Here is a 144179-nt window from a genome sequence, read left to right on the forward strand (position 1 = left end):
GACAGAAACGAAGGGTAAATTATCAGAAACCAAAACTTTCTTTAATGAAATTCTAGACTGGAGTTATGTTGAAAAACCATATTGTCTTTAGGTTCCTCCAAATACTAGGTCATCCCAACATTTGGGAGGATCATTAGAGGATAGGAAGAAGACAAAGAAAAACCTGAACGATACCTTGATTATCAAAGTTTGACCTTAACAAGCTGACTGAGGTGGAAGGTTTAACATAGGCTTGTCAGAAAACAAGTTCTTAAAATTGATCTTGCAATAAATGCCGATGTTTCATGCAGGTAAACAAAAAGTCAGCAAGAGAGAAGCAACTCACTAAACATACATCCATTTAAGATTTTCTAAACAACAATTTCTAAAAACTTCAAGATCCTAACCTAGTTAATGTCTATATCATACCTGCCGATCAAAGTCGACATTATGGATGGAATACACTTCCTTTGAGATTGAGGGATCCTTATCTACAAGGCCTTCAAACCATCTCGAAACTATTTCTTCATACCTTCCGGATTTCTAGTTGACAATTGCAAGAAGTTAGCTCAAAATTGATACTATTTGCTACATTTGGTCGAGACAAGCATGTCTAACCTCCCCAGAGTCCCATGAGTCATTGACAACCTCCTGATCATCTGTGCTTTCTTCCACATCATCTTCAATAGATAGTGCCTCAGGACCCGCCAGATCAAGGAGCCTACTGTTGTCACCATCTTTAGAAGCCTGGATTAGAGCATCCATCAGCTCAGGTTCTGCTTTGCGCAAGAGTCGTCCTAAACCGTAACAAGTGTATCATCATAAGTAGCCAAAATAATAGGTAGTCAAAGTTCAAACAAGCTTTAAGATATTTTAAACCTCTAAGTCAACAAGATTGTGATTCAAACAAAAAAAGGACAGCCCGGTGCACGAAGCTCCCGCCATACAGGATCTCGGGGAAGGATCCATTGTACGTAACCTTACCCTGCTTTTTGCAAGAGGCTGTTTCCAGGATTCGAACCCGTAACCTTTTAGTCACATAGCAACAATTTTACCGTTGCGCCAAGGCTCCCATTCAAACAGAAATTTTAAAAAGTTAACTTGCATGTATATTTGATGTTAACACTGGTTTAGGACGACACATGAGAAATGATAAGTGTTATGATTGTGATTCCCATCTTTTGCTTTTGAATTTTGATTCTTAAAAATTTGTTATCGGGGGATTTATCTCATGCCAAAAATAATTAATTTGATTGTGACACACTAAAAATTTGGATCACGATCTTATTAATATCAAAAGAGTATGTTTAAGTGTAGGTAAAGTTACAAAAACAATGTTTTTGGCACATACTCAACACTGAGTAACTTGTACTCAAAATTTTAAGTGTAAGTAAAAAATTAAAACTACAATTACCTTAAAAAAACAGAGTTACAACGTGATTAAATGCAAGATGTATTAAAAATTTAGCATTTTAAAACCTTATATCAAAATCTATCTAAACTTAAGATTTTTTTTTCATGATCACATATTTTTCCTATGTAGAAGAATCAAAATTAACATGTCCTCCAAATTTCTCAGATTTTATATTTTTTAAGAATTTATTATAAATTTCTAAAACTTGGCATGCAAAATTTGAACTAAACCTTAAAAGGTTTAGCCAACTATGTGACTATTTCAATTGAAAGTGTTGTGTCATTTTAGTATTGAGTGTTTAATGCAATTAATAAGTATTTTATACCTTACAATGTTTGTATATTGTAAAACATTGTGATAACATGCTTAAACATAATTTTAATATATATAGCATGAAAAATAGAGCTTTTGGTACTGGTTGGCACCTAAAGATAGTGTTGGTATATGTTACAATATTATCATTTGACCACATTATTATTATTATTATTATCATTATTATTATTATTATTATTATTATTATCAATTGACATCAGGTATCCAGTTTACGTCGATTAATCCTAAGTGATCGGCCAGACCTCATGGAAATTTTCCACCGGCACCATGGTAAATCGAGAAGCACTTAGCGAGCGGCTCATTAGCCCAGCGTTCTTACGTCAACCGCCCATCAAGAGAAATTCACTCGTTAATTCGCCAAAGATGAGACTCAATCCTTAGATGTCTAGGAAGCTGAGAAGATGCCTTGCCGCTACACGTTTTGTCATGAATTGAATGAAAAAATTAGAATTTTTGCATGTTTATATTATGCAATTGTTTGAATGAAATCCATAAGCACACTTGAAACCAGAGGAATTAATTCATGCTACTTATTTAAACACCATGGTTGATTTATATTTATTGTGATTATATTTAGTATATAATTATAAATTTGTTAATGCATATTTTCATTTATATAAATTAGTAGTTTTTTTTTATGTATGGCAAAGGGAGAAGTAAGAGAATTAAATTTATAAATCTGTGCCAATGTGAAAACAAAGTCATCACCTCAAAGATAGCTCAACTCGGAGGTGTGGGGTTTCATAGGATGCCCAATTAAAGAGAGCTAAAGATGAGGGGGAACTCATTGTTATATCTAAATTAAATAAATAGTTAAAAACCAATAAAAAGAAGATTGTTGGAAAAATGATATCTCCTTTGTGATTGGGATAGTCTACATTATTTTGATAGTTTGATAATACAACTTAGATGTATATTTGATAGTGTTACATTGAAACCTCAAGTTAGTCATACAATGATGACTTAGGTAGCCTAGAATTAGTGGAGATAAGCCTAAGGGCATGAGGCCTGAAATGAGAGGATGCTTGGAGTATGCAATGCAAAGAGCCAAGATTGAGGAATAGCTTGATGGAAGAGAGTAGGTGGCTTGGATCAAAGAGATGCTCAGAGTACTCAAGGGCAAGAGACAAATTGAGGAAGAGCTCAAAGTACTTGAGGGTGGAAAATTCAAATCAAAGAAGAACTTGGTTGGCTCAAGGCCATGAGGTCCTCATCAAGGAGGCACTTGAATGACTCGAGGGTGGGAATCTTGAATCGAGGAGTGGAATAACATATAAACTTTGTGTGATTACAATTATGTAATCTTGGATTCATTTTTGGGCATGTAAATTGTATGATGTGTGATTTCCTAAGTGGTCGGTAAGCTACTGAGGGGGTAGTGTTAATGTTTTGGAGTGTTTTCAAGTTGTGTTTGTCAAACCTTATAATGGACTTATAAATATTGTAAGAAGATCAAGAGTTTGCCCAAGTTGAACAAACTGTAGCATGCTAGAGATACCATAGCAGTCTACAAATCTTGTAGCAATCTGAAAAAATAATCGATAGTTAATTAAAAATGGTGTCAGTCATTGTAGCAATTGACTGGAAATATTGTAGCAGTCGAATAGAAGTTAATCTTTAGCCAACATAAGTTTTTGTTTGGGTTGTAGTCAACTAGGATTGTGTCCAATAGATTGAATAAGCTTTTAGTCAACTAGAAGCTCAATTGCCATTGCCACTGAAATGTCTCAGTCAACAATACAGGAAAAGAGCTTTTATGAGATTTTACTTTTTAGTCCCATTAACACTAAAAAATTAACGGGATTTTGCCTTTTCTTTTTTCAACTTACCAATGTAGTTGAACTGCCTCCTCCTCCCTTCCCGGACATCAGGACCCAATCTCTGTTCGCAACAAAAATCCAGTCCCACGTAAAGCATAGAAACAAAACAAGGTTCATCATACAGAAACTCGGTAGAACGGAAAAACAAAGGATACATCACCTTTACTAGCGTTAGGGCTTCGAAGACCTCACGCTCCACTGAAGCAATTCTGCAAACAGAACATGAGCATAAGAATCAAGGGAAAAAAACTCGCATTTCCATAACCTTTCTTTGCGTGTGGACAAGGAAATGCCTGACCTAAGCACTTGCTTGATCTGTGGGGTGGAGAACTTGGCGAGTTCCATACCCCAGCGGACAGCTCGGCTGGCCTCCCGCTTGAGCTCGTTCCGGCTCTTCTTGACTGCTGGCGCGTCCGTCTCGCCCTCCTCGTCGCCGTCGGTTACCTGCGGGGCGAGAGGCCTGAGGGCACGTGCAGAGGAGGAGAAGAGATGCGGGTGATTCCCGGGTGAGAAGAGAGAGGCGAGCCGCGGCCATGGGGAATGCCGCAGCGGAATGACTACAGCCGCTTGGGCCATGTCCCTGTAGCTTTTGCCTTTGAAGCGATTGGAATGGACAAAAATTCTCATCCGATGGAATGTTATAAAATAGTGTAAATGGGCCGGGTTTGAGGTCCACTAGTGGCACTCGTAGGTAGACCCGATCCGGGGCGGGGTCTGGCCCGGACCCAGCCCGGGTCTGTAACGCGGTCAATGGACCAGTTGCTTGTTGACCTAGGTCGCCGGATCGAATCGGAACCGGCCTGGCAAGCCGTCTGTGCAAAATCGACGGACTGTCGGTTAACCGTCAGTTCAGTCCGTCGGTTTAACATTTGTTTTTTTTTTACCGGCTTGAACCGGCGGTTCATAGCCGTTGGGAGAGGGTAGGGGTTTTTTAGGATATTTTTTTCAACGGTTAGGATCATTTGACCGTTTTTTATCAATGACTATGATTTAGTGTCCGTTACTATCAAAACTCTATAAATAGAGAGCTTATTTCATCATTTTCACACACATATTCTCTACTCTAAATCTCAATTTCATATTCTCTACACGCTTTCGTTTCCAATTTTCAATTACAATGTAAGGAGGCCACGGAGGTGCGTCATCTCGAGCTCGGAATGGAAAGGAAATAATTAATCCGCAGGAGGAGGACCCCAACATTCAATTCATCGATGATGAGATCGAGCATCTTTCGAATCTGACACCCAAAACACAAGGAAGTACCGATACAATTACTTCTAAGGTTCGGGAACTTCCCCCTCTAAAATCTTCTATTTTCACTAAACATTTTGAGAATGACACTCTTCCATCGGGAGAAATGAGTACAAAATGTAAGTACTACAATACTTCCTACAAATTCCAAGTCAGCGGCGATGATCCTGTCCGAACCAGGGGTCAACGAACGCTGGGGACGTGGCGCTCCCTGCTGAATTCTCGAGTGCTCCGGCGAACCTGCAACAAAACAGAGCCGGGAGGGGTGTCCCGGCGACGGCCCTCCGACGCTCAAGTCAGGCGAGGGAATAGATGAAGGACGTGGCTCAAAGATGAAGACTCGTGTACCTCCGGTTGAAGAAGTGGAGGTCTTATATAGACTTCTGAGAAGGTTGATGCACATATACCGAGGCACACACACGTGTCCTCAACCCATACCCAGTATGGGCTCGTCAGAGGAGCTTGCCTGACTCCTTACTGCTACAGTACGAGCACGTCTTTGATGGGACAGTGAGCATGTCTTTGATGGGACAGTGAGCTCATGTCCTTGATGGGACAGTGAGCCCATGTCCTAGGATCCTGCATATCACCTGCTGTCAGAAGATGTTCCTATCCTTGCCTTCTTACTCCCCGTCAATCGTCCGACCGGTCGGCCGTTTCCTCGCGTCCGGCCGATCGGATGTTCTGATCCGCGCGGGAGCTTCCGGGTCATGTGCTCTGGACTATTCGCAGCGTTGATGTTTTATTCCTTCGGCCGAGCAGGCCCTCTGCTCGGCCTTTCCTACTGTTCATCATGAGTAGGACTGTCAAATGGGCCAACCCATGGCGGGGCGGGTCGGCCCGTGGCGGGCCCATTATTTGGCGGGGCGGGGCGGGGCGGGCCGTCAACTTGGCGGGTTGGGAAATTTCCAACCCAACCCAATCCAAGGCGGGTCGCGGGTTTGGCGGGCCAACCCGCGGGCCTATAAAATTTTTTAAAAAAATTAAAAAAAAAAGAGTTCATATCTTCAATGTTTTACTTCGGAAATATTTTATCAATCAAATGTATTCATAAACAAGTATTTTAAATATAAATGGACATAAACAAGTACTTATGTTGGGTCAAAAGTACTATTTTTATTTTAAAATTATAACAAAGAAAGATAATAAACTGCTATAAAATTGTGCAACGAAGAGGAATAGTAATTATGACTCCTGGCTATGCGTCGAGCAGTTTAGATCAGTGGTACCCTGGCTATGCGTGTGTAATGAATCAAATAAGAATGCCATCTACTTTTAAGAAGGCCATCTAGTTTGGGTACACACACCAAGCTCTTCATTGTGCATAATGTATGTTTCAGATTTATCCTATAAATGAATCAAATAAGAAGGTCATCTACTTATAAGATTAATCGACTTTGTGTGCATATATATTTTTGTAACTTTTGTCTATCACACTCAACTTCACAAGTATGAGATTTTCCTAATTAGTATTCCTCTCAATGAAGAAGATAATGAAATGCATAATTTAACCCCTGGTAATCTCGCAGTTGCAGCATTGACTACTGATATAAACTGTTTATATGTTCAACCCGCGGGCCGACCCAAGCCCATCGCGGGCCGACCCGCGCGGGTCGCGGGCCTAGGCGGGTTGGCCCACGGCGGACTTGGGTTGATAAAATTCCAACCCAACCCGCTTAATTGGTTTGGCGGGGCGGGCCAACCCGACGGGCCTAACCCAAATTGACGGCTCTAATCATGAGCGTCGGAACCCCGCCTCCGGCGGGGTATATTGCTTCTGCTCGGAAGCCTCAGCTGGTCGTCGCCCTCCTTATCCGCTCGGCCAAGGCCTTTGGCCCTCCTCGCGGCGTTGACTCTGCTAAATGGGGTCCCCCATTCTTACTGCCGGATCACTTGTCTCCTCTTCGAGTCTAGTCGAAGGAGGCAGTGAGTCCGACTGACTGGACTATGTGTCCGAACGGGCGGTCGTCATCTTACCGCCGCTGATGCTATACCTACAGCCGTTCGGCCCTCATAATTCATCATCCGCTCGGCTCTTCGTTTTGAATGTCTTGGCCTCCAGCGTGGATGTTTGCTTGTCTAAATCTTCTCGAAAATCGCGCAAATCTTTTCCATTAAGTCGAAGCATGCGCGGTATGGGCGCATTAATTGTGCCTAGTGACAGAGTGCCACGTGGCTCTTCTCGCGTGGCGGTGATGATCCGTACGATGGGACGCGATTACTTTGAAATGGACGGTTAGATGATGACCTTATCTCTCGTGACCTGCATCCGACGGCGGAGGCCGACCAGCCTCGGCCGTATAAAACCTCCGTCTGCTTCCTTCGCCGCATGCTTGCTTGTGCGTTGTCCTTCCGCCCCTTCTTCTGCTGCGACCTCCGACGATCCAGTTCCTGTTCTTCGGCGGCTACCATCCCACCGGTGATCTTTTCCGCCCGTTTCCTTCTCAGTGAGTCTTCTCCCTTCGTTTACAAGGTCCTCCCAAGTCGTTTTGCCTATTTCGTTCCCGTTCCTCTGATTTCTTGCCATCTTATTGCTTCTCCGAGATGACAAGCTCCTCTGAGCCTGCTGTTGGTGTTCATGGCCTTTGGTATATGACCATGGAGAGTCGGTTTGATGAGAGGGCGCTCGGCTTCTTGTTCGGACGTATGGGATCCCTGATGACCATGAAATAATTATTGCCGACCCGGCCGATCGGCCCCATAACCCGCCGATCGGGACCATTTGCTTTTTTCTGGACCAATTTCAGGGCGGCCTTAGATTTCCTACCCATCCCTTTGTTTTGGAGGTTTGTAATTATTTCCGCATCCCGCTCGGCCAACTTGTGCCGAACTCCTTTAGGTTGCTGAGCGGGATGGTTGTCCTCTTTAAGCTGCACAGCATCCCCCTCGACCCCAAAATATTCCACTTCTTCTTCTACCCCAAACAATCCGAGCTAGGCACTTTCATTTTCCAAAGTAGAATAGGCTTTAAATTTTTTGATAATATGTCGACTTCCAACAAGCACTGGAAGGAGTTTTTCTTCTATATCCGACTTCCCGAGCGGCCAGCATTCAGAACCAAATGGCAGACCGCTGTGCCGACCCAGCCGGAGCTTGGCAAATTCAGGAGCAATCCAGCCTACCTTCATGCGGCGAACTGGTTGTCCGGTCAGCGGTCCAAAATCGACCAGTTGCTTCTCAAGGGGGTGTTGTACATCTTCGGATTATCTCCCGTTCGGGCAAATCTCCCCTACCGCATGAGTAAGAACTTTTTACTCTCTTCGCCTTTTTTGTCTAACTGATTTTAATTTCTTCCATTGCAGCTGAAGTCATGTGGCGCTCCAAGGCCACCGATCATCTGAAGTTGAAGGCCGTGGAAATTGAGGCGGCGACTAAAAAAGAACTCGCCGAGCGGGGTCTTATTCCCAGCCGCCCGGCAGCTACCGGAGAGGGGGGGACGCAGTCCGCCCCTGAAACAGAAGTTACCTCTGCCCCAGCCGAGCTGGGGGTTCCCCAGGTCGGGGATCCTCCACTGGAAGTTCGGCGAAAACGTCAAAGAGACTCCAGCCTTCCGCCGACCCAAGAGGGCGGACCACAGGCGCCGATCGGGGTAGCTTCGCCAGATCGCACGCCGTCGCAGATCGGGACTCCGGTGACCTCGCCCACCGCACAGCCCTCTGGTTCTCCTCTACGAACTCGCCGTCGCTTACGACGGTTGGGCGAAACCTCTACCATAGGGGAGTCCTCGGGCAAGGCGAGTGCGGCCGAGGAAACGCCGGCCGGCCACCCGACCATCAAGACTACCCTCCGATTTCCATCGGAGGAATATTTACTGTCCGCCGATCGGTCATCAAGCCCCGTACATGAGATAACCCTGACGGGTCCGCTCGCCAAGCTCTTCGAGGATGCCCAGATTCAAGTGGCCCTCATGACGCCCAAGCAGCTTGGCGATAACAACATGCAGCAGGCCACTCAGGTAAATTCATTTTTCTTTATGTGCCATGCTACTATCCGGTTCCTCATTTTATTATTTCCCTTGCAGCGCTGGGCTGAGCAAATTGCCACTAGCCATCGGCTAGCCGAGCTGGAGGATCTCCTGGAGAAACTCCAAGTGTCGGGGGGTCCATCGGCCGAGCGGGAGAAACAAATCCTCGAGGCCGAACAGAAGAAGTCCGCCGACCTGTCTACAGAGGTGGCTCGGCTAGAGGGCCAAGTCAAGAAGCACGAAGCGGATGCCAAGCGCGCTACTGCCCGGAAGAAGCGAGCGATAGCTGATCTGGACAAGATGAAAGTAGATGTCCGTGCGCTAGATCAGCGATCCAAGGATCTGGAGGCCCAACTAGCTGCCGAACGGGATGGGCGCTCTGCTGAGCGCACTAAAGCGGAGGTGGACCAGAATGTCCTCCAAGATTCACTTATCGCTTCCCGAGCGGCTTTCAGAAAGTACAAGGAAGGGGAGCCGAGTCGCCTAGCAGCAGCGCGCCAAGAATACCTCCGCTCGGAACGGTTCGGCGCAAAATTCGGCGGCAACGTCTCATCAACTTTCGCCGAGGCGGTCAAGGTCACCATGGCGTACTTGAAGAAGGGTGGCCACCTTCCTGCGGGAATGCACATTCCCGCCTCCGACCTGGCGGCCATGATTGACGATATCCCGGACGCCTTTTTCAATTTTGAGGACCCGGAGTGAGGCGAATTCTTCCAAGTACTTCCTGTATTTCATCCGCTCGGCGGATGTAAAGTTTTTGTACGTGCCGTTCGGCATAATTGTATCCCTTTGCTTCTATTTTTGTTTGTCCTTCATTGCCCTCTTCTGTCTGTTTGGTGCTCATTTGTAGAGTCAGTTAAGCTATACGTGTCTCCCACTAGACAACCGATCAGGTTAATCAATTGACTCGTTTTCCTCGAAATCGTTTAGCGCTTGGCAATACTGTTTGCATTCGGTGAATGCGAAGTATTGGCAAACCGACGGCCGATCGGACTTAAACAATTTAGTTTTTGCGAATGCTCGTTACGCGGATGTTTATAGACAATCGGCGCGATTCTCGATTTTTAACGACGGAGCTCGTCGGTCTCCCGCTCGGAGGGTTTATAGACGCCGGCTCGTCTCTCGATCTTTAACGACGGAGCTCGTCGGCGCGTATATTTATAGCCGGTCGGCGCGGCTCTCGATCTTTAACGACGGAGCTCGTCGGCGCGTATATTTATAGCCGGTCGGCGCGGCTCTCGATCTTTAACGACGGAGCTCGTCGCGGATATTTATAGCCGGTCGGCTCGGCTCTCGATCTTTAACGACGGAGCTCGTCGGCGCGGATGTTTATAGCCGGTCGGCGCGGCTCTCGATCTTTAACGACGGAGCTCGTCGGCGCGTATATTTATAGCCGGTCGGCGCGGCTCTCGATCTTTAACGACGGAGCTCGTCGGAGCGGATGTTTATAGCCGGTCGGCGCGGCTCTCGATCTTTAACGACGGAGCTCGTCGGCGCGTATATTTATAGCCGGTCGGCGCGGCTCTCGATCTTTAACGACGGAGCTCGTCGGCGCGTATATTTATAGCCGGTCGGCGCGGCTCTCGATTTTTAACGACGGAGCTCGTCGGAGCGTATATTTATAGCCGGTCGGCGCGGCTCTCGATCTTTAACGACGGAGCTCGTCGGAGCGGATGTTTATAGCCGGTCGGCGCGGCTCTACGGTTTAACGTCTGGGCTAGACGGTCTTCAAGGCTAACTCCTTACCAGGTCGAGCGACCTTGCCTTCTAACTATATTTATAGCCGGTCGGCGCGGCTCTCGATCTTTAACGACGGAGCTCGTCGGCGCGTATATTTATAGCCGGTCGGCGCGGCTCTCGATCTTTAACGACGGAGCTCGTCGGAGCGGATGTTTATAGCCGGTCGGCGCGGCTCTACGGTTTAACGTCTGGGCTAGACGGTCTTCAAGGCTAACTCCTTACCAGGTCGAGCGACCTTGGCCTTCATAACTCATCTCACGCTTGAACTATTTTTATGCCCGGCCGAACAGTACGGGTCATACGCCCTTTCCTCCCAGCTTGGAGAACGTACTCCTGGCCGAACAGCTCAGGGTCTGCTTCGTCGAGCATTTTGGCTCGGATAATTTACCTCCATCCGGAAGGTACTGGGTCTTCGATCTTCGAGCGCTTGGCTCGACCCATTTACCTCCGGTCGAACGGCGCGGGGCCTTCGTTCCTTGAGCGCTTGGCTCGACCAATTTACCCCCGGCCAAACGGCTCGGGGCCTTCGTTCCTTGAGCGCTTGGCTCGACCAATTTACCTCCGGCCGAACGGCTCGGGGCCTTCGTTCCTCGTTGACGATGCCTTGTATTTGTTCTCTTGATTTTTCATTTCTGTATTTCAAGTATTCAGTCGAAAAAAGTACACAGGATGATTTACATTGGCACACCTTTCACCCCGCCCGGTAAGGCTGAAGGTGGTTCGCGCTCCACGGTCTATCTAGCTGTCGGCGGTCCTCATCCTCCAAATAATATGCGCCCGAGCGGAGCTTTTCGATGATTTTGAACGGGCCTGCCCACGACGCTTCAAGCTTGCCGACGTCGCCGACCGGTTTGACTTTCTTCCAGACAAGGTCGCCGACCTGGAATGATCGGGGAATGACGCGGCGGTTGTAGTTCTGCTTCATTCGTTGACGGTATGCCATCAGCCGAACAGATGCCTTGGCTCGTTCCTCGTCAATCAAATCCAGCTCTATGTTCCTCCGATCGGCGTTGCCTTCATCGTACAATTGAACCCGGACGAACTCGACGCCGACTTCAACCGGGATGACTGCTTCGCCGCCGTACACCAGATGAAAAGGTGTGACGCCCGTCGCTTCCTTAGGAGTCGTCCGGATGGCCCATAAGACGCCCGGCACTTCATCCGGCCAACTTCCTCCCACGTGGTCGAGCCGAGCGTGCAGAATACGGAGAATTTCCCGGTTGGCTACTTCGGCTTGACCGTTGCTTTGGGGGTAAGCCACGGACGTGAAGTGCTGCTCGATGCCGTAACTTTTGCACCAATCTTCTAGCACCTTCCCTGTGAATTGCCGCCCATTGTCGGAAACCAATCGGCGAGGGATACCGAACCTACAGATGATGTGTTGCCATATGAATTTTTTGACCATCTGTTCGGTGATCCTGGCTAGTGGCTCGGCTTCCACCCACTTGGAGAAATAATCGACCGCCACCAAAATTTCTGCTTCCCATCGGAAATGGACCCACAATATCCATTCCCCATTGATCGACGGACACGAAACGGCTGAGGTCTTCATCTCCTCTGCCGGTCGGTGCAAGTTGTGATACTTCGGCATGAGGGCACGAGATCTGTCCGAGCGGCGTCCATTTGTAAGGTCGGCCAAAATATCCAACTAGCAAAATCTTCTTGGCTAGTGATCGTCCGGATGTCCTCCGACGATCCTTGATGTACCTCTTGGAGGATGTACTCTTCGAGCTCACACACTTCAACAAGCGAGAGAAAGCCTTCTTGTAGAGCTGATCGCGATGAGTGTGAACCGACCGCCCTCCTCAGCTGGGCTTCTTCGATCGGTGGTGCCCGAGCGCAAAAACTCTATGATGGGTGTCCTCCAGTCGTCCGGAAATCTGAGGCCTTCCATCCGGTCAACATGTGCCACCAAAGATACTTGTTCAATTGGCTTCGGGATAATGACCGGCGTCATAGAACTTGCTAGTTTGGCCAACTCATCGGCTGCCTGGTTCTCCGTTCGGGGAATCTTCTGGATAAGAACCTCGCGGAAATTAGCTTTGAGTTTTTCAAAGGCCTCAGCATAAAGTTTAAGCCGAGCGCTGTTGATTTCAAAGGTGCCAGATAGTTGCTGAGCGGCCAACTATGAATCTGAATAAAGTGTCACCCGACCGGCTCCAACATGCCGTGCTGCCTGTAATCCGGCTATGAGGGCCTCATACTCTGCTTCATTGTTGGTGGCTTTGTAGTCCAGCCGGACAGATAAGTGCATCTTTTCTTCTTGGGGTGAGAGTAGCAGTATTCCAATCCCACTTCCGAGCCGAGTGGAAGACTCATCCACATATATCCTCCACATAGCTTCCGGCTCTGGCCTCTGCACTTCGGTCACAAAATCAGCCAAGGATTGCACTTTGATCGCCGAGCGGGGCTGGTATTGGATGTCAAATTCACTTAGTTCTGTCGTCCACTTGATGAGCCGTCCGGACGCTTCTGGATTCAACAGCACTCTTCCTAGTGGACTGTTTGTCCGGACGATGATGGTGTGAGCCAAGAAATATGGTCGAAGGCGCCGAGCGGCTAGAACCAAAGCAAAGGCCAACTTCTTGAGCCCGGTGTAACGAGATTCAGCATCTTTTAAAATGTGGCTTAGAAAATACACCGGTTGCTCTTCGCCGCTCGCCCTCACAAGTGTTGAGCCCACAGCATGTTCAGTTGACGACAGATAAATATAAAGTGACTCACCCCCGATCGGCTTGGCTAGTATAGGCAAAGAATTAAGATATGTCTTCAATTCTTCAAATGCTCGGTCGCATTCCTCGTCCCAGTGAAATTTAGTGGCATTGCGCAAAATTTTGAAGAATGGTAGGCTCCGGTCGGCGGTTTTGGAGATGAATCTGGATAAAGCAGTTATCTGACCGGTCAATCGCTGCACTTCCCTTGTATTCCTTGGAGGTGGCATGTCTTGCAGAGCTTTCACCTTGCTGGGATTGGCTTCAATTCCCCGCTCGGTCACTATGTACCCCAAGAAACGCCCTCCTTTTGCTCCGAACAGGCACTTTTGAGGATTTAGCTTGACTCCATATTTGCGCAGCATTCGGAAGGTTTCTTCCATGTCCTTGAAGAGGTCGGCTGCTCGGGCGGACTTGATAAGGATGTCGTCCACATAAACTTCCAGATTCCGCCCGATCTGCTCTCTGAATACTTTGTTCATTAAGCGTTGATAAGTGGCCCCGGCATTCTTCAATCCGAACGGCATCACATTATAGCAATATGTGCCGTCGGCCGTTACTTTTTCTTGATCTTCCCGGGCGAGCGGCACTTGATGATACCCTTGGTAGGCGTCGAGCATACAAATTAATTCGCAGCCAGCCGTAGAGTCCACCAGCTGATCTATCCGGGGCAGGGGATAAAAATCTTTGGGGCATGCTTTGTTTAAGTCCCGAAAATCAATACAGACTCTCCACTTACCGCCCGGCTTGGAGACTAATACTACATTAGCCAGCCAGCTTGGGAACTGCACTTCGCGTATATGGCCGGCCTCCAGAAGTTTCTCTACTTCCGCCCGGATGATGGCATTCTGCTCGGCACTGAAATTATCGGCCGAGCGTCCGGTCGGACATGCAACTCATGCTGCGCTATGCTTGGCGAAATTCCGGGCAACTCATGTGTCGACCAGACGAAGACATCATGATTTCGTTGGAGGCATTGGATCAGCTCCTCCTTCTGCTTCTCCTCCAGATCAGAGGCAACAAAAGTCGTGGCCTCCGCTCGGGTCGGATGAATCTGCACCTCCTCTTTTTCCTCATAAATTAAGGCGGGTGGCTTTTCAGTGATAGCATTTACCTCGATTCGAGGCGCCTTCCGAGCGGAGTTGGATTCTGCTCGGACCATCTCTATGTAACACCGCCGAGCTACTAACTGATCTCCCCATACTTCTCCCACCTTGTCTTCGACGGGGAACTTCATCTTCTGGTGGAAGGTTGAGACGACTGCTCGGAATTCGCCGAGAGGCGGTCGGCCCAAAATGACGTTGTAGGACGAGGGAGAATCAACCACCACAAAATTTATTGTCCTGGTCCTCCTGAGCGGCTCCTCTCCCAGCGAGGTAGCCAGCCGAATCTGTCCGACCGGCTGGACGGATCTGTCCGACCGGCTGGACTTCGTTACCCGTAAACCCGTAGAGCGGGGTTGTCATGGGAAGCAGCTCGGCTCGATCAATTTGCAGCTGGTCAAATGCCTTCTTGAATATGATGTTGACCGAACTTCCTGTGTCAACAAATATGCGGTGAATAGTATAATTTGCTATTACCGCTTTAATGAGCAGGGCGTCGTCGTGGGGCACTTCGACTCCTTCTAAGTCCCCGGGCCCGAAAGTGATTTCCGGTCCACTTGCCCGCTCTTGGCTGCAACCGACTGCGTGGATCTGGAGATGCCGGACGCCTGCCTTTCTGGCTCGGTTGGAATCTCCTCCGGTCGGCCCACCAGCAATAACATTGATCTCGCCGCGGGAAGTATTGCTCCTATTTTCCTCTTCCCGAGTGGCCGGTCGGGACCATTCTCTGGATGCTCGGCGATTCTCCTGTATTGGAGATCGCTGCCGATCGGACGTCTGTTGATGTCGCCTCTCGGTGCGCTGCCGATCGGACGTCTGCTGATGTCGCCTCTCGGTGCGGGTCCGGTCGGCTTCATGGGTCCTGTGTCTCCTGTCGATGGAAGGAGACCGTCGTTCGGCATTTCTAGGAACGGGATTAGCCACGAAGGGAAGACTTCGACAATCCCTCGTGTTGTGCGTATCCGTCCGGTGGAAGGAGCAGAACATAAGGGTCCATCTCTTCTTTGGCTTAGGCCGAGTGGCAGCTACCTCTTGTACATGGGACCTCACACGAGGGGAGCGGGTTGCTTCGGCCCTTGGTCCCCTCGGCGGTTGATGAGCGGCTAAGGGTCTCCGCTCGGCATGAGGAGCCCGTTCGGTTGGTGTTTCTTTTTTCCTGGCTGCCTGCGCTTCTTCCACATTGATATATTCATTGGCTCGGTGCAGCATATGATCATAATCTCGGGGCGGCCTTCGGATGAGCGACCGGAAGAAGTCCCCATCCACAAGGCCTTGCGTGAAGGCATTCATCATTGTCTCCGATGTGGCTGTGGGAATATCCATCGCCACTTGGTTGAATCGCTGGATGTAAGCTCAAAGCGATTCTCTTGGCTCTTGCTTGATTGCGAACAAGCTGACACTTGTCTTCTGATAACGCCGACTGCTGGCGAAGTGGTGGAGGAAGGCCATTCGGAAGTCCTTGAAATTAGTGATAGATCCGTCCGGCAGCCTCCGAAACCACCGTTGAGCCGATCCCGATAGAGTGGTAAGAAAGACTCGGTACTTTACTCCATCTGTATACTGATGGAGCGTAGCTGTGTTATCGAACTTACCCAGATGGTCATCCGGGTCTGTTGTTCCATTGTACTCGCCGATCGTCGGAGGCACGTAATGCTTGGGCAAAGGATCTCGTAGAATAGCCTCCGAGAATTGGCGATTGATCCGCTCGGGAGATGAATCCTTTCGGGGAGCTTTCCCCTTTCTGTCTTCTCGCCTAGGCATTTCGTCAGAAGAAGATCCTCTATCTCTCCGAGCCAGTACAGCTTCAGGGGTGTGGAATAAGGCCCGATGGAATGCGACGGTAGCTTGAGGTGCTTCCGCTCGGCCACCCGACGCAGATGTTGCTTGCTGCTCCGGCCGCTCGGCTGACGCTTTTTGTTTTTGCTCCACAAGTTTGGCGGCCCTCATCTCGACCAGAGCGTCCAACTCTTCTTGTGAGAGTGCCACATTGTGTATTCTTCCAGCCTCGTCCATTGTCTCTGTTCGGATGCAGGTGCGTTCCCACAGACGGCGCCAAATTGATCATGTCCGAACCAGGGGTCAACGAACGCTGGGGATGTGGCGCTCCCTGCTGAATCCTCGAGTGCTCCGGCGAACCTGCAACAAAACAGAGCCGGGAGGGGTGTCCCGGCGACGGCCCTCCGACGCTCAAGTCAGGCGAGGGAATAGATGAAGGACGTGGCTCAAAGATGAAGACTCGTGTACCTCCGGTTGAAGAAGTGGAGGCCTTATATAGACTTCTGAGAAGGTTGATGCACATATACCGAGGCACACACACATGTCCTCAACCCATACCCAGTATGGGCTCGTCAGAGGAGCTTGCCTGACTCCTTACTGCTACAGTACGAGCACGTCTTTGATGGGACAGTGAGCATGTCTTTGATGGGACAGTGAGCCCATGTCCTTGATGGGACAGTGAGCCCATGTCCTAGGATCCTGCATATCACCTGCTGTCAGAAGATGTTCCTATCCTTGCCTTCTTACTCCCCGTCAATCGTCCGACCGGTCGGCCGTTTCCTCGCGTCCGGCCGATCGGATGTTCTGATCCGCGCGGGAGCTTCCGGGTCATGTGCTCTGGACTATTCGCAGCGTTGATGTTTTATTCCTTCGGCCGAGCAGGCCCTCTGCTCGGCCTTTCCTACTGTTCATCATGAGCGTCGGAACCCCGCCTCCGGCGGGGTATATTGCTTCTGCTCGGAAGCCTCAGCTGGTCGTCGCCCTCCTTATCCGCTCGGCCAAGGCCTTTGGCCCTCCTCGCGGCGTTGACTCTGCTAAATGGGATCCCCCATTCTTACTGCCGGATCAGGCGACTATGGGTTGTTGAAACGACATGTAGAAACAAAGCACCCGACAGAATTTGGACTCGACCGTTCTCAAACACAATTATCAAGATTTTCTTCAACTAGCGGTAGTACCGATTCCGATTTATTTTTATATTTGGATAATAAATTAAGAGAATCATTAGCTAAATTTGTTCTCGTAGAATATCTTTCTTTTAGTTTTGGATATAAATGCACATTTGAAGATTTTTGTAAAAAAATCTCTTAATCCATGTGATAAACGTGTTCCTAGAACTACACTTACTCGTACAATTAAAAAATTAGTAAAACAAGGAAAAAAGAATTTAATTGATGAATTTAGTAAATTAGATAATAAAATTTTTTTTATGTTCCAATATTTGGAGTGATCATTGGCAAATACATTTGTATATAGGTGTGACTTGTCATTGGAACGATAACTCTTGGAAGCTCCAAAAAAAGATTGTTAACTTATAGAGTTTTTGATGAATCATATAATGTTCATAACATCGCATAATTATTATGTCTAATTTTAGAAGAATATGACTTAACACATAAAATATTTTCAATATCATTAAATAATGCTAGTTTCAATACCGCTTGTATAGATGATCTAAATTTTGTTTGTCAACCTATTATTAGCGGTTTATTTTTTTCATATTCGTTGTATATGTCATGTTTTAAATTTATGTGTTCAAGATGTTTAAAAATTTTAGAAATTTATATTAAACCAATTAGAATTGCAATTTCTTATTTATGGTCTCATCCATCTATAATGAAACAATGAGGTAGGTTTTGTAAAACTAATGGAATTGGATCAAAAAAATTTCTACGTGATGTACCAACACGTTGGAATTCAACATACTAATTATTACAAAATTTGTTTGAATATAAAGAATTATTATGTTCATTTTTTGTACAAAATATTAATACTAATATATATTTATTTTCACAGCAATGAAATATTTGTACTTGTATTTGTGAAATTTTAAAAGTATTTAATGATGCAGCCGAACAATTTTTCGGTGTTTATTATCTCACTGCTCAATTAATTTTAGACAATTTTTCTAATATAATATTAGTTTTAAATAAACATATTAATGATGAATCTTTATCTTCTTATATCTTAGCTATGAAAACCAAATAATAAAAATATTTTTATTTTATTCCTTAAATTTATTTAATTATATTTGCTTTAGATCCTATATTTAAATTAGAAATTTTACCAGAAATGTTAACTTTATATTACGACGCTTTAATTTCAATTAAAAATTCTTCTTCTAATGATCCAGTTAGGGGTGAGCAAAAATTCAGAAAACCCGAATTAACCGAACCGAACCAATCGAATTTAGAAATTCGGTTCGGTTAATTCGGTTTTCGATTTTTTTTTAAAATTCGATTCGGTTTTCGATTAATTCGGTTCGGTTTTGAATTTTGTAATTCGGTTAAACCGAATAAGAATATTATTTTAATTAATTTTTATTTTAAAATATAATTAATTAAATAAAATCTTTTTTTTTTAAGGTAAAATCGAATAGGGTTTTAAAATTCGATTAATTCGAACAATTCGGTCGAAAACCGAATTAACCGATATCTTATCGGTTCGGTCGGTTCGGTTTCATAGGGAAATTCGATCGGTTCGGTTGGTTGAAAAGAAATTCGGTTTATTCGGTTTTCGGTCTATTCGGTTCGGTCGATTCTGTTTTGACCGAATGCTCACCCCTAGATCCAGTTAATATTATATATAATGTTAGAATTTATTTATATGATATTTATAATCAATATTATGCAAAATATGGAACACAAATTAATATTTCTGAAATACAACAAACTATTAGTAGTAATTTAAAATTTCAAAAACACAACTTGTATTAAAAGAACGGACAAAACATCCACGAGAATCCTCAAGTTCCATACGGGAACTTGAGAATTATTTTACGACTTTTTTTGATTGTAACGAAGCATATACGAAAATTTTGATATCTTAAAGTAGCAGTCACAGAAGGCTCAAAGCTTTCATGTCCTCTCCATGATCGCCAAAGAAATTTTAACTTGTCTAGTGTCAACTGTTGCTGTCGAGCAGACGTTCAGTGCAGACGGCAACATATTAGATGAACGACGATCAACTTTGTCTCCTAACTCATTGGAAGCCTAAGTATTACTGGACAATTGAACCAGAGCGGAGAAAAGAATCCAATGAATATAACTTTCAGATGACGAAGTTGAAGATTTTGATACTGAAGGAACGAATATGATAGGAACGGAAAATGGAAGTAAAAATGTAAAAGAACTATGTGTGCTTTGATTCTTCTAAGGGGATACATAGCCAACTTAAACAAGTCCAAGCCTTTTTTTCCAATAAATTTTAATTTGTAATTTGTAATTTTTAATGTTTAATTTTTAATTTTTAATTTTTTTAATATAATAATCTTGAACCATGATAAACCGTGAACCGAACAGTGAATCGTAATCGTCTTGGACGGTTAAGGTTAAGAGTCGATCTGCCTGAAACTGTCAAACCAATGATTCTGAACTATCGATTCCAAACCGTCGTCCTACTCTTAGGTTGTATTTATTAAGATAATACAAAAGAAAATTTCAAACAAATTTTTTAATAAATTAAGGAATTGACAAAAAAAAATATATTATTAGGTTGTATTTATAAATAAATATTTTATATACAAAGATTTAGTAAAAACAAACTGTTTATATAGCTTTGACTATAGTAATAGACTAAAATAGTTTGAAATGATTATTAGATTATCTAATCATGAATGAAAAACATAATTACTCAAATGATAAATTTACGATCTAATACAACTTAAGTTGATTAAAAGATATTGAATTAACTAAAAATAAGAGGATAAGACTTTTGTGATTAATATTTAATCTACTTATCAGAACTTGAGTTGATTGGAATTAATTATAACAATAAGGTGAAACTTATCAAAAGTTGTTTCAAAGACGATAATCAGATAAACAAGGGGAAATTCTAAACAAGCTATTTAAGTTATATGGAAATTTCTTAAAGATGTATGAATCTCCGAGAAAAGCGTTATAAGAAGAACGATAATTTATAAAACAAGTACCTGAAATTTTAAATTTACTAAAAAAATATATGCTACTTTACTATTTATCAAAGAATGTAACTTTTTAAATATAATTCTCATTTTACCCTCTTGACAATCTAACTTTTTTTATTTTCTTTTCTCTATAATTTTTCTCTCTCTTCTCTTTTTTATCGATATGTAGAACATATGAATAACATTACATAAGATTTAATTAATTTTTAATAACATTTTAATACATTTGAAAAAGACAATGGATAACATATTTGAACTCCTTGCAATCTCATAAATCCACTGGAACTGAAATGAGTTTAATGGATTTCGATCAAAATCTACTGATGGACCTAAAGAATTCCGATTGCACCCATTTCAATTTTTATGAATTTCTAAGGTTTCAAAAAGTTCAAATATGGTATCCATTAGTTATTTCAACATTTCATAGATATTAACATGTAAAATGGAAGAATCATCAAAAAAACTTATGTTGAACCTAATATGAAATCATGTCAGACCCAACGTGGGCCTGATTGATATGGAATGATATCAGACCCACATTGGGCTTGATATGATTTTATATCAAATCCAACATAGACTTTTTTGACGATTCTTCCATTTTACATGTTAAACATCTATGAAAAATCAAAATAAATAATGAATATTATATTTGAACTCCTTGCAACCTTAGAAATTCGTAAGAACTTAAATGAATACAATCAGAGCTCTTTAGCTCCCTTTAGCTCCATTAATGAATTTCGATCAAAATTTACTGATGGACTTAAAATGCTCTGATTACATTCATTTTAGTACTTATAAATTTCTAAAGTGGTAAGGAGTTCAAATATAATATCCATTATTTATTTTAACTTTTCAGAATTGTTAACATGTAACAAAGAATGTAACAAAGAAGAATCATATCAAATCCAATGTGAACCTTTTTGAAGATTCTTCCCTTTTACATTTTAATATATATAAAAAATCAAAATAAATAATGAATACTACTAACTCAATCTAATTAACATATGTTTTGGATGTAAATAAAATAAAATTACTCTCATTAAAAGAATATTATAATATCAAAAGGATGGTCAAATTAAGAGAGCTCCAAGGTAGGGAATAATATAACAATTTCAAATATTAGTTTTAAATTACAAAATATCGCTTATAATAAAAACTAAGAAAAAAATTATGACAACTTTTTGATTGGTGGCCTAAGTTCATAGTCATAATATGAATATATTACTAAAGAAATGATACAATTAGAATATTTTATTGCATTTTACCAATTACATAAAATAATATCTTTAATATAAATAATAATTTTATTAAATATATACAATTGCATTTATAATGAATCCTTTATAATCTATTTATTTCTAAGATACTATCACTAACACATTCTATTAGAACTTATTTAAGGTCAATTTTATTTGAGCTTGCATAAGGATCATTCTAGTAAAAGTGATGATGGTATGATTTTAGAAGGTTTTGAAAAATTTTAAAAATATGATACAATTTTCAAAAAAAACAACATCAACAGACATAATAACACTAAAATATTGGATCATAATTCGGAAGGAAAAAGTGACAGTTTACATGCATAAACCATAATTAATTGCTAGTTTGCAACATTCTAGGATATAAAATTGCTATTATCTGCTTTACAGACCATGTTGCATTTTTGAATTGCGTATGATGCTCAACAGCTGAAGAAAAAAAAGAGCAATTGTCAGATTTCTCAAAGCAACGAGTTAAAACAACTATTTGTCTAACTGAAATTAGGACATTAAATTCATAACAGTGCAACTGAACTGATTGTCTAAAAGGATGAGCAAGAAAACAGTTTGTACCTTGCATTAGTCCTTCAATTTCTTTGGAGAAATCTTCAACACGCCCTAGAACTGGTTTTATTCCACAAAATTGGGAGAGTGAAAATTCCAAATACAAAGATTTTTCCAACATCTGCAAAAGCATAAGGCACAAACTCTCTTTCTCTGGCTCCATGGGGATTTGCTTGTTGGCTCCACAAACCTCAGAGACTATAGCAATCGCTTGATCCTACATCATAATAAAGTGGCATAATTTGGCATGATGAGTGGAAGATTTTGACCTTCCAGCTAAACCAGCATCAGGTTCTTCAAAGTGAAAAAAAAAAACAGAACAAAGTTCATGCTATCTATTCTTTGATTTACAATTATTGTAATTATCTAATAAATAGCTAAGTGATCTACGCCAAACTAATATTTTGAATATTATACAATCCTAGAAATATCTTCCAAACTGTAAGTACAACAAAGTATTCAAATTACTACTATAGGAGGGGTTCACTATTTCTGCCATGCTGAAACTAGCAAAGTAGTAAAATGACTCGTATATAAAACCTTTAATGAGGATAATCTCTAGTGATAATCTATCAATTACTAAAATAATTCAGAATGAATTTTACCTGTATGCCATGCAAAATCTCAGGTGAAGGAAGTTCAGGAAAGCATGCAAGATCTACAAAGTCCACTTCATCTGCCCTCTTTGCAGCTGCTTTAGCTTGAAGGCACAGGAATTTCAAAAGAAGCAAAGCTATCTCATATATATGTATAGCAATTGTATCAGAAAAACTAGACTGGCTATTACAACCAACACTGTTAGTTTCTTTATCTCTGACCACCAGTGACGAAATTGTGTTATCAAAACTTGTAGATTTGGCATGAAAACTGGAAGCAGAGAGCATAAACCATCCATGTTTGCTCTTAATGATTGAAGGCATTCTATGAAGCTCAATCTCCTCCTCTGTCGATGGCTGCCAAAGAACAGTTAAAAACCTGTTTGGTGAATCCTTAATGTGCTGATCTCCCTTGCTTATAAATGCCAAAAGATGAATGATAGTTGTTCTTAATTCTGAGTCCATCAATTTCATGTCACTGATCCACGAGGCATGATATCTTGCAAGCAAGCATAAAAGCAAGAGAGCATGCTGGGTTAGTTTTAGCGCAGTGAGAGTATGAAGCTGTGTTTTCTTGACATGCTCATCAGCAAGATGATACATTGCAGAAAAATAAAATGAGAGCATATAGGGTTTCTCAGAAAAGAAGAAGCGTTGAGCAGTGACCAAAACATCTTCTACATAATGATTATTATCACCTAATGATTCTATCACTGTAATGAAAATTGACAAACTGAGAACCCAACTCTGCAGATACTTATGATCATCAATGGTGGAAACAACATTTTTATCCAGATTATTGGATAAGGAGCTATCCTCATGTAACCGACTTAACAGCACCATAATTGGGGAAAAAAATTTGCTCGCAGAAAGCATCTCTGCTCCACCTTTTGTTTGTCCTAAAGTCAATAAGAAACTCAGAAACACAGGAACATTAGCCAGAGCATTTATCTCTCGAATGTTATAGAAAATGTGCTGCAGTGGTAGATGATTCTTAATAATTGGAAACCACGTCTTGGGTGTCAATGTCCTTATAATTATATCAATTGAAGCCACAGACAGGTTAGAATATTCTGCGTCTTCTGCATACTTGCAAAGAAAAGGCAAAAGTTCAATCTGTATGAGAGATGCATCACCTAGCAGTTTGACCTCAACATCTGAATTATCTTCTGAAAGTTCAATGTGATTACTGAACTCGAGAGATTTCAGGAGCAATGTCATCAGAAGCTTCACTGCTCTTCTCAGAACAGGAGATAGAGGCCTGGTATTAGCCAAAACTTTGATGATTGAGCTAGATGACTTAATTACAAGTATACAAGAGGGCAGGAAGTGTATATTATTAATTTTCTGTGGACCATGCTTGAATAAGATTACTGAGAGAAAGAGCAACAATTCTTGTTGTGTAGTGAACATTCTTAGAAATCTAAGAGGCAGATTTGGCTCTAGGGCTAGCAAATCTGTTGCTTCATGTAAACAATTGCAAAGATATTGAATGCTTGATTCAACAGCTTTCTTTGAGATATCTCTATGATTAAACAGTGGTTTTGTACTTTTCACCTTTTGTAAAAAAAAGGAATAAATTAATGATGTAAGATAACACAATTTTTTTTTTAAAAAAAAGTGAATATTTATGAAAAAATACTTACATTTCCTTTGTACACAAACAGCACAGATAAAAGAGCTTTCAAACAGAAATGATTGGAGTCTGTAATGTTCGAAGACAAATTAGCTGAATGCATATAAACAAACATTCGCTGGGATACTTCTTTACAGGATTTCCATTCAGAATATTCCCATAAATCTGATCCAATCTCCTCTTCAACCTTTTGTATATCAAACATACTGACAACTTTAGTAGGAAGATCAAAATTCTTCTTGTATGTACCATCGTTGCATTCAAATACTCCCAAACTAAGTAGGAAATTCAAAAGCTCCTGAAATGGACCAGATGTAATCTCTCGGCCCTCCAACTTTCCTAGTAGATGATAATAAAGATCACTGACAACAAGATTAGTTGGGTCCTCGCTGCAAAAAAAAATGGTGGCAAACATAAGAAACATTAATAGAATGATCTTATGCAAAAAAAAAAAAAAAAACTACAATCATATGACAAAACCAACTTTTAATCCATAAACCAAACTGTGATATGCATATAAATATTCTCGGATATATACTTGAGTTTAAGAAGAAGCACAAGAAATAATAAGAAAAATAGACAGTCTCATATCTATTTTTTCTAATAATTAATTGTGCCTAGATGCTATATGTAACGTGTTATTAAATAATGCAAACCTATTTTGCATTGGAAACATAAGAAACATTAATAGAATGATCCTATGCAAAAATTTAAAAAAAAAAAAAACTACAATCATATGACAAAACCAACTTTTAATCCATAAACCAAACTGTGATATGCATATAAATATTCTCGGATATATACTTGAGTTTAAGAAGAAGCACAAGAAATAATAAGAAAAATAGACAGTCTCATATCTATTTTTTCTAATAATTAATTGTGCCTAGATGCTATATGTAAAGGTGTAACGTGTTATTAAATAATGCAAACCTATTTTGCATTGGATCAAAACAAGAGTCAACCTAAGTCTATTTTTTCAGTTTGAATTATTCAAATAACAACTGCATTCAAGATAAATCTCCACAGTTTAAGTCATTTGTAGATCATTTCATGATAATTGGTGAAACAGTAAATAGATTAAATTCAATTATAGAATAACCTCAGAAACCAAGGGTGTATTTGGTTCATATAATTTTTTTCAAATTTTTATTTCAGTGAATCGTAAAAATATCAAAAATAAAAATCTATTTTCCATTTTTTTTTCCATTTTTGCTTTCTTAAAAATTTAGAAAGTTGTTAGTTATAAGAAAGTATAAACACATTTCACACAAAGAAAATTACAGGAATTTGTTTGGTTAGTATGCAAAGCATTATACTGGTTCATTTGTCTCCAAATTAATCCTTCACTACATGGTAAATCAATTGTTGGAATTTCATTTCGTAAAACACAAAAAGAAAGAAAAATATGGACATCAATGATGATTGAGAAAACAAGATAGAGAATTCTGATGAAAGCAGTAGTTCATAGCAGATGATTGCAACGTGTTGACGATGTCTGCAAGTGTGAAGAGGCATTTAGAAAATATTTATCGTTGGTGAGCATGATCAAGCCATGATGAAATATATTTTCTTATTTATCAGAAGAGAACAAAAATAAAGAAAAGAAAATCAAACCTTAATTCTATGAAAGTGAAGATAAAAAAAAAGATACAATTATTCCATACTAATTGGAAAGAGTGTCTGACAAAGGTAATAAATAAAATTGATTTCTAGAGAAATAAAGTAGAGAAGAAAATACATCAGTTCCTCACTGGAAGAGTTAACCAAGAAAGATAATGAAGAAACCATGCTCAACAAAGATTGTGAAATTATTGTTACTTATAACTTGGATATGAGGATCAAACAAGGATTACTAAAACACACAAAGTTTAACAAAGTTCTCCAAAGTCAAGGAGATTGATGCAATTTAAAATTTAAGTAAAAGTTAGGTTCAAGTTTATTTTATAGTTTCCAATTTCTAAATTTTGTTTTAAATTTTTAAAAGTTTGTTATAATAGGATCGCTTGACCTTGTCTTAAAGCCATGTGATATTTAACATGGTTTATAGAAGGGGTTCGGATCTCTTTGTGATGAATATTCTAAATTTTTTCCCATCCTAAATTTTTTAGAGTTCAAGATTGTTCCGCTATTATGTGTTGAGACATCACCGAAAACACTTAGACAAAAATAAGGTGTGTGTGGGTCATTAGAAAACAAGATAGAAAAATATTACACTGTAGGAAAGGAATTTATGTATAGCCCCACTACATGAAACAAAAAAGATAGTAAATAGATTTAGATAGTGTAAAAAAAACTAATATATTTAGTGTTAGATGCATTATTCAATTAGAGTTGAAAGAGCAAGAGTAGAGAATGACCAAAAAAAAATATATATATATATATAGTAAACTAAATATGATTTAGAGCAATTGTAAATTAAATAATAAAATGAGTTGAGGTGCTACAAAGATAGTAAAGGGTAGTCATAAAAAAGCAGAAAATGAGTAAAGATATTATAACATTGTGGAGAAATTCCAAGGGCAACCTTAGGCATCCCCTCTACCTATATATATATAGGAATATTACTGTACACCTCTATTACACATATTTACTACTCAATCCAAGAGCACACCTCAAACTAGTTCGAATATATGATAGAAATTTAGTGTTTTAAAGATATATTAAATTTACTACTCAATTCTATTAGAGATGGTAAATAGTGCAATAATCTCATTTGGTTATAATTTTCTGTGAAGTGATAATCAATTTTCATATTGTTTTGTCCTATCATAAAACACTAGGTTTGAAATTATGTGCATGAAAATTTGATTGCAGCAGTAGAGCTTCATTGACTCTGTGGAGTATTCTAGCCTGGTCATTTCATTATTTAACCTAGATGAGCTTCCACATTGATAGGGCCATAACCGTATCATTTATCTTGCACTCCATCTAGCTATGACATTTTGTTTCTTTTTTTCCAAAGAAATATGATCACCTAGTAAAGCAACACAATAACAAAATATAGATTGAAGTTGCCTAATGACTAATGTGCACCGTGGTCACCAAAATCTTTAGTCCGAACGTCTTTCAATGATATAATTTTAATAATCGTTAGTGGCTAAGTCGTCCACAAACAATAAGATATGACTCCCTAATAGAGAGATAACGTGGAATACCAAGTGATCAATGACATTCCTAGTCATGTCATAATGAAGAACAAAATTAAACATACAAAACTAAGTCTGCAGAGATTTATTTCAAGTAATAAAATTATTTCTGCAATTTACTCACAAAATCAATCTCACTTTAAGCAACAAACCCAGAAGGTTGCTCCATAAAAACTTCCTCAGAGAGACCACCATGAAGCCCCAACAAGATCAATATGAAGGAAGATATTTTTAATGTATTAAACATGGTAGAAATACATTGTAAAGGTAACAAAACAGGAAAGGAAGTTTAGGGGTAAGTGACGCATACGGTAAAAAAAGAGAGTGGATGCAAAGTCAAACACTGTCAAGTAATTTAGAAAAAGAATGAGAAGGTCTTAGGTAGTCACACCCATAAGTAGTGTGGAAGGTCCTCGTTAATTGTCTCAAAAACTTGCTAGTGCATCTTCATGTTGTCATAGTTAATTGTGCATCAGTAAGAGAGGCATGTCAGGATTATTGATCCTCGGTAGTAGGTGTGAGAAAGTTTGCAATCTAGCTGGAAAAAGAAGTGGAGGAATAGGGAAAACTAGTACTCATTTGATAAAGACTATATAGAGGAGGATAAGGAAGTTGACTTCAAAACCTATCACCGAAAATAAAGACATGATATCACTGAAGAGAGTAAAAGTGAGGAACCAGTCATGGCTGGTCACAAGACTGGATAAAGGATGAGAGTTGTGTTAGATTACCAGTTGACATTAAAACTATGACAAATATTTAATGAATGAATCCATTAAACTATTGTGTTAATGCTAAGTTGTTCCTCGAAAGGAACGCGTTGCAGACGTCTCGGCAAGGACCACTACATCTCCAGAACTCAGGTGTAGTGCTAAATATGCAAGAGTTCGCGTTGCAGGTCCGACTGTCAGCAAGGACCACAACATCTCCATGAGAACTTTGATGCTGTATTAAATAGGCAAGAGTTCTCACACCATGGATTGGATAAGAACAAATATGATATGAAAACTAATAATCTAAGATTTGAAACATGAAACATAAGAACCCTTAAATCAATGAAGGTAATAGATACGATGATTAGAAGAATAATTAATATTTTGTGTGTACAAAAGACAAAATGGGTAGGCGAGAAGACAAAACTGATAGAGAACTCGAGTTTTAAGTTATGATACTTAAGAAAGAGTAAAGTAAAAAATGAAGTGGATATTGCTGTAAATAGTTCGTTAAAGGATGAAATTGCAGTTATAGGAGTAATTAGAAAAGGGATAGAATTATAGCCCTTAAGATAATAGTGATGAAAAAAACTATGAACATAATTAGCGTATATGCACCGCAAGTAGGATTAGATGAAGCTACCAAATCATAGTTTAGGACGACTTAGATGAAATATTATAAAACATTTGTCAAATAAAATGATTTTAACAAGAGGTAATCTAAATGGGCATGTCGAAGTGAAAAATGAAGAATATAGATGGTACATGGGAGTAATGGGTTTGGAACGAAAAATGAGGAAGGGAAAACTATATTAGATTTTGCGAAAGTATATGACATTATATTAACTAATACGTTTTTTTAAGAAAAAAGAACACTTAGTCACGTTCAAAAGTGCGAATAACAAATCGCAAATTAAATTTCTTATAGTTAGGAAGAAAGATAAAAAGATTTGTAAAGATTACATGGTCATCCTAGAAAAAGCTTAACTACCCAACATAGGTTAGTAATGTTGAATATACGTCTCAAACATAGTATTAATAGAAAGAAATCTTTTCTATTAAGAGGGCATGAGATAATCTCAAACATGGTATTAATAGAAAGAAATCAAGATTATTTAGTGGTATTAATAGAAAGAAAATAAAATGAGGATAAGTACATTAGTTCCCTTATATAAGAACAAGGGAGACATACAAACTTGTGCAAACTATAGGGGTATTAAACTAATGAGTCATACCATGAAACTTTGGAAAAAAAGTAATAGAAAAATATTAAGGATACCATGGTGACCGAAAATCAATTTGGGTTCATGCCTCGAAGGTCAACAATAGAAGTTATACATCTTAGACAATTAATTGAAAAATATCGAGAGAAAAAATAAGATCTGCACATGGTATTCATTAACTTAGAAAAAACTTATGATAGAGCCCCAAGAGAAATTATATGGAGAATTTTAGAAAATAAAGGTGTTAGCATAATATATATTGAACTAATTAAGGATATGCACGAGGATGTAATGAGTAGAGTAAAGACGTCATACGGAGTAACTGAAACATTTCCAATAAAGATAGGGGTACATCAAGGATCAACTCTAAGCCCCTATCTTGTTACATTAATTATGGATGAACTTACTGCACTTATTCAAGACAATACCATGGTGAATGTTGTTTACAGATGATATTGTTTTAGTAGATGAAACACGTGAAGGAATAAATGCTAAACTAGAATTTTGGTAGAAAATACTAGAAAGGAAAGGTTTTAGGCTTAGTAGAATAAAGGCATAATATATGAATTTAAGTTTAGAAATATTAGACATAATGAGACAATTATTAAGATAGGAGATGACGAGTTGCCCGGAACCGAGAGCTTTAGATAATTAGGAGCATTTTTACAAAATGATGTTTGAAATATAATATAAGCAAGATGGTTGAAGTGAAGGAGAGTGTCTAATATTTTATGTGACCGTAAAGTACCTCTAAAATTTAAACTGAATGTTGGACTATGACTCGAGCACGAGCAAAAAAAACTGAGTTGATATGAAGATGTTAAGGTGGATGTGTGGACATACGAGAATGTATAGAATAAGAAATGAGAGCATTAGAGAGAAAGTCTTGCATCTATTGAGGGAAAACTCTGAGAGACAAAATTAAGATAGTATGGACATGTACTTAGACGACCAATAAATGCTCCAGTTACGCGATGTGAAACTATGATAAACACGCATATCAAACGAGAAAGGAAAACCAAAAAAACTTGGTTAGCAATAATAAAACAAATAAAATGTATTCAAGTATAGATGATATAGTAAGAGATAGAGCTTAATGGCGTAAAAGGATTCATATAGCCGACCTCATCTAGTGGGATAAGGTTTGGTTGTTGTTGTTGATGTAGAATAAGAGTGATATCGCTTCTATCACTGAAAATGCACTTGAGATATTGTGGTGATAACTTATCTTCACATGCTTTGATGTATAACATAACATGGCAAGTATAAGCACAATTCAATGCTAAAATCGCACCATTTCAACTTAAAATTAAAACTCCAATATGGAAAAATACTTTAGACATTACAATTTATCTTCTTTTCATTTTTTTTTTCTTCATCTCCTCCCCTCTACTTCTAATTTGTCACTAGCACCAGGCATCAACACTATGATATCTAGCATAGCTTGAGATTTCAAACCATACTAGGGATGCTATTGTAAGTCATTAGGTCTTTTGAGACGTGGTCTACTACTAGATTTCACAACATTTACTCATGCAAATCAATGGTGATTTCTTCATTGTCATTATTTTTGTTTTCCAGATAATTATGTTTCCATATTCAATTACTCGATGACTAAATTTCACAATGCATGAGGAAATGCCATTCTATTGTACTGATGTAGCCATATGCATGACATGTCACATGTTTCATCATACTCTTGCCTAACAATCCATAAATGATGTTGATAGAAGTTCATGTCAATAAGACGATATGATCACACCAACTTAGTCATCATAAGGAATAAAGATAAGTCTATAAATTAAAGAAGACACTATATCATCTAAAAGAGGGGCAAGAGCATGGAAGAAGTGCATTGATTTTTCATTTCTATCATAAGATTAAATTTCAAAAGAGCATGCATTCTATCTGAAGCTCTGCAATTCTAACATACATTTAATTTGTATCTATGTTGACGTTCTGATTGAAGACTTTAAGAGGTTCATGACACATGGGTTTGAAAAACCTTGGCCTTATGTCATACTTTCTTGGCATTTAACTAGTTCAAGGTAATAGTCCTACTAATTTCAAGCAAATTGATAGGAGTTTGAGATCTCACATTATGAATCATATAGAGTAGGATTGACTAGAAAAGTTTTAAATTTTCATTAAAACACAATTTAATGAATCAAATTTATAAAATAATTGAAGACCCTTCAACAATTTCTGTTGACAATGTTTTTCACAATCAACTAGACCAAGAATCTTGTCATATATGTAAGAAGTGAGCATACTGACACTCATTTCCATTCCCTTAGAGATCAAGTTGACAAAAAAAGAGGTCAACTTAGAACATTGTAGTATTTTAACCAAACCATTGGCGCATGAAGCATTAAACAAATACCCTCTCCCATGGGGATCATCTACAGTTTCCTGATTTACCTCCACAAATGGTCGTAGGGCTGACTGTATGAGGTGTCCGGGATCAGCATATGACCTTTTGCCGCATGAAGCATTAAACAAGCTGAACCACATGTTGGAACTGACTAAGCTAGAGACATCTATTATTTAACCACTATTAACTTTACAGAATTCTATGAATGCTTGTTAAGAGTTTAGAAGCTTAGTTGATATAACTTCCAACCAAATTTTACTTACACAACTTAGCACAAGAAAAACTAGCAAGAAACTCAAAAATGATACAAGTCAGCCAGCATACCTGTGGCCACGAAACGCATATTGAGTCAGCAAAGCAGAGAAGGCAGGATGCGCTTTTAACTATATATTAAAATAGAAAAAGTAATTGAATGAATACAAGATCAGATTTCTAGTTGAAAGCATAAAGAAGAAATCCTGAATCATTCAATAAAATGATCTTATTTGAAAACTAACCTTGTTGTAGATATCATGTATCTTGTTAACCAATGAAATAGACAAGCTGCCAAAGTCACCGGAAGACACTCTAATTATTAATTGCACTATACAAACACAAACTGCCACCTATCAAAAATAATCTTCAGTCAACAACCTGACTGCTATTAAAAAATAAAAAGATTGAATAAAAAATAATAAAACACAGAGATGATGTGAAGTTTGGAAAGCATTATGGACAACCAAACACCTACCACAGTTCCAGAGCCTATCATTGTAAAAGAACAAATCCAGGACTCAATGTGGCCTACATACTATGGTTGTCAAAATCAATATCGATAGTGGGATAGGATGGTAAAAAGTATAAATATCGAGTTTATCAAATTGGTAGGATCAGAATATAAATGAGATAACAAATTATATCTAATCATAATGAGGTACACTGTCTCACCAAATAAATACAATTAATAATATACATTAAAAATAATATCAGAACTAATAAAGTTAATTAGTAATACATGACATATTATCAGAATACAAGCAATGCCATATTTGACATAGCATGAAGACAAACACAAACCTCACACAGGGAATCCTCATACATAAAAGAAAAAGTAGAATTCCTGTTAATCAATGTTGCTTTTACATAAAATACACACTTTTATACATTCAATCCTACAAAAGATATTAAAATAATTAAATAATTCAGAAATATAAAAATCACAATTGATTGTCTACTGAAACAAATAAATTAATAAAGCACTTGACTAAATCACTTGACATGGGGTGTTGTCACATGAGATCTTGGGGTCGAAACTTGGCGCGTCCGAGCATGCCCTCCCCCATGCCTTGGCCACTTGCACTAATGGCTAGTAGCCACCCATGATTTACCTCCTCCGTGTTGGCCTAGGGACGGGTTGGCGGGGGCACTGGGAGTGAGTGAATCGCCTTTTGCCACATTCTCCCCGTCAAGAAGAAAATGACTCCATTGAGAGTGGGGAGATCAAGGCCTCCAACACTCCATATAGGTGCAAAGTGGGAATGCCTTTGTAGATAGATTAGACGATTGTTGCTCCATTTCTTCATGTAACTAAGGAGCAAGGAATCAAATCTTGTGCTTACTAATCCAAGAATCATCAATGCCCGAAAATCCTTTCTAATAAATTAGGTACCTCTAACTGCTCTTGTGAGAAATTGATAGTGTGTCCATAATGCATTTAATTTGAGTGAGTTGTGTCACAAATAAGTATAGGAACCAATAGGTGGGAGCATAAGCTATAGAAATATCAGTAAATACGAAAAAAATCATCAAACAAGGAGCAAGAGGAACAAGCGTGAAGTATTTTGAATGAGTTAATAAGAAAGCATTCGAGATGGATACTAACAAACACATAATCTCATATGTTAAACACCTTAAATTTACGATGTGCATTGGCCTAAATTTTATAACCTTCATTGCTCCATGCAATCTCCCTCTTGGCATAAACAAGAATCTACCAAATATAAACAAAGCTCTCCACTAACTCTGGCAAATAGGAAATGATAGATAAATAAATATAATCAACAGAATGATGAGCTTCTAAACCATAAAATAAATAAAAATTATATTTATTTTTTAAAGATATTATCTTATAACATTTATTTGATAAAAATTATTTTATTATTTACAACTTCGTATTATAAGAGTTAGTTGTCATCTAAGTCACATAGAAGGGGATATAGTTTTTTCTCAATCAATAAAACCATCTGTGTGTGTGAGAGAGAGAGAGAGATAGAGAGAGAGAAGGCACTTAATCTAGCAGGTGGTTGTTCATGAAGTTGAACTATTGATCTTGTGACAACCTCGAGCTATGACAAGGTAGAAAAATTAAAGTTACAATTCAAAAAAAAAAAAGGCAACCCGGTGCACGAAGCTCCCGCCATGCGGGGTCACGGGGAAGGATCCATTGTACGCAGCCTTACCCTGCTTTTTGCAAGAGGCTGTTTCCAGGATTCGAACCCGTGACCTTTTGGTCACATGGCAACAACTTTACCGTTGTGCCAAAGCTCCCCTTCTAAAGTTACAATTCAATAAAGCAAAAAAGATCTCTCATCTTCGCATACACATATATTGGGATTCAAGCAAGGGTCAACAAAAAATTGCAAAATCCTAACCTATCTCAGCCAAATGTCAATCGATTTAATCTATTTTCATTCTTGATTTTGCTTTCAATTGTTTCCATTTAATTTCAAGTGAAATCTAGAAATTTTTAGATAATTTCTTATGGATCTTAGCTTTTTTAGAAAAAACTTCTGCAACAACCTTTTTGAGAAAATCAATTTCATAGAAAAGATAAGTCTTTGCTAACACCAATCCTACTAGAGTGAAGAGTCTCAATATCATCTGATCTTCACAACTATGCTATAAATTTCAAATAGTATTCCTCAAGATATTAGCTTAATGTCAATGGGCAACGCTTGATGAGAAAACAAAGTAATTTCCACCAGGGAATTGTGGAAGTTATACTAATCAAAGCACAGCTTACAACTAAAGTAAGAGTAACTTGATAAAGGAAATCATATAAGTATATGACTATTTGCAAAATTGAAAAATAACAATAATCTTTTATATTGTGATTGGTTCCCAATACGGAATGGAATTGACAGTGAATAAAATATGTATTCTCAAGGAATGGGATAGACAAAAAAACAAATCGAATTAATTGACAAGGAATAATCTACACATTAAAATACCTTTATAAGTACTATTTCATCTAAGCCTCCACAATATGCTAAAAAAAAGGCTTGACAGAACTACTCATCTATTTTGTCCATACCCATGCAGATTGCTCAACCCACACAACACATACAACCCACAGGATCCACTCATTTTGTCCAGCCTGTGGCAAGTTAGACCCACTCAATTTTCCAAACTCAACCAATCCACTCAATGTATGCAATCTGTGGAGATTGAACTATGTAGGAATAATTTTTCTTTGAATGGAATAGACTAGGAATAGGTATTTCTTGGAGCAGAGTAAGGAATAGCTGAGAAAGATAATTAAAGAATTATTTTGTTAATCAAACATAAGAATACTTATTCTATTGGAAGAATAAATTGAAATCCCTGCCGATCAAACACACCATTAATAGGCAAACTTCAGGGAAGTATAAAAGAGACCATTAGGAAGCTGAAACACTGATTAACATTATATATAAATACACTATAATTTTTATTATATTCATGTAGAGTCAAAGCAAATAGCCTTTTGAGCACAAACTCAACAAAAGTACATATGAATACCACATGCTTGATCTTCTGGAAATGTTGAACAGATCACGTGGATAAGTGTTCGATTAGATTATGGGAGATCATAAACATTAAACTGTAGAGAAAAATTAGTTTGGATTAGCAATACACAGACTATAGTTTATAAGACACCGCTACAAGTACCAATGAGTTGAATAACCAAACAATTAGCACTCGTCAATATCTCTTAAAAGTAATTCAATTTTCCTCAGAGATTTCTGAATCAACAGCAATAGAAGTAGTGATATATAAATGAACATAACGAAACAAACAAGCAAATCATGAGGACCTATATGCAAGTCAATGATAAGATTAGTGGTACTTACTTTTGCACGAGAAATATCCAGTTTAGCATACCCCGTGGAAGAGTAAAACTTGATTAAACTCTCGAGTAAAGGACTATCAAACCAAGAAGTAAGAATCTCTTGAACAAACACTACATTGCTATGTCTTGGCGCCCCATTCACCACTGAAGAAGTCTGCTTAAAAGGTACTTCACATTGTGATAACTTTTCCTGAAAGAACAATTCATGTGCCATGATCTCTAAAACATTGCCTTGGCATTGGTACCTATTAAAATAATAGCTTCTTTAGGGGCAGATTAAAATATAAATGAAACAACTATATAAGTTCAATAATATACAAAATGGAAATAAATTCAAATTCTGACATAATGAAAGCACCTCAATGGCGAAAGCTCAGCCTCTGAGTTATTATCTTTAAATGGCTGACCATTGTCACCATGTGCTACTGAGATAAATGATTCTAATTGTTTCCAGAACTTCTTAGAGTGCCTAATCTTATCCAATATACTTGCAAATTGGGTACCCCCTTTCCATAGAGCCTTCAAGAAGTTAAGGATACTCAATAGTAGATGAGGGGCTCTGAACATAAACGAACCAGTGTTATAATGTCATCCATTACACATATAAATTCTACATGACATCAGAAATTAGATATGACACGATACAATAAGCTGAGAGGATCACAACTAAACTCAGGCAATTAATCATACAATCACATTTAGGACGTCAAGAATGATTAATGTACCAAGAGAACAAGTAGAGATGGAGGCACTGTAGGCTACCTATCAAATAGAGTATCTGAATCTTCTATGTATTTTGTTATTGATGCAATTGGACTAGGATTCTCCCCATTTGACTTTTCTAAAGCAGGAATAACAGCGATCTGGTTTGCTGAATAATAGACAGCATCCGATGATACATCCATTTTATCCTTGGACAACATAAGGGAAACAAGGAGAGCAGGCTGGAATGAAATAAACCAAGTGTAAATATAGGTACTGGTTAGAAAATACAGTGCTACAGAATATTTGAGTATTGGAGAAGTCTCAAGAACATGAAACCAAGTAAATTTGAATATATTGCTTATTATGTAAGGAAAAAATATGTACCGAATGTGTAAGAAAAATACAAGATATCTAAATTCTAAATAGCAAATCTATAATGATTGGACTTTTCATCCGCCCCCTCCATTCAGATGTCAAAATTACACTAGGACATGGATACTCCGAGTGGGCACACAATATCTAAGTTGAACATGTAAAAAATTTCAAAAATTAAAGCTTCGATTTAATCCTAAAGATAATTTAGTGAGTATCATGATGATTTTTCAACTAGCTTTTGCAGTAGTTATTGTTTGACTTATTAATTAAATGTGGATATTAAAATTAATAGGCTTAGTCTCGGATTAGCAAATTAATAATTGCGTACTATGTAAGAATTTTATGTATGCGTAAAGTTCTCATGTAATCAATAGGAATTTGTTAATCCATCCCAATTAAGTACCTTGGTAAATTCTCTCCTAGGGTTAGAGTTTCTTCTTCAATCCCCTTTGCACGATTTCACATCATCTATGTTGCCTTGGCATCCAAGATCCTACCAATCTCCCATCTACCATACCAACCTCTCTCCTGTTCAAGTTTGCTATGTAGTCTGTGCATATTGTCACTCGTACAATTTAAGTCCCCTGTATAAGCTTTCCCCAATTCTTCATCTTGTGTCCCAAGCACCACTTGTGGCCTCCCTTTCCACTAAAATTTAGGGTTGTAAATGAGATGTGTGGACCTTGAATGTGTTTAGGGTTCTTCATTTATCTTATTGATATTGTCTAAGCTTGTTTATTGAAAATTTTATTGAACTTGAGCTGAACTCGAGCATTTTACCAATCTTAACAATAGATATTATTGTATTTATAATATAGTTAAAAAAAATTGATTGAATAAATAATATGATCTTAATTGTAAACATTATAAAATAATAGAAAATTAGAAAATTTGTTAAGTATGGAATATATATGTAATATATTAAATAAATTAGAATATTTTATTCATTTACAACTCCACCAGTTTGTGTTTATCACCTACCAACTAGCCTCAGCATGGGCCCACCTCGATCACCAAGGTTCCATCGGATTCCTTACCAACTGCTGCATCTCTCACAAATATTGCCACCTCATCAACGAGTAGTTCCTCTAGCATCTTTGAACTAAAGAGTCATGTAACCCCACCTATTCTTTATCTACTTTATAAGCTCCTCCTCCATCTCTGTCTTACGCAACCTTACTACATCCGCCCCAATCAACATCTTTAAAGACTCAATTACATTACCTCTGACTCCTCTGTCTTCTACTGGCCTACCTTCTCTAGAGCTTAAACACAAGCTTTTGTTAGGCACCTTACAAGATTAATTATCCTTCTCCATTAAGGTTGGTCTCATCTATATGTTACATGAGCATCATCATGGATATAGTTGATCCCCACCAACCACCAATCACCCATCAGATAGATGCATGTAATATTATTACCTTAGGCGCATCTAGCTGATCTTTACAAGGTAGCATCTCTACATACCTCATTATACACAACAGAGTGATAAGGTCAATTAAAAATTAAGTGATGATTATTCAACCTATGTATGCCATTTAATTGGTGTCATTAATGCTAATTGAGATCTTTATTTAATGTTTTGCAATGGTAATTAAGTATTTACAAATAATTCAAATTTTGGATTCGTTTTGGGATAGAATAGGACTCAAAATCAAGCTAAAGTGGTCAACCTTGAGTGAAAGGTCAATTTACACTAAATCAAACTGGATTCTAGATGAAACATTCATCATTATCAAGCCATGTTTATCCAAGTTGTTTGCAAAGCTATATCACAAGTAAAAAATCAAATTAATTAAATCATTCTTTTACTACATTAAATAATGATTTTGATGGTCTCCATATCACCTTTCTAACATACATTCAACTCTAATATATTAAACTCTTCTACCTATATAATCTAGTAGAGGAAACATATATTTTAATACTTGATTATTCTCTTGTTAATGATTATACCTTCTCCCAATGACATTCCCTTTTCCTTGTCACCCCAAGAAAGATCTTATTTATCTTTCTATATCAAAACCAATTGTCTTACCTCTTCCAACCTTGGACCTCCTTCCTCTCCGTCTTTGCGCTATGGCAGCACGCATGACATCTTCAACAAGGCAACAGTGTCTTGCAAAGTAATGACAATCTTCAGTTGTTTGTACATTTTGGATACATGATAAACCACTTATCAAAAAAAAATGACAATCTGCAGTGTTTAATCGAAGTTGTGAATTTTTTTGTGATGATGTCCTTTCTTTGATGAGTTCTCTAGTTGTCTTGGCAATTATCAAGAGGCATCGTAAGCGTCTAGAGCAAAGAGGTGCTCTAATAGTTCTATGGGTAGATGACACATATTGTAATCTATGAGCTCTAATTCTGCCATCCTAGCTTCTTCCTTTGAATGCAATACGAAGAAGATGGAGTTCATCCTTTTATGTTATTTCATGAGGCTTGCTTGATCGTGAGCCTCATTTGTTAAGGTTGCGATGAGAATTAATCTTGTGGCATTGAGAGTTAATCAACCTATTCTCTAACAATTCTAGCTAACACCCATTTAATTTGACCTCCAGATTCCCCTGATTCAAGTGCAGGATAAGTTGTACTACACAATCCAAGAAAATTTATAACCTGATAATATGCCATGGCATTAAGAAGATCAATTATAGATATAACCAAATCTTCCTTCATTTTCACTTCATTTTCCAGAATAGAAGAAACAGTCAAGTGCAGCTTTTTTATCTGAAAAAAAAATTAGGAGAATCATGAATGTTAATATATGTTTGTGCTTACATTTTAATAGAAAAGAAGAAAGAAATCTGTGATCAAGATTATCCAGACCTGAACCGCTTCTGAGACAAGGCTGGCATTCTCCACTGTGTATGACTCAGATCTAAATGCTAGATAACACAAGAAGGAAAGAACTCTAGCAGCAGCTGCTTGTATTGCCTGAAGGAAATCAAAGAATCCAAAAAAGCTCTTAGAGGTTTTCAAGTCCAAGGAAACAGAAATTAACTTAAATCATATGCTTGTACAACAAAGTAACTATGAAACTGATCCTTTATGAATGCTAAAAAGTCGTAGAGATCCAGTTTCAGAAAATTAATTTAATCGGCAAGGCAATATAATATGCAAAACCAAAGCAAGGCCACAGATCACCGAGATTGAAGAAACGTGCCTAAAAAATCAAAAACAACTTCCAATGCCAGTAATGGCTGGGTGGGCTCCATTCTGCATTGGTTTTTTTTCACAACCTTTGTGAACTTATATATTTGATGTAAAAAAATTGATATCCTTCCTCCAGGAGGATAATCACACACTCTAAGAGAAAAAACTGAATTACTTTAGTCACTTGATCATGCCATCTCCAACTTAAGAAATAAAATGAGGATTCTTAAGAAAAGCATCTATTTCCTGAATTTAAGTGAGATGAAAAAGGTTGGTAAAAGAAACATAATGCTAGTGTTCTGAAAAAGGTTGGTAAAAAACAGCATCCAGGTGTTTCTCTGACGATTCTCCAAAATGATAAAGTCATAAATCAAGGAAATTGAAAAACAACCCACATATTCACAATTCTTAGGGGAAAGCTCGGTGGTCAACTGTTAAATGATTTCTAACAGGAGCTCAGATCACTCACATAACCTAAGGCTACTAAGGGAAATAATGCCAAATGTAATGCAAAGGAGAATTATTCACCCTGGACAACCCTAAGTGGTAGGACGACCATGGGTGGTGTGACGACCATGGGTGGTGCAGTTTTAGATTGTGGGTCATTCATCGATATATATATATATATATATATATATATATATATATATATAGAGAGAGAGAGAGAGAGAGAGAGTTTTGTTATCCTGCACACCCAACATATTTTTTCAAAATGGAATTTTTTTGTGCTTCATACTATGACCCAACCCCTAAACCCTAAAGGCAAAATCTTATTGGCACAACAAGAAGCTTAAAAAATAAACAAAAAAAAAAAATCAACATTTTCTTTTGTTTGTGACTGTCGCTCATGATTGCCGTTCATGAATGTATGTATGTATGTCTCACTTCGTACTATGTAGATTGTGGGTAGTCTGCTCCTAATAAAATGTGTGTATATATGTTAATTTCCTGATAAATTTCAAAAAGAATACTTATAAAAGAGGTAACATAAGAAATGATGGACCTACTTAAAAGAATTTAAAATAAAAATGTAATAAGTGATTAATGAAATTAAGTTGACAAAATTTGATAACCTTGATTATTATTATTGCTCATTAGATTATTTTATGAGATATACTCATTATGTATTTAAGAGTTTTTTACTACCAAGTTTTTTGTTGAGATTTATGCAGTACTGGTGGAGTTTCTTCATTGTGTGAAGTTAATTAGCTTAGTTAGCATTTGTGTATATTTTTGCTTTGTTATATTATTGTAGTTCACAACAACTCGTCAAGGTTTAAAATCTCGACCCGTGCTGGAGTTTCGGTCTCGGACCGGAACGATACGATTTCAGTATCGTATCGCGCCGATATAGTTTCGGTATTTTTTAAATATAAATATAAATGTATATTAATATTTGATTATTAAATATGTTTTCTATTTTAAGATGGTGAATTTATATTTTAATATTTTCTAATAAGATAATGCCTATTAATTTTTAATAAAAAAATATTTTAAAAAATAAGTAATTCTTAAAACTCAAAACTAAATTTAAATTTTAAAATTATTTTAAAATTTTAATTTTTTAATGTATTTGTAAATTTTTTATTTTAAAAATTTATCTGAAATGTTTAACAAATTATATATTTTGTTAATCTTTTAGATTATTTTAAATTTGTTTAATTTAAAAATTATTTTAAAAATTTTAAATTATTTTATAAAATATTTATTAAAATTCAAAATTATTTATAAATTTTGAAATAATTTTTAATATTTTATAATTATTATTGATTAACTATTTTAAAAAATAGATATTTAAACAATAAAAAATAAACTAAATAAAAAAAACTAAAAAAATCACGGTCATGATGGCACGTGGAGACCATCTCTACGCCACAATCCCCGTCGAGAGTTTAGGAGTATATAATATTTTATTATAATCTTTTAGAATTTTAAATTAATTTTTATATATTTTAATAGGATAATTTAATTAAGACTTTAAAAATGTATTTGATTATTTATTTAAATTAGAGATAATTAGATCATTAAAATTAGAGATAATAGGATATGCCCCTTTAGCACCGCAGTGGGCATCACAACTGCTGCTGGGACTAGTGCCGGATTCGTGTCAGTGTCAGTTGGCGGGTAAAACGAGATGTTTCGCCCATTTCGACTGGCTGAGCATGAAATCTCAATCCCTAGTTCACACGCGACAAGCCTATCTTGTGTGGGATATGACAGACTCCTAACAAGTAACTAGTGACAATTTTGGAATCGGTACAAAAGGATTAATTGTGGTTATTGCCAAATCCTGACAATTTAATGAATAGAATTCCTAGTATTATTTATCAATATAATTAAATTATTGATATTGCTTTGGTGTTGCCAATTTGATTTACATGGTGTAATATAATTGCATTTTGTTTGAAATTATACATTCAAAACATAAAATAACATAGAGAAGATGTGTATTATTATGTGTTATTTTATCTCTTCTCAGAAACAAACTCATTAAGTGTCTTCTATAAATTGTCAGATATAAAGGGTATAACTTGTACTAAGCTTAATTAATCTTTTGGTATGATAATTTTGTAGTTTAATTAGTCGTTCATTGACCTATTTATTTTGTTACTAATTTCTTGTATGCCTATATAGTTAGAGGTGTAACAAATGAACCCCACCCCAGTCGACTCAAAAAATATCAGGTTCAAGTTGGGAGTTTTTGGGTCTGGGTCGAACTCGGATTCAACAGTTTTCGGGTTGGGAATTTTCAGGTCAAGTTCACTCAAATTTAGGGTTTAGTGGGTTTTTTTGGATTAAATTAAATTTTATTTTGAAAATTAAGATGTTTTTATGTCAATGTTAGTATATCAATGATGGAGTATTGAGATAAAAGTGAAGAATTATAAGAAAAATAGCCAAAGAAAACGTTTTTAATCAGATTATTCGGATTGGTCAGGTTGGCCGAGTTCGGGTTGGGATTTTTTATTAAAAAAAAAAATCAATCCGACCCACCCGAATAGATACCCCATAATATAGTATTTTTGTGGGTAGGTATCGACATTCACTCATGTCTTAGCATGAGGTGTGTCAACACTTATAATGAGGATGAAAGAATTGGGAAACATGTATAGTGTTACTAAAAATAGGCCATCAAAAATGTTTGCAAGCGAACAATATATAAGGTCCTTTAGATCAAGGAAAAAAATGTCTTCCTAAATATATATTTTTATATAAAAGTAAAGATAATAGTAATACTAAGTCCAACAAGAGTAAATCATAGTAATGTTTCAAACATTTATGTTCCAAATGAAAAGCTTTTGACGCATTCAAAGTACAATAAAAACCCAAACAGATGAAAAATAAACACGATAAGACAACTCTGATTAAAAAATGAATGTCCCTGTGACACTTTTAAAAAGGTTTTAACTGCAATAAATTATAATGATTGAAGTATTAAAAAAAATACATAGAAACATGAATAAAAAAATGCGAACAAACTTACAGAATTTTCAACAAAGGAGATCGATGAAATTGCTGCTTGAACAACAGGCATTGGTTTTATCATAGGTGACAACATTGTCTGGACAAAAGCTGAAGCTTTTGAAGGAAGTTCCTGAAACATTTTTGTAAATGAAATTTCAGGTAGTGTCTACAGAATATAATTAACTAGCACATTTGATATGAATCTAATATATCTAAATTAACTCTTGTTAAACAATAACTTTAGACTATTTGTTTGTGATCATTCCATGAAGGAAAGTCAAGAATTGTAATAATTAAATAACATTGTAAAAATTAATCATTCAAATAACTATTAATTTGTATACATGGTTTGTCCACGAGGCTTCATTTCCTTGACAAAATATCAAGAAGTACTTCAGACTAATTATTAATGATTACTTTAGTGTTCACAATATATCTGTTGTTTTCAGAAAACAATTTGTAGTCCTACATGTGGATATGCCACATATAAAATAAATGGTTTTGGATGGAAGGATAACAGTAAGCAACTTTTTTATGTCAATCAAATTTCTCCACTTCAACATCCAGCAAAACATAAACATTGCATAAAGAGCATTACAAGCTAACACCTCACATAAACATGCCAACTTAGAATTGAGTAACAATTAATGGAAAAAGTTTTACAACTCAACATCTGTCACATTAAATTTCAAGAAGACTGTTTCTTTGATAGCTGTTCACTTGTCATAAGATATATTGATTCTGAATAGTTCGACTTGCATGCAAGCAGAACGAGCATGTTTTTAGCAATCCTCCACAAGTATGAATGACTAGGATTCTTCAAAAAATAATGACAAATAATTAACACTCTCCATCACAGAATAACATATATTTTAAAACATAAAAGAATCTATGAACATCTGAATCCAAAGATACAAGTAATTGTGTATATTCATTGCATATTGACAGTTGGGGATCAATGTTCATATGGCATTTGTAGGATGTCAAAGAAAATCCTTACTTGTACACATCTTACAAACAAATTCAAATACCTAGGCTTTATTTCCTAGAAAGTAAAAAAAAAAGTCAGGAAAAGAAAGGCGGATAAAAAATAATACACATAAGAAAAAATTGTGAAATAATTTCCATATCCAATTGTTTCCTTGGAGAGAAGAAAAGAGGGAGAAGAACTAAAACTTTTAGACTTTATTTATTAAAAATATTAATAATTAGTAGATTTGAAAAGGAAAAAAAACATTTAAAATTATTTTAAGGTTAAATTTGAGCTTCATTGCATGCAAAAATGAGTATTTCATCCAAATCAGATGTATAGAGAAAGGTGAGTTTTCATCCGAGTTTTCCACTAGAAAGTAGATGTATTGAGAAATAAGATGATTAGAAATTTGAACTGACATCTTGTTTACCTTCTATAAAGGCCATCTATTTAAACATAAAAGTGAGTTAATCATCCCAAAGAAATAGACTCCTACATTCTATAAAAATAAAGAAAAACTCAAATAGTAGTAACTACAGCTGACCTTGAACAGAAAAAGAAATCCTCTCATTGAAAAATAAGATTTTAGTTACACTGGCCTTTGCCGTCATGGTCGGTCCTGAACCCGGATAAAAAAGGAGGGTTATGTTAGGTTGTCGGCCAACGTTAAAACTATGGCAAATGTTCAATGAATGGATCCATTAAACTATTGTGCTAATACTAAGTTGCTCCCTGGAAGGAACGCGTTGCAGGGTCCAACTGTAACGTCTCAATAAGGACTGTTACATCTCCAAAACTTGGGTGTAATGCTAAATATACAAAAAGTTCCGTTGTAGGGTCCAACTGTAACATATTGGCAAGGACCGCTATATCTCCATGAGAACTTAGGTGTAGTGTTAAATAGGCAAGAGTTCTCACATCATAGGTTGGATAAAACAAATATGATAAGAAAACTAATAGTCTAAGATTTGAAACATGGAACATAGTTACTATCACTGTTAAATCAATGGAGGTACTAGATATGATGATTAGAAGAAGAATTAGTATTTTGTGTGTACAAGAGACAAAATGGGTAGGTAAGAAGGCAAAACTGATAGAGAACTCAGATTTTAAGTTATAGTATACATGAAATAGTAAAGCAAGAAATGGAATTGGCATTGTTGTAGATAGTTCGTTAAAAGATGAAGCAGGAGTAGTTAGAAAAGAAGATCGAATTAAACCCCTTAAAATAATAGTGATGAAAGAAACTAAGAACATAATTAGCGTATATGCACCGCAAGTAGAATTAGATGAAGCTACCAAATTAATATTTTGGGACGATTTAGATGAAATATTACAAAACATTCCGCCAAATGAATGACTTTAATAGGAGGTGATCTAAATGAGCATATCGAAGTAAAAAAATGAAGAATATGAGAGAGTACAGGGGTTATGGGTTTGGAAAGAGAAATGAAGAAAAAAAAACTATATTAAATTTTGCAATAGCATATGACCTTATATCAGCTAATATATTTTTTAAGAAAAGAGAAAAATACTTAGTCACAAAAGTGGAAATAATAAATCACAAATTGACTTTCTTATAGTTAAGAAAAATAATAGAAAAATTTGTAAAGATAACAAGGTCATCCCTGAAGAAAACTTAGCTACCCGACATAGATTAGTAATGTTGAATATATACCTCAAGCATAATATCAATAGAAAGAAAATATATACGACTTCTAGAATTAAGTGGTAGAAATTAAAAAATGATAAACAAATTATATTTAAGGAGAAGGTAAGAGTACAAGTATTAGGTGAAATATATAGTGACTCTAATACGACATGAGATAAGATGGTATCAAAGTTGAAAATAGTAGCTAAGAGTGTACTCGGTGAGTCAAATGACATGCACCACATAATAAGGAATCTTAGAGGTGGAATGAAAAATTACGAGAAAGTAAAGAAAAAACGAACTTATAAGGAATTATATATTTGTAAGATCAAGAAAATTTTTAAAAAATATATAATAGTCAAGAAAGAGACTAAGAAAGTAGTGAATGAAGTAAAAAATGAAATTTTTGAATGATTATATCAAAAATTGTATATAAAAGAAGGGGAAATGGATATTTATAGAATAGCTAAAGTGAAAAAAATGAAAACAGGAGATCTTATCTAAATAAAATATATTAAAGAAGAATGTAATAGAGTACTAGTAAACAATAGAGAAATAAAAGAGCGGTGGAAGATGTATTTCATCAACTTTTTAATGAAGACTTATGTAACCAACTTAAGTTAGATAATTTAAGTAGATCAAATGCGCATAGAAATTTAAATTTTCATGATAGAATTCAAACTTCAAAAGTAGAACAAGCTTTAAATGGGATGCACAATGGAAAAGTCGTTGAACTAGATGATATTCTGATAGAGATATGGAAGTGCCTAGGGAAACAAGGTATTGAATGACTTACAAAATTATTTAACATGATATTGAAAACAAAAAAAAATATCTGATAAGGGTAAGTACTCTAGTTCCTTATGTAAGAAGAAGGGAAACATATAAAATTATGCAAACTTTAAGGGTATTAAACTAATGATTCATACCATGAAACTTTAGGAAAAAGTAATATAAATAGATTAAGGAAGGCGACAACCGAAAATTAATTTGGGTTCATGCCTGAAAGATCGACAATAGAAGCTATACATCTTCTTAGACAACTAATTGAAAAATATCAAGCAAAAACAAGATCTACACATGGTATTAATTAACTTAGAAAAAGGTTATGATAGTCCTAACAAAAATTATATGAAAAATTCTAAAAAGAGAGGTGTTAGAGTAATATATATTGAACTAATTAAGGATATGCACGAGGATGTAATAACTAGAGTAAAGACTTTAGGCAGAGTAACTGAAGCATTTCCAATAAAGATAAGGTTACATCAAGGATCAACTATAAGTCTCTATCTTTTTACACTAATTATGGACGAAATCAATACACACATTCAAGACACGTAGTGGTGCATGTTGTTTGCAGATGAAATTATTTTGGTCAATGAAACACGTGAATGAGTAAATGCTAAACTAGAATCTTGGCAGGAAATACTAGAAGTGAAAGGTTTTAGGCTTAGTAAAATAAAGATAGAATATATGGAATTTAAGTAGCAATATTAGACGTAATGCGACAATTGTTAAGATAGGAGATGATCAATTGCCCGGAACCGAGAGCTTTAAATATTTAAGATCATTTTTGCAAAACGATAGATGGATTGAGAAAGATGTCTTACATAGAAAATACAAACAGGATAGTTGAAATGGAGGAAAGCGTCGAATGTTTTATGTGACCAAAAAGTACCTCTAAAACTTAAAGGAAAATTGAAAGTTCTACAAAACCGCAATTAGACATGATATGTTATATAGAGCTAAATGTTAGGTTATGACTCGAGCACATGAGCAGAAGATAAGTTGCAAAGATTAGGATGTTAAAGTGGATGTGTGGACCAAGGATGGACAAAATAAGAAATGAAAGCATTAAAGAGAAAGTCGGAGTTGCATCTATTGAGGAAAAATTTCGAGAGGCACGTTTAAGACTCCAATTAGGCGATGTGAAACTATGACAAATACGCATATCAAACGAAGAAGAGGAAGACCAAAAAAGGCTTAGTTAGCAATAATAAAATAAAGTAAAATTTATTTAAGTATAGATGATGATATAGTAGGAGATAGAGCTCAATGGCATAAAATGATCTATATAGCCGACCCCACCTAATGGAATAAGGCTTAGTTGTTGTTGGTCTTTGTTGATTAAATTCACCTTGCTAAGAATTTAATTATCCTGAGAATTTAGTTAGGACTCATCCTTCAAGAATTTAGTCATATTCATAATCTAGAATTAAATTCACATACTTGGATAATAAGGAAATGGTGATCAGGAGTTTGGGAATAATGTAGGACCAAATTATCAGCCATATAAACAGGTCATCAATCTAGTTAAATTTAGTCACATTATTTTAGGAATAACTATGAGATATCAATCAATAGATTAGGACAAATTTAATCAAAATTTAGACTCCAATAAAGCTGGGATGTTGGTAACTTTAAGGTTGAGCTTATGGCAGCATCAAATAAGAATTTTTGAGTGGCTTCTACCTCATTCCTAATTTTTTGTTGTGTGAAACAAGCCTTATAACCTGTCTAGATCCTCCTTTCTACCAACTGCTGTAAATTAACCTTACATATATCATCTGCTCCTATGCTATATTATAATAAAATGGTATTCGCTGCCTCTCGGTAGGTTAGCCATGTAACTGCAGTAACAAGCATAGCTCACCTATCTCAGAAATTATACAATACAGTATTGAAAGAAAAAGAATTGATGATTTAAAAACAATTAATTATCTCCTAAAAGATATTTTTAAAAAATGAATTACTTGCATCAAGTTACCATTGCCATTAAGTCAAAATCCTAATCACCAGATATGAATATTTTACCTGTGATATATTCGCCATAATAGAACATAACACCTCCAATGCAGAACAGAGAGAATGCTGAACACATTCAATCTCCTTTGGTTCATAATGGTAACTGATATACAACCTCTAATATTTTTTAACATTCACAGAGAATAACTGTTAGAAGCAGGAAATCTATGAAAATAGGAAAATAGCAAGAAAACACAACAGGAGTGCATACCAAGTACTCAATTGATATACCCAAAATTCGATAAAGGATATTGTGGATAGAGGAGTCACAAATTAAAATATCCCAGAAGATACAGTGAAGCTTTTGTGAGACTTCGGATGCTTTAATGCAGCTTTTCATTAATTCAAAAACCTAAAGAACATCATCATTATTGAAAATGTTCAATTTCTCCAAATAATAAAACAGAAAAATAAATTAATAATAATAATAAAATGTAAGCCTTGTTAAAAATGCAAAAGAGATACAGCCTTAAAAATGTTTCAGAAATCAAGGATAAACACATAGACAAACACTTATCCTCACATAGAATGAACTGAAAAATGTAGGAAGCCACTGAAAAAAATTACACAAGAAAATACTGCACTTCTCAAGAAAATTGAAAGACGATTTAACAAAAATGTCAATCAAAAGCATAGAAATAACATTATATTTTATTCAAAAGAAAGCACTGATAGCAGAATAAACCTTCAATGTCACTTTCCAATGAGAATACTTTGACTTGTATTTCCACTGCATATGATCGACAAATATGTATTGAAGCGAAAATACAACAAGAGATGAAACCAAATTATCCTCGACACCTTTCTCCACAAGTTGAACTGTGAAATCAAGAACTGCAATGACAAGATAGTATCCATAGTCATGAATGTTACTTTGTCCATCATGAAATTGACTTTAAATTTATCAAACAATGCAAATACTACATATGAATATATTCCATAATCTGAGTAGTAGATATGGTGGTTATTCAAATTAAATGAAATTAACAAAGAAGAGAACATTTGAGATATCAAGCTTGTTAAAGTTGATAAGCCAACAATGTAACACAATCTTGAGCCAGCAGGAAAGAGACCAATTTATATTTATATGTGCATATTCTTAATGCTCCCTCTTTATGTGTATGTGGTGTAGGTGGGGTGTGCTTCCTTGATTGACCCAAACCCAACACATGAATTGTCATGCAAGATTCGAATCCTAAATCTCCTACACTGGTGAGTGACAAGTTAAAGATGATTGGATAACCACATATCTCAAAGCTCGAACTGTTAGGAAAGCAACTAATTTTTATATAATGGGTCACTGCTATTGTGCACATAGGACAAATGGGTAGGAGTTTCCTACCTTCAAGATACCCTATGATATCCATCATGGATCAAAGATATAAGTTTTTTTATGACAAGGAGGGGCATTTTAGTATTTAAGTATATCAAGGCCCCTTGTTTTTAGAACGCAGGACTAAAAGAATACATATTTATGATTAACATTTTCTTCTTAGATTTTGTATAAGTTCTAGATCTATCTCTGTCTGAATATAATAATATCAAAACTATCTAATTCAGCTGACCTAAACTAGTGGAATCAATTATTTTCTACCTGGTGAGTTTAGTATCAATCCCCATTGTGTAGTTACCTTTGGTCTACAGAAGGTCAGCAACAAATAGAAATTTAAAAGGCTCAATTCCATCATGAAAATATCAAACATGAAAATAATATTTTAACAAGGCAATAGTTTTATTTATGTATTCATGTTCATAGTTCATGTTCAGGCAGGCTCTCCAAATACCACAAAGCAGTAAGGAACAAACATTGTGGCTCACAATCACCACATTGTCATAGTTAAAACTTATGCAAAGCAAACAAAGATATTATTTAAGAAGAAAATACAGAAAGGATAATCTATGAAGTCTAGAAAAAATATTTTAACAAATACAGAAAGGATCAATTAATCTATGAAGCAATCAAATTGTAGACAAAATGTTTAATTTTCATGAAATAGACGAGCCTGAAACAGCTAATGCATCAGTATAATCATTTTCCTCAGACTCTTCCATCAACATTCTAGCAAGACCTCCTGAAAGCATCCATGCACCACTGAAAACAAAAGGAAGAAATGTAACACTCCATAAGCATGAGTGACTTGTTACAAATAAAGAAGAACAAAGTTCAAACTGATAGCTGCTAAAGTTGCATTACTTCTTAACTAGAATCATACTGTTAAAAGTTCTTGCTAATTTCTAGGAACTTCGTGGACAATTACTTTTGTTAAAAATACAACATACACGAGATGTATAGTTAATGAATTAAAAACTATATCATCAAGGATCAATCGCACAGACCAATGCGTAGTATTGCTCAGTTTACATGCAAAACCTCGAAAGTTACCTTCTACAAGAATTGCAGCATGATAAAACATAAGCAGAAAGAATTAGCAAAAGAACTAAATAGAAATTCATTGATATTTTGCAGACCTAAGGACAAGAAAATTAAACAATTTGCAAGAAACGAATGAAGAATGAAGTAGGACAATGTGTTCCATGAAAATCAAACTAGGTCAAGTGGCATGCTTCTTGCGCAAAACATACAAGAATTCCACTATGCAGTATGCTCTATTTACAAACAGAACCTAGAATGACACATTTACAAGAATTCAATAATGATAAAAGAACATAAAAACATATGCAGAAAGCATTAGCAAAAGAAATAAATAGAACTCCATGGAAATTTTGCAGGCCAATGCACAAGAAAACTAAACAATTTGCTAGGTACAAAAATAAGATTGAAGCAGGATAATGTATTCCATGAAAATTAAATTAGGTGAAGGGACAAGCTTCTTGTGGAAGCCTTCTGGAAGCCCTACATTTAGTAATAATTAAAAAATGAACTCAAAATCTATGAGTGATATTTTGGTACAGGAATAGTATTAACGAACAAACATAGTGATGAATTACTTTATCAAAAAACTAACTCATGATTAGGAACCAATAAGAATTCTGAGCAACCATTTAATATCTTAAAACTCAAGTATATAAAGAATTTACCTTGAAGTGTCACTCGTATGTATATGGAAGATGTTTAATCTCACCACTGCCTCAATGACATGAGATGGGGCACTGCAAAATAAAGAGAACAAAAATCACTAACATGAAAATTTCAACATAAAAATAAGAAAAATAGAACAAAAAGGGACACTGGCAATTTTTAAAAAGAGCCCACAGTTCAGTATACGAATAAGTTATAACAACGGAATAAAAATCACATAAAGGAACTACTAACTAAAATTAAGATTGAATCATAAGGCAGTTGTGAAAAGTTTTAGGCTACAACATTTTATTAAATTACAAGATAAAGTAATAAGTAACATGTACAAACTCGTCAAAACTGCAAGGACCCTATAGACACCATATTAATAAAGGGGAAAGTAGGAAATGCATTCTGAGAAATGATTGTAAATATCAATCATTGATAACAAACAAAAGTGGAGCATCAATAGATAATTTCCATAAAAAGGTGCAAGCTACTCAAGAGGGAAAACAATTTGAGTGCAACTAACAAGGAAAAAAAGGCAGAACAATGACCTAACTTGTTACCAACTACAAAATAACTTATTCCTTAAAAACTAAGCAATAGAACAATATATTCCCTAAAAACATAGTGACTGAATAACCTATTCTCCTGGACAAGATCAAATTTTACCTTGTTCATAATGACTAAAAAATAAAGTTTTATAAGCTCTAAAATCTTGTAAAAAATAAAATCTGAAACTTTAAAATTATTCTAGCATCATTCACATACATGACAACCTCATGTCCTAGTAAATTATCAGCATCTTTTCTTTGTTCATCTTTTCCAATAAAACTGAACAAATGCATCATCAATTTAGTTCTAACCTCCCATAAATAGAATTTCTTCATTAATGTTAGTTGGTAGTCCCTTCTAATGAGGAACTATTGTATCTTCACTTTTATACTTGGGAAATCAAGTTTTTTTATCGTCATCTTCTTTAGACATCCTTTCTCAACAGAAAAAAATAATTGCATCTTTTTTCCTTCTGATTCCTAAAGAATTAAGCATTGGCTATATAAGCATCTCGGTTTGGGCCACCCCTTCTAAGGAATAAAGAAATTACAGAGTCTGCACCTCCACTATAGTCTAAGATGTTAGTGCGGAGGATAAGTGCTAACAGTAAAATAAAAGGAGTGAAATACGCGAATAAGTCAATGTGCAATGGTGAAGGCTCAAATGTCGCCCAGTAAAGCAATAAGTGGTTTAAATTGAAAATTTGACTAACATTTAAATAAGTTAACAAATCAAATAAATAAGCATAATTAGAATCAAATATTCTTACAGTATTTTTCAGTGAAGAATCTGATACAAGTTTTCATAAAACAATTTGAGCTTATTAATGCAAGAGGAAAATCTAATACAATTTCATTCATAGTGTTACCATTCATATAAACCGAATAAAACTTAATATGCTGGAAAGTAAAAGGTCACAAAAGAATTCTTTGAATGATTGGGAAAAATGGCTAGAGGGGAGGGTGAAAAGACACTTAACCAAAGTCTAACAAAAGGACCAACTTTAACCAAATGTGAGACAATGCGCCTAAGGATAAATAAATTACAGCAGAAAAGTAAAACAAAATTTGCAATCAATTCACAATGACAAAACCATTAATTTAATTATGACAAGAAATAAGAAATTTTGTAGAATATATTGTAAATATCGATAGTTTAACTTAGGTGAATCAGATTTTATTTGATTTGATTGTTTATTTGATTTGATTTTATTGTATTTCATTCCATAAATAAGTAGGGAAGAAGTGTATAAATAAGCAATGATCCTCATGTACAAATTTAATATCAAGAATTCAAAAAATTCTTCATTCCCGTTTTTTCTCTTTCTCTTGGCAGATTTCTTCATAGTATTAGAGCATTAATTTGTCATTGAATCTATTATATCACAAAGGTTACTTCCAGCACAGTTAGCCATCAACCATCTCTTTCTTCAAAGCGCAGCAAACTCTTGCCAACCACAATCTTGTTCTTGCCCATTAGTTGCAACACAAAACAAAAAGCCATGTCAACCCCTAATGCTCCCGTCGGAGTCGAAGGCTCATATATCTACCCCTTTAGCACTAAACAGATTGACTTGTTGATGAAGATGTTGCGTGAACTACTACTGCCTCAGCCCATCTAGAGCCCACTGGTTACTCAACTCACAATGAAGGTAATTTCCATAATACCTTAAATATAAACAGGTCTCTAGGATAATGGATTATTGACTCGGGCGCATCAGATCACATGATGAGCAATATATCCCTCAATAATTATGTTCCATACCGAGACAATTCCACTATTCGTGTTGCAAATGGGTCTGTCACAAAAATCATCAATGTTGGTTCCGTAATGATAACGCCAAATATATACTTGAAAAAGTTCCTATATTGAAATGTAGTTTATTATCCATAGGAAAGATGACTCATGATTTAAAGTGTCTTGCTAAATTTTCTGCTAAACTATGTGAATTTTAGGATACAGAAACGAAGAAGGCGATTGGCAATGCTGAATCGTGCTCCGGACTCTACGTTATTCACGGAACTTTGCCCCACTGCAAAAATTTAGCTAGCTACCACTCTACCGCTTCCAAAAATAAATATGTCAAAACATGTTATGGCACTATCGTCTTGGTCATCCAAACTTTACTTATCTTGCAAAATTATTTCCAAACTTATTTCTTAATGAAGATGTGAGTTCATTTTGGTGGGAGTTCTGTCAACTTGCTCAACATACACGAGTATCCTTTCCAAGCTTAAATTACAAACTATCTAAACCCTTTCACTCATTCATAGAGACGTTTGGGGGTTGTCCCGTATTAAAACTCTTACATGAAATCGTTGGTTCGTTTTATTTGTTGATGATCATTGTCAAACAACTATTACAGCCTGTAGAGATTTGACAAGCTGTGAACAGATTTCACAGCTTGTATAGCTGTGTCAAATAGTAAATAGATTTCACAGCTTGTACAGAAATAAAACAGCTACGAGCACAAAGTAGAAAATCAAAGGATTTAGTTAGAAAGATATTAATTTCTTATATACAGAATAATTAGTTTCTTATTCTCTCATCTATTGCAATGTTGTATATAATGAGTATTCCCATTCTGAATGTAATAGAATTTTGAGTAATATCAATTTTATCCATTTTATCCACATTTTTTTCACATGGTATTAGAGCTTTAGCCTTCATTGCTAATTCTCTTCTCTACATGTCTTCATCATGGCCGATTCTCAAACAATCATTTCCAATAACCCTAGCCAATCTATTGTGTTTGATGATGGTAGTTCAATCTAGAAAATTGGTGATCTGCAGAATATTCGGGCTTCCAATCGACTCAACGGGAAGAACTACTTAAAATGATCCCAGGTTGTTCGTACATACCTCAAAGGCAAAGGAAAACTTAGCTATATCCATGGGACAGGACCTGCCACAACTGATCTATTTTTTTAGGCATGGGATGAAGAAGACTCTGTGATTATGTCTTGGTTATGGGATTCCATGGAACCATCCATCAGTGATACATGTATGTTTCTCTCTATTGCTCATGAAATTTGGGATTACATTACCCGCACTTACTCAAAAGCCTGTAATGATGCTTAAGTTTATGAACTCAAAGTTAAAGCAGGTGCTACTAAGCAGGGAGATAAATCAGTCACTAAATATTCCACGATTTTGCAAAATTTGTGGCAAGAACTCGATTACTACCAAGTAATTGAGATGCAATGTGTTTCAGATGCTGCTATTTTGAAGAATTTTATTGAAAAGGAGCTTGTATATGATTTTTTGGCCGACTTAAATCCTGAATTTGATCAGGTCCGGATCCAAATCATTGGCAAAGACTGCATATCGTCCCTAGCAGAGGTGATCTCTCTACTCGGGCTGAGGAAAGTCGATGAAGTGTGATGCTTGAGCCCCAATCCATGACTGGATCATCCCTTGCTGCTAAAACTGACTCGCAAAAGAAAGATAAGTATGGTGTGACTCCGATTAAAGACAATAAAGTCCATCATTGGTGCAACTACGGTAAGAAACCTCGCCACACCAAAAAGACAAGTTGGAAACTACATGGTAAACCACCAAGTCGAGAATTGGAAAATCGTAGGGGGCAACACAAATCTCAAGCACACCTGATCGAGCAATCCCATATTGAAAGCAACCTAATCCTTGGCAGATTCAACAGTGCAGAAATTGAGAAACTTCGAGGATTGTTAGATTCTCTTGATAAACTGTTTGGTGCATGTCTTTAACTCTCTCATGTACCCCTGACTCTCTTCTTATATGAATACCTCAGACAATTTGTTTGATAACTCATGGATAATAGACTCTGGTGTCACAGACCACATGACCCCCAATTCTCAAATTTTTCACACATATAACCTCAGCCCAAGTAATAGACAAATTATAGTAGTCAATGGATCTTTAGCAATTGTTGCTGGTTTTGGAAATGTTCATCTTACTCCTAACCTTATCCTCAAAAATATCCTCCGTGTACCACTGTCTGCCAATCTTGTTTTTGTTCAAAAATTAACTACCAAACTTCACTGTCATGTCATTTTTTTCCCCTTCTTATTGTGTTTTCCAAGATCAGGACTCGGGAAGGAGAATTGGACTTGCTAAGGAACATAGTGGTCTTTACTACCTTGAATCCACTAAGAAGAATAATTTGTTTTTATCCTTTCACAGTTCTTCTAATAAGGACAATATTTAGTTGCATCACAAACGTCTTGTCATCCCTCTTTTAGAGTTTTAAAGGTCATGTTTCCTCATCTTTTTCAAGGATTGGATATTTTTGAATTTTAGTGTAATGTTTGCGAATTGGCAAAACATTCTCGTCTACCCTTTCCTATTAGTAAAAAAAGAAGTTTTACTCCCTTTCATTTAATTCATAGTGACATATGGGTCCTTCTAATATTCCCATTGTGTCCAGGGCTCGATGGTTTATCTCCTTAATTGATGATTGCACTTGAGTTACATGGGTATTTCTCCTTGAACAAAAATCTGATGTCAATATTATTATCCTAATTTTCACTCAATGATTCAAAATCAATTTGGAGTGAAAATCAAAAGCGTTAGAACCGATAACGCTAGAGATTACTTCAACCAAACTTTGTCCTATTTCCAATCCCAAGGGACTATTCATGATTCATCATGTATTTATACACCCCAACAAAATGGAATAATAGAAAGGAAAAATGGACACTTACTCAACTCTACTCGTGCTATTCCTTTCCACAATAATGCCCCTAAATCCTATTGGGCAGAGGCTACCCTTAATGCCACATACATGATAAACAGACTTCCTTCACATTTCCTAGATAACAAGAGTCTCATGCAACTCCTCAATGAGTTTTATCCTCATTTCAAAACCACAAATGGACTTACTCCTAGAATTTTTGGGTACACTGCTTTTGTTCATATCCACTTCGAGGTAAACTAGATCCTCGTGCCATCAAATGTGTCTTCCTTGGAAATTCATCCACTAAAAAAGGGTATAAGTGTTACCACCTTTTATCTCAAAAGTTTTACATCTCGACTTTACCTTCTTTGAACATACCCCGTTCTTCTCAAGTCCTATCCTCAAGGGGAGATTTCAATGATAAAAGATAGTACTTGTGAGCCATTTGAACCTATTAACGCTCTTGATATTCCTCCTACTCAAGTTCATATCAAATCACCTTCTATTCCATCTAGCGAGTCTCCTCCTAGTGATACTCTAAGTATCCCTCGAGTGTATTCTAGGAGAAAGGCCGCTCCAAAAGCGATACAAGTCCAAGAACCGATTGGTTCTGTTACTTGGATTTTCTGCGCTGTCCTCCAAAGGAAAACTTTAGATTGCAAATTAGATTGGGTTCATTGATGAGGCGTTTATTTTCCCTTCTTGTATCCAAGGAATCCGATTATATTTTGTGGGTTAACGAAGTTGCAACGTTTTCCTTGTGTTGCTGAAATTTCGTAACAGGTTGGGTTGTGACGATTTGAATTTGATTGGGTGATGGATTTGTTTTTTTTCTTGCGTTGCTGGAAATTTTGGGTCAGTTATGGAAATGCTGAGTGAGCTGATTCTTCAGATGGAAAGTCTCAGTTGTGTTGCTGGAATTTCAAAAACAAGTTTTAGGAAATTGGAATTTAGGATGGTTTAAGTTGTTGTACTTCATGGGTCTCTTAGGATTCAAAGACTGTATTTGCACTGTTGTAGCTCTACGCACATCATGATATGTATGTGTTAGGATTACGCTCTGGTATGATTGTTTAATTAGTTTTATGTAGTAAACGATAATCTTGCTTGTTTAGCTTTATTTAGTCAATTATATTCCATGCTTATCGAACTCATGTAGGTAATGGTATGATTGTTTAATTAGTTTTATGTAGTAAACGATAATCTTGTTTGTTTAGCTTTATTTAGTTAATGATATCCATGCTTATCGAACTCATGCAGGTAATGGTATGATTGTTTAAGTAGTCTATGTAGTAAATGATAATTCATACTCATTTAGTTTTATCTAGTTAGTAATAGTCATGCTTAACGGGCTCATGTAGTTACGATACACATGCCTATGCGAGCCTGAATTAATTGAATGGTATGAATGCTTATTTAATGATGGGGAAAAAATAAATGAACAAAACAACAACGATGATGAGGACTAATGGGAATTCTGTGAGGGCCAAGGCCCCAGAGGGACCCCGTTTACGGGACAAGGCCCCAGAGGGATACCAATATCAGATTTCCATATTTGGCCACGGCCTAGTGACGAGAGTTGCTGATGCCCCGCCACCTTTGTATCAAGGTATACAGATTGATCAATCGAATAAAGGATAAAGGATATATGTAATGCAAAAGGGATTATGCTATAGGATGATTTTCTTTAAGGGAATATGTGTATTGCTATATTAAATGCTAATGCTTCATAGATGATGCCTATATTTTTCTTTGTTTAATTAACTTGCACTTCGACAAGAAATTTCAAGTACGGGAAGATTAAACGATGCATGCAGTGGTATATGAAATTTTTGCTATTGCGGTTTAAAGGTGTTGAGTTAGACTCACGAGGTTTGATTTTGTGACAGGTGAAGGAACTAACAATGTTGGAGGCTCGGACCCTTGATCGAACTGGGCTGGACAGTACATTCCCAACGACCTTACACTTCCGCATTAAGAATGAATAAACAGTGATTATGATCAGGAAGGAATAAAGTAGTATTGAATTTAGCCGTTATAAGATGGTTGTCTAAGTTTAGGAACTTTTCTACTTTCATGGTGCCAGTAATGGTTTTAAGTATAGGAGTATGGTTTATCAATTGCAGACAGTATTTCCTATTTTTGTTGGACATGCTATATATAAAAAAAAATTCTGGGTCGTTTCATGATAAGTTTTGACCCAACTTTACAATCTACTGAATCATGCACTAACCTAACAGAAGGTCTTGACCTTCCCATTGCTATTAGAAAAGATACTAGAGAATGCATCAAACACTCTCTCTATCCTCTATCTCACTATGTTTTTCCTAAACATCTATCACAAGCCCACAAAAGATTCATTGTGAGTATAAATACCATGATTATTCCCAATATTGTTTCTGAGACATTGTCAAAAAGGGAATGGAAGGATACCATGAGGGAGGAAATGGATACATTAGAAAAGAATAAGACATGAGAGGTTGTTGAGAAGCCAAAGGGGGCGAACATTGTTGATTGTAAGTGGGTTTTCCCATTAAAATACAAAGCAGATGGATCTCTCGAGAGATATAAAACTAGGTTAGTGGCAAAAGGTTATATTCAAACTTATGGGGTAGATTATGGAGACCTTTGCTCCAGTTGCAAAAATGAATACTGTTAGAGTTCTAGTTGAGTTCTACTATCAACTGACAACTCCTACAGTATGATGTGAAGAATGCATTTCTTCGTGGAGATTTAGATGAAATTTATATGAACCCGTAACAGAGTATGTAAACTGAGAAAGGTTCTTTATTATCTAAAACAATCTCCTAGGGCATGGTTTGGAAGATTTACAAAAGTCATGAAGAAAGTTGGATATAACCAAAGCCAAGGGGACCATACTCTCTTTGTTAAGCACTCAACAACAAGGAAGGTGACCGCTTTCATAGCCTATGTAGATAATATCATTGTGACGGGAAATGATGAAAACAAAAAACATGATCTAAAGTAGCAACTAATAAAGGCGTTTGAAATAAAGGAACTAGGCAAACTGAAGTACTTCCTTGGTATTGAGGTAGCATACTCTATCAAAGGAATTTTTATTTCTCAACAGAAGTATGTGACTGATTTATTAGCTGAAATAGGGAAGATTGGGAATAAACCGATTTCTAATCCAATAGATCCAAATCACAAGATAGGAGAAGCTAAGGAAGAACCAACTGTTAACAAAAGAATGTATCAAAGGTTGATTGGTAGGCTCATATACCTTGCTCACACTCGTCCAGACATTGCATATGCTGTGAGTGTAATCAGCCAATTCATGCATGATCCCAAAAAATCTCACCTTCAAGCTGCTTATAGAGTATTATATTACTTGAAAAGCACCCCGAGAAAGGGAATTTTATTTAAGAGAAATGAGACACTAGCTTTAGAAGCTTACACAGATGCAGACTATACAAGTTCTCTAGTGGATAGAAGATCAACTACAATATATTATATTTTCCTTAGTGGCAATATGGTGACATGGAGGAGCAAGAAGCAAAATATGGTGGCAAGATCATCTACAGAATTAGAATTTAGAATCATTGCTCAAGGATTATGTGAACTACTCTGATTGAAGATTATTCTGGATGATTTGAAAATCAAATGGGAATACCCCATGAAACTCTATTGTGACAATAAGTCTGCTATAAATATTACTCATAATCCTATTCAACATGATAAGTCTAAGCATATTGAAATTGATAGATATTTCATCAAGGAAAAATTGGAAGGATTAGTGTGTATTGTAGGTCTGTTGGGCCGGTTAGGAGGGGGTTGTTGGATATCCTGCTAACACAAAAAAAAAACAAACCCTCCTCGAACTCTTTAGGCTAACACTTGCATAATTAAGTTAAGCAGATAAATTAAAAGCATAAAGAAAAGCGAGGCACAAAAGATTTACTTGGTTACAACCGATGTGGTTGTTAATCCAAGGAAGATTAAGCTCAATAAAACTCCTTCAGGCGGAGAAGCCTCGTACAGCGTTGAAGTGCAGAAAACAGAAGCTTAGACTAAAAGAGAGTGTGCAAGCACTGGATTTACAATCAGTGAGTTCTGAATTAATGAAAAGCTTCTGGATCAAGGCTATATTTATAGTCTTGGTCCGGGCGCCTGGAAGGGTTCCGAGCGCCCTGGGGGGGGATAAATTTTATCCCCCAACGGTCGGATCGAGTCAAAACTTGATCCTGTTGAAAAGTCGATTCCGGGCGCCCGGAGCCCTAAGGTCAACATAAGTTGACTTTTCGACTCGGTTCAGCTCGTCTCGATCCAGCTCATCTCGGTCCGGTTCTCCGGCTTTGCTTGGGTGATCTTGGCCTTAGGAATAGGGCTCACCCGAACCCATGTTCCGGCCTTCTCCTCGAGCTCCTGCTCGTCCCTCGGAATTGCCGCGTGTTCCTTCTCGTCCACCAGGGTACTCATCCGCAGATCTTCGCCCCTCGGTCGACCTTCGCTTAGCGTCTCTTGCTCCCGAGCAATCTTCCGCTCCGGCTGTCGTACCTGCTGCTTCCTTCTCGTCCGGTGTACTCTTCCGCAAAGCCTCGTCCCTCGACGCACCTCATCCGTCCTTCTCGCTAGCTACGTCTTCCGCCGACTTCTTAAGCTCCTGCACACTTAGACACAAGGTTAAATACAACGCAGGACCTAACTTTACTTGTTGATCACACCAAAACAACCTTGGGGTTCCAACAATCTCCCCCTTTTTGGTGTGATCAACCCAAGTTAAGCTAGGGACAAAAATAGATATGAAATTAAACGGTTTATTGCAATAACATGCAACATGATAGATAAAATTAAATTTTAACAGAATTTAACAGAAAATTTCAATTTTTTCTACCTCCCCCTAGACTTATACTTTCTCTTCTCCCCCTTTGATCACAATAAAAATGGGGTTTCAAGAAAAACAATCTAAGGGTTAAAGACTTAGAAAAAAAATACCTCTAAACAAAAGAATTTCTAAGTCATTAAGATCCTTTTAGAGCAATTTCGATAACATTGAAAATTTTGCAATAATTTTCACAAAAAAAATCATTCTAAGCAAAATTGATAACGTAAAAAAATTTCTTTGCATTTATTTAATTGTTGTTCTAATGCTCTTTATCAACAGGATTTAAATTTCCATTTTAATTTATCAAAACTTCTTAAATCACACTGTTTCAAATTTAAAGCCACAAATATTAAACATGCAACAATTTGTATCATGTTAATTTCTATTATTTTTTGAATTTCAACTTCACAAAAATATTCAAATAGCATAAATTCTAACTTGATAAAATTCCTCAATAATATAAAAAAATCTTTCGGCAATGTGCAAAATTCGTTTGAAAGAATATTTTGTAATTTGCCAGAATTTTTTAACAATAAGAATTTGCAGGAATCTATTAATAATAGGTTTCTTAATCCGAAAATATTTTTCGATGAATCAATTTCTAATTCATAAAACTTTTTCAATAAAGTAATTTGTAATTCCAAATTTTTAGGACCAGAAAAAGTTTTCGATAATATTTCTAAGTTGAATAATTCTTTCGAAAATCGTCTTTGTGATTCACAAAAGTTTTTTAGCAAAGTTTCCAACTTGCAAAATTCTTTTGTTAAGATATTTTGAAATTCGAAGAGCTCTTTCGATAATATTTCAAATTTGCAGGATAAGTTTGACAATTGATTTTCTAATATAAATAACTCTTTCGATGATTGGCAAAAATTTTCAGGCAATTCTTCAATTGAATCATTCAATTGATCAGAGGTTCGAGTCCATACCTGACTTACCTTGTCAGTAATTGATTCTCCCCCTATCGAGTTGCTTTCTTCCGAAGATTCTCCCCCTTCATCGATCTCGGGATGTACTTCGGCTGTTGTAGTACTTACCTCGATTTCGGACTCTTCTGTCGGTGGGTTCATCCTCGACTTCAGCAGGTTCTTCGTAGAGCTGCAAGAACTTTTCCCAAAGTTCTTTTGCGCTTTCATAATCTGCGACCTTTTTGAAATCTTCCTTTGGTATTACATTCAGAAGATAATATTTTGCCCGCCCATTTGCCATAGACTCCTCACGTTGCTTTTCGTTCCAGAGGCGTAGATCGAGTCCTTCTCCGTTCGTGTTCTTTGGTTCTTCATAACCAAATTTCATTATTAAAGAAATGTCAGAATCTGAGTTAAGGTATACCTCCATGTTTTGTTTCCAGATGGAAAACTCCCCCTCGAATGCAGGTGGGTAGTCGCTAGCTCCGGCCATCGTTTTTGTTGCGTTAGACGGCGGTTAGTCCTTCTGAGGCGTACTCGGCTTTGATACCACTTGTAGGTCCCTTGGGCCGGTTAGGAGGGGGTTGTTGGATATCCTGCTAACACAAAAAGAAAACAAACCCTCCTCGAACTCTTTAGGCTAACACTTGCTTAATTAAGTTAAGCAGATAAATTAAAAGCATAAAGAAAAGCGAGGCACAAAAGATTTACTTGGTTACAACCGATGTGGTTGTTAATCCAAGGAAGATTAAGCTCAATAAAACTCCTTCGGACGGAGAAGCCTCGTACAGCGTTGAAGTGCAGAAAACAGAAGCTTAGACTAAAAGAGAGTGTGCAAGCACTGGATTTACAATCAGTGAGTTCTTAATTGATTTATTGCTTCTGGACCAAGGCTATATTTATAGTCTTGGTCCGGGCGCCTGGAAGGGTTCCGGGCGCCCTGGGGGGGATAAATTTTATCCCCCAACGGTCGGATCGAGTCAAAACTCGATCCTGTTGAAAAGTCGATTCCGGGTTCCGGGCGCCCCGGTCGGTTCCCGGCGCCCCGGTCGGTTCCGGGCGCCCGGAGCCCTAAGGCCAACATAAGTTGACTTTTCGACTCCGGTTCAGCTCGTCTCGATCCAGCTCATCTCGGTCCGGGTCTGTTTGCTCCGGCTCCGTTTGCTTGGGTGATCTCGGCCTTCCGGAATAGGGCTCACCCGAACCCATGTTCCGGCCTTCTCGAGCGTACTTCCCTCCGGCTTCTCGTCCCTCGGAATTCCACCAGCGTACTCATCCGCAGTCTTCGTCCCTCAGTCGCACCCCGTGCCGACCTTCGCGCTAGCTGCGTCTCTTGCTCCCCGAGCAATCTTCCGCTCCGGCTTTCGTCCCTCGGAACCACCGCGCGCGCTTCCTTCTCGTCCGTCGGTGTACTCTTCCGCAGCACCTCGTCCCTCGGACGCACCGCGTGCCGTCCTTCTCGCTAGCTGCGTCTTCCGCTCGAGTACCTGTACTCCTAAGCTCCTGCACACTTAGACACAAGGTTAAATACAACGCAGGACCTAACTTTACTTGTTGATCACACCAAAACAACCTTGGGGTTCCAACATGTATGTCATATATCCCGTCAGAATTACAATTGGTTGTTGTGTTAACAAAAGGACTGAACAGTTCTAGATTTCACGATCTCATAGTCAAGCTAGGAATGGAAAACATCTATTCCTCAACATTTGGGAAGTGTCAAGCCTGTACAAATTTGACAAGTTGTGAACAGACAGCTTATATAGCTGTGTTAAACTCACATCTTATACAGAAATAAAACAACTGTGAGCATAAAATAGGAAATCAAGGGATTTAGTTAGAAAGATATTAATTTTTTATATACAGAATAATTAGTTTCCTATTCTCTTCTATTATAATGTTGTATATAATGGGTATTCCCATTCTGAATGTAACAGAATTTTGAATAATATCAATTATATCCATTCTATCCACATTTTTTCACAATCATACTACTTGGTTGTTTCTTATGAAAGATAAATCTATAGTGACAAATATTTGAACAATTCTATACTATGAATCAAACCCAAATTCAGACATCTATTCAGACACTCAAACCCGACAATGCCAAAGAATACTTTGTCTCAAATCTTGGCATTTTTCTATCCTCAAAAGACATCATCCACCTCAGTTATTACATTGACACTCAACAAAATGGGATTGCCGAATGCAATCCCAGGCATCTTCTCGAGGTAGCTTGCTCACTCATGTTCTCTTCTAACGTACTAAAAAAATTTTGGATGATGTCGTCTCCACAGCCACCTATCTCGTCAATCGAATGAGAGAATGACCACTCAAGTTCTCAATTTTCATAGTCCGGTTCAACTTCTCCTAAATCATACCCCGACACAAGATAATCTCTCAAAACATTCCTTCAAAAGTATTTAGTTGTACATCATTTGTTCACATCCACCATCATAAACGTAGTAAACTTGATCCAAGATCCACCAAATGCATTTTCCTCTACTACTCACCATTCCAAAAAGGCTACAAATGCTACTCGCCTGTCACCAAGAAAACCTACAACACCATGAATGTTACTTTCTTTGAACAACAATCATACTACTCCAGTTCTGATATTCAAGAGGAAAATTTGAATGAATACCATCATCCATTACACTATTCTGGACCAGACACCTACATCATTCACCCTCTATCCAATCCCCTTGTATCACATCCCATTCTTACATCTCCTCCTCCCGCAGTGAAACGATTTCGTGCATATACAAGACGAAAGGCACATTCAACACCCGTTCAAGAGTCAAAACAGGATCCAACTCCCACATTCATTCACTCAGGTATGATACTCAATCATAAATATACTTCACTGGATAATAACCTTGACATTCCAATTGCTTTGAGGAAGGGAGTTAGATCCTGCATGATGTATCACATCTCCAACTTTATTTCTTATGAAGGACTGTCTCCAAATTATCGGATGTGTGTCATCACCTTTGATAATATTAAGGTTCCAACCACCATTGATGAAGCTCTCAACCACCATAGATGGAGAAAAGTTGTTGATAAGTAAAAGCCCTACAAAAGAATGCTACATGGTCTGTTTGTGAACTACCAAAGTGAAAGAAAGCAATTAGGTGCAAATGGATTTTTAAAATCAAACACAAAGCTGATGGTATAGTTAAAAGACTAAAGGCGCGTCTTGTAGCCAAAGGATTCTCACAATCCTATGGCATTGATTACCCATAAACCTTTGCTCTAGTGGTCAAGCTCAACACTATCAGAATCTTACTCTCTCAGGGACAGGCATTTACATCAACTAGACGTCAAAAATGTCTTTCCAAATGGTAACTTGGAAGAAGTTTACATAGAAATTCCCCCAGCCTGTCACCCATGACAACAAGGTATGCAAGCTTCACAAGTCATTATATGGTCTTAAGCAATCTCCCGGGGCATAGTTTGACAAGCTAGCTACTTCTGTGACAAAGCATGGATACACTCAGTGTCAAGCGGATCACACCTTATTTTTGAAAACCTCTAAAGGCATATCACCATTCTTATTTTCTATGTCGATGATATCATCATCATAATGAGAAAGAAATTGCAAATCCAAAGGGGTCCTCACTCAAGAATTTGATATAAAAGATCTCGGGAATCCAAAATTCTTCCTTGGCACGGAACTGCCTCGATCTAAACACGGAATATTTCTATCAAAGCGAAAATACACGTTGAACCTGCTAAAAGAAATAGGCATGCTTGGGTGCAAGCCTGTGAATACTCCGATGGATGCTTCCACCAAACTTGGCTCTTGAAAAGACCATGCACCAGTAGATAGCGGGAGATATCAACAACTTGTAGGACACCTCATCTATCTAGACTTGTAGGACACCTCATCTATCTATCCCACACACGACCTGATATCAGATTTTCTAGTAAGTCAATTTATGAATAATCCTATAGAAGAACACATAAACATTGTCTACTGAATCTTAAGATACCACTAGAGTATCCCATGCAAAGGGTTATTGTTTTGAAAGAACAAAGATCGAGGTATACATGTGTACTCAGATGACTAGGCTGGGATCTTACAAATAGATGATCGACCTCGGGCTATTGTATGTATGTCTAGGGTAATCTAATAACATAGAGAAGTAAAAAGCAGTCTATGGTTGCAAGAAGAAGCTGAATTTAGAGCTCTTGTACTGGGAATTTGTGAAGGAATATGAATTCGCAGAATCCTTAAAAAACTCAGAATAATCAAGATAAAACTGTCAATCTACAATGTAACAATTTAAGAGCCATTAGCATTGCAAAGAAGCATGACAAAACGAAACACAGAAATTGACCGACACTGCATTTCAGAAAACGTGGCGAAAGGATATGTGGAACTCTCGTGTATTCCTTCACGACATCAAATCGCACACGTACTTACAAAAACTCTCCCAAGGATCAACTTTGAAGGACTATGTGACAAGTTGGGTATATATAATATGTTCAACCCAACTTGAGGAGTGTAGAATATATTGTAAATATGGATAGTTTAATTTAGGTAGATCAGATTTTATTTATTTAGGCAAATCTGATTTTATTTGATTTGATTATTTTTTTAATTTGATTGTTTATTTGATTTGATTTTATTTTATTGTATTTCATTCCATAAATAAGTAGGGAAGAAGTGTATAAATAAGCAATGATCCTCATGTACAGATTCAATAGTAAGAATTAGAGAAATTCTTCATTCTGGTTCTTTCTCTCTCTTTCACTTGGCAGATTTCTTCAAATTTAAAATGTAACAAGTGATCCGCAATTTAAGTTGCAGCAAGCATGGTTAAAAATCTTATGCCGCGCTAAGCGAATCATTCCAACGAAACACCGAAACTCGATACCACTGGGCACTAAGATTCAAAATCTTGAATCGTGTCATAGTTTAAGTCATTGACCAAAGAGATACTCTTTGTGTCGACACTCCGATGCAGGGTGTCGGTGATAGTTGCAAGAGGAAAAAGATGAAAGGAGACATTGCATTGAGTAGTATCGAGTTTCAATAATTTACCGAAATGATATGATTCGCCTGCTTCGCCCAACATGGTACAAGATTTAAAACCATGTTTGGCACCGAAAATGTCTCTCTTTCTTCAACTTCAACCCATTATCGGCATCTTGCATCAAAATATCGATACTGAAATAATATATTCCAATCAGTCAAAGAACGAAACCTTGGCACGATTCGAGATTTTGAACCTTGGCAGCAAGAGATCCACAATTCAAATTTAGGACCAATATTGTATTAGATTGATCTCAATGTATTGAATCTTATGCAAAATATATATATATATATATATATATATATATGAGTACCCTTTTTGATTCTTCTGCTTGATTTTCACAAATTATACTATAATCATGTAGGATTATAGCTTTACACAATTCTCAAAATCCATGTTAGTTTGTAATATCTACTACTAACTATGAGGATTATCGTGTTGTTAAGAGTTGCATCGCCCTATTCGTAGGATTAACTATAAAATGATGGGTAATCCATGCATATCAATCAAGTAGATAGGCTTCCTATTATTCAAATTGCAAATTATACCTCATAGATCATTGCATTGATGATAGCATAAGCCTACAACAATAAATTTTCTCGATCAATCTTGTCACCTTCAATTGTCCATTGACCGCATTGATGTGTTAAAGCATTGTTTGCAATGTGCTTGGATGTTACATTGCAATCATACAGATGTCGATATCCTTATGATTTGTGTTTTCCATCTGAATATTCAGAAGGCAAATAGCAGTTGCATTCTGGTTTTCTCCATTGTGCATACGGTTATCTAATATGATACTCTGGTATGGTGTCGCAATGTTTTTGCTTGCGTGATTTGTACTTTTACAATCATAATTTTTGAATTTTCACTCAATTAACTTTATTGACTTTGTTTTTTGGCTCCCAAAGTCACACAGAAACTGTTGAGTCTACGCCCGATTGAGGTCTGATTGGTTTGCAAAGGCCTACTCTAAGGATACATATCATAGATATACATGATTTTAAGATGCTTAAGTTTAATGTATACCTATTGTTTATGCGTTATTATATTTTTTTTTTATTTTACCTGGATGTTGTAATCTACATTACCTCATTATTTTTTGTATTGGGACACATAACAACTGTATGGATATCCAAAGTTCTGTTTACAATACATTGGTTATTTAGCATGTCTATTTTCACATGTAGATATGGTTAATATTGGTCTTATTTCATTGTAGGTTTCTTGAGCTATGTAAATAAATGGCATGGTCTCTGTTTATAGTTATCGAGATATCCAAGGTTTGTTCCGGCCTAAGCCGTGTCAAAGAGATTATTAAGTAAGCATGGGGAATATTCTGAGTTAGTGGACATGGACACCCACCTGAGGCAAATTTTCTTAATGGAAGTCATTGGCATATGATTAACATTAATAGTTTTGGAAAATTCATTTTAAAAACTCTGAAAATAAGATGAGAAATCTATGCTCATTACAGTTTTGCCTACCACTTAAGCATCTCGGACAGAATATCTAATGAGATTGATAGCATCTGTGCATTTCTGATATCTTGGATGGACTTCAAGATCAAAGTGCATATAATTTTAACCACATCAACCCTATAAAATACAACACAATCAGTGATCATGAAAAGGATAATAGATATTGTTCCATATGAATTGTTAAATCCATAGCCAACCTCATGTCAATGTCCAGTTGCATATTTATTCTTGAGGGTCGGGCAGGTAGAAACTTATCCGTGGACATCAAAGCAAAAGCCACTCCCTGAAAGAGAATACATAGAAGGATTACAAATGATGGTCACAATGATGTCATGGAGGCCGTATAAAAATACAGACATATTTCCAAGAAGTTGCTGCACCAATAATAGAAATCGCCCATCAAACTATTCTGATACATTACACCACAAGGATGCTTAGGGATCCAACATTACAAGTAAGATATGGTGCTCATTTCTAGTTGACGCATGTACAACCCTCACTAAAGATCTCCTTTAATGTGAAGTTGTCTAGTAGTATTTTTACCTTCACCAACATTTTTCATATTAAGTAAGCTCCACTAATTCTCTACTAAAATGAGAATTTAAATTAACCCTCACCAAAAAGCACACTCATGAGGCTATAAAATTATTCCCACTAATTTACTTTCATGTTGACAACTTCACTTTTAACACTCACAAAATATTTCAACCAAATCATTATCATTGATGTGAGCATAAAAAAACTCTTGCAATTTTTATCATGAGGATTTTATTGATTTTTTTTAGAAGTATAAATTTAACAAAAATATGTATAAAATATAAATATGTTTACTAGTATCTATAAGGTTGATGTTATAAATTATTTCGCCGATCTTCTCTCACTCTTTGTTACATCGCGAGCAGATGTAGTGCCGAAGCATTTTGGTATTGGTTGGCAAGCAGAACATCAAATTGTATTTGTGTTGACCGGCACAAATGAAGCTAAAGACAAAAGGAATCAGAAGCAAATGAGTCATCTTGCATGGCTTTGGCTATCTATGTTGCATAGGCAATGTGTAGGTTATGGCTGGGTATATAACAACAAAGAGATGAGCAGACATCCAAAGCATGCCCAAACATCTCATAGAAGGAGCACTTTGGCATATTTTGTCTACGTTACAAACCCCTAGGTCCCTCTAGCAACCTCAACTACTATGAGATCCTCCAAAAGATAATTAAGCAATGGAGGTAAATATGTCTATTGTGGAACAAACAATGATATAAATATAATAAAAGTCCAAAATTGCATATGTCTATCTAATAGGGTGTAACAGAGACACTTCTCAAGATCTACGAGTTTGCTGGCTTGAACTTGGGGCAAATTGTGTGAAGAAACATAATAGCAAGGAGTCAATGTAACTCAGCATACCCTTAACATTTGAAGTATTCAAGAAGATTTTCCTGATAGTAGTAGCAAAAGCCCAGAATAAGTTTGGTCATTAATGTAAAACTACCTCAACAGGAAACTACCAAATCATATCTTAAGCTAAATAGCAAAAGAAGATGTATTGGGAAATGTTCATACTTCATAAGACCAAAGACCGCAAGACCATCAAAAAAAAAACAAGTAGCTTATTAAATTTCACTCCTTAGAACTCTATAGACTAGTGGAGGTATGACCCAATAGTAAGGTGATCCAACTAGCATTAGCTCATGAACCAAAGCTAAACTTGAGAAGCATAGTTCATCTTGTTTAGTTTCTTAATGGTATTTGTCATGGAACTAGAAAGGCACAGAAGAACAATATTGGAAGGTAATGGTGAAGAGGAGGCATCTAACATTTTAGGATTGAAGGCAGCCCACGATGGTTGTACCAAACACAAGAGATGGTGAAAGAGGAAGATGATGATGATATAATTCTGACTGTGGATAGGCAGCAATTATCTAGTAAGTAAAGCAAGGTTGTTGTGTGAAGAAACCATGAAAGGAAGCAAAAGTGGTGGGTAAAAAATTCAGCAAGGTTACTTTGGATATAGGGCCAGCATAGGTAAGGCAACAGATGCAAGAAATCGAGAAGCGGTGGAATTCCTCAACAACATGCAAGGACAATAGAGGGTGGCAATATCCTATACAACTATATGCCCTAGTGGGACCAATTGGTCGCTCTAGAATGAAAAAGAAATATTCATCAATGCAATATTACACTTTGATCCATAAAATACACGATATTTACAAATTAGACCATATTATTCAATTTAGGCCCATAACACTGAAGATATTTGACGGCCTTACCCCAATACAATTTACATAATTCACAAAAAAATATTAATTTAGACAAGATTACATATGAGTACAACAAGAGCCTTCCATAGATCTGAACAAAAATAGGAACATGAAGCTGAATAGTTGATACTTAATGTTTGAGAAGAATTTATGTGCTATCAAACAAGCTTCCCATATGAATCAAAGAGATCAGAGGTTACAAGTGTTTGTTTATCCAAGTATCAATAATGGATCAATGTATTACCTAGTAAGGAAATAAAGATAGAAGAAACACAACAAGGGGAACTAAAAAAGAAATTTAAAGTCAATACCTTATTAAATGAAACCATTTTATAAAGAAGTGTAAGAGTGTGCAATATGTCATCTGTATTAACTGAATGAATGTCCTGCAGCATACGTAAGAGAAGCAGCAAAATTCCTGAATGTGCACACTGCAACATGCATTCGCTTCATGAGCCAGTAGATTAAAGATACTATAATATACTGATAATGCAGGCAATGCTCAGCAACAAATAGGAGGAACAGAACAGCAACTTGGACTCAAGACAACTAGATTTAAAACAGTGGCATCTGAGTCTCAGCCCAAAAATGGAATATTAATAAAATATACATCATGTAAGATTATATGAAACAGCAGCATTTTACAGTCACTAATTATGTAATACAAAACAATATGTGCTGTCATATTATAAACATTGTCTACACTGTATTGATGAAGAAAAAATTTTCTGGTGTTATGCATAGTACAACCCAAACTATTAATTCGTTGCTACATCAATTATATGCCATGCGTTCATTATTACAATTGTATACTTGGTGTTCTTTAGTTTTGCACCTGAGAAATATAAACTTAATGGCTGAACCATTAGCCTGATGTTTTCTTCTAGACAAATAACTGGTACACTTCCCATCACTTTTTAATTCGTCTGTAAGGCAACATAAATATTTATGACTCGGTTTTAAGATAAGTGATAATATATTCTGCAATAGAGAGTTTTTCTTTTTGTGCAAATAGGAAGGCAATCAAGCAAAGGCATATACACACATCATTCCGTATTTCCATCCAAAAGTCCATTCCAGTAAAAAGCCTTTAAAATATAGTATTTACTTATAGATATTATTTATACATCGGTAAAAAATTATTTTAAAATAGAGACTCCAAACTTGAACATGATATCCATTAGTAAGTAGACTTATTTAACCATAACTTATTGAAAGTTTCAAAAGACACAGTAAATTATTGTCTCGACAACAGCTTGCACAAATTCATAATGCCCAGAGACATCACAAAAAAAGATGTAGCCATGCTGACGATCCATTCGATCAGCTAAATGTGTTAAACAAGAAAGTGATGTTATGAGTTCTTAAAAACAACTATCCAAAAAAAAAAAAATGGTTGCTAACATAACTTATATGCAACCAATTCTATTATATCTTTGATGATCCTTAAGTGAATTTAGTCTGAACTTTGGTTTATATAAACAAATGTTGAGGAAGATTTTCTTAACTACTCTAGAATGTATTAAATCCAATTGCTGACAGGTGGCAACCCATTTGACACAAAAGAGAATCCATATACACCATCTCTTTGAAGATAGTCTAAATACTGATTCAAATTAAGATTGTGGATGACGATTGAAGACTGCCACATGCGTGCCAAAACTTATCATAGCACAGAGACAGCAGCCAGATATCAACCCATTTACATGTCATAACTAGCAGGCTATATGTGTGCCTATGCACAGAATGTTTTTGGCAACAGTCTACTCATGATATTAATTCCTGGAGTTTTTGGCAACAGTCTACTCATGATATTAATTCCTGGAAACAAGTGCTGAAGAAGATTGCCACTATAATGTAAACCAATACAAGTGAAGCTTGCCACATGCATGCTAAAACTTATCATGCACATGGTCAGTGACCAGATGACAACTCATTTAGATGTCATAACTAGAATGTCATATATGTGTCTATGCACAGGATGTTTTGGTGACAGTTTATTCTTGATATTAATTCCTGTAAACTAGAATTGTGCCTCAATATCGCACATGCCAAATAGCAGAGCCACAAAGGAAAATTCTAGTGCCTAGATTTTGTCACAAATTGTGAAGCTTAGAAGGACATGGACATTATTTTAGAAACACTTTGTACTAATTGGAGTCATAATTGCATCTTATTGAGCATAGACAGATACTCCAAGATTAACCAATTCAGCCCAAATAACAAAATAATGATACGTCTCATATTGCCAAGTTGTTGGTTGTAAAATTGCGTGGGTCGCTAATATTAATAGTGTTAGATAGAGATTTTAAATTTGATTTAAGATGGAAATATCACACTATGTAAAACAATCAGAAAATGAGTTACACCACCACTACTTCCCAAAAACCCACCGTAAGAAACAATCACATAGAAGCCACTGGTAAAGAAGATGGCATTTGTGTCATTGATCATAGAATGGTTAATGCTGATGGAGATAGCTTCTGTATCAAAGGTCTATATTCCCATGAAAGAATTGTAGGGTAAGACAATGGGCACAAAATAGTAAGTAAATTCTTACATGGTCTGCTAATGACTACTATTAAAATTCTTTTTTATAAAATTGAATAATTATGGATATTAGTGTATGTTTGGCATTTTTTTCAATATGTTTACATTTAACTTTGCTAAGATGTGACGCTACATGCATGTCATCAATAGAGATGGGATTATCATATTAGTAAGCAATTAAACCATTTTTGTGTCAGATTTGAGTTACTTCACAGCTAAAATCCCCTTGGTATCACAATCATTTGTGTCAAATTTGAGTTACCTTACTGCCTCAAATCCACTACCCTTCATCTTCCTCTTCGTCCAAGAACAAAAAGGTTAATAAAGGATAAGCAAGGTGGAGCCAACCAATCTTCTCAATCAGCATATGGTCCCCTCCACCCCCACCCCCCACCCCAAACATAGGTTCTCATCGTATGACACAACAAACATTGAATTCAATGTCAAGGCCAAGAACCTAACAGTGGACTTGCACTAATTTATATTAGCATTTTCTAGGAAAAATATTCTAACTAAATTTATGGGCGCTAGTGTTGAATAATTCACAATAGGCACACATTTCCATTGGTGGGCAAAATAAGATGATGATGCTAATAGGATAATAGCGAAGGACTTCTCTTTCACCTAGTTGCAAATTTGAAAAAGCAAACAAGTGAGCAATTACCAGTGGAAATTTCTGAAATGACGACATTGTTAATAGTTTGTCAAAGAAAAGCATATCCCTCACAGTCAATGTATAAATTGCATAGGGATAAATAATCCAGTGGCGTAAAGAAATAAACTCATTTATCCAAGAAGAAAAATGCAACTTGCCTCCCAACGTATGAGTCCTATATTTGGAGTGACAACTTTCAATATATGACCACAGGTTCCACTAGGTATCATAAGGCCTTCAACACCAGGAATTACAATGGGATGATGAGTTTCAACAATATCAAAAATGTTCTTTCCAACATAGCCACTAGGGAACTCAATTAGTGTAGTTATGCCACTCATCTTATCTAGATAATTGAACCTGTTAAGAAAACCAACAGCTAAGCAAGCCATAATTGAGCATACATGGCCTCCTAGTAATATGTCAGAAACATAGTAAACAAATATACAAAAAAATAATTTGACAAAAGAAATGTGATTGAATAGTAACTTGATTTGTAGATAAGAAGTTAGTAATATCTAGGACAAGATACCAAACACCTCCCCACAATCAACAGAAAATAAGCATGAGAAGAAGATATCCTGTGGCAATTAATGACAATTGATTTTACAATTGGTGTGCATATAATATGGCCAAATGTCAATAGCCTAGCAACTTCAGTAAAGATTAGCATTAGAGTCTATTTAAAACAAAAGAGCAATCTAATAAAGAGATAAGGAGCACTCAAAATAGTTGTAACTTGTGGGTGTCATGTGAAGGCTATGGCCGAGGAGACCAACTTAGGGAATGACAACCCAACTCCATCATCAATTATTTGGAAAAGATATTTTGGTATGCGACAGAAGCAATAAACCCTTTTTTTTTGCCACTCTGCTGATTTGATCACGGAAGTTTGCTACTTGATATTTTAAAGATATTTGCTCTTCCAAGATAAGAGATTATCATCCAAAGGATACAATAAGCCAATAAGATTGCCTATCTATAAAAAACCTACCTAATTAGCATTTACATACCTTATAATTTGAAGGTCATGATAATGATATAGGGCACCCTATACTGGAGCATTATTAAGGTATTGCATAATGGTTTCAGTTTCCTTCTAATGATTATAATGAAGCTTCAAAAACCACTAATGACAGTTGCAACAAATAAGATAACATGTTTGGTGACATTAAGGTAACTCCATTTTGTAACCAAGTGATGCGGGCAGATTCGTTGGATCCTTTTTTATTATTTTTAGTAAATTATTATTTTTAGTAATTTTTGGATTTTTTTTGTATTTAGGGCATTTTGGTAATTTCAATCTTTTGTAAGTTAGGGTTTTGAGTCCATATAAGTGTCTTATTAGTTGATGTTAGAGGAAGTTTTTTGGGATTAATAATATTTTTTGGCAGTGCCATTTATTTCCCTATTTCTTGATATTCTTCCAAATCAATAAGTTTTAGAAGATTGTTTCCGTCATTCGCAATCAAACTAACAGAATCAAATACAGCCCGCGGGATAATCGCTATTCTATCCGATTGTTATCAGAGCTCTAGATCCCATGGATGTTCATCTTAGTCGTGATCGTGGTCATAACAAGCATGTTATGGCTGAGAAAGCCTCGCACCGTGATAGTAGCACCCTAAGACGAGATACTTGAAGATCTACAAAGACAAGTCACAAAGTTATCCCAGCATCTAGCAGCGCAAAATCTTAAGATTGTAAGTTCTCTTATCTTAATTTTGCTTCAACTTTTGAAAACTGCTATCAGAATCGCGAAAGCCATGGTCGAAAGGAGCGCTATGGAGATATCAGATTTCCAGTTGATCTTCCCGAGTTTTCTAGTACTCTACGAACCCAGATTTTTTTTATTGGATTAACGAAGTAGAGAGAATTTTTTATTATGAGAAAGTACTCGATCGGGTGAAAGTAAAATTGATTGTCGTCAAACTTAGAAGCCAAGGATCCATATGATGGGGGCAATTGCGGCATTCACGAGAGAAACAAGGCAAGACCAAGATTATTGATTGGGAGAAGATGAAGAACTCAGACTTTGTTTCAATGACGTCAGACGTTGAGGCGGGGTGTGAGATCGATCGATGACTATAAGGAGGACACCAAAGGTAGTGGCGTGACGATGAATCCATTAATAAAAATATGTCAAAGGATGAGGGAGAAGAAATTGATGAGGATAATGAAGACAATAATGACTTGGAGGAGGAGGAAGTTCATCAAACCTCTTATCTTGACACATATCATAATAACTATGAGATGGATGGTAACAAATTTGATTTTGATGATGTCTTGGAAGAAGATGATGATAATGAAGAATCCAAATTTGAAAGTGAGTTCTGGAAACAAATTCCTCCAAATGAGTTATATCATGTTATACTTGGCGATGTGAGAGACAAGTTGTATAATACACGGGAACATTCGAGTCAATTGCTGGCAAAAGGAACCTCAGATATATCTGAGGAACTGATTTTCACTGATGTTGAACAGCTTCTGAAACCCCTTGAGCTATGTTATAGGTTACGTGATAGACCAATCACAGATGCAAGCCTGATTGACTTCCTGTGCCAAGTGTCTACCTTTGGCCTTTCTCTTGTGAGACTTGATATCAGGCAAGAATCTGATAGGCATACAGACGTTCTTGATTCCATCACCAACCATCTTAGAATTGGATGGTCCCAGGATTGGTCAAAAGAAAAGCGACAAGAGTGGTTGTCACATGAACTTAGAGGCAAGCGTCTTCTGTTTGGTCCTGACCTCCCACAGACCAAGGAGACTGCTGATGTTTTACAGACATTCCATGTCCTAGCAGAGCTTCCTTCTAATAGTTTTGGTGCCTATATCATTTCAATGGCAACTGCTCCGTCACATGTGTTTACAGTGGAACTCTTGCAGCAGGAGTGCCATGTGAAGGAACCACTAAGAGTTGTGCCACTGTTTGAAAACCTTCAAGATCATGATGCAGCTCCTGCTGCTGTAGCATGCATGTTCTCAATAGATTGGTACATGAACATGAATAATGGCAAGCAAGAAGACACGATCGGTTATTCTGATTCAGGGAAGGATGTCGATCAACTCACGACGGCTTGGCAGTTATATAAAGCACAAGAGGAGCTCATGAAGGTTGCCAAGCAATATGATGTGAAATTAACAATGTTGAGGTGGGACTGTTGGGAGAGGAGGTGGCCTGACTCATCTTGCTATCTTGTCTCAGCTGCCGGAAACGATTCAAGGATCATTTCGCGTGACAATCCAAGGGGAAGTAATTGAACAGTCGTTTGGCGAGGAGAATTTATGCTTCAGAGCACTTCAACGTTTGACAGCGGCTACTCTTGAACATGGTATGCACCCTCCTGTTTCACCTAAGCCACAATGGCGTGCACTGATGGATGAGATGGATATAGTGGCCAACTGGCCACAAAAGAGTATTGTTTAATAGTTTTCAAGGAACCATGTTTTGTGGAATATTTTTGACTAGCTACACCTGAAACAGTGTGGTAGAATGAACATAGGTAGCACAAGCCTAGTGGGGGAATAGAATCTCTTCGTGCAATTCCATAGATTTTTGCATGTACTTTCACCTCCGTGTATGGTTTGGCTTCGGTGCAGCTTTCAAGCATGTACTACATAAGGGTAGAGACCTTCAGATGCTCAAGGAGAAGTACAAGGAGGGGCCTTACTTTAAGGTCACAATAGACATGGTTGAGATGGTTTTTGCCAATTTGATGTCAAATGATCTTCCTCTTAGACTACCACCTCATACTCTTCTAAACTTGAGGACAAGTTATTTTAACCAAGGCGAGATGCAAGAGAATTCGTTGAATCCTTTTTTATTATTTTTAGTAAATTTTGAGTTGTTTGGTATTTAGGGTATTTTGATAATTTTCATCCTTTGCAAGTTAGGATTTTAAGTCTATATAAGCGTCTTGTTAGTTGATGTTAAAATAAATTTTTTGGGATTAATAATATTTTTCGACGGTGTCGTTTATTTCCCTATTTCCTCATATTCTTCCAAATCAATAGGTTTTAGAAGATTATTTCACGCATTTGCCATTGAATCAACAAAATCAATACAACCCGTATGATAATTGCTATTAGGCCCGGTGTCATTAAGTTTCTTACATACTTACATGGATAACATAATAACCTTGCATCAACCTTGCATCAGATAGACTCAAAGATCCATGATGTGATAACAATCTTAGGTCCTAGTATGTCAGCCTCCTTAAACATATAAAGTACATATTTCTATTAGATGATATAAATATCCCATTGAAGAAACCACCTATATGCCAAGGAAAAACTTTTTTAATTAGAAGTGTTGAACAAGGCATGTTATATATTTAAGTTTTGTTTGGGAGTAATTATTAGATTATAGAGTTTGTTAAAATATTTAGTGCCGAACTAGTCTATTTTAAGACAGATTAGTGGCATCTGGATTGGATTTTGGTTCAATTTAGGATTTGATTGGCCAACTGAAGGTTTGCTAGGTGGATTTTGATTTACGTGTGTTGTAGGTTTGAATCGAGCTCAATTTTGATTGAGTTCTGGCTGAAGTTGAACCAGTTTGGCAGCTGAGTCGTCAAGAAACATGGGTCAAAAGCTGAATCGTCGAGTAACATGGATCAAAAGCTTTGTTCCAGCTCCACAACCTATGATTCCCTAAGCCCACTATCCTTCGTGCGAAACTTCCTGGAAGTGGAGAAACCATTTACAGCAAGAACATACGATAAAGCTTGGGAAAAAGAGGCTAAAGAGTACAAGCAATGGCTCAAAAAGATCTACAGTATCTCTATTTCGCCAACCTTCAAATATCTACATTGCCCCCTTTTATATAGACTTCAAAACTTCACGTGTTGTTCTATTGATGTGTCATTGACCCATCGTCCATCGACTGGATCAACCTTCGGTCGACAAGATCCCACCATCAATCACCTAGTCCATTGTCGCCCTTAGGTCATCCAACAATTGCACAACAGCTCGCTCTCTTGCTATAACATTAGTTGTCTCTGTCATAAACAAAAAATGTGACCACAAACAAAAATGTGAGTCAACTCCTTAGTTGACACAGCTCGCCAGTCAGCCGGGCTCAACTCCAGTCGACTGAAACTCTAACTATAATCATCGTAATGATTGATTCTCGCCTAAGTTGAAATTTATCCTCTCCCAAGGATACATGCCTTTCAACTCCCACAAATTTCATACCAAAGCTTCCCTTCTACAAGTTGCCTTCACCACCAAAGTTGTCTCTGTCAAATTACTCATTCCCTCAGATGGACTTCACGAATTCATCCTTCACACTTCACCTGCTTAGTTCGCCTTCTTTCCATTTGTCATCAATATTGTTCCTCAATGCTCCTCGTCTTGCAGTCCCTTGGAAATCTCATATCATCCTTTTCCAATCTATAGCGAACCTCGAGCCAATGAGTCAACCAACTTGGCCGCGCCAAATCATAGTCCACGATCTACCATGACACCATCTCAATGTCTCTTGTCCTACAATCCCTTGGATGGCACATGCAACCTTCTTCGAACTCCAACGAACCTCTAAGTCATTAAGTGTGTTTGTCTTGGTCGCACCAAGTCATATCAACACTTGACCTCGTCAAGTCACAAGCTCTCTAAATTTCATATATGTGTTGCCAAGTTCCCATCACAATTTAACACACATATCCAATACAAATGCAAGATCTAACATAAACTCTTTGTATAAACATCAAAATCCAAGATGGATCCCAACCACTAAGGGCACGAATTCACTTATATAGATTTTCGACAAAGTTTACAATAAAGTTGAACATGTTAAATCAAAATACCATGAGGCAACACCTTGGTAATAAACATTCGTTGGATTTGGGCAATGCACAATAAATTTGGTGAAACTCACAGGATCCATGTAATTATTTTTTCAAATGCAGTGCTAACAATCTTCTAAATAGGCTTATCCAATGATATCCTTTTATTTATATATTGCTTTTAATTTTTATAATGCCTTCTACAAAATATTGATTGAAGGGGAGTCTTGGCGCAACGGTAAAGTTGTTGCTTTGTGACCAAAAGGTCACGGGTTCGAATCCTGAAAACATCCTCTTGCAAAAAGCAGTAACCAAAAGGTCACGGGTTCGAATCCTGGAAACAACCTCTTGCAAAAAGCAGGGTAAGGCTGCATACAATGGATCCTTCCCCGAGACCCCACATAGCGGGAGCTTCGTGCACTGGCTGTCCTTCTACAAAATATTGATTGCTTGTTTGACGAATATTCATAAGATGTTAACTCAGTGTTATCCAACTTTCTTAAATTTCAATAAAACAAACATGGTAAACAAAAGCTCATATAGGTGGCAAAGATAAACAATAAATGAAAGTGAAAGACATACACACACTCAGCAGGCCATGATCCTTCGCAGAGGGCTGATAAAAGGAGAACAAATTCAGAGATACGAATAGGGTACTCTTTCTCCAACATATAAAGAATAGATCTAATTGGGCCATCAATAAAACTATCCTTGTCCCAAAATTGCATGGCAAGTGATTCCTGGAAGGTATATGACAAGATAATTCACAGAATTAAAATAATACTACTCAAAGAGTGAAAACACTAAAACATTCAGAAAATTTTTATAAACTCACACCTGACCATGGTAAATAAGGGACAAGATATCCAAAATTTTTATCAGAGTTTCATCTTCTTTCTGGACAGAAAGCAGAGTTATGAAACTGTAACTTACTGGAAAATATATTCATTTCTAATTTGGAATGAAAAAGACTTTCCTATAATGCATTGAGTAAAGATCCATATTTTTAATATAAGGCTGCAAGATACCTCAAGGGATAGCTCATAAGAGGCAACAAAAGCAGACATCAAGGTTCTCACAACACATAAGAAACCAGAAGTAGGACCCTGCAAAGAGAACTACATGGATTACTTATGATATCAAATATGTCATATAATGCAATGAAGATATTACTTTTTCTGAATTGCAAACAAATGTAAATTAATAACAAATGTAAATTAATAAGATGGAAAGTGTATCCAGAATCCAAAATTCTGCTGATAGAAAATAATAACCTCATAAAGCAAAAAAGGGCAAGACAGAATTGATAATTAGATACGTCTACATCATGTAGGCTATTAAAACTTACATCAGAATCCTTGAATATGTGAAGAATCCCTAGTAAATAGTCAAATGTGCCAACCTCAAATGCTTGGCGAACAAAACTGATATGATCAATCTCCTAAAATGGAAAACAAATCCAAACATTAAATGGAACTACGAGAAACACCTTAAGTAATTTGATGAATTTACCATAAGAGTAGTACTGTTATTTCTCTCAGGGAGAGATAATACTAGACATTGAAAAACTGCCCATGCAAGAAGCAGAGGCCCTGCTTCTACTGCATATGAATCAGCAAAGCTTGACACTTGGGCATCCAGCTCTTTAATCTCAGTTACTGAAAATATAGAACCACCCTCTCTGATGCAAATGGTAGAATCTTTAAATATGGTTCAACCAGAAAAAAAAAAGTTACATTAGATGAGAAGGGAAATCTTAAGCCCAGAAAAAATACCTCAATGAAATTTCATCATGAACCATACAAAGTACACTTTCTAGGTTCAAGGTTTCTATAACAATCAGCAGTATTTTAGCTTTCAAAACATCAAATGATTCCTTAGCTTCAACTGAGACTGCAATTTTCCCAATATTTAGTGGGCCACATAACACATCCTACAATAGTTGTTGAAAATTTGATTATTAATCTAGTAAAACAAATTAAATATTGAGAGGGGGGTGGATAGTAAACCTTGAAAAGTGAACAGATAGTTTTCCATTGTTCAATGTTACAACTGGAAGAGTTATCATAGTATGCAAGAAACAAAATGTCCATTAGTAAATTTCCTTCAATCAAACTCTCATCTACCCAGAGAATCTTGTAGTCAATTTCCTGCACAAGCAAATAACAGGAATGAGCGTGTGTCATTCCATCAAGGCACAGACAACATAGATGCAGTATAACCATTGAATGATGGCCAAAAGTTAAACAAACAATTCAAAAATGTGGTGGCTATTATTCTTATTGGCTTATAGTCAAAATAAAATAAAAATTATCCCCCTTTCGTGAGATATACTTGTATAGTCCAATGGCCAAAAATTTGACTACATAAAAGGAAAATAAATCTGAACAGATAACAGCTCTTCTTCTTCCTAAAATATGGTTAAAGCATGTAGGACAACAATTCCAAGTAAAATATGCCCAAAAGAATACAAGAGTGTACTTTTTAAAATATGACTTCATTTGTTCCTAGCTAAGGTGGAAGAAAAAAGACTTAAGACAACTTTTAAATGTTAACAAAGAAAAATTGAGATTGAGAAAGCAAAATTAAGACTTGTCTCAATTACTGTCTGAAATGTGAATTCACACAACTAATAATAAAGATCGACTTGCAACTTCGAAAAAGAAAACATGAAAATTGAGGCTAACATACAGTTGAGTCACAAAGTACAGACAAAAAGAGATCTTTGAAGATGGATACTAGCTTTTGATCAAAACCATCCTGAACTAATCGTAAACATATTTCCTTGAAAGCTTGAGGCAAAAGGAATCCATTGCTTGTGTATACTGCAGAGGAATAATTCATCCAAATAATAAGAATAGAGAACACTATCCATCAAAGAACAACATTAAATTAGCGGCAGTAGTATACAGATGAACAGTAGATGACAAAAAAGTTTTAACAAATGTAGTACAAAGCAATTTGTTCACCATGAAGGGAAATGCAAAAAATCTAAGAAAATTCCAACCATGAAATATACGAAGTTTCCTAATTTTAGTCAAGTAAAAATGAATTGTAGAAACATATAATTTCTGTTGGTATGGTGGCTAATATTCTTCAGAACATTCTGACACTTAGCAAACACATTGGTAAATTGAAACAACAATGGTAACTCACTAGCAGAGAAACAGTTTTTTGAATGGAAACTGGACCAACTAGCCAAAAAAAGTGCCAAACAGGATAGATGATTTCCATCAGGTGACTAAATTTGGGACCAAATTTTTTAGTGAGAAGAATGAGATATATTGTATTTTTTTACCTTGCTTAATTTTTAAATTGTAATAATTTGTCATTAAGGGTTAAACTACGCCTATCTCCTCCCAAGTGGAGTTAGATCATAACCGATCTGCTAGATGACCATTCATCCAGCAAGTGGAAGTCGTTGATCCTTCCTCTGGCAGCTCAAACTCAATCTTTCTCTCATGTTCTCTTTTCTCTCGATCTCTTTCATCTCTCTCCTTCTCAAGAAGCAGTCGGCAATCAAATGCAGCTTTAGCAGCATCCAATCCTCTGAGAAATAACGGGCAGATCCTCTCCTTTTTTCCTCTCTTTCATACCTATATCTTGATCAGTGAACAACCAAATTCCATCAGCTTGGGTGAGTAGTCCTTAGGCTTCTTAGTTGCATTTTGGATGGATCTTGACATCTCCTTGATTCTCGTTTCTGTCTGTCAAAACTACTAATTGTTCTTGTGTGGAGCCAGTCCTTGTTATAGTCATCCAACACTCAAGCTGGTGAGAATCCTTCCCAAATCCTTCTTTCTTTTGGCTTGAAAATTAAAGTTCATGCTTAAATTTCAGAAGTGATCCTTCTTTCGCAGATTTAAATTTATTTGAGCTTGGAAATCTTGGATGCTTACTTTGGGCTCTAGAGAGGGGTCAAGAGTTGTATGTTGCTTTAATTATTCTCTTTGTATTAATTGGATCCGCGATTGAAATGTCATTCCGTGCGCGGGGGGGGGGGATGAACGATTTTTACCGTTCCATCGGGGAAATGAAACTGGCACTATACGCACGCCCATTTCAAGCACGTCATCGCATCATGCGCGCACATCGCAAGCAGCGAGTCTGGATGCGTCACGGAACGCTTCCAGTGCCGCCAAAGGCATCGCAGAATGCCTCCGGATGCCTCGCTCACGGAAGAGTGGCCAAACTTACTGTTCAAAATTAATATTATGATTTAAATAATTCAAACAATTCTCACTTAAGTATGATATTTTAAAGAGACTTTCATAAATCCTAATTAAATTATCTCAATAAAATATAAAAATATATTTAAATTTTATTAATTGATATTCTGAAATTGTTTTTATTGTTTTAAATTCTAAAAAATTTAAAAAATCTAAAAAAATATATAATAAATCAAATTTATATTCTGATATTTTTAAAATTTTCTGTTTTTTTTACTATTTTAATGTTTAATTGATATTCTAATATTTTTTACTATTATAAATATATATTATTTAAATTAATAATTAATTAAATGAATAAATAGTTAATTTATATGATTATTATATATAAAATAGTTATCTTCGTATTAGTTATATAATTATGATTATTTAATTTAAACATTGGAGAACTATAGAGTTGACTTAAGTAAAATATTATAAGAACCAATACTTTCATCTATTCACGTCACTTCTTTTAGTATTAGTAAGGTAACATATTATGATGTATCAATTTTAATTCGAGTTATTAATAGATCAACTTTCTTTAAAGAAAATTATATTTAATTTTTTTTCAAATAATATTAAGTTATTCAATAATGGAGAACTTATATAAAATCAATATACAACTTATTTTTAAATTATACATCATAAATATATTTATCTAATAATTACTATATATAAATAAAAAATACCAAAATTATATCAACATAGCACGATACGATATCGAAACCGTATCGTTCCAGTCTAGGACCAAAACCTCGAAGAGATTTTAAACCTTGAATTGGATTGCTAAAATTGGTATACTTTTGTGGGAATAGATCCTTTGCTTAATGTTTTTTTATATTAGATCTTTTGATTCTAATTGCTCCATTTGATGCATGTTGGCATTTAGTTTAGTTAATTTAAAGAGTTTTGGGGATTGTTTGTTAGTGTAGGGTGTATTTTTATTTAATTTATGCTGACAGGATCTAATAGCCTTCAATATTAGTAGACCTCTAGATTGCGTTGGTAATGTGTTTAGTATTAGCACCTTTGGCGGCCGGCTAGAGGGGAGTGAATAGCCCCTGCACAAATTAAGCAAATGAATCTTTCTCGACTTATAACTTAATTAAAATAACACTTGCATAAGAATAACAAAAGAGACTAAAAGGAAAGAGGCACAACAGATTTACTTGATTACAACTAGAGAGGTTGTTAATCCAAGGCAGATGAAGTCGCACTAATTTCTCCTTCGGGCGGAGAAGCCTCTTTACAGCAATGAACGCACAGAAACAGAAGCTAAACAGAAACTGAACGAGTACAAGTGGTGTTTCTCTTTTTCTTGTTGTTGTTAGCTTCTGGGAGCATGGCTGCTTATATAGCCCTGCTCGGGGCGCCTAGAAGGATTCCAGGCGCCTGGAAGGAATTCTATCCCCAACGCAACGTTCAAACGCCACATTGAAATGGCTAAGAATCGGGTTCCGAGCGCCCAGAAGGATTCCGGGCGCCCCGGACTGGTTCGAGCGCCCTGGTCTGGTCCAGGCGCTCGGGGCCTAGAAGTTAACCTTTTGCTGACTTTTGGTCCTGGCCTCCTGTTTTGGTTCCACTCGCAACGGTCCGCGTCTTTCGCTCCGATTTCGCTCGCTTGGGTGATTTCGACCATCCGAAATAGAGCTCACCCGAACCCGACTGGCTTTCTCGAGCAAGCTTCCGCTCCGGCTTCTCGCCACTCGAAAACGCAGTGCGCCTCCTTCTTGTCCGTCTGCGTACTCTTCCACGGCACCTCAACCCTCAGACGCACCGAGCCTGTCGGCTCTCTCCCGTGTCGTCCTTCTCGCTAGCTGCGTCTTTTGCTCGACGTCTTGTGCTCCTTAGTTCCTGCACACTTAGGCGCAGGGTTAAACACAACATGATCTAACTTAACTTGTTTGATCACATCAAAACTACCTTGGGGTACCAACATTTAGAAGCATCTTTAGCTCTTTCTAAATTGTGTTTACAGTTGATTTTTTAGAGATTCATCTAACAAGAGCACATTGGTCTATTTTGGTTTATTTCCTCAATGTATATTTGAGGTGGGTAACTCCTCTCTTTGGTTTCCTGTTAAACTTTCCCCCATGTATGCAACTGAAAGTTGAATCATTTAAATTGTGATTATAATTGTACTTATTCATGATTTTCAAATGGGTTTAAAATGGTATATAAATGCTGAAATGGTTGGTACTTAAAGTTAACTGATAATATACAATATTGGGCATCTATAAAAAGTTAAAGTTCTCTTTTCTTTTCTTCATTTGTATAGATGCTTTAAAATGGAATATCATGTGGGATCATATTTGAGGTAATGTCTTTATGCTCATTTTAATTTTCTAGTTGATGTTTATCGTTGCATACTTAAGTTAACTGATAATATACAACATTGGGCATCTATAAAAGGTTAAATTTATCTTTTCTTTTCTTCATTTGTATAGATGCTTTAAAATGGAATATCATGTGAGATCATATTTGAGGTAATGTCTTTATGCTCATTTTAATTTTCTAGTTGATGTTTATCGTTGCAAACTGCTACCTCTAACTAAAGTTTGGCTCAATATAAAATGAAACATGCATTCTTGTGGGACAATTTGAACATGGAACTTATAAAATAAAGCATTGTTAATTCTAGAATAAAATTAACAAACGGTGGCTTAGGTAAGCCCCTTAAATATAATAAAGCTACAAAATGTGAAATTGCTTCAAATGTGTACCCTTAAAAGTGAAATAAGATAACACTTGAATGAAATCCCTAAAGTGATTAAGTGGTTCATATAAAAATGAAACAAATGCTAAAATGTGTGACCTTCAACCATAGAGTTTCTGTCCGCACTAGTCCGCCCTATATTGCATGTGTTGCAAGTGATTATCATTACATGGTGTGCTATATTGCTATTTATCACCAGCGAAGACATCAGACCATTTATCATATAATACTACTTATACTCTATGGATATGGATTCAGTGATTCACTTTTTTAGTACACTTATCTATTGTAAACAATATGAAGATGAATAAATGTGATTATTAACTAGTGATATAAAGATTGAAAGTTATGTGCTCACTTGAAATTGTAAGCTAAAATGTGAATTTATTGATCTTTGAATTAGATTATAATTTCATACACATCTCGTCTTCTTAAGGGCAGCCTTGGCACAATGGTAAAATTACTATCGTATGACCTTGTGGTCACGAGTTCAAGTCGCGGAAACAACCTCAAGGTAAGGCTAAATGTTCTAAATGGCGGCCGAGGCAGCCGCCTAGACGGGAAGCGAGCATCAACCGCACCGCCTCAAGCAAAGGTCATGCTTTAAGCAGTAACTCACCTCCTTCCACACTGTCGTACCTAGAGTTGTTGCCGCCGTTTCACCACCGCTACACATCCGAACGTGTCACGGGCCCGGCAACAATTGGCTCGAGCTCGGCGATCAGCGACAGGCTCGAAAACATCGCTCAAGCCCGATAACGGGCCCGAAAGCGTCGCTCGAACCTGGTGACAGGCCCGGAAGCGTCACTCAAGCCCAAACACGTTGATTGATCTCAACGACGGGCCTAAAAGTGTCGCCTGAGCCTGACGACAGGCCCGGAAACGTCGCCCAAGCCTGGCGACGCGTCGCGCGATCACGACGACGCGACGGACTCGTCGCTCAGCCAAAACAGAGTACGACTTTATTAAACTTTAGGTTAATAATTTTAATCAACACCTAGCCAAGGATGCCAAAAATGAACCCGACCCGCCAACCCAAGTCGACCCGAAAAATATTGAGTTCAAGTTTGGGGTTTTTGGATTAGGGTCTGATTCAAGCTACGGAGTTTTCAGGTTGTGTTAGGATCGGGTTGAATTCGGGTTGACCCGTGTTGACCTGAATTTAGGGTTTAGTGGATTTTTTGGGTTAAATTAAATTTTATTTTGAAAATTATATATATCAATATCAAGGTTAGTGCGATAAAGATGAAGTATTGAAATAAAAATGATACTCCAAGGGAGGCAATGATGTTAGAAGAGAAAAGAAGTGATATTCTGAGATACAGTAATAGCAAGAGTAATTACAGTACTTCTAATGTTAGCAGTGAGAATATATAAAAGTGTTGCATTCAAACAGGTGGGACTAGGGTTCCAATATCAACTAAGAGGAGAAATGCTGGGAGAGAATGTCACAGAAGACAGTAAAAGTCACACCAATTCGGAAAAAAAAAATGGAAAAAGAGATAACTGATTACCTCCTTTTAAATCCTACAAGCAATAAAAATCATGGATGACAAGAGAAATACTCTCGAAAATATAAATGCAACGATCCTTTGCTAAAGTCAAGGAGAATTGGTAATTTCCTTCGTTTACCTTTTTCAAAACAATCTTTTTAAAATTTGAAGCCATTTTTCTCATAAAGAATCTGCAATGTTTCCTCAATGATGTCCTTTTAAACCTGCCATTATATTTGCTCCCTATTTCCTTTTTCTTAAGATCCTTGGTTTTGGTATTTAGATTATCACAGATCTAAGCCTGAACCAGAATTTTGACCACACTAGTGCATCAAGGTCACAGCCTCCCTGCCCCTCAAATAGGAAACCTAATAAATAAACTCTAGAAATCAGCTGCTCTAATACCAAGTTAAAAGTAATGGTTATTCAGTCAAAATAGGACTACTTATATAAATATATATATGAGACCATGACAATGATAACTAATCAAGACATCAATCATCTGAGACCCATCTATGTATTTTAATTTTCAACACAGGTGAAGTTTTAGAATCGCCTCCGACAGTAATGCCTATGCAACAAATACCATCAAAACCATAAAAAATTACCGACAGCTTTTAAGAAATTATACTTTCATACATAAGGACAAATCAAACTATGGCTAATTATATCAATAAATATTAAGACCATAACAATGATAACTAATGAAGATGTAATTCCCCTATGACTGAACTATTGGGACATGAGAAGTTCCTACAACCTTTTTACATAAGGGCATGATGTGCATGATCAGAAAATAAAGTTATCCAGCCAAAGTATACTATTAAATGACGAAAATAGAGATGAAATAGTATTCAAATATGGAAAGGAAAAAAAAGAGTTCAATGGAGTAAATCAGGAATCAACTTACAGGCATTGAAAAAGATTCTTCTGACGCATTGTAACAAACACTGTCGCTCAAGAAAATATTGAAACAAAATCTTCAAGAGCAAAACCATCTTAATGTCAGCATTAAACAAAAAAATAAAAAGCAAATTAATCGTGGAATAAACTCTACCAGCAATAACTGCTAAATAACAGGAAAGTATTGGCATTAATTGACTAAATGCAATATTCAGAATATTCAAGTGTCTATATTGCCAACTGGCATTATTTGACCATCAATGAAATAGTAGTTAATCACATAATATCAGACATAGTGTATGATTTTGTAGAGGACAAATTGAATGATCATTTCCTTCCTAGCATCTACATGTGAGTGAAAACAGAAAATTACATTTGGCATAGAACTTTTATAAGGGTGAATTTGCATAGAATACAATCACAAACTTACAGCAGAAAGGTTTTTTCCATGATTCTACAATTTACACAGGCACATAGGTGAGGGACCCAGGAACCAATATTCACATTCATGCAAAAACAAATTATTTAGAACTATTGTTGAGCTACACAATACATCAAAAGATCTCAATGCAACTAGGTTGTTGTTCTCCTTAGTCAATTGGTTATGGGATAAACTACAAGTTCAACACCATTTCAAAATATTCTGAAAGTGGAAGCCAATAAAAGTTATAATGTAGAAAGAAATTGCCTCATTTTTCCTATGTAAGTTTCATTTTTCAAGGTTACTACTTTTTGCAATAAACATGACTTTTATGGATGAAAATAGGCTCATTGAGAAAGGTTAATTGCTAAGTTGCATAGGCATCACAAACCAAGTTACTAGAGAATTCATAGTAAAACTAGTGCAGCATAAAAAGATTTAGTTGAGCTTGTTGAAATTAAAGGATTTTCAATTTAATAAGGTATTTACAATCCTAACCAGCCACAATATTTTTCACGTTACATTTTACAGATTTGATATTAAAATCAAGCAAAACCAGGTCAGCCACAGTTTATTTGTATCAGAATCTACAGTTTTTTAAACTATGATGCATGGTCGATATTTACATCACCAGAACAAACATGTATAGGATTTTTTGTTTAGTCACAATTAAGAAGTGGCCTATGTGAACACTTAAGTGTTTTTAGACAAGAGACTGCCTCAAATAGGCAACATGCAGTACTTTTAGTTATACAAAATAGTGGACCATCTACATAGTAGGGGAAAAAAGATCTGGTTCATTTGATGATGAGGAATTTATGAGAACTTTTTGATGATCTTTCTCCTCCTAGAGATGATTAATTTGAGTGATTAAGAAACACTAGACTAAGTTTTGATATGAGCATGTAACTTATAAAATGTTGAACAATTTTACAAATGATAAGACACTATAGATATTAGCCATATTGTTACTTACAAAAATGGCCAACTCTACAAATTGTGTGTTTTACATTGATGGCAAACCCTTGTGCAATTATGAATTAGATGGAAAATTAACTAATATGCCCCCACATACTTTCATATGCATTATGGAATGGGTTGATTACGTATTGTATGCATACACTTCTTAAGACATGGTATGACCATTAGATTATATTGTTGCTTTAATTTTTTCATATTTCTATTGGAGTTTAGCATCAATAATCATGTTAAAATGCATTGATTAAGTAAGATCAAATTCTAAGACACCGCAACTAGCATAATAATCAAGTTACCCGTTTAGATTTGTGTCAACTGCATACAAATTGGTTGTGTTTGCATTTAATTATTTGACATGATTGCTTGTTGTGTTAATACTGATCATGTGGATCACGAGAAAAATAATCATCATAGTCTGTATACAGTAGTCTTTAATTATTTGAGATTCCAAATAAACCATTGCAGCATAGGATCAGTTTAATATATTCCTACGACAAATTGGTTGCTACAGGATAAAGGAGAGAGAAATCAAGAGTATTGTCTTATTGCATTACTATTCTACGTCATCTAGACTTGTAACTATGTCCTTATTTTGATAGATGGAGCAGGACTTTTATGATAAGAAAGCCACTATCAAACCAGTCAACGCCAAACTTAAAACCCACCTTGTATGTTGATAATGATAGCTAAATCAATCTAACCAAGTATCAGAATAACATCAGTGGTGGATCAAAAACATTGAAGCCTAATCACAGCTAGCAAGAAAATGCTAATATGTAGGACTAAGCTAAGAATGAGTTAAAGCTAATAAAATAATATATTGAAATAAGATATCAAACAAAGAGTGGCTTGATTGCAACAAATATGAGTGGAGTTACTCATGATGCATCATGCCTGACATTGTTCAGCTAGTGAACAAATTAGGTGAAGAGTGCTAATCTAGAAAAGACAAAATCAAAACACAACACAAACAAATGGAAAGAAGAATATAACTTACAGAATGTAAAAATTCTTTATCATCACCATCAACAGTTGAATCACTAATCCTGGGGTGTCGGTGAACAAGTATGTATGACTGCACTTCATTTAAACACTAAATACCACATGAAATTGCTTCAGAATGTGTATGCTAATTAGGAAATTTTCAGAAATCTAAAAAGGATAGTAAGTTATAATATGATTATTTACAAATGTTCAGTTAAATTTTTCATTCCTCCACAAAATTTTGTGATTTTAATGGGTAATACAGAGATAGATTTATGGAACAGAAATAGTATTTTTCATACTAAATTAACTATTTCCAAAAGCAAAGAATTCAGTGTCACCGGAGTTCAAAATACAAATGGCTTGATAAGAAGACATGCACACAACTTAGAAAGAGCCTAGGTAATGCGGTAGGCCATATAATATTAATGGAAACCTTCCCAGTATGATCTAAATGGAAAAAAAAAAAAAAAAGTGCCTACGAGATAAGCATTATTTATATATCCTTATTTAAAAGCACTTTAAGAGGATGATACAACACTGAGAATCTTTTCAGATTCAAGTTACAGTGCTCAACATTGAGGATGAGTCATTAGTTTCGCAAAGGCCAACAAAAATATTGTATTAATCATGAATTCAGTGAATGCATTCAACAACAGAAATTGGTTGTCTATCTGTGTAGATAGAAATCGTTCAATGGATGAAGACATCATGTTGATGGACCAACTCAACTGAATCACAGAAACTAACCTGAGATTTTTGACATGCAATAATAGAAGACACAGAAAGACATCCAAAACTTCAGAAGAACTAATCACCATTTAATTGGACAACCATAGATACATTGTCTTGTTGAGGGATGAATGTCTAATGAATAGTCATCTATCCAAAAAAACAACTATGGGGTCATAATATGTCTAATAAATAGACTTCGTGAAGAACCTCATGAATATCCAAAAAAAAACTATGGGATGAATGTCTTATGGATAGTTATCTAATGAGTGTCTAGATTTAACAACCTCTTCAATCATAGGCTTCGTTAAGAACCAAATATTGACAGCTACAACAGTACTGCAAGATTGAGTAAGTTTTGCTGGCAATCCATAACATGTGGCTTCCAAAGAAAGGAGCTAATGTCCAACATTGACTCCTGGAGAGATAAAACTAGTCAAATTGACTCCTGGCTATCCATAATATTCACCAACTCAAGAACTAGAAGGAAGAAAACAGAAGAAACTCAGAAGTAATATTTTAGTCAAATAGACCTATTAAATTTTCAACTGATTACCAGAAACAATTTTTCACCTAAAAAGACCCAACAATGGCATAATGGTGAAGTGCTAGGAATGTACTTTTGGAGTACTCTTTGGCAAGCCAACTTAATTAAATAAGCAAGAATTTCTTATTAAATGTGGAATGTTTGTACTAATATCATATATGATATATCAGTTTTAAACACCTCATATGACACAATAAACTTACATAACAGAATTGTTACAAATGCAACTTATATAGTACAACATGTTTGTGAAGCCTATGATTTCAACAACCACCAAAGATGCATTACACTATTCTTTAGGGGAAAAAACAAGTTTCTTATGAGACACGTGATGTAATATACAACATGAAAAAAAACCAACGAAAAAATTGTGAAACAAATCAAAAGCACGGGATAAACATATCTAGAATCAGCTCTCTGCGAATCACCCCAAGTTTCACTTCAATTTTTACTTGGTTAGTAATTTTCAAACGATGGATACAGCGTCTGATTAACTAAACATATGGTGCTACCTCAAGTGATTGTGACAGTATTAGGATGAGAACGGAAGGAGGGTGGAGGAGGCAAGCAAAATACCATGTATTCACTAACTCGAAGAGCGTCTTTTTTCAGTTCAGGCTTCACAAGGAGCCGATGTGAACCCACGGCTAGTTCCGGGGAGTCTAGAGCGAGTCTGGATGTTTGATCTGGGGGTTTGAAATATGCAATGGAATTCAAAAACCAGGCGCGGTGTCGCTTGAGATTCTCCACCTGAAAGACGCCAAGATCAGGATCAGTCCTTTAATTCGAAATCTGAGCGAAAAAAAAAAAAGGCGGGAGGGATGTAGTTGACACCAGGTGATCGGGAGGGTCATTGGAAGGAGGGATCTTGTCGAGCTCGCCGAAGAGTCCAACGAAGGAGTCCCACCAAAGAGACTCGTCCACGAGCTTCGGGGAAGCAACGGCGCTCGCCATTGCTTTGCCGGCAAGGCGGCCTGCTTTCCTGGTTGAATCCCTTCGTTAAACCCTAGCGCAGCAAATAAAGGCCTCTTCTCCACTTCGCCTTCTGGAAAAGGCGGAAACACGAACGCGGGCTTCTCCACTGTGCTGGCTCTTTATGCAAAAAAAACAAAAATAAAAACATTTAAGCAGTGCAACCTCAGAAATTGAGAAAATCTCATTTTTATCCCAAACTTTTACTTTACCCCGCGGCATTTCAGATTATTCCCAAACATTGTGAATAATGAATCCTCTCTGCTTATTCAGCAAATAAAAAGAGGAAGAATAAAATAATAATTATTATTATTATTATAATAATAAGCCATAAGTTATAAAATTACCTTTAGAAATATCATGGAATTGTCATCAACATGCACGCAACTAGGCGATGAACATTTCATGAACGCGGCTAATGCATGTGAGAAGAAGTTCAATGGTGTAATCGTAATCTTCAATCTCAATCTCTAATCACTATAGCACAATCACAACAGCACATGGTGACCTGTGATCTGGATCAAGTCTAACGGTGTAGTTGAGTTGGTACTCTAGAGGTATATGTGTGTTCCTTTGATCTCAATGTGATTTAGCATCTGAGACCCAATTAACTTCATCACCGTGCTCCTCCAATCTCGTAGCCACAATTGAACATCATTGTGTATCTCCGATCGACTTTATCAGTTACTAATGACTTCACACTAAGCTTCCTATCGCAGAATCATGGATTGCCATGGTGGTAAATTCTTAGATTGTGAGAAAGTAATATGTTTGTCAAAAACATTAACGGTAAATTAGAGAAAAATCCTCAATCACAACTTTAACTTTGCATGTAGTCCCTATGTCTAAAAAACTTTGTTTTCATTCTCTGCATACAAAGTTTTATTTGTTTCAGCTCCCTCGTGCAAATATCATTATCTAATTACCCTTCAGATTTTTTAGGTACAAAAAGTCCAAAAATAATTATAATTCCTCTTAAATTCAGCACTTTAAATTAGAATTCAGTATATTTATATCAAAATTGGGCCCTCATATTTTTAAGCATAAAAAATATAAAAATAAATATAATCCCTCTTAAATTCGACACTTTAAACTAGATTTCAGTATATTTTCTATCAAATTGAATATGACATTTTTCCTACTTAATATAATTTCTTCTAAATTCAGCACAATTCAAAAAAAATTAATATAATTTCTTCTAAATTCAGCACAATTCAAGAAAAATCTAGTATATTTTCTATATTATTTATTATTTAAAGAAAATCTAGTATATTTTTCATTTAATTAAAGTAAAAAAATAGTCGTACTCAATTTGATAGAAAATATATTGAATTCTAATTTAATGTGATGAATTTAAGAAAAATTATACTCATTTTTAGACTTTTTATAAAAATATCAGAAATAATTAGATAAATTAATGTCTATTATTTTTTACTAGGAAGTGGAAATAAAGATTTTGATCAATAAAAATTACATGGAGTTCATGATTGAGGACGACATGCAAATTTACCCAAACATTAATGTGAAAAGAGATTTTCATGGATGCACGTGGAATTAAAAATTGAGCCTGGGGCTACGTTTGAAAATCCAAAATTCTGTATAATTATTTTCAATGGAATTAAAAATTCTAAGACGAAATTTTTATTTAAAAAACATATTTAATATATATTAGTAAAAAATCGAAAGAAATAATATATATATATATATATATGATAGAATAAAGTGCTTTTTTATGAAAAAAAATGTTAGCTGAGATTTTTTCATTTAAAAAATAGAACATATTGAATATAATTTAATAAAAAAATATTTGAAAGAGGTAAAAAATTATTAATCTCGTTTAGTAAAATAAACTATCAACTTTGTATTATTATATTTCAAAGTGTTATAATATGATATTTTTTTAATTCTATTGACATATAGATGACTTTATATTTGGCTTATATACTTTATGAGTATTATTATTTTAATATTTTATATCCGAATTTTTTATACTGATTTAAAATATTGAATATATCTTTGTTTATTAGTTGATTGTACGATGAATTTTAGAATAAACAAAAAAATCTATGAAGGAATTTCGAAAGAAAATTTTTATATCAATTCTAGAGGGAGTGTTATTACATTAAAGTATATTAAACTCCCTCTAGCCTCCCTTTATAATCCAGTATAAGTAAGAAAAAAACATGTATTAATTGTTGCACCTAATATATAGAAGTTATAAGTAGAAAAGGATGACCTTAAAATTTTATGAAACATTATCATGGTTAAAATTTCTTGAATTTTACTTGTATCCATATTATCATTATGCAGTTTTGAAACAAACATCAAAGTAGTGACATGAAAAATTTGATAATGTCATGAAGGAATGTGGATTCAAGATTAATAAATATGATAAATATGTCTACATAAAAGCTACAAAAAATGATTATGTCATCTTGTGCCTATATGTAGATGACATACTTATCATTGAGGGTAATAATAAGATAATCAAATCCACTAAAAACATGTTGAACTCAAGATTTGACATGAAAGTATAAGCCTAGCTGATATGATTCTAGAAATTAAAATTCTTAAAACAATAGAAGGACTTGTTCATAGTCAGTCCTTTTATATGGACAAGATTATTGAAATATTCACCAAGGGTGACACTGTATTAGCATGAATATCGATATATACTTATCAACATCTATCGAATAATCAAAGAGAAAGTATCTCTCACATAGAGTACTTTTGAGTTATTGGAAGTCTAATGTACCTAATGAGTTATGCACGGTCAGACTTAGCTCACGCAGTAAGTAAACTAAGCAGATATACGAGTAATCTCGATATTGAGCACTAGGAAGAGATAACAAGAGTATTAAGGTACTTGAAGTATACTCGTGAATATGAATTATACTATACGAGATATCCTACTGTGATCGAAGAATACAACGATGCGATTGGATATCTGACATAAAAAGCTCGAAGTCTACTAGTGAATATGTATTCACTTGGGAAGTCTACTATATAAAACTTGTTTGCTATATTTATTGGTTGTTTCATTCTGATGCAACTTAGGTCAACTAACTAATTATTTCAATTTCTAACGTGATTTTATTGTGTCCTTAGTTTTTCCAAGAATATTCATCATAATAATTAAAGATATTATTAGAAAAAAATTCTTAATATGTATCACATCTAAATTATGTCGAATGAGTAGATACTTCAAATATGACAGCTTTCAAAATATACTTCTTTTCTTTCAACCACACTTGTACACTCTAATAATGTATTTATTTATATTATTAGAACTTGTCTAAGTCACTGGTACAAATATGTATTTGCCCATTCTCAAGTATTTCTTCTCGTGACTTGATTTTAGGTAGAAGTTTTTTACCACTTTATTTTTTATAAATTCTTTCTTATTTCACCTAAAAGGGTGCTCTTTGATAAAATTTTATGATGATTATTAAACCCAGATATTTTTTTTCATTACAAAGCAATAAAAATACATCAAACTCTATCATACAATGTGAACATACTAATTTATCAGTTATGCTCCCTCTTAACAATATTAAGTATGTTGAAAAATCACTAATCATCCATAATAAAGTAACATGAAAGATAAAATTAGTTTTACATGCAATATCATAAGTCTCTGACCTCATTTCATAATTCATTCAGCTTGACAATCAGAGGTTATTTTTTTTTCTATTTCGGATTCTTTGAACCTCAAATAAGCACAATAAGGGATGTTTATTCGTCTATGACTAGCCAAAGGAAATTTCAGAGATGTTGTTAGAGAGAGAGACGACAGAGAGAGAGAGAGAGAGAGAGAGAGAGAGAGAGAGAGAGAGAGAGAGGAGCATACCTAGATCGAAGATGCCATCTGAGAGAGAGGACATTGGAGAGAGATGTTGGAATTGATCGTTGATCATTAATCATTGCTGGTCGTTGGAAGAGGAGTTGAAAAAGGTAGAGGTGCATACTTAAGGTTTATCGCTAATCGTTAATCTTTAAGGTTTAAAATATGCACACAACATCTAAATACTTTAAGGTTTAAAATATGCACACTGATCGTTATATTATCATTGATCGTTAATCTTTAAGATTTAAAATATGCACACTACATCCAAATACTTTAAAATAATTTATGTTTGGAATTTTATTAAAATAAATTCTATAAGATGTTTTATTTAGTAATTTGTTGATTATAATTATATTTTAGACATAACAAGCAGTATTAATTGCTTCAGTCCAAAAACATTTAAGTAAATTATATTCATTTAACATTGTTCCTGCAACTTCTTGTAAGGTTCTATTTTTATGTTCTACTAGACAATTTTGTTGTGGAGTCTTGGGGCATGAAAACTCATGATGATAAACCATTGTTCCAATAAAAATTTGTAAAATTTTGATTCTTAAACTCTCCTCCATTATCACTTCGAATTTTCTTAATTTTTATTTCTTTGTCATTTTCTATTTGTTTGCAAAAATTACTAAATATTTTAAAAGTTTCATATTTATGAGTTAAGAATTTAACCCAAGTGTATTTGGAGTAGTCATCTATTATAACTAAGTAGTAAACACTTCCATTTAGTGATTTTACTCTATGAGAGTCAAATAAATCTAAATATAATAGTTCAAATATTTTATTAGTTATATTTTGATTAGTTAATTTATGAGTTCATTTAATTTTTTTTCTTTGTTAACAAGGGTTACATATTTTATTCATGAGGGTTCCTAATTTTCGTAGACCTCTAACTAAATTATTTTTGTTTAATTTTAATAAATTCCTAACATGGGTGTGAGCTAATCTCATATGCTACAACTATGTTTCTTCATGTTGTGATAATAAACATTTGGGTGAGGTTTTTGGTAGATTTATTGAATAAATATTTTTATCTCTAAATCCTTTCAGCAATATATTTGTTGATTCAGTGTAACTTATTAGACATTCAAAAGGTAAAAATCTGACTTTAAATCCAGAGTTGCATAATTGACTTATACTAAGCAGATTATAATGAAAATGTTCAACAAGCAATACTTTTTTAATTGATATATTTGATTGTAATTGAATTTCACCTGTACCAATTATCTTTAGCTTGCCATTGTTCCCAAAGGTAATTGATCCTGGGTTTTTGAGCTCAATATTGATGAATTTTTGTTGATCCCCAGTCATATGTCTGAAGCAGCCGCTGTCAAAAATCTATTTATCCAGAACTTTAGATTCCTATGTATAACGTAGGAGTTAAACCAAAGTTTTGGTTAATGGAGTTTCAAATATTTTGAGTTTATTTATCAAGGTTTAGTTTAAAATTGAAGATTTAGTCTTATTTTAAGTTTATTAAGTTTTGAATTTAGTTTAAGTTTGAGTTAAGTTTGAATTTAGGTTTAGTTTTTTTATTAGGTTTTAAAACATTTTTAATTAAGTTTTAAAATAATTTTGATTAATGTTTAAATTTTAATATAATTAAGTTTTAAAATAATTATAATTAAAATTTTAATTAAGTTTTAATTAAGATGTAAAATAATAATAATTAAGTTTTAGAATTTTAATTAAGTTTTAAAATAATTTCGTTTTAACATAGTTTTACGGTTAAATGTTAGTTTGTTTTAATTAAATTTTTTAAATTTTAGTTTAATTTAGATGTTTTAATTAATTTTGTGGTTAAGTTAACAACTTTAGATTTAAAATTTTAACTTAATAATTTTATTTATGTTAATAATTTAAGTTAATAATTTTAATCTAATTTTTAAGTTAATAATAAATTTTTAATTTAATAGTTTTAATTTATTTTTTTTAGGTTAATAATTTGATTCAATAATTTTAGGTTGAGTTCTAAGTTAGATTAATTTTTTTAAGTTGTATTAAATTGACTTTAAATTTTAATTTTAATTATTTTTTAAATTTAACTTTTAAATTAAGTTTAAAATAATTTTAGATTTAGGTTTGAATTAATTTATGATTTAAGTTATGTTTTAAGTTTAGATTTAATTAGGTTTTAATTTAAAATTTTAAGTTTGAATTTAAATTTTAATTAATTTCAATTACTTTAGAATTTTAATTTTAAAGTTGAGTTTTAGTCGATTCGATTAGGTTAAATAAAGAACCTAAAAAAAAGTTGTTTAGCCTATGTTAAATTCAAATTTAACTTTGGGTTAATCAAGCAGGCTTCCTAAGGATAAGTTTTTAGTTCAGTAGCAAGACATATGACCTTCTTGTGTATCAACGGTGGGTCACTTGTTAAATACTTTTCAAAATATTCTTACCCAAAAAACTGAATACTAAGTTTTGGTCTAACTAGTCATGTGTGACTGGGGTAGCTTCGGCAGATCCACTAAGTCTAGTGCACCAGGTAGAATACACAAGATTTAGCCTAGAAAAGCTTCCTTGACGTATTATCATCCCAATTCATTTCAATGCTATGTTATTAGGATTTGGTAAACTTTTTTAACTAACCATTGTAAGCTAAGTAAAAAAGTAAACATAATCTTATGCATGCATAGAAAATCAAGTTGGTTGAACCAATTTTCTATTTGCTCCCCCTGAGTCATAGCTTAGATACGGTCTATCTAAGTAATGAATTTGACTCTTAGGGATCAAATATTAGTTTAATTTGATTGGTTTGGTTAAACAATTTTTAGGGACCCATGTTTGGACTTGATTTCTAATATTTTGACTGATTAGAGATAGATACAGTTTGTTGGTTTTGTTAGGGTTATAACCAAGTCCCAATTTATTGTACGCGGCTCATTGTGACCCAAGTATCATATTTAGAACTTGGATCCCAGCTCAAACTTTTCCAACATTTTCTTGAGTCACTCGGCTTGACCTTTCAGGTTGAAATTTTCTTCATCAAGTTTTGTAACTTGAGTTGAAGTTCCAACTTGAACGTGGTTAGCTGAATTTCTCAAGTTAACTTGCTCCTTAAGGTGGTCAATTTCCTTAAGTAGTAAGTTATTTTGTTTTTCACTTTTTGTTAATTTTTAAAACATACATTTAACTATTATAAGTAAATTCAACTTGGAATAAAATGTTATCATATCGAGACATTCGGAAACGGATACGGATCCGTGACTTCTCTCAGACTTGGTGTTAGTCTCAGACTCATACTCTTCCTCAGACTCAGAATCTTGGTTTCTTGACATAAGGGCAAGATGGCTCGAGTGCTTCGGTTCTTCCGTATTAGACTCTTCGGAAGATGACTCATCCCACGTCGCTTTGAAGGCCTTCTTTCTTCTTGTTGATATTGAGTTTTCCTCCCTCCGGTTAGGGCATTCCTTTTCGAGATGTGTTGCATCAATAACAAATCATTTCTGATTTGCTTTGTATCTGGTTAACTGGTGTATTCATGGTACTTCTTTTAAATTTCTTCCTTGTTAGCAGTTTTCAAACCATGTTGACCAGTTCCTCTTCATTGGTTTAGTTTGAGTCAGACTCACTTTTTGGTTCCTTATTGGCCTTGATCTTGGTTTCTTTCCTCGATCCTGCATACAAAGCAATTCCTTTCTCTATTTGACTTAAGTTAGACTGTTCATATAATTCGAATTCACAAAATAGTTCAACTAATTTTAGAATTGAAAGATCCCTTGAAACTTTGTATGCATCAACTATCGATGCCTACAAAGCATTTCTTGGGAAGACATTTAGTGTGTCCCTTATTGTGTCGCAATTCTCCAAGTTGTATCTGATTAGATGTAGGTCATTGAGAATGTCTTTCAGTCGAGCATGTAGTTGCGTGGCTGTCTCTCCTGAAAGTATTTTAATATTAAACAAATTATTTAATAACAAATTCCTTTTGTTTACCTTAGATTCGTCGGTTCCTTCGTGCAACTTTACCAGATGATCCTAGAGTTATTTTGCATTTTCGTAGGGCCTAACCCAATTTAGTTCCTCCATCGTTAGATCGCATTGAATGGTGTTGATTGCTTTGTAGTTTAGTTGCACCTTCTTGTTCATCGGAGGAGTCCAGTCTTTTGGTTCTACCGGCTATCCATCTACCATCGAGGGAGTGCATCCTTTGAGTATGGTGAACCAGAGTTCGATGTCAGATTTGAGATAACACTCCATTCTATTCTTCCAGTAGCTGAAGTTCTCTCCTTTAAACAATAGAGGGCGAACTATGTTGTACCCTTCGTGGTAGGAATTTATCATCTTTGCTATCAAAGAAAAAGAAAAAGAAGATTTCCAAGACTCTCATCTTGGGATTAGTAGTGTGGGATAAAAAGATTAAGAACGGAAAAAAGAAATCTTTTTAAGAATAAAAGAATTTTTTGTTAAAATTGCTTTGAAAAATGATTAAGTATTTTCAGAGCTACCAGGCTCTGATACCAATTGAAGGATCGATAGAAAGCAATAGAGGGGGGGGGGGGTGAATATCGCTCTTTAAAAACTTCTCATATCGTAAAACCAATCAAAGTAAACAGCGAAAATTAAAACAAACGAGTCAGGTGGTTACTTGGTTCAGAGCATACGTCGACTCATACTCTAAGACCTGCGATCCTTGACCGTACCATTAATCAATCTACTATGATTATTCTTTCCGAAATCTTCGGAAAGAAACAATACATACAAATGCAAGTAGAAGATAGTAACAACCTACTATCTTCTTTTTAATCTAAGTACAAAGCAAACTTAAATAAATATACTAACAAAAGCGAAAGACGAAGCTCGGTCGACACTTGAACGATCCAACATCTTGCTTGAAGATGAGTAGCAGAGTAGCACGAGCAACTTTGCACAAAGATGAATTGGTGAATTGATTAGTTGTTAAGCCTCGGATCTCGAGCTCCTTTTTATAAGAATCGTCAACATTCGATCGACTGATCCTTGGGTTTGGTTGACTAATTCTTGGGTTCGGTCGACCAAACTCGCTTCCTTCCTTCTTCGCTGAGATATAATCTTGGACATTGATGACATTTAATGGTTCAATCGACCAATCACCATGTTCAGTCGATCGAACTATGAACCTTCCATGTTCGTCGAGATTTACACTTAATGTTCCATTAATGAGAGGTTGTTCGGTCAACCTATCATCCGGTTCGGTCAACTGATCAACCATGTTTCCTTCTTTGCTTTGGCTCAGTCTGATTTGTGCCACATCATTAAGTTTCAATCGATCGATCCTCTAGTTCGATCGACCAATCAAGCTTTGGTCGGATTGTGCTCTACTTTTTGTTTGAACTAGTCTCTGGTCTGAGTCATCCTGGTTTGGTCGACAAATCCCTAGGTTCGGTCGATCGATCAGACCGAACCTACAAAACAGAGTTAACCAAAAATACATTCCTGTAAAATAAATGTTAGCACAATAATATAGTAAGATGCATGAGTAGTAATTGACAGTAACACTGTCGTGATCTCAACTTGGAAACTTTCCCGATTTCTTCAGTTGGATCAGTGACCTAGGGTTTGTTTCCTTCCGGAACATGACCATACTGTCACTCCTCTAGTTGTTTACCTCAACCTACCTGGCAAACCTTGGTCCTCCAGACCTGTTTAGACTTTGTTGCTTAGAATCGGATCGACCCACCAGGACTTTCCTTCGATCTTTGGTCCTCCAAACCTATCGAGCTTCCTCGCCAAGTGTCGAATCCTCTCAACTCACTTGGTCTTTCCGCCTGGCTTCCACGATCTGCTAAGGCTTTCCTACCTAGTCATGACTAGGGCTTTCCCAGTTGAGTAAATAACCTGCACACTTAGTTAACTTGTTAAATCACCACAAGACTTAACTTGAACTTTTGATAACATCAAAACTCAGGTTTGATGCTGGTGCACCCTGCACTAACATCGAGCCGTTAAGACTAGCCTATAAGCTAGTTTCTTGAGGGTAGTGTACCAACATTCAACTCCTTTGAATAGATAGCTCAGAAAATATACATGTTGTTAAACATTGTTATCTTTTTTTTACCAGCACTGATCTCACAGCTTCCTTCATAATGAAGAGGTAGAGCTAGAGTCGTACCTGTATTCGACAGGGCCTGAAGCGCATATAAAAAATGACTCTTTTACTACGATAAATAATGATAAAGTTCAATTTACAAATAATATATATACTAAATACATAAATAAATCAAAAATAATATATTATTATAAACACTACTTGTCTAGCTATTTTAGAGATAAAAATATTTATAAAATCTGAATAATCCAATTGTCAGACTATTTCTTTCTCAATCTATAATATTGATAGCTTATTTAGTGTATCATATAACACTGAGACAAATGTGGTGGCGGGTAGTAGCAAGGAGACAAGCAGTAACCATCATGCAATTAGTTTGTCGTTCGCACAAGCGACTGGGGTAGCGTGCAACAACCACCGTGCCGTGCAACTAGGTTACACGAGCAAAGGCCAACCACCAGCTCGTGTTGCATAAGATAGTCACTGTGAGAATTGACGTGATTAGGTCGCACAAACGATTGTTGTTGCACGATTAGGATACAATTGATGTCGCATATTGCAAGACGAAGAAGATTAGAATTACCTATTGTTTAGTGAATCCATGCATTGGTAGAAAAGAACAATGGAGAAAAAATCACATGCAAAGAAGAGCAATACTAGAGAAGAAATTGCATTCAAAGAAGAGTCGTGCATCGGTGCATGCCTCGAAAGCGTGAGAATAGGTTTAGCGGCCATTTAGGATCTATGCCTCTCATTTTGTTTTAGGTATAATTTAAAAAATGGGTCCTTTATTGGGCTGGGCCCTGAGGCGGTTGTCTCTCTGGCCTTATGAAAGTTACGACTCTGGGTAGAGCCACAACTGCTCTCCGACTTCAGACTTGGAAAGGGATGGTAGCGTCTTTGAGTATTCTTTGAGCTCCATAAAGCTCTTGTTGCACTCTTCACCCCACTGGAATTTGATAGCTTAGTAAAATATTTTGAAGAAAGGGAGAGTATGATTAGCTAAACGGGAGATAAACTTTGAGAGTGCAGTGATTTGATCTACTAGCCTCTAGGCTTCTTTGAGATTTTACAGGGCATTCATACTTTTGAGTGCTTGGACTTTTTCTGGGTTGACTTTGATCCCTCGCTTAGTGATAATATACCCAAGGAACCGACCTTATCTGGCTCTAAATAAACACTTGCTCAGATTTAGCTTGCGCTCATATTTTCATAAAGTGTTGCAGGTTTCTTCTATATTAGAAATTAAGTCTGTTGCTCGAGAGAAATTGATGAGGATATTGTCCACATATGCTTCAACATTTCTTTTGATCTGTTGCTGGAAGATTTTATTCATAAGCCTTTCATAGGTTGCTCCTACAATTTTCAGTCCAAACGACATAACATTGCAGCAAAAAGTATCGTCAGAGGTAATAAAGCTAACATTTTTTTAGTCCTTAAGTATCCAACATATATATCAGCTTACTTCCAGCAGTGGAATCAACCATCTATCAATACGCGGGAGTGGGTAACAATCTTTAGGTCAGACCTTATTGACATCCTAAAAGTCAATGCAGACCCGTCATTTGTTGTCAAGCTTGGCTACCAGCACTATATTGGTAAGCCAAGTCGGGAACTACACTTCTCAAATGTGCCCTGCCTCCAGCAACTTGTTGACTTCCATTCAGATGATCTGGCTCTAATATGCGCCGAAGTCCATTTTTCTTTGCTTAAACGACCTGTCATTTGGAGGAATGTGGAGCTTGTATTCCATCAAGGATGGAGCAACACCCATAATTTTCTATGGTGACTAAGCAAAAACATCCTTGTTACAAGATAAGCATGCCACCAAGTCTTCCTTCATTTCTGGTGGCAAATCGACTGCTATTCGTGTGACTCATTCCGACCAATCGGGGTGGATTTACACCTCTTCTCACTCGTTAGTTGGTTGGCCTAGGGCTTCTTGTTGTATGACGTGCACTCCTACTACTTGGGTTTTACGCTCCTTCATTTTAACTATATCCACGTAGCACTTCCACGCTACCAGCTGATCTCCCTTTACCTCAGCTACATGACGTTCCATTTAAAATTTTATCTTTTGGTAGAAGGTGGAGACCACTGCTCAGAATTCTTATAGCGTGAGTCTCCCCAATATGACGTTGTAACTAGACGGAGCATCCACTACAATGAAGGTGCTCATTTGAGTCCTTATCAAGGCCTTGGCTCCTAAGGAGATGATAAGTCCGACCGGACCGAACAACTGTACTTCATTCCCTGTAAATCCATACAAGGTAGTAGCCATAGGCTGAAGCTCATCTTGATCTATCTGCATTTTATCAAAGGTTGCTTTAAAGAGAATGTTGACAGAACTTCCAGTATCCATAAAAACTCTAGCCACCTCGAAGTTGGCAATAATGGATTTAATGATTAAGATATCGTCATGGGGAGCTCTATCCCTTCAAGTCTTAGGGACCCTCTGCTTGCTCCCAGCTAGAACCAACCTTATGGATTTTGGGTCTGAGAATAGGGAGCAGAGCCCCGCACAGGTCCAGCAAAGCCGGGGAGTGGGGTCTGTAGAGAGCATGTTGTCCGATCAGTGGTAGTCGATCAGGAGAGAGCGTAGAGAAGAGCCCCGTGCAGGCCCAGTAGAGCTTAGTGCGGATCCAACAAAGCTGGGGAGTGAGACCAGTAAAGAGCATGTCCGATCAGCGGTAGATGATTGAGAGAGAATGGGGAGTAGAACCCCATGCGGAGCCCATAGAGAGTCAATCAGATTGGCGATAACCAATCTGGAGAGAGTGGGGAGAAGTGATAAAAAATAAAGAAAAATAGAGAATAATTATTTTTGGATGATCTTATGGATGAAGCCAAAGCCTTATTTATACAAATTATCTAACTAATAATGAAAATATTAAATATAACATACAATCATAATAATAATAATCGTAGTAGTGAATATAATAAATTTAGAAATATTATCTTTTACTGTCAATCTAATATTATTCTTTGCTATCAATCTTTGATTACGGCGTCAAATATGATAAATATCGATTGATTAAAATCAATACGAGATTATTTTCCACAACTACTTTCTTTGTTGTCATTACCCTCTAACAAACTCAACGGGAGTTCTCGAACATTGAGTTTGATCACTAACTTGGTAAAGCGTAGTCTAGATAATGGCTTGATGAATACATTAACAATTTGATCTTCTGTAAAGACATAAGAAATCAAAAGTTGTCGAGTCACCACACATTCATGAACAAAATAAAAATCAATTTCCATGTGCTTGATACGAGCATGAAACATTGGATTTGCCACAAGATAAGTTGCTTCTATATTATCACACCATATTTGGGGTATAGCAGGTGGAGAAAAATGTACTTTCGAAAGAAGAGATTGTTGCTAAATAATTTCGGATGTTGCATTTGCGATAGCTTTATATTCAGCTTCAGTTCTAGAGAGAGAAATTGTAGGTTGCTTCTTTGAGAGCCAAGAAATAAGATTTCGTCCAAGAAATATTGAATATCCACTAGTCGAACGTCTGTCTTCAGGAGATCCGACTCAATCTGCATCACTATAGGCATTCAACTATAGTGAGTAGAGGATTGACGATATAAAAAAAGATCATATAAAATCGTGCCTTTAAGATAATGAAGAATTCTCTTAACACCTTCCTAATGGTACTCGGTGGGAGAATGCATAAATTGATAGACACGATTAACTGTGAAAGCAATGTCAAGTTGTGTAATGGTGATATATTGTAAGACACCAATAATACTTCGGTAGATCGGGGGTCAACCATTAAAGGAGACGAAGAAGGAGCATTAAAACCTCCTTCAATAATTAGTGTGGAGATAGGACGCGTGTCATCCATTTTAGCTCGTTGAAGAGTCTAGTGATATATTTGCTCTAAGAGAGAAGACAACCATCAGCATGTGGAAGAAACTCAATGCCAAGGAAAAAATGAGCCTTGTCGAGGTCCCAAATCGAAAACTCTTGATTAAGAAGATGGAGGAAAGAAGAGATGACTTCTTGATCACTACCAGTTATTAAAATATCATCCACATAAATTAGAAAAAATATGATAAATTTTCCATTACATTTGTTGAATAGCGAAGAGTCAGTTTTTTATCTAGAAAAACTCTGAATGTGAAGCCAATTAGATAGACGATGAAACCACGCATATGGTGCTCGTCGAAGACCATATAAAGATTTATGAAGTTTGCAAACATGGGTTGAAAGTTGCTGATGGATGAAACTTGGTGGTTGCTCCATAAAAATAGTTTCTTCAAGTTGATTGTGAAGGAAAGCATTGGAAATATCTAATTATTGTATCGGCCAATTGGAGTTAATAGCTATAGACAGTAACAATCTGATAGTTATAATTTTGACGATCGGACTGAAGGTATCTTTGAAGTCAATACCTAGTTGTTGACTAAAGGCTTTTGCAACAAGACGAGCTTTGTAGTGTTCAATAGATTAATCTGTGTAATACTTAATTTGGTAAACCGATTTAGAGCCTACAATATTCATAAATGGAGTACGAGGAACTAAGGTCCATGTTTCATTACGAAGAAGAGCATCAAACTCTGTAGCCATCGCATCATGCCAATTTGTGTCTTTAACTTCTTGTGTAAAGTTAGTTGGTTCAACAAAACTTGAAGAAGTAATTAGATCCTGTGGAAGATGATAACGGGTGGAAACTAGTGGACATTAAGCCTAAATCTCACTTAGAGGAAGCATACGACGAGGAGTTTCATCATTGGAACTACTCGGATATGAGTGGTCAGATTGATGGGAATTAGGACTAGATAATGGAACATTGCTAGATGTTGAGTCTACAAGATTTGGTGGAGATGGAGCAGAGACCAAAATTCCACCTCTCCTTGTACTTTGAGTATGTCTTGGTGGAGCAACTTGTAATAGTTCTGATATACTATTAGGGGAAATTATAGAAGTGCCTTGATTATCTAAGGGTGTGTCCGAGGGAACAACTACAAATGGAAAAAGAGACTCATCAAAAGTAACATATCGAGAAATATATATCCGTCCAATTAATATATGTAGGCAATGATACCCATGATGTAAATTACTATAACTAAGGAAAACACATTGTTGAGACCGAGGGTTAAACTTATGTTTAGAGTAAGCTCGCAACCAAGGATAGCATGCGCAACAAAAGATATGGAAGAAAGAGTAATCCAGAGAGCGATTATAAAGTCTTTCTAAGACACTTTTTGTTTTAAAGTAGTGAAGTGGGCAAACGATTGATAAGGTATACGAGATTTGGATAGCATCATCCCAAAATTTAAGTGGAACTGCGGCATGATTAAGAAGGGCTAAGGCAGTTTCAATTATATGACGATGTTTTCTCTCAGCGGATCCATTTTGTTTAGGAGTGTGGGGATAAGAGACTTAATGAAGGATGTTTGAGGAGGTAAGATGACGATGAAGGGCTTGATACTCTCCTCCCCAATCAAAATGAAGAGAGAGTATTTTACGTTCAAAATAGTGCTCAATATGTTTTTGAAAATGACAAAAAATATCAAAGAGATCAGATTTTCTTTTCATAGAAAAAATCCAAGTAAACTTGCTAAAATTATCAATAAAAATAATATAATAAAAAAAACTTGATTAGATAGAATAGGAGCAGGACCCCACACATAAGAATGAAAAATTTTTAAAGGAAAACTAGAAGAGCGAGTAGAAGACACAAAAGGTAATTTATGAAATTTTGCTTTCATACAAATTTCACATAAAGGAGATGAGGATGCTAAAGAAATTGGCAAACCATACTGATTAATGATATTCTGAACAAGACTTAGAGATGGATGACCAAGACGTGCATGTCAAGAGAATTTGTTTGTGTGTTCTTCAACAAAAGCATTAGTATAGGTGGGTCGAAGATGATAGAGGCCATCTTTAATATTTCCTCAGAGTATAGTAGTTCTTGTTATGGGATCCTTCACAAGACAATGATGAGGATGAAATTTAAAGAACATATTAGTATCAAGAGGAAATTGACGTGCAGAAAGTAAATTTTTTATGATAAAAAGAACATGAAGATTATTGCGCATATGAAAAGTTCGACCGCATAAGTGAAAGGATGTGTTTCCAAGGTGAGGAATTTGTAAAGCTGATCTATTACCTATTTGTACCATGTTAGGTCCATGATAAGGAAAGCTTCTATGAGAATATCATACTTTGGTTAACATAATGAGTTACTCTAGAATCCGGATGTCATCCTAGGTTCTCAGGAGTTCATGAAACTATATTAGGAGAAATAGAAAGTGAGAATGCTCCAGAATAAGATAACTGAGCACCAGTGAAATAGTTGGAAGGACAGGAAGAGGAGAACTGTTGCTAGATGCTGCTGGAAGAAGGGAAGGAATAAGAAGAAGAAGGGATGTGCGAAGCTTTTGGGAAGAGAATTAAATAAAAAGAAGAAGAGGATCACGTATTGATTTAGGAATAAGAAGAAGAAGGGACGTGCGAAGAATTATTCACCAGGGAGGAGAATTTTTTTCATAACTACTTTCTTCATTGTCATTAAGCATAGCCCCGTGTGAGTTTGGTGAAGCTGGAGAGTGGGGCTCGTAGAGAACTTGTCCGATCGATAATAACTAATCGGAAGAGAATAGGAAATAGAGCTTCATACAAATTCAATAGAATAAAAAAATGAGACTTATAGAGAGTCTATCAGATCAACAATATCATAAAAAGGATATCCTCCTAGACTAACTATTCGATTTTATTTTTTACCATCTTACATTTTAACGATACTTATATTTACTTATTGACCCTAGAATGACTAAAAGGCTCTATTTTATCCACCACATCAAGGAGCATCATCCACAAAACTGAGGGAGGTATAGAGTGAAAATGATGGGCACTGGTCCATGCACATGGCAGGGGCACGACTGTGCTTTAATCATGTTGCACCAGAAGTCGGTGGGGTTGGCGATTCCTAGTTTCTAAGGCAGGACAATGATTGTAAGAAGAAGAATAGGGAGAGAGCAAGAAATAATAAGAGAGCAATAAAATCTATTGTTCATTGATATTTACCCTAAGGACAATACAATATATAATGTTCAAAAAGTACTTGGTCAATTGACCAATTAATAAATAACAGAATTATTCTGAGAATTATTCTAATAATTATAACAAAATTATTAGAATAATCTAAATACTAATTTGATTTGATTTGGTGATTTAATCCGGTCAATTTTGGTAATTTTCTTTTATCTCTTTTACCCCCCGACAAACTTAACGGGAGATCTTTGACGTTGAGTTTGCTTGCTAACTTGTTAAAATATTGTCTGGATAATGACTTAGTAAAGATATCAGCGATTTAATTTTCAGCAGAAATATAAAAGTCAGATAACTGTTGAGTTGCCACACGTTCACGAACAAAATGAAAATCAATTTCCACATGTTTTGTACGAGCATGAAAGATTGGATTTGCTATGAGATATGCTGCTCCAATATTATCGCACCAAATTTTTTTTTGCAATATTTGATGCAAGATGAAGTTCAGAGAGAAGTGATTGAAGCCAAATAATTTTTGACGTTGTATTTGCTATAACTTTATATTCTGCCTCAGTACTTGAACGAGATATTGTAGGTTACTTTTTCAAATTCCATGAGATAAGATTTCGTCCAAGAAATATTACATATCCACTAGTAGAGTGTCTATCTTCAGGAGAACTTGCCCAATCGGTATCACTATATGCATGTAAATCTCAAGATGATTGGTGATATAAAAGAAGACCATGTAGAATAATACCTTTGAGATAGCGAAGTATTCTTTTTTACATTATCCCAATTTTGTTCAGTTGTAGCATGCATGAATTGACAAACATGATTTACCGCAAAAGTAATATCAAGACGTGTGATAGTGACATATTGTAAGGCTCCAACAATAGTTCGATAAATCTGTGGATCAGGCAAAGCAGGAGAGGATGAAGTTGGAGAGTTGTTTATAGCAATTGGTGTAGAGATTGGACGTGCTCCATCCATTTTGGTTCTTTGAAGAAGTTCAGTAATATATTTGCTCTGAGAGAGAAGATAGTCATCCTCATGTGGAATAAGCTCAATACCAAGAAAAAAATGAGCAATGCCCAAATCTCGAGTAGGAAATTCTTGATTAAGAAGATTTAATAAAGTTGTGATACCCTTGTGATCATTGCCGATTATCAGAATGTCGTCCACATAAATAAGAAAAAATATCATAGATCTATCATTATATTTATAAAATAGAGACGAGTCAGTCTTTGATCCAGAAAATCCTTGAGCTTGCAACCAATTAGATAGCCGATGAAACCATGCATGAGGAGCTTGTCAAAAATCATATAAGGATTTCTTAGCTACAAGTAAGGGTGTCAATTCGGGTGGGTCGGGTCGGGTTGGGTTGAGTTTTTTTTTTTTTTTTTTTTAACCCAACCCGAACCCGAGTTCAACCCAAAACACCTCAACCCGAACCCGACCAACCCGATCAACCCGAACCCGACCGATATAACCCGAAAATCTGATTCAAAACGACTTTTTTGGGCTATTTTCCCTATAATTCTTCACTTTTATCTCAATACTCCATCATTATCATACAAACATACATTAAAACATCTAAATTTTTAAAATAAAATTTGATTTAATCCCAAAAAAACCCACAAAACCCTATATTTAAGCCAACCCAGGTCAACCCGAACCCGACCCGACCCAACCCGAAATTTTTTTGCTCTCCAACCCGAACCCGACCTGAACCCGAAAATGCCCAACCCGAACCTGATTTTTTTCGGGTCGACTCGGGTTGGGTCGTCGGGTCGGGTTCATTTTTGACACCCCTAGCTACAAGTCAAGATTTGTGTCGTTCAAGAGAACCATCAGCTCGATGCTTAAGATGGAATACTCATTTAGAGCCCACAACATTCATTGAGCGAGTGCGCGGAACTAGACTCCATGTTCGATTTCGAAGAAGTGCATCAAATTCAGTAGTCATTACACTACGCCAATTTGGATCCTTGCTTGTCTGTGTAAAATAAGTTGGTTCAATAGATTTTGAAGAGACCACTAGAGCTCATGGAAGGGGATATCGAGTTGTATTCGGTGGGCAACGTTCATAAATGTCACTAACGGGAAGCATGAAACAAGGAGCATTATCATCTGAATCACTTGTTGATGGCGACGAGGAAGTAGGCTAATATAGTGATGTAGATGACGAACTTGCATTATCCGAGCATCCAGAACTAAAGAGCATATTATCTTCGACTGGCGAGACTTCCAAACTTGGAGTAGTAACCTGAAGTGATTCTGATGGTATAGGGGAGTTATTAGAGAGTTTTGGAGCAGGACCTAGGATGTCATCACCTCTAACAATATTAGGTGGCATCAAAAAGGTGCCACTTATATCTGGAGGAGATCATCTAAGAAACAACTGATAAAGGGAATAGAGATTCATCAAAAGTAACATGTCGTGAAATATAAATTCGTCCTGTTGGTATATACAAGCAACGATAACCATGGTGCAAATTGCTATAACCAAGAAAAATACATTGTAGTGAACGAGAGTCAAGTTTATGTTTAGAATAGGGGCGTAACCATAGATAACATGCATAACTAAAAATTTGAAGGAAAATGTAATCAGGGGTTTGATTATAAAGTTTTTCAAAAGGACACTTATGATTGAGTAATGGAGTAGGAAGTCGATTTATGAGATATACTGCAGTGCTAACAGCTTCATCCCAAAATTTACACGGAACCGATGCATGATGAAGAAGAGCTAAGACAGTTTCAACTATATGCAGGGGCGTAGCCACATGGATGAGAGGGGGTGCGACCGCCCCCTCTCACATTTTGTTAAAATATTAATATTATATATTTGAAAGTCTTCATCATCACTTTGATGGGTTGATTCATCACTGTTCGTTGTCAAAAATTGAAATGGATCACATATTTGAAAAGTCCACGATTTAAGCTATCAATTATAACACTTTTATTAGAAAATATCATGACTTAAAATATTCAGTATAAAATTTTAAAAATAAAATATATAATAATAAATGGATGAACTAAATCGTAGGACAAGAAGTGAGAGTTCTAAATTAAAATTGAATCAGGTTCGAACTAACTCCAATGGGTAGATGAAGAGATAAGGATTATGTTGGGTCAAAAAAGAATTGATATGGAATTGATTTAGTTAAGTTATAGCTTAACCAAGTTTAAGGTTTAAACAAGATTGATCGATTTAAAATATATTAGGGTATTTTTTGAATAAACTTTCTATTTCATTTTTTTCACCTTTTTCTTTATAAGCATGTTGCAACCCTGACCTGTTGTACCTTATGTCATCCATCCGTCCATCCATCTCTTTTATTTTTCTCTTCCTCTTCTTCCCCATTTGCTTCTTCTCCAATAGTAGTAAACTTATCATTTTTTCCTCTCCTCATCTTGAGCACAAGAGTTCTCTTTTCTTCTCCTTCTCTTCTCCGATAAGTAAGACATGCAGCATCAACTGGTGCCCTCTTTCAGCTTTCACATCTTCTTTCTCTTCTCGTGTTTTTTAAGATTTTATTGACACCATAAGAATAGTCATATTTTATTTTGCCTTTCTCTCTTTATGTCATTGCCAAACTCACTGAAACTAGTCTAAGGTTGTTAATAAATAAGGTACAATTCTCCTCTTTTGTTTCTTCCTCTCTATCTTCTCTTCTCTATTTTTCTCAAAAGCAATGATATTCTAAGAGGAGTAAATTATTCCTTTCGTCTTTTAATGTTTCATTAATTAAAGAAAAGTTGTAAAGTATAAACTTTATTTTATTAGGTTGATAATTAGGATGGTTATTTAGATTGCAATAAAGGTCTCATTTGTAGGAATGCTAAATATTATAAAAAAGTAAGATAACAAATGATTTTTCAACTTTGAGTTATAGATAAGATTTGGGGATCGACATATTATTATTTCAACTAGAATCAAGGGTTATGGTCGAAGTTTTCAAAATTTAAGTTTTTTTTAGCTCCTTAAATTTGAAATTTAGACTTTTGAATGGTGAAAATATATCTACACAGATATTTGAATTTTTTGAAAATCGCCCCTCCTAGTAAAAAATTCTGGCTACGTCACTGTCTATATGTCTATGTTTTCTCTCCGCATAACCATTTTGTTCTGGAGTGTGAGGACAAGAAACTCAATGAACAATTCCACAAGAGACAAGATGACAATGGAGAGCTTGATATTCACCTCCCCGATCAGAATTTAAAGATAGTATTTTACGATTAAAATATTGTTTAACTTGAATTTGAAATTTACAGAATATATCAAATAAATCAGATTTCCTTCTCATAAGATAGAGCCAAGTATATTTACTAAAATAATCAATGAAGGTAACATAATATCGGAAACCTTGATTAGACAAAATAAGTGCAGGGCCCTAAACATCAGAATAGATTATTTCAAGTGGAAAATTAGAAACATGATCAGATGAAGAGAAAGGTAGTTTATGACTTTTAAATTCCATGCAGGTCCTACATGAATGAGATGGAGTGGAGGTAATGGAAGTAGGTAAACCATACCTATTGATGATTGACTGAACAATACGAAGGGAAGGATGACCAAGTCGAGCATGCCAAACTGATTTATTTGTGCGTTCACCGACAAAAGCTTTGATTGAAGAACTCTGAAGATAGTATAGGCCATTTTTTATTCTCCCATAAAACACAATAACATTTGTTCCTCTATCCTTTATAAGATAATGATTAAAATGAAACTAAAAAATGATATTATTATCAAGACAAAACTAATATGTAGAAAGTAAATTTTTAGTGATAGATGAAACATAAAAGACATTGCACATGTGAAAAGTTCGATTAGATAAATGAACATATATGTTTCCAAGATTAACAATTTGTAAATTTGAATCATCACTTACTTGAATCGTATCTGAGCCATAATATGACATTACGTCTGCAAGGATATTATAATCTGATGTGACTTGATGATTTGCTCCGGTGCCAATATATCAATCAGTAGATGAAAACTCTGGGGTTTTACCACAAGTAGACACGGATGAGAGGACTTTAGGATACACTTGTGAAATATATGGTTGTTTTGAGGCTGTAGGACCACCATTGAAATTTGAGTCAAATGGACTAGGACATTGAATATCAAAATATCCAATTCCGAGATGAATTTTACATTTTACCCCAGACCAATTAAGTCTTTTAGGGCATATATTTCTAGTATGACCAACGATGTGACAAATCTGACATTGGTCTGAACTTTACTTTTGGCCTCTTTGATGTCGTTGAGTATTTGTCATCTAAAGTAAAAATAACTTGTCCGACGTCAGCTGTTGGACGGTGTCACAAGAAAGAGCTTCTACCTTGTGGTCAGCGGCCGTGAGAGAAAACCACATAGATATAATCGTTAAGGAAACTTTTTTTTTGTGGAAGAGAAACACGGAGATTAAGGATGAGGAAAGAGAAACAAAGGGGTTAGTGACGGAAGAAAACAGAGAAGAACAAAAAGATTAAAATACTTAAGAAAGAAGAGGCCTGCGGGAAAAAAATTAAAAGGGGTTCGCCGTTTATTGGATATTCGCCTCAAGAAGTTGAGGGAAGATAAAAAGAGATGACTCTGATACTATATAAGAAGAAGAATAAGGAGAGAGCAAGAAATAATATGAGAACAATAAAATCTATTATTCATTGATATTTGTCCTAAGGACAATACAATATATAATGTTCAAAAAATATTTGACCAATTAATAATTAACAGAATTATTGTAAGAATAATTTCGAGAATAATTCTAATAATTATAATAGAATTATTAGAATAATCTAAATATTAATTTGATTGGATGATTAATTTAATAATTATATTTTAATGCTACTTATACTAACTTATTGACCTTAGACCGACTAAAAGGCTCTATCTTTTATCCACCACATCAAGGAGCATCATCCACTTAACCGAGCGAGGTACTGAGCGAAAATGGTGGGCGCTGGTCCATGCACATGCCAGGGGCACGGCTGTGCTTTAATCATCTTGCACCAGAAGAAGACGGTGGGGTTGGCGATTCCTAGTTCCTAAGGCAGGACAATGATTACACTTTGTGTTTTGCTTTATACAGAAGCAGTGTGGGAGAATTTAAGGAAGGCTGTTCCTGACGAATCGTAACATTGTTAAGGGGGCGCAATAATGCTAATTTATTATTATGACTGTGATGCACAACGTGATAATTTTTTGTGGGCATACTTTGCCCGGCAAATTCAGTTGGTTTGTTAGATGCCAGTATTATACTGCGGAGTGCTAGCCCGTTAGGTCACTGGTTGGTTCTTGTTGCAGACACAAACGAAGTGTTGGCCATTGCTTCTTTTTTTTTTTAATATAAAATTAATAATATGTTAGGTCAACCACTGCTGTTGATCAAGTAAATTAAGCACCAGCATTTGATGTTTTATAATATTCCTTTTGGAAACATCAGCTTAATCTCTGAATAATTGTCATAGACGAAGTCTTCAGAGTCAACCAAAGAATGTTTCAAGCCGTCGAAAAGTTGGCAGCATCAGTCTTGTCATCGTCTTCATTAGGAGACGTGATCAATTTATTCTTATAAGTCCGTGACCACGTACTTTGCAACCTTCTGCAAGTTATTAGAAAAGGCTGGAGCCAACCTTTCCTGAGCATGAGACCGCACCGAATTGGTGGAATTTAAGTGCAAAGTCACGAGTTGTTCTGATGTCTATTCCTGAAAGTCTACGTCTTTTATGATCATCTTCTTCAAATAATTATTTTGTACTTTCATCGATCCACCGGTCCAAAGATATCATACTATATTCTTAATTCCTTTTTGAAGTTGTAAATAGATATATTATAGAGGTTCTTTGCGCAGTTACGTTCATGTCAGCTTCTAGATGTTTAAATATGATAGTTGAAGATAAGCAAGTTGGGTTTGCAGCAAAATTGGCTATTAGCTAGCTAAAGCACTTGTGCCAAAGATCAATAGAGTTAGCAATTACTTTACGCTCCAAATCATCATTAGAGGAGTTTCTAGCTAGGTCTATGTTAATTAATACTAATTGAATGCTAAATAATATTTGATTAACTAAATCAGATCCAATGAAATTTATATTAAAATATTTACTTATTTTTATGTGTTTGAATGAGTAGGAGCCCAAGAAAATCACTCTAACAAATGAATGTTGATCTAAGTGATCCTATTTGAGATGTTGATGAACGAATCCATGATGAGTTGGTTTTGAGGTTGACTAAGTCGTCGATCACCTGAGAATAGTAAGGGTTGGTGGAGAGACTAACAAAATTAAACTTGAATGGAAAAAATAGGAAGGCGAGGATTAGAATGACAACAGGGGGTGGGGGTTCTCTAGTGCAGCCACTCTAATACTCATGTAAATCTCCGATCAGGGAGAATGAAGAAGCAGAACAGTGGCTTAGAGTTTCTGGAAATCTAGATGTGTGTACGAGTACTTGCACAGTGGTTTATAGTTGCATCTTCATGTTCTCCCTGTATTCCGAGATTCCCGCTTACGTTACTCACGTTTTTTGGAATAAATGGTTACGTTTTTCCACGTTCTATGAAGAAAATGATTTCATTGTTCGTATCTTTCGTGAGTAATGGATCCACGTCTCACCTGTGGAGTCGGGAATGGTGCGGATACAAAGATTGTGCATAGCTAGAAACGGAGTGGAGTTGGGGACGATCCGAAGTCAGGGACGATAAGGAGTCGAGAATGACACGGACCCGGGGACGATACAGAGTCGAGGAGCTACCTTCTATTACTTTAACCACCACCTTAAACTTCCTCTTGGTCATGTGACCCCTCTAATTACCCCCATATTAGTAAGATGTGAGGAAGTTCATTGTTTTCAAACTTAAGGACTAGGAAAACTACTACATGGATCTAGCCATCTTAACCTAAATTATTATTTTTTATTTACATTTAAGTTCTAAGAAAAAATAATTTACTCCCAAACCATTTTTTATATTTTTATTGCCTTTTATTTTATTTTCCAATTATTATTATTATTTTTAAATATATGTTTCATTATATTTTTAAAAATTTAGCCTCGGGTATAAATTTTTAAACGTTTATAACTTAATTTATAGCAATTTAAATTTTATTATTATTTTAGATATTTTTATAATTATATATATATATATATATATATATATATATGGATGTAAGGGTGTGGTATGATGTAAGAGTGTGTTTTTGTGGTTTTTTTGTGATTTTACCAAAACCAGTATCTGTTTTGGTTGTTTTGAGGCTTGTGAATGAGTTGGGGTGCTCATGAGGTGAGTTTGATGTAATTCGAATTTGTTTTGGGTAGTTAAAAGATACAAGGTCAAGAGATATGTTGTCCTGTTTTTTTGCCTTAATTTAATCGGGTTTCTTCCAATGAGCCTCACTTATACATGACCTCACAAAGAACCAATGTTGCAGCTAGTGTTTAGGAATTCGATAGTATGTCTTCCTTAATCTGCATAGGGCTTATTTGGTCAGAATTCTACTATTCCTATATGTTACTGTTTACCATTTGATTACTGAGACAAGGACTGAGGAAGTTTTATGATTAAGGAGAAGATGGGAAAGAATAAGGCAGAGCCTTCTCTAACCTAGTAACATGTTTAGTTTTGCATAATCAGAAGTTTATTTTACAAAAATAAGTACACGCCTTACAAACATAAACCGAAAGAGAAACTAGGAAATTTACATAAAAAATTACATAAAAGAGGTTTTTACAAACTAGGGAAATTATATGAAAAACTTACAAACTTGCACACGAATAGGCTGTTGGTTGCTACTCAGAATATTGTACCGGTTCCCCTGTACAAAAATTTTGTACAAGTCCTGAATCATTCCTAACAACCTATTGTGTTATTTAGAAATTAAATTTGGAATCACAAACGGAACTTAATATTATTGATTCCAAATTCAACTTATCTGTTCTTAGTGGTTTAGACTTTGATCGCAAACGATACTTAACATTATTGATCCAAATCCACCCATGTTACAAATTCAATTAAATATTAATTTCAGAGATCGGCTTCCCAGTTAAACATGGTGAGGCACTAGGTCTTCTTGGGTATGGGAGCATCCACCACTTCCTAGACAAAGTCTTTCAACGAAATTTAATATTTAATTTTCTTATAGTAACCCTAGGTTTAACCAAAAAGAACAATCGAATCACAAGTTCGAAAAAACAAAAGAAACACAAAATCAAAAACATAAATTCGATTACCTAGATTCATTAGCCTCTTGTGTTTGGTATTTCAAGATCTAAATAAAAGGATGAACTAGTTATGATGCGGAAACTAATAACTAGTTATACCTTTTATACCTTATAGACCTCACGATCTTTTGTCGTATTCCTCTTCTTATCTCGGACGTCGTGTGAGCGACGATCTACCGAGATGAGAATCCACCCAAGCTTCCTTCTTCTCCAAGCAAGTTTCGGCCACCACAAGAACTCCAAGAGAAGATGAGATTCGACCACCACCACCAAGCTCCAAGGGATGCAAGAAACAAAGTCTTCTTTCTCTCCTTCTTCTCCAAGCAAAATCTGGCCACCAACAAGCTCCTTGAGAGTTGATGTCGTCGGCCACCAATGAAGAAGAAAAGGAGGAGAGGAAGAAGATGAGGGTCGACCACCACAAGGAAGAGAAAAGAGGAATACTAGATGTATGCTGTTGTGAGGTGAGACACCTCTACCCTCTCTTTTATATTCTACCCTCTCTTTTATATTCCTTGGTCTTGGCAAATAAGGAAATTTTTAATAAAAACTTCCTTATTTTCCTTGCCATTGATAAGGAAAATTTAACTAATTAAAAATCCTTTTCTCTATTAGTGGCCGACCATATCTAATCCTCCAAGGAAGGAAAGTTTTAAACACAAAATTAAAACTTCCTAATTTGTTTCCGGAAATTTTTAAATAAAAATTTCTCTTTAAAAAAAAAATCCCTTCATGGTTGGTAATAAAAAGAAACTTTTATAAATGAAAATCTCTTTATTAAAACATATGGATGATTTACAAAAAGAAAAGTTTTCTCTAAAATTAAAATTTTCCTTTCAATCTACAAATAAGGAAAGATATCAAATCTTTTCTTAATCTTTTGTAGAAACTATAAAAAGAAAGATTTAAATTTTAAAACTCTCTTTTAAAATTATGAGGATTGTTACAAAAAGGAAAGTTTTATCAAAAATTAAAATATTCCTTTTAACTACAAATAAGGAAAGATATCAAACCTTTCTCTTAATCTTTTGTAGAAAGCTATAAAAGGAAATATTTAAATTTTAAAACTCTCTTTTAAAATCATGAGGATGGTTACAAAAAAGGAAAATTTTATCAAAAATTAAAATCTTCCTTTTAACTACAAATAAGGAAAGATATCAAACCTTTCTCTTAATATTTTGTAGAAAACTATAAAAGGAAAGATTTAAATTTTAAACTCTCTTTTAAAACCATGATTTCCACATAAGGAAAGATTTTAAATAAACTCCTTTTATTTAATTGTGGTTGGCCACCTAAGCTTGGGTTCAAGCTAGGGCCGACCACCTACTTGACCCATCCAACCTTGGTTTGGCCGACCCTAGCTTGGGCTCCAAGTTAAGCTTGGCCGGCCACCTTAAGGTGGATAAGAAGGTGGGTATGGGTGGGTATAACACTTTATAATTAAGAGGCTATGACAGGGACCGAGAGGAGGAATTGGTTTTGGTCTCCTAATGAACTTGAGCTTCCTGTATTCGCCCCAAACATCCAACTCGAGTTCATCAATAATATCTCATTCAACTAAAGAGTTATTATTGAACTACCACACCAATTTCATATTACTATATGGGCTCTTTCTTATCATGAGTGTGTTAGTCTCCCTGTGTTTAAGATATAGAATGCCCATTAATTAAATGAGTTACTAACAATTCACTTAATTAATATCTAGCTCCAAGAGTAATACCACTCAACTTCATCGTCATGTTGGACTAAGTCCACCTGCAGGGTTTACATGACAATCCTTATGAGCTTCTCTTGGGGACATCATCAACTTAAATTACTAGGACACAGTTTCATTCTATAATCAACAACACATCATATAAATAATATCATTTCTCAACTTATCGAGCCTATCGATTTATCGAACTAAATCACACCCTTTTATAAATTAAAGAAATGAATATTGAGTATATGTGCTTGTTATTATATCATGATTAAGAGCACACACTTCCATAATAACAAATGTCTTGTTCTTTTATGCAATCAGTATAAAAAGAATCTACCTTAAATGGTCATGCTCAATACACTCAGAGTGTACTAGTGTAATTTTATAGTTAAGATAAACTAATACCAAATTACACTACGACTATTCCAATGGGTTGTTCCTTTTCATCTTAGTCGTGAGCTACTGTTTATAATTTATAAGGAATTGATAACATGATCTTCTGTATGTGACACCACACACCATGTTATCTACAATATAAATTAATTAAACAACTACACTTAGCATATAAATGTAGACATTTGACCAATGTGATTCTTATTTCTAAATAAATGTTTATACAAAAGTTAGGCTTGTAGTATACATTCCAACATAGGTACACTGAGAAACTTGCTTGAGGGTTATACTTTTAGGATGCCTTTAGTTAGAAGGAGTTGGGCCTTTTATAGCGAGAGAGAAGGAGAAGGTTGTTTAGCAAAAGGAGGCTGCATAGTAGAGAAGATGGGTAGCTTAGAGAGGAAGGAAAGCTTGCTGGCATTTAGAGAAGAGGGGGACCTGGAAAGGAGAGAGGTTTAGGAGACATGTGGAAAACAATGTCATGGGTGACGTTAGGTGAAGGTATAGTTGAGGTAATGCTGTAGATAGTGGAGATACTATAGATGATGGAGGTAGTGGTAGAGGTACTGTCTCTAGAAGTGATTGTTTAAGTAGCTAGCTAGTAGTTTAGCCACTTTTACTTATGGTTTCATCATATTCTCTAGGTTATGCTCGTTGGTTGAGTCTAAGGAGGGGCCTTGAGTACTGGTGGCTAGAATTGTAGATCTGGTCCGGTAGAGGGCTGCTCTGTAAGCTCGAGCAGAGAGGGCGGAGTTGGCTAATTGTTTGTTGCTGAGTCATTCAGTTTTTCTTTGATAATATTGAAAGAGTGTGGTATGTTCAGTTGTAAAATGGAACAGAAAAAATCTAGGACCCATATCTTTGGGCCAATATATTTTTCCGTAAAAGACTCACCTATGAGTAAATAGGTGTCGGGATCTTCAATTTTTTCCTGGGCCCAATTGGTTCCTTGAACCGAGGCTCTCTAATATTTGAGTTGATATGTTAGTGTGAAACATGGCTTACCACTCAATGTCAGGATTGGAAGGGTAATCTTCAAGTTCAGCTTGATAGGCTCCTACTTCATTGATGTTAAGTTTTATTAAATGTCTAGCATGTTCAATTTTGAGTTTGATCCATTCAGGTGGAGAACTATCAAAAGTGCAAACAACAATTGTTTCTTCTTCTTATATGGCAAGAGAGATGATATAACCTATTTTCTTTGGAAAACTTTTTACTGAGTCTGGGTCATGTACCCAAAATTTGTAAAGAAAGGCAAAGTCCATTAAGGTAAAAGTGTATAAGAAGAAGGTGTATAAGCTTCATAGACTAGATTAGCCTTTTGAAAGAAATAAAGTAGTTGAAATTGGCAACCATACTTGGCAGTATCAGCACAAGCACAAGTTGGGTTTATCTTTTGGCATTTTAATTTTGGACTAAATTCACCTTCATAAACAATAGTCATTCTTGGAGGAGGATTTTTGTGGAAAGCTTTAAGAGCTTCACATTATCTCTGTAAAAGTTTGTAATGTGGAATGTTCGACTAGACTTCAGATATAATAAGTAACATCTTCTGGTATTGTATTGGGAAAGCCTAATAAGTGAGAATCAGAGGCCCTTTGTTCAGCTGTAGTAGTGGCTCCTTCTTTGATCTCGACCAAAGTTAAATAATTGGGCCGATGAGGCTTGCCTGAAGAGGATGAAAGTAACTCTGGAGCAAGTTTATAGTAAGTATTTGAGTATAAGTCTTATGTGAAGTAGGAGTTAATGAGCAGTCTGGAGTAAAGTGCTTATGAAAAAGTTTGGACCAAAATGGGTCCTGACAACATCAAAGGCTTCCTCAAGTGAATAAAAACCTTTGAAATAAGGATGCTCACAACCTTGGATAGCTACATTTGTTTCTTCCCAAGTATAGTATACCCCAGCTTGTGTTTCATAAAAAAATAACATAACAGGATAATTTTTTACCTATTGGCTTTTGTAATTGTTGGAACCCCAAGATTATTTTGGTGTGATCAACAAGTTAAGTTAGGTCCTGTGTGTTTCTAACCTTGTGTCTAAGTGTGCTGGAGCTTAGGAGCACAGATAGTCAAGCAGAAGACGCAACTAGCGAGAAGGACGTCAGTATGAGGGACGAGGTGCTGCGGAAGAGTACACCGGCGGACGAGAAGGAAGCGTGCGGTGGTTCCAAGGGACGAAAGCCGGAGCGGAAGATTGCTCGGGGATCAAGAGACGCAGCTAGCGAGAAGGACGACACGCGGTGGGTCCGAGGGATGAAAACTGTGGATGAGTACGCCGGCGGACGAGAAGGAAACACGCGGCGATTTCGAAGGACGAGAAGCTGGAGGGAAGCCCGCTTGAGAAGACCGGAAGTTGGGTTGGGGTGAGCCCTTTTCCAGATGACAGAGATCACCCAAGCGAGCGGATCCGGAGGAGAAGAACCGGACCGAGGCGGGACTGAACCAGAGAAGAGGTCCCGGACGAAAAAGTCAACACCTGTTGACTTTGGGCTCCGGGGCGCCCAGGCGCCCAGACCCTGATTTTGACCAGGATCGTAATTTACGCGATCTGAACATTGGGGGATAAAGTTTTATCTCCCCAGGGCGCCCGGAACCCTTCCAGGCTCCCCGACCAAGGCTATAAATATAGCCTTGGACCAGAAGCTTTTCATCAATTCAGAATAACTCATTGTAACAACACTTGTACGCTCTCTCTAGTTTAGCTTCTCTAGTTGTGCGCTTCACTGCTATAAAAAGGCTTCTCCGCCAGAAGGAGATAATAGTACGACGTCTTCCATGGATTAACAACCTCCCCGGTTTTAACCAAGTCAACTCTTTGTGAGCCTTTCTTTTTCTGTTTACTTTATTATTTTGCAAGTGTTCTGTTGAAAGTTCGAGAACGGTCTTTCTTTATTTTTTTTAGGGCTATTCAACCCCCCCTTCTAGCCGACCCAACGGTCCTACAAGTAGTATAAGAGCCGAGACGCTTCAGGAGGACTAACCGTCGAACGAAGCAACGAGATGGCCGGATCTAACATCCACCCGCCAAAATTCGAGGGGGACTTTGCAAGTTGGAAGAAGCACATGGAGGTATTTTTCGGTACCGATTTCGATTTATTACTAATAATGGAACTTGGTTTTGAAGCTCCCGAGGGCAAAGCGAAAAGTCAATGGACAAAGAAAGAGCAGGCCGTGTACGTGGCAAACAAGAAAGCAGAATTCCATATGCTAAGCGTACTTCCGCCACAAGAAGTCAACCGTGTCGGCACCTACAACTCGGCAAAGGAGCTTTGGGAGAAGTTCCTTGAACTACACGAAGGAACATCCGAAGCCAAGCTTGCGAGATAGGACTTACTTCGTAACTAGCTAACCAACCTCTGTCTTGAAGAAGGTGAAACAATTGCACATCTATACTCGAGGATACAGGAGCTCATCACCGGACTTTTGAATCTTGGAGAAGAGGTAAGTAACCGAGATTCGCTCAGGTACGCTTTAAATTCTTTTCCTAGAAACTCAAAATGGGCATCACTAGTAGATGCCTTTTACATTTCGAAAGATCTAGAAAAAATTTCATTAGACGAATTCTTTTCAACATTTGAAGTGCATAAGTCAAGATGTGCAGGAATGAAGGAGCCCAAGAATAACGTCGCCCTCAAAGCCTCGAGAGACGAACCAGAATCGGAATCCTCTCTCGATGGCGAGGAAATGGTAATGATGGTAAGAAGATTCAAGAAACTTTGTAAATCTAGATCTACTAACCATCCGCAGGGGAAAAAGAAAAGGACGCTGCTACCACTACGACGAAGAAGGGCATGTCAAGGACAACTGCCCCAAGCTGAAGAACAAAGACAAGGAGAAGGGTAAGAAGCCTATCCAAAAACGAAAGGCCCTGAAGGCGACGTGGGACGATACGTCGTCCGAATCGAAAGTCGAAGCATTCTCCGGACTCGCATTGATGGCGAGTCATCAAGACGACTGCAATTCAAGCTCTTCCGAAATGAGCATCGAGAGCATCGATAAAGGGGGAGACACGTCGGAAGAAAGCAGCTGCTCAGGGGGAGAAACGGACAACGAGATCGACAAGGTAAGTCAGGTACGATCTCTTCCTCCCGATAAAATGTTTAAGTTCGTTAAACTTTTAACAAAAGATTGCTGCAAATTAGAAAGTGAAAATAAAAATTTAAAGGTAATTCTAGCTAAGCCTTGTCCCTTAGAAGAATTAGATAAATTAAAACTAGCAAATGAAAAATCGAAACTTGAAAATGATGATTTGAAAATTCAAGTAGATAACTTGAAAAACTATGCATGTTCATCTAAAACCAATTTTAGAAGATTTAATAATTTAAATTGGTACTTTAAATATCACCCGGGACATATTAAGAACATTTCAAGAAAATATATCCATAAAATTTTTTTGTTTTATCCAGTAGACTGGAATCTATATTGGGTTCCGAAGTCATGCTTAAATTAATTTTAAAAATTAAAGTTAGCGCTTTAAGTGAGAAAATTAAACAAAAAATTTCTTTATGAGGTTTTGTCAAGGAAGTGGTTGTTGCTCCAATAACCAAGAAGGCCTAGTGCCTCGCCACGACCTGGAAGCCAAAATATTGAAATAAATGTTTAATTAACTTACTAATAAAGCATTACTGCAAGAATTAATTAATGCTTTAAAAAGGTTATTCAAAACATTTTATTTCAATTTAGAAATTTACTTACTTAGATTTTTTTTAATTGCCTGAGTCATTTGTTTTAAAAAATGTGTTTAAAAATTCTCAAAAATTTAAGTTAGAATTTTTTTAAAAAAAATTTGTTACTTAGGATTTTTTTATTAGAAAAATTGTCAAATCATTTTCTCCTAAGTTAAATTTTTTTTCTGAAACTTAGAAAAAATTTCTAAATTTCTTAAAAACTTAGAACTTTTCTAGAAATATTTTTTCTAAGTCTTTAACCCTTAGATTGTTTTTCTTGGAATCCCATTTTTTTGTGATTAAAGGGGGAGAAGGGAAAGTATAAGTCTAGGGGGAGGTAGAGAGATTTAATTTTTCTATCTTTTTGCACTTAAATTACAAATTAAGTTAATTTACTTAATTTTATTTAAGGTCTATTTTAACCCTAACTTAACTTGGGTTGATCACACCAACAAGGGGGAGATTGTTGGAACCCCAAGGTTGTTTTGGTGTGATCAATAAGTTAAGTTAGGTCCTGTGTGTTTCTAACCTTGTGTCTAAGTGTGCAGGAGCTTAGGAGCACAGGTAGTCGAGCGGAAGACGCGGCTAGCGAGAAGGACGACAGTCCGAGGGACGAGGTGTTGCGGAAGAGTACACCGGCAGACGAGAAGGAAGCGTGCAGTGGTTCCGAGGGACGAAAGTCGGAGCGGAAGATTGCTCAGGGAGCAAGAGATGCAGCTAGCGAGAAGGACGGCACGCGGTGCGTCCGAGGGATGAAGACTGCGGATGAGTACGCCGGCGGACGAGAAGGAAACACGCGGCGATTCCGAGGGACGAGAAGCCGGAGGGAAGCCCGCTCGAGAAGACCGGAAGTTGGGGTCGGGTGAGCTCTTTTCTGGATGGCAGAGATCACCCAAGAGAGCGGATTCGGAGGAGAAGAACCGGACCGAGGCGGGACTGAACCAGAGAAGAGGTCCCGGATGAAAAAGTCAACACCTGTTGACTTTGGGCTACGAGGCGCCCGGAGCCCTCCGGGGCGCCCGGAGCCCTCCGGGGCGCTCAGAACCCTTCCGGGCGCCCGGACCTTCATTTTGACCAGGATCGCAATTTACGTGATCTGAACGTTGGGGGATAAAGTTTTATCCCCCCAGGGCGCCCGGAATCCTTCCAGGCGCTCCGACCAAGGTTATAAATATAGCTTTGGTCCAGAAGCTTTTCATCAATTCAGAACAATTCATTGTAACAACACTTGTACACTCTCTCTAGTTTAGCTTCTCTAGTTGTGCGCTTCACTGCTGTAAAAAGGCTTCTCCACCAGAAGGAGATAATAGTACGACGTCTTCCTTGGATTAACAACCTCCCCGGTTGTAACCAAGTCAACTCTTTGTGAGCTTTTCTTTTTCTATTTTCTGTTTACTTTATTATTTTGCAAGTGTTCTGTTGAAAGTTCGAGAAGGGTCTTTCTTTATTTTTTTAGGGCTATTCAACCCCCCTTCTAGCCGGCCCAATGGTCCTACAGTAATTGATCCGGCGGTAAGAATGGGGGACCCACTTTCTGAAGGGTCTCAGCTTGAGGACCGATGAAGGGCTGACTAAGCGGTTGATGGCCGCGCAGAGCAGCTGAGTAGGTCCGAGCGGAGCTAGAGATAACCCATCCATGGGCTTGGGTTTCCGACGCCAAGGCAGGATGATCGAAGGGCCGAGCGGGGGGTCCCCTTGGCTGGGGCCAAAGGGCCGAGCGGGTTGTCCGTTCGGCCAAGATAAGGGCGAGGGTACAAAGGTGGCCGAGCGGCCTATGCGCTCGGCCCGGATATGGGATATCAGCAGGAGCATGTCTGATGATTAGGCTGTACACAAGAGTGTACGATGGAGGATCTCGCCGTCACATCATGGAGAGATTGATACAGTGGCGGTATGGCCTTATTGGCGTCTTTCTGACAGACCCATACCTGGACATGGTCCTTCTGACAGACCCATACCTGGGCATGGTCGAAAGCAGGTGATTGCTTTGATTGGCGTGCCCAGGCTCCTTCGAGAGGTCTATATAAGGTATCCGTTTCTTCACCGGAGGTACGCGAGTCTTCGTCTTGAGGCCACCTTTTTGTTATTCCTCGCCTGACTTGAGCGTCGGAGGGCCGTCGCCGGGACACCCCTCCCGGCTCGGTTTTGCTGCAGGTTCGCCGGAGCACTCGAGGATCCAGCAGGGAGCGCCACGTGCCCAGTGTCCGTTGACCCCTGGTTCGGACAGGATCAGTAATGTTGTGAGAAAGTAATTCGATAATGCATTGATTATTGTAATTTTGTAACCAGAACTAAGCCAGAGTCCGGTCAAAGCTTGATAGGTCGACCGAAAAGTAAGATCGGTCGACCGAACCTGTTGACTCAGCAAGCCAGTTCATCAGCACCGAATCAGCAAGCAAAGGAAAGAAGGGCTGATCGGTCGACCGAACAAGAGGATCGGTCGACTGATCCAATCAACATTTAATCTGCATTAAAGGGTGATCTCGGCAGATTTCAGCGAACAAGGAAAAACCTTGTTCGGTCGACCGATAAAAGGATTCGGTCGACCGAACCATTGAAGACAAATTAAAGCACAATTACAAGCCAGCATCAGATTGCCAGCTGGAGGTGATCACTAAATTTTGGTCTAACTAGCCCATGTTTGACTGTGTTTCAAATAATCTTATTAAGTTTAAAATAATTAAGTTTCAAATAATTCTATTAAGTTTAAAATAATTTAATTAGGTTTAAAATAATTTAATTAAGTTTCAAATAATTTTATTAAGTTTGAAATAATTTTAATTAAGTTTAAAATAATTTTATTTAAGTTTGAAATTACTTTATTAAGTTTGAAATAATTTTAATTAAGTTTAAAATAATTTTATTTAAGTTTGAAATAATTTTATTAAGTTTGAAATAATTTTAATAAGTTTAAAATAATTTTATTAAGTTTGAAATAATTTTAATTAAGTTTAAAATAATTTTATTTAAGTTTGAAATAATTTTATTAAGTTTGAAATAATTTTATTTAAGTTTGAAATAATTTTAATTAAGCTTGAAATAATTTTAATTAAGTTTAAAATAATTTTATTTAATTAAGTTTAAAATAATTTTATTGAAAGAGGTTATTGAACCCATGTTAGATTCAAACTTAGCTTTGGGTTAATCAAGCAGGCGTCCTAAGGATAAGTTTCAGTTCAGTGGCGAGGCATATGGCCTACATGAATATCATTAGACCACTTGCTGAAGACTTTCCAAACTGTTCCTGCCCAAAAAACTTAATACTAAATTTTGGTCTAACTAGCTCATGTTTGACTGGGGTAGCTTCGGTCAGATCCACTGAGTCTAGTGCACCAGGTAGAATTTCATATTCAACCTAGACATGCTTTCGACAGAGTTTCCTTGACGTACTATCATCCCAATCCATTCCGGTGCTATGTTATAGGGTTTGGTAAACCTTTTTCATCTAACCGTTCTAATAATCCTAATCCTAAGTATTGAGTTTGGTTTAATTAAGTTGGTTGGATTATTTTTCTAGTTGCTCCCCCTGAGTCATAGCTTAGATAAGGTCTATCTAAGTAATTGATTTGACTCTTAGGGACCAAGTAGTGGTTTGGTTTGATTGGTTTGGTTAAGTGTTTTGTTTGAACCCATGCTTGGACTTGACTTCTAACATTTTGATTGATTAGAGACATGTATGATTTGTTTGTTTTGTTCGGTTTATAGCCAAGCCCCGATTTGTTGTACACGGCTCGTTGCGATCCAAGTACCATATTTAGACACTTGGATCCCATTTCGAACCTTTCAAAAGTTTTCTTGAGTCGCTCGACTTGACCTTTCAAATCGGAATTTTCTTCCTCGAGTTTTTCAACTTGAGTTGAAGTTCCGACTTGAACTTGGTTAGTCGAGTCACTCAAGCTAACTTGTTGCTTAAGGTGGTCTATTTCCTTAAGTAACAAGTTATTTTGTTTTTCCGAATTTGCTAATTTTTTAAACAAACATTTAACTACTTTAAGTAAATTTGACTTTGAATAAATCGTTACCATATTCGGATCTTTCGATCCGGGGCTTCTCTCGGAATCGAGGTCGATCTCAAACTCGTATTCTTCGTCGAACTCAGACTCGAAATCTTCGTTCCTTGCCATAAATGCAAGGTGACTCGAGTGCTTCGTTTGTTCCGTGTCGGATTCATCGGAAGAGGTTTCGTCCCAAGTCGCTTGAAGTGCCTTCTTCCGTCTTGTCGATTTGGGTCGTTCTTCTTTCCGATTTGGGCATTCGTTTTTGAAATGCCCCTTTTTGTTGCATCCATAACAAATCATTTCTGATTTGTTTTGGATCTGGTTCGGTGGAATCTCTTTGGTATTTCTTCTGAACTTTTTCTTAGTCAACAATCTTCGGACCATGTTGACTAGTTCTTCTTCGTTTGTTGAATCTGAGTCTGACTCGCTTTCAGACTCGATCTTTGTTTTTGATTTTGTCTCTTTGCTTGAACCTGCATACAAAGCAACTCCTTTCTAGACATGACTCATGTTAGATTGCTCGTGTAATTCCAACTCGCAAAACAATTCGTCTAACTTAAGAATTGAAAGATCTTTGGAAACTTTGTATGCATCTACAATTGATGCCCACAAACCATTCCTCGGAAAGGCGTTCAGAGCGTACCTTATCGTGCCGCGATTTTCGAGTTCGTGTCCGATCAGGTGAAGACCGTTGAGGATGTCCTTCAGTCGGGCGTGTAGTTGCGAGGCCGTCTCTCCAGGAAACATTTTTATATTAAGTAAATTATTTAAAAGAAGATCTCGTTTGTTTACCTTTGAGTCGTCGGTTCCTTCGTGTAATTTGATTAGTGAGTCCCACAAGTCTTTGGCGTTGTCGTAGGGACCAACTCGGTTCAATTCCTCCATTGTGAGTCCACACTGAATGGTGTTGATCACCTTGTAATTTAGTTGTGCCTTTTTGACCATTTGTGGAGTCCATTCTTCCGGTTCTAGAGTTGTTCCGTCCTTCGTTGGAGGAGTATAACCTTTCAAGATTGTGAACCAGAGCTCGATGTCGGACTTTAGGAAACACTCCATCCTATTCTTCCAGTAGCTAAAGTTTTCTCCTTTGAATAGTGGAGGTCGGACCGTGCTATAGCCTTCTTGATATGAATTCGACATCCTTGCAAAGCACAGATTAAAAAAATATTTTCAAGACTTTTTTCTTGGGATTAGTAGTGCTTGAAAAAATAGAGATAATGAAAAAGAAATTTGAAGAAAAGAAAAGATTTTAAAGATGCTTAGAAAATCGGTTAAGAAATTTCAGAGCTAACTTGGCTCTGATACCAATTGATAGGATAGAGTAGCGCGATAGAGGGGGGGTGAATATCGCTTCTTTTTAAGTCAGAATCGTGCAGCGGAAAATAAGAAAGGAGAAACAATTGTTTACTTCGTTCGGAGCCTAGCTCGACTCCTACTCGAAGGCCCGCGGTTCTTGACCGCACCGATGGGCAAAACACTATAATCCTTCTTTCCGAACTCCTCGGAAAGAAGTGAATCGTACAAGTACAGATATGTAAGATAGTAACACTTCTACTATCTTACAGAATTAAATTGCAGTACAAAAATAAAGCTATACCGACAATTGCAGAATTTAAGTCGTAGCTCGGTCGGCAATCGGATGAAGTCGCTTGCAAATTTGATGAAGACTTGTAGCGTGGACAGATTGCAAACGAGCACAAGAGTTGATCAGAAAAGTTGTTACCGCCTCTGTCTTCGAGCCTGGTTTTATAGGAGTACTGAGGGTTCGGTCGACCGATCCCCTGTTCGGTCGACCGAACCAGCTTCGATCACCTCCAGCTGACAATCTGATGCTGGCTCGTAATTGTGCTTTAATTTGTCTTCAATGGTTCGGTCGACCGAATCCTTTTATCGGTTGACCGAACAAGCTTTTTCCTTGTTCGCTGAAATCTGCCGAGATCACCCTTTAATGCTGATTAAATGTTGATTGGATCAGTCGACCGATCCTCTTATTCGGTCGACCGATCAGCCCTTCTTTCCTTTGCTTGCTGATTCGGTGCTGATGAATTGACTTGCTGAGTCAACAGGTTCGGTCGACCGATCTTACTTTTCAGTTGACCTATCAAGCTTTGACCGGACTCTGGCTCTGTTCCCATCTGGACTGACTTCTGTGCTGATCTTACTTGGTTCGGTCGACCGATCCGCTTAGACCTGCAAAACAGTGTTAGAACAAAAAACACCCTGCAACACAGATGTTAGCATAACAGTATAATAATGCATGAGTAATAAAAGAACAGTAGAACTGTTCTTGATCTCAACTTGGAAACCTTCCTAGTTTCTTCAGTTGGATCAGCGACCTATGGTTGTTCCCTCCGGGATCCCGATCTCACTGTCGCTCCTCCAGTTTGCTTACCTCAACCTACCTGCCAAACTTTGATCCTCCAGATCTAGTTTGGACTTCTCACTCAGCCTTGATCGGCTCCCCAGGACTTTTCCTTTGATCTTCGGTCCTTCAGACCTCTCGATCACACTACCAAGCTTCGTCTCCCCTCGACCTTCTTGGACTTTCACCTGGGTTCCACGATATGCTAAGATTTCTCCTGCCTAACCTCCAACTAGGTCTTTCCCGGTTGAGTAAACATTCTGCACACTCAGTAAACTTGTTAGATCACAACAAGACTTAACTTGAACCTTTGACAACATCAAAACTTAAGTTTTATTCTGGTGCAGCTTGCACCAACAGATATGTGTGGTTGGAGGGCTATTTTATCTTGTCTAATTTCGGCTCCAAGAAAATCAATATGAGTAGTGACTAATTGCATTTTGTTTCTGGAAATAATTAAGCCATGCTTTTCAAATAGATTGAAAATAATATGTAAATGAGGAAAATGTTTAGACTTAATTTTAGAGAAACCTAAAATGCCATATATATATATAAAGACAAATAAACATAGAGACATTCAGAAAAATATCATCTATTTTTCTTTGGAAGATTTGAGGGGCAACTTTTATGACAAAAGACATTACAAGCTATTCAAAATATCCTTCAGGGCAAGAAAAGGCAGTCCATTTTATGCATTCTGGGTGTATTTTTACTTACCAGAATCTTAATTTTATATCAAACTTAGAGTATCATTTAGAATTTTAGATTTTATTCAGGAGTTGGTCTTTATTAGGGATTTTATAGTCATTTTCTTGACAATTATCATTTAAACATTTATAATTGAAAACCATTCATGATTGACCACGTTTCTGTTATGCTCCTTTGTTGACAATGAAAGCGGGACTTCTATGTCTAGATGTAGATTTTTGTATGATATCTGAACTTAATAATTATTTAATATGCATTGCACATTCTTCTATTTTCCATTTCCAATTTGTATATCTTAAATATTAGGCTTTAATAGTGAGATATGGGTTAATGATACTTAGTTTGTAGTAGATTTTATCCTTATCCCAGTATTTGGTAGGATTTTCATCAATATTTTCAAGTTTTTTAAGTCTAGAGATTAAAGAGTCTAATTCTAGTTTATGAGTATTAATTAACTGAAGTAACTAGTGAGGAAATAGTAAGTCTTGTGGTTTAGACTAGGTTAAATGTAGCGGGTGTATAGAAGGGCTTAACCAGCCAAGTAGTTCTAGTTTTCCTAGTATTCTTGGAAAGCTAAGTCACAAGTTTGACTAGCTGAATTACTTGTAGGGTTATAAGTTATTTTGCAGACATTTTTAGTAGAACATTGACGGTCTTGGGTTAAAGCATTAAAGGTAGAAGGCTTATTGATAATTAAAGGTTGGGCAATAGACGGATAATCAGATACGTTTGGAGATACTATAGGTGAGGAAAAGAAGAGGGCATAGTTTTTTGTAAGAATAAAAATGGGTTAGCAGAAAATTAAGACTTAAGAGAATATTAGAATGTAGTAATGATTTAACTCAAAGTTTAGAGAGTGCTAGGGGAGTGATATATTTCCCACAATTATCATAAAGACTAGCACCAATACGTTGATGCTAGTTTGCACCATATTGGTGATGATTTACACAAACCATAACCAGAATTGTTGCTATTAGTGTTTGAAGACCAACATCAACTGTTGGTGATGATTTATACAAATCAACACCATGTTGGTGTTGATTTGGGCAAATTAACACAATATTGGTGTTGGCTTGTGCAAATCAACACAACATTGGTGTTGGTTTGTACAAATCAACACCGCGTTGGTACTGATTTGCGCATACTAGCATCAACTACTGATGATGATTTTCACTACGTTGGTATTGGTTTGCGTCCAAACCAACACCAATGTTGATACTGGTTTGCACAAACCAGCTATAACAGAAAATCAATAGCGATTGTTGGTGTTGGTCTTTAAAGACCAGCACTACTAAAGACCAATACCTATTAGTGTTGGTATTTAAATGCTAATCTTTAGACCAGCACCAATAGAAGACTAGCATTAAGACCAATATCAACTATTAATGTTGATCTTTAAAGATTAGCACTACTAAAGATCAGCACCATTTTATACTGATTTATATAAACTAGCATCCATGTGAATATAGAACGAGTAGTTAATTCAATTATATTTATAATAGAATAATTCGGATATGAAGCCTTTTTAATTTCATAAAATATTGATTGCTTGTTGGTGAAGAAATTGGGGCCAAAAAGTTTCATAAAGCCTCTCCGAGAGAACCAAAAAAACAAGTGAGTGAAAGATTAAAAAAACACACTTTGATATTTTTTTTACCATTCTAAATTTTATAATTGCAATCCCACAAAATGTGCACTATCGAATCGAACTGTACGGAGACGTTGGAATGAATTCCAAGACCTCGATATTGTATGGCCTCAACACTTCCAATTGGCCGGAGTAGCAATTCAGCGGCGATAAGAACATCATTCTGTAAAATGTAAATACTTCTTGATCCTGTCCAAACGCTGAATCAACGGACGCTGGGCACGTGGCGCTCTCCGAGTTGCTGATGTAGATCTCCGGCTAGTCTCACGAAACTCCGACGAACCTGCACAGAAGTCGGGCCGGGAAGGGGTTCCCGGCGGCGATCCTCCGACGCTCAAGTCAGGTAAGCAAGTGGTGGAAACAGTAGCTCCAAAGCTTGTATCTCGCGTACCTCCGGCGAAGTCTGCGGCTCTTTATATAAAGCGGTGAAAGAGCTTCTACACGCCCACCGAGGCGCGTACGTGTCCGCAGCCCATACCTCGATATGGGTTTGTCAGAAAGCTTACCTGACGCCATACTTCAAGAGTCCCATCGCGCCTTCGATGGGACAACAGGACACCCCGTTGTCAGTCTAGAAGTATGGGCTAGCCATACGACTTGACGGCTGTTAGCAGATGTTCCTGTCCCTATTTACCCACCGCCGGCCAGGACGTCCGTCCGACCGGCTAGACGAAGAGCGCCGTCCGGACGGCCATAATTCCCTGCGCCGGCCGGGCGGCGCACTCATTACGTCCTGCCTTCTCTTAGGCAGGGGCGTAGCTATATAAAGATCAGGGGGTGCGGTCGCACCCCCTGGAATTTAAGAAAAATATTAATACTTGGAAAAAATAAAAGAAAGTATAGTCATAAATTTTGAAACTTTCTCGTCTTTTTAGTAAAAAATTTCAATTAAAACCCTTTTAGCCGAACGACCCGAACCTAATTTACTCTTTTCCTGAGTCAATTTTTTTTCTATATATTTTTCTTCTTCCTCCTCTAATCCCGAACTTTTATTTTCCTCTTTTTTATTTTTTTTTCTTCCTCTAATTTCTTTCATATTCTTTTTCCTAACTCTAATTTAACCCGAAAAATCTTCCGCGGCATGTCACTGACGTTATAGCCCAAGTCGCTATTGTCGCACACCGATTGCTACCATTGTCGTTGTCATTTGTTACATGGTCGTCGTCTTCACTTGGCTAACGTCGTCGCTTTGCAGATGCTCCATAAAAAAACACCTTTTAATTGAGGTAAAATTTTCTTGATTGATTTCTTTCGCTTAATCGACGTCATTGTTTGCTGCCAGCATCACCGTCATCATTCGACGACTTCGTCGCTTTGCCCCTCCTGAGTGAAATTCCTAGCTACGCCACTGCTCTTAGGCCTTCCGCTCGGTCATTATTTATTGTTTCATTGAGCGTCGGAACCCCGATTCCTGTCAGGGTGCCTTTTACTATCAGATGTTTACTGGCAGACCGATCGGCCTGCCCTTTTCTCATGAGTCCGGTCGGCTCACCCTTCTTCGACGGACCACCTAGCCTTTTGACCTCCACGTGGCGTTGACCCCTCGTTAGGGGATCCCGGGCTCTTACCACCGGATCACTTCTCAACTGCTATTTTATTCTGCACGACAACTTGTTAGTCTTGCCACGCACACCAAACAGACAAATATATATATATATATATATATATATATAGAAATGTTCTCCTGCGGTGCAATTCTTGCGGTTTGGTGCGGTAGCGATGATTTGACATTCCACGTCAAAGCCACAGCGCTGTCGATTCTTTTCTGATCGGTCTACAGACCGATCAGGAGGTTCCCTGATCGGTCCAGAGACCGATCAGGAGGTTCCCTGATCGGACTGGTGACCGATCAGGAAGCATGTCCGCAGCGGTCCGTACGGCTTTGTCCGCAGTGTCCGGTCGCGACCGGATTCCGGCCGGATCGCGACTGGATTCCGGCCGGATCGCGGCCAGAATCGGCAACGCTGTGTCTGCTAGCGTTGCGGCAGATTTTGGCCACGAAACGGTCGGATTCCGGCCGCCATCTGGCCGAAATCCGGCCGCGATCCAGCCGACGGTGGCCGAGCGTCTAGTGGAAGGTCATCAGTCGGTGGTTTGACGAGGTCGGCGAAGAAGACGAGAAGAGAGATGATGCCGTGTTTTTTTTTGGCTTTGACGTGGAATACCAAATCATCTCTACCACACCAAACCGCAAGAATTATATATATATATATATATATATATATATATATATATATATATATATATATATATACAAACAAAAATATATATATATATATATATATATATATATATATATATATATATATATATATATATATATTATATATATATATATATATATACACACATCATGTTTTAAACATGGGATCCAGATTTGTTAATCGATTTTAAGTATGTAAGGCTAACTAACATTCGATCGATGGATTCTTAACAAATCTGGATCCCATGTTTAATCGATTAACAAATCTGGATCCCATGTTTAATCGATTAACAAATCTGGATCCCATGTTTAAAACATGGACGCGAAGGATGCAGCAGTTGCCGTAGGAGATCCACAGCTAGATCCTGCCGCACGGAACGCACGTACCGAGACCCGGGGGCACATGTGCTGTTCTCCTGCGTAGACCTTGAGGCGCTCAAGGACGAGTCGTCCGAGAGAGAGGCGAGGGTCTATTGGTCGGCAGGGCAGGGCAGGGCACGGCAGACCGGATCAATGAGGCTAGTTGGTTGGTTGGTTAATGAGAGACGGTCGCACACACCAAAACGCGCATCGCGAAGCAGCTGGCAGGTGGGCATAATAATAACGTGCGGCGCACGGAAGGAAGACGACCCGCTCGCATTGTCGGTTAGCTCCTTGCCCCCACGTGTGCAGAACCAACGTGTAAATTGCACGTGGTTTGTTGAAGAACCAAATGTGGCAGGTGGACTCATAGATGGGTCGACGAGGCCCGTCTCTCACCCGTCCTCCCTCTTTCTTCCAGTCTTCTCTCGCAGCTTTTTAAATACGTGAAGGAAGGGCGAGGAAGAGGATTAGAGGAGCAGAAGAGGAGGCAGGTTGAAGTCAGTAGCCTGCCATGGAGGAGTACAACAAATTCATCATTCGTATGAACACTCCCCGGTAAGAGTAAGAATGTTTTCTTCCTTTTGCTGCTCTGTTTTGGAGTAGGGCGCTGGGCTTGCTGAATTCAGGGCGGCGCAGGGTGGTGGTGGACAATGCGGTGGGCGCCACCGCGACGGTGGTGAAGGTTGACAGCGCTCGGGAGCGTGGCGTGCTTTTGGAGGTCCTCCGTGTGCTCGCCGATCTCGATCTCGTCATCGGAAAGGCCTACATCTCCTCCGACGGCCGTTGGTTCATGAACGTCTTCCACGTCACTGATCGCCACGGTCGCAAGCTCGCCGACCTCCACCTGGCCTCCAAACTCGAGCTTTCCCTTTGCGCTGATGCCGATGATAACGGCAATGATGTCCCAGGCGAGATAGCTGGAGGCGAGATATGTGGCGCCACCGAACTGGCGCTCGCGGGCGACGACCGCCCGGGTCTCCTCTCCGAGATTTTCGCCGTGCTTCGCGATGCCGAGTGCGACGTCGTGGCGGCTAAGGTATGGACGCACAACGGCCGCGTCGCGTGCCTTATTTCTGTGGTCTTCGGAAGCGCCAACGACCCGCACAGCATCGTGGCGCGGCTACGGAGCGTACTGATAGGCGACCACGGTGAGAGGGTCACCGCCGGCATGGGACCGCCTTCGACGGCTCATTCGGACCGCAGGATGCACCAGCTCATGTTCGACGATCGCGACTACGAGCGCGCCGGCTGCCGGGTCAAAACGCCGTTGGTGGTGTCTGTGCAAAACTGGGTAGACCGCGGTTACTCCGTCGTCAACGTCGAGTGCCGTGATCGACCGAAGCTTCTCTTCGACGTGGTCTGCACGCTGATCGATATGGAGTACGTCGTCTTCCATGGAACCGTCGACACCGACGGCATTCGAGCCCACCAAGTAAAATTTCTGGCTCCAAAATCCAATTCTGCATCAAAATTTGGCTTAAAATCGTTCACATCGCGCTGAATCCGTGAATTAATTAGGAATTTTATATAAGGCATTTGGACGGCACTCCGATCAGTTCGGAAGCAGAGCGGCAGCGAGTTGTTCAATGTCTCCAAGCCGCCATCGAGCGCAGAGCATCAGAGGTACGTGTTCCACTCTATCAGTACCATCCCAATCCAAAATTAAATTTCGAGCTGCAATTTGCCCCCTTTTCACGCCGCAGGGAGTGATGTTAGAGCTGCGGACGGCGGATCACAGGGGCTTACTAGCGGACGTGACGCAAATCCTGCGCGAGCACGGACTGTCGGTGACGAGGGCGGAAGTTAGTACCAAAGCCGGAGTAGCCACGAGCTCGTTCTACGTCGCCGACCCATCTGGCCGCGCAATAAGCCAGAGGATCGTCGACGCCATCACGGAGAAGATCAGCGTCGACAGCCTCAAGTTGAGCGACGAGCGCGGTCCATACTCGCTTCGTAAGTGGTCGCCGGCCGAGGAGGAGACAGCGGCGAACGGCGGCGGAGGAGTCGGACTCTTCCACTTGGGCAGCATCGTGAAGAGGAACCTCTTCAACTTGGGCCTGATTAGATCCTGCACCTAATGGGACCGGACTTGACTTGACTTAGAAAAGATGCATGCACAGGGTACCCAAGAGGATGCCGACTGGTTTGGTGAACAATGTGGTGGTTGAAGGGGAACTTTTGGTGCCAGCTATTGGCCATGGCCTTTGCCAAAGCTGCATCGTACAAATTATTTATGCATGCAACTTTACTGTACAGAACAGACACTAATGCATGCTCCAATGACCTTTTCTTTTACTGGTAGATGTTTGGTGAGTGATGTTTCACCGCACAGAAATAGGTCACTTGATTAGCAAGCCAAACGGGCAGGAAGATGCATTAATGCGATAAGATTGCAATCGCATACCGAACATGCTTCCCTACGGACGAGACGTCAACGTTTTCAAACACGGAACGAGTGGACAGGCAGGGGTGTTTCTGGAGTGAACGTGCCTGACTTTAAGGTTCCATGGCAAGTTTAATGGTTGAGATTTTAGATTTATGGTCCTAGTCGAACCTATAATATACTGTATTTAGCAAAGAGATTAGTGAGCCATTATATATTAAAGATATTAGTGAATGATAAAAAAATAAAACTAGTCATTGTCATTAGATAGACGGTCAGAGTATCACCCAATCGATCAGAAAAAAAAATCAGTCATGTTGGAAGTTGACCAAGTCTAGGCACCCGGACCAGGTTCAGAAGCCCAAACTCCAAGCGTCCAGACCAGGTCTAGGCGCTCGGAGCAGTCTTGGCCAGATCTATCGCACTTCGAAGGAGTTTCTACCCGACAAAAGGATAGCATCTCCTCCCTTATGACAACATATGGAACTTGGATACAATGCCACAAGACAGAACAAGTATAATATCTATAACACACACGACTGGAAACAAAAACACACTAGAAGATAAAAGATATCCAATCATATAATAAAGGGATTTATACAATCCCAAATAACATAGAAAACATAAATGGATTGCGTGTTGGCACGACTTAACACAGCAAATATCACAACCTAATAAAATACATTACCAGACTACAATTCATGAACAAAACTAAGTACAAATATAAAGCAATAATGTATAACATGGAAAACACGATCTCGAGTGGGAGGTGAGATTAGCAGCTAGGACCTCTAAGTGACACAATACACCTGCTAACCTAGAAATAAAGGAAAAGCAAGGATAGTGAGTACAAAATAGTTAGCGGGAATAAGAAGATAGTGCATGATAGTGTATATAAGGATATCAAAGAATACAGTTTCAGGTGAAATACTTACTATAAAAGTAAGAGAGTCAAAATAAGCGATTCTCCCCTCATCAAATGCTTATTTCAGATTAGAGATGTTCTTCTACAGCGCACCACCTCAATTGGAGCAGCAAAGATGAAGCTCACAGAATGGTTTGTGGAAGGGGAAAATGGGACAACTTTGGCCTATGACTTCTTCATGCCGAAAATGCCCAAAGTTCCCTGGTTTTCAGTGATTTGGAAGCCAAGTTTAATGCTCAAACATCGATTCACAGCTTGGTTGCTTGCCCATGGAAAGTTAAGGACAGTAGACACTTTGTCATACGTGCCAAACAAGATGTGTGCATTATGTCAACACCATGAAGAGTTCAATCGTCACATTTTCTTTGAATGTGCAGTTGCAAAGTCTCTTCTTGATAGGGTTGTGAGATGGATGGACATCAAATTTGATATCACTAGTATGACCAAATTACTTGATGTGCTTCAATGGCATTATGAAGGTAAAGGTCGGCAAGTCAAGGCCCGGTATCTTGCTGTATCTTCGATGATTTATCTTATATGGGAGGCACGCAACCGATCACGTTTTGAGGGCATTGTACCTTGTGTTGAGAGGATGTTTCACAAAGTCCAGATCCATGTCTGGCGCTTTGTCCATCAAGTGATGTACTTTGTACTTTGTACTTTGTATGATTCTAGTTTTAGTAGTATAATACATTTATCTTCCAAAAAAAAAGAGAGTCAAAATAAGCAACCACTAATGAAGCATAAGAAACTACATAACCATCTACTAATCTGCTCACCTAGATAAGACCAATAAATCAGGAGTACACATAGATCCTGTACAAACAAATACACCACTAGCGTATATCAAGAGTATAACAAGCACTGGCTACGTGTAACAACATGTTACTGTGAATGAGTCTCATGCATAGTTAGGGTATATAAATAGTCCGTGTTTGTAGGAGAATGATTTACAACGGATGGTTCCTTGGGTGGATAGGATGAGGTAGCTATCTAGCACCTCAGCTACTGACTGCGGGAGAACGCTCTACTACGGATGATCCCGTAGGCAATTAGGATATGTAAACAATCATTGTCTGTAGGAGAACACTCTACCACGAATGGTCCCGTGGGCAGACAAGATGCATAAGTGACTACTATCTGCAGGAGAACACTCTACCACAAATGGTCCCATGGACAGACATGATATATACATATTCCAAGTCATAATGGCAAAATAAGTAATAACAATCCATCTGAGGATAATGCTCTTCAAGCTACCCTATAGTCTAACCTCATTAGTGTATAGGCATGTGCCTAAATAGCAACCAAAAGTCTAGTAGGATACTCAATATTCTATGGTATGATATAATCTTACTAACATATTGGTACTCATATAAGTACACAATTATACTACCTACGATATCGCTAACTGGTAGGCACAAGCATAAGTACCTAACTATACTATGATATAAATGCACGAGTATAAGTCTATAACTATACTAGGGTCTGGTATATCCTATACATATAACCAATCCAAGCATGAAAACAACGAGACTGCATAGCTGTCGATATCGACAAACAAATAAGAACAAACAACAAAGATCAATTGCAAGAATAACATAGAGTGGAGGCAGGGAAAGCAAGTAAATGCTACTTAATCAACGTATAATAATAAATAATCATGCACTAAGGACAAATCAATAAAGAAACAAGGCAAGAAGTACCCACCTCAAGTGTAGCTTGTGTCGAACTAATCTCACGTCGAGATGCTCATCTCAATCAAAATCCCACAATCACATAGTGTATAGTGTAGCTACGTCAAACATAAAACCAATGGCAAATTCCTAATCCTAAATCGATTAGGAAAACACTAATTAACTCAACCTATTAATCCAAATCCCATGTTTCTCATACACCACAACTTAAATAATCTCAAACCAATAATAAACTATTTGTTTAATCCATGTATTAATTACACTATAGATCAAATAATTACATCATAAGCTTATTAATCAATCAATCCAAATTAGTCATAGAGTTTAACC

General features: G+C 36.9%; 2 protein-coding genes across 4 annotated transcripts; one reads left to right on the forward strand and one right to left on the reverse strand.

The window, feature by feature from the left end:
• Window positions 1-21755: 21755 nt before the first annotated feature.
• On the reverse strand, window positions 21756-94797 carry LOC122016720. 3 transcript variants are annotated; one of them, XM_042574111.1, is made up of 33 exons: window positions 94552-94797; window positions 94294-94467; window positions 92452-92547; window positions 90063-90132; window positions 83424-83557; window positions 82742-82882; window positions 82508-82665; window positions 82245-82413; window positions 82081-82170; window positions 81761-81838; window positions 81570-81629; window positions 81315-81472; window positions 75102-75303; window positions 72050-72169; window positions 69675-69760; window positions 69484-69594; window positions 52006-52077; window positions 50970-51058; window positions 49652-49800; window positions 49178-49318; window positions 48976-49083; window positions 43557-43667; window positions 39746-39853; window positions 39536-39646; window positions 36599-36780; window positions 36195-36395; window positions 35838-36084; window positions 32244-32351; window positions 32071-32129; window positions 24301-24679; window positions 22664-24211; window positions 22068-22275; window positions 21756-21923 (listed from the first exon to the last, which is right to left on the reverse strand). In XM_042574111.1, exons 1-33 carry the CDS (start codon window positions 94669-94671, stop codon window positions 21829-21831), a joined length of 5883 nt encoding a protein of 1960 aa, XP_042430045.1. In that variant the 5' UTR covers window positions 94672-94797; the 3' UTR covers window positions 21756-21828. The 3 variants fall into 3 exon arrangements, with proteins under 3 accessions (XP_042430045.1, XP_042430044.1, XP_042430043.1); XM_042574110.1 differs by having other exon boundaries at window positions 35838-36081; window positions 82081-82173; XM_042574109.1 differs by having other exon boundaries at window positions 82081-82173.
• Window positions 94798-139221: 44424 nt separating this feature from the next.
• Window positions 139222-141139, forward strand: LOC122016595 (ACT domain-containing protein ACR8-like). The gene is made up of 4 exons (XM_042573950.1): window positions 139222-139399; window positions 139481-140276; window positions 140363-140467; window positions 140548-141139. The coding sequence occupies exons 1-4, from the start codon at window positions 139356-139358 to the stop codon at window positions 140920-140922; spliced, it is 1320 nt and encodes a 439-aa protein (XP_042429884.1). The 5' UTR covers window positions 139222-139355; the 3' UTR covers window positions 140923-141139.
• Window positions 141140-144179: the final 3040 nt, after the last annotated feature.

This window comes from Zingiber officinale, chromosome 8B (genome assembly GCF_018446385.1).
Source record: "Zingiber officinale cultivar Zhangliang chromosome 8B, Zo_v1.1, whole genome shotgun sequence".
Lineage (NCBI taxonomy): Eukaryota > Viridiplantae > Streptophyta > Magnoliopsida > Zingiberales > Zingiberaceae > Zingiber > Zingiber officinale.

Excerpts from the sequence above, each read along its gene's own strand:
- LOC122016720 (XM_042574109.1), bottom strand. The coding sequence starts at position 94,671 with ATGGCGAGCGCCGTTGCTTCCCCGAAGCTCGTGGACGAGTCTCTTTGG. Across the intron at positions 90,133-92,451 it reads ATAAAGAATTTTTACATTCT|ATTTTGTTTCAATATTTTCT; the intron begins GTAAGTTATATT and ends TTGCTCTTGAAG. Across the intron at positions 49,319-49,651 it reads ATTGGAAAGTGACATTGAAG|GTTTTTGAATTAATGAAAAG; the intron begins GTTTATTCTGCT and ends GATGTTCTTTAG.
- LOC122016595 (XM_042573950.1), top strand. The coding sequence starts at position 139,356 with ATGGAGGAGTACAACAAATTCATCATTCGTATGAACACTCCCCG. Across the intron at positions 139,400-139,480 it reads ATTCGTATGAACACTCCCCG|GGTGGTGGTGGACAATGCGG; the intron begins GTAAGAGTAAGA and ends AGGGCGGCGCAG. Across the intron at positions 140,277-140,362 it reads ACGGCATTCGAGCCCACCAA|GAATTTTATATAAGGCATTT; the intron begins GTAAAATTTCTG and ends TGAATTAATTAG.